At 37.4% G+C, this 144,179-nt stretch overlaps 1 protein-coding gene across 1 annotated transcript; it reads left to right on the top strand.

Annotated features, from left to right (window-relative positions):
- The first annotated feature begins 43,250 nt into the window (after positions 1 to 43,250).
- On the top strand, positions 43,251 to 44,522 carry LOC131597363 (uncharacterized). The gene is made up of 3 exons (XM_058870068.1): positions 43,251 to 43,701; positions 43,789 to 44,097; positions 44,200 to 44,522. Exons 1-3 carry the CDS (start codon positions 43,251 to 43,253, stop codon positions 44,520 to 44,522), a joined length of 1,083 nt encoding a protein of 360 aa, XP_058726051.1.
- The last annotated feature ends 99,657 nt before the right edge of the window (positions 44,523 to 144,179 follow it).

Here is a 144,179-nt window from a genome sequence, read left to right as displayed (position 1 = left end):
ATTTTTACGTCCCACAACTCCATTTTGTTGTGGAGTTCGTGGTGCGGAGAAATTATGATTAATGCCATGATTGCCACAAAACTCTACAAAGAGATGGTTTTCAAACTCACCCCCATGATCACTTCGGATGGATACTATGTTATTGTTCAATTTATTTTGGAACAACTTGGCAAATTTCTCAAACACGAAGAAGGTGTCACTTTTGCTTGCTAAGAAAATCGTCCAACAATACCTAGAGAAATCATCAACTATGACAAACCCATAATAGTTTCCACCTAGACTTTTTATTCTAGATGGTCCAAAGAGGTCCATATGGAGAAGTTCAAGAGGTCTTGTAGTTGAAACAATGTTTTTAGATTTAAAAGAGATCCTCGTTTGCTTCTCCATTTGGCACGCATCACATAAGTGATCTTTGGAAAACTTTATTTTAGGTAGGCCGGATACTAAGTCTTTTGAGACGATTTTATTTAGCAAATCAAAGTTGACATGAGCTAAACGTCTATGCCAAAGCCATGAGTCTTCACTCATAGTTGCTAGACATTTTGCTTCAATCAAGGATACATCATTTAGATCAAGCATGTATACATTATTTACCCTCAGGCCTTTGAACACATCATCTTTCTTGTCATCATTTCTAATTATGCAACTTTCTTTAGAAGATGATACCGAGTATCCTTTGTCGCATAATTTACTGATGCTAATAAGATTGTGTTTAAGGCCCTCAACTAGAAGGACGTCAGAGATATTGGTAGAAGAGGGATTACCTACACTACCTTTACCGAGTATTCCTCCCTTGTTGTTATCACCATAGGTCACAAATCCTTTCTTCTTAGCCACAAAGTCATAGAATAAAGATAAGTCACCCGTCATATGTCTTGAGCATCCGCTATCTAGAAGCCCTCTTCTCTCGGATGGCTCAAGACATTCCACCTACAAATTTAAACAAGGAAAATAGGTACCCAATTTTCATTGGGTACTTGTGTATGAGTGAAACAAAGGTTGCTCTTGGGAGTCCATTTGAAAATTACTTTGGGAACCAAGAATCTCCTAAAGCGACATTTTTTAATGGTATGCCCCCTTTTGCAACAATATAGACATCTTGAGTTTGAGTTTCATCACATTTACTAGATTGATCTTTTATCACATAAGTGTATCGTTGATACGGACTTATCATACTATTTTTGAAATGTGATCGATCAATAGCATATGTGATTTTTGGTTGTGAAGCCTTGTCTAATTTAGCTTTGATGGTTTTAACTTCTTTTTGCCAAATGTGACAAGTTTCACATCCTCCCCATTTAAACCAAGGACTCTTGTCAACAACGCTTGTGTCTTTGATACTTTTGATCATAGATTCCTTGAGAGTTTCTAATTCCTTTTCGGAATCGGAAACTTTCTTCTCAAGGTATTTGAAAATTCTTTTATTTGAAGCTAAGCATTGAAATGCTTCCTTAGCTTCATGATGCAAGGTATCAAAGGCATGCTTTAATTCAAAATAAGACATAGCGTCAACATTATTATATTTATCATGACTTATAATCTTTTTCTTCTTTTGATGTGCCATGAGACATAGGTTGACGGTTTCCTCTTCATCGCTTGAGCTTTCTTTTCTAGATGAGTCACTATCACTTTCCTAAGCGATATAGGCTCTTCTTCCTTTTGGTTGCTTCTTTCGAGGTTTACTCTTTATCTTATCTTTCTTTAGCGAAGGGCAATACGGTTTGTAGTGACCCGGTTTTCCACAGTTGTAACAAGATCCTCTAGGTTTAGTCTTCTTATACTCATCTTGCTTGTTAGGCTTTGATTGACGTCTATAATCAACTAGATTGTTGTCCGAGTGCTTAATTACATTCTTTCGAAGATATTTATTGTATCTTCTCACGAACAATCCCATATCTTCAACCGGACTTTCATCTTCGTCACTAGATTCACTATCACATGTATCTTTGGTGGATGACTTAGAACTTGAAGCCTTTAGAGCAATAGACTTCTTTTCGGTGTCCTTTGACTCTTCTTTCTTTTCTTTCTTTTCGTGCTTGTTTAGGTTCACAAGATCTTGCTCATGTTCTTCAAGCTTTCCGAATAGAGCCGTGAGATCCAATGTAGAGAGATCGTTGGCTTCTTTGATTGCCGTGACCTTAGGTTGCCATTCCCTACTAAGACATCTCAAAACTTTGTTAGTAGCTACGACATTGGGAGTAATATGTCCCAAAGTGTGTAATCGATTGATAATGTGAGAAAATCTCTTTTGCATATCCGCAATGGTTTCACCTTGCTTCATATGAAAGAGATCAAACTCTTACGTTAAGGTATTGATTCTAGCTAGCTTAACATCATTAGTTCCTTCATGGGCGACTTGTAATGCATCCCACATTGCCTTAGCCGTTTGGCAATGCGACACACGAAAGTACTCATCGACCCCTAAGGAAGCTATAATCATGTTTCTAGCTTTCCAATCATACCCGTAATTCTTTTCATCTTTTTCATCCCCTTGTGCTTGAGGTTTAGGTCTTGTGATGCCTGCATCGTTGGTTATGGTGATAGCCATAGGACCATTGACGATGACATCCCATATTTTTCTATCAACGGAGTTGATATGAATGCACATACAGTCTTTCTAATAACTATAGTTTTCTCCAGTGAAAACAGGCGCTTTATTATACGCCCCTTTTTGAGCGCTCTCCATTTTCTAAAAAGTTATATCAAGCACTAGAATGAACCGGATCTCGTGATACCACTTGTTAGACGATAAGAATGGTCTAAAGGGGGGTGAATAGACCACCTTTTTCCGTCTTAAGAAAATTTTAGCTTTTGAAACGTGACTTCCCTGAATCACTTAATCGTCTAAGAGCGATTATGTTATTAGGGACCTGATATGTGCACTAAACCGAATGGATGAAAATGTCAAGTAATGAATTACGTTTTAACGAATATATCAATTGTATCAATTGCACACTATATGGTATATTACTCACAATGGACGTTTTCACTAAAATTTGAACAAAAATTTGATTGAGTAATTTTATCGAACACTTGGTGATTGATATTTACCTAACCTTAGTTTTTGTTCAAATATGGAAATAAACGAAAACAAATGGAAACAAGATAAAGTAAAAACGATAAGGAACACGATATTTGTTTAGGCAGTTCCTCTATCGTCCTCGCAGGAGTACGTCTGCCCCTAATTTCAAATGAAATTAGGAAAGTTTTATTAGATTGCAAAATGTTTAACAAGGATAGAAAGTATCAATCACCAACTACACACATGCAGTAAAATTGAATACAATTCGATCCTCCCCTTGATTCAAGTTGAATCAAGTCAATGTCTATGATCTTCAGCGATCAAGACCCCGATCGTTCCTTTCTCAATCCTCCGGTTGTAGCAAGTTTGTTGAGCGGATAATCAATCCCTCAATCCCTTATGCACGACTGAATTGATTACCAAAGCGAATCGATCGTCAAAAACCTTCGAACAAAATCTTTGATGAAGAAGGAAAAACCCTAAGGTTTTATACAAGAAACACCCTCAACAATCTTCACTCGAATAAGATGAATGTCTACCGTCGAATCTCGAACAAGACAAATATCTACCGTCGAACCTTATCAACACACGTTCCTTACTTCGATCGAGAAAGATGATTATGTGTGATTCTCGATCAATAAGCGAAAGGTTGAAGATGAAAAGAAGCTGAGTCAATCTTTCACATTTCTTGTTTAAAATGCTTGAGAATGATCACTTGAGTATTTATGCCACATACAATGCATAGGCCAACTTGAAAACAGCAGAAAACCAGAGTTATTAGCGACAGGTCGACCCGCTCTTTGCATAGGTCGACCTATTGAGTGTATTGCACTTGAAAATGAGTAATGTGTGACACTTGCGACGACCTGAAGGGTCGGCGTGCGCATTCCCGTGAGTTCCCCAAAATGATATGCGTCGACCTATTCCATCAATGAGTCGACGCATTTTGCTCTTTCATCTAAATTTCAAAAAGTGGATGCGTCGACCTGAAGAGTCAGCGTGCGCATACCTGAGATAGCATCAAAGTTCCATGCGTCGACCTATTTATGTGATGCGTCGACGCATTCAGCCCTTACATAGAATTTTTGACAAGCACCTTGCAGTAGGTCGACCTATTGTATCTATGAGTTGACCTATTAGTGTCTTGTAGCCAAAAATACTTGTCTTGGTTGAATTTGTCGATTTCTATGTTTCCACTTAAGTTGTAGTTGATTCACAATGTTTTGACATCATGAAAACTACACCTTGCCCTCACACTATGGGAGTGGAGGAGTTTCTTGATTGGCAGATCGACGTCGACAGGTTCTTCGACGTTATGGGTGTCCCTAAGAACAAGTAAGTCAAGATGGTTGCGATCAGGCTTAAAAGTACTGCAGTTGTCTGGTGGGATAAATTTGTTGTTCAAAGGCAGAGACAAAGAAAGGGGCCCGACATAACTTGGAGAAGAATGAAACAATTGATGCTGGGGAGGTTTTTACCAGAGGATTATGAGCAGATTCTTTATAAGATGTACATCGAGTGTGTTCAGGGCAAGAGAACCGTGACTGAATACACAGCTGAGTTCCTACGGTTTTCTGAGCGCAATGAATTGGGAGAATCAGAAATCCAGAAAGTGGCTCGATACATCAGTGGCCTAAAGGGATCCTTGCAAGAGAATATGGGTTTAAAAACTGTATGTACCGTAGCTGAAGCATCTAGTTTGACTTTGAAGGCAGAATTGATGGAGAAATCCCCTCGAAATTTCTCGTCTATTGAAAGGTATTCACCCCAAAGTAATTGTGAATCAGCAGGTGACAAGAAAAAGAATGCAACACCCCGGGATTCCAATCTTGAGAATAAGGGGGCTAGCAGCTCTAGCAGTGTGCAGCATGGTAAAGCACCAATTCAGAGGACAAATAATCCATATGCTAGACCTGCTATAGACACATGTTATCGTTGTAACGGAAGAGGCTACAAGTCAAATGTTTGTCCAACAAGAAGAGTCGCTGCTGTTGTGGAAGAAAGGGAGGACGATGAGGAAAGAGGAAAGAGAAGATTCTATAGTTAAGAACGATGAGTATACCGATGTTGAGTTTACGGTGGAAGAATCTGATGAGAGGGTAAATTTTGTGTTGCAGCGAATGTTACTAGCATCCAAAGACGAAGGGAAGTGCAAGAATTTATTCAAGACACATTGTTCTATCAAGAACAAAGTGTGTTCTATCAAGACACATTGTGTTACCAGCATGGAGAATCTGGTGTCGAAAAAATTGGTAGATTATTTCAAGTTGTCCACAAAACCACATGAGAACCCATACAACCTCGGTTGGGTAAGTAAGGGATCCCATGTTCGTGTAACACTAACCTGCAGAGTTCCTATCTCCATCGAAAAATATTATAGAGAACAGGTACTTTGTGATGTTCTTGGTATGGATGTTTGTCATATTTTACTTGGTAGGCCTTCGCAGTTTGATAATGATATCACTTATCGGGGACGGGGATAATGTGATGATGTTTACATGGGGCACACATAAAATTGCTATGACTCCTGTTTTGCACTTTGATAAGAATCCAGGAGGAAAGAATCCTAGATTCTTGATGATGACGTAGAGTGAAAAGGAGCTTGAGGAGGCTGTAAAAGAAACTGGATGTTTTTGTCCAGTGGTGATTAAAGGGTTGATGAATGCTGTAAAGGAGGAAACAATTCCAAAAGAACTGCTAGGTATCCTAAAGGATTTCAAGGAGTTGACCGCAGATGAGCTGGCAAACGATTTGCCTCCTATGCGAGATAAACCCATGGAAGTTAAAGTTTTCATTATGGGAGAAGATGTGATGGCATTTCGGCGTAAGGAGAGATTTTTAGTTGGTACTTACAATTATAGCAAGCTGCCAGATGAAGTTCTTTGTCAAGAAGAGAACTCGGGGTCGAGTTCTTCAGAAGTGAAAAAGACTAATGTAGGAGGATTGTGCGTATCAAAAAAGAAATTGCATGTCAGAAAGCATTTTAATATTTAAGCAGTTTTAGTTTTAATATTTAAGCAATTTCTATTTTATTTGTTTTATTTAATTTTATTTTGGATTAAAGGCCCATAAGGCCCATAAGGCCCAATAGGGTTTATTTGTTTTCTGTATTTAAAGACCTTTGGCATGGCCATAAGGATTATCTCTTTTGTTATATTAAAATCCAAAGTTTTCATTATTCCTGGTGGACTCTAGAGTTTATTTATAGGGTTTGCGCTTGCAACCCTGTTTCATTCAAGGTTTAGCGCTTGCTATTCCTTTGGGAGGCTTCCGACTGCGTCAGAAGGTCTTTAGAATAGGAAAGACCTTACAAACTCCGGGTAGGTAACTCTTAAGTGCTTGCTCACGACAAATCAAACGCTTTTCACACCATGTTTTCTAACACTGTCTTTTTAGACATTCTACAAATCAAATTGTTTTTCTAAGCACACACGACACCTTTCAAACATTTCAAACAAAAAAAGTGAGCTAAGCAAACTAAGAGCCCATGGATAACCATGGATACAAAGGGTGCTTACACCTTTCCCACCATATTACAGAAATCATAAAATGGCTCGGCGCTGGGATTATCTATCCTATTTCTGATAGCGTCTGGGTTAGTCCTGTCCAGTGTGTGCCGAAGAAAGGAGGCATGACTATAGTTAGTAATGAGAAGAATGAGCTTATCCCTACAAGAATATAAAGTGGTTGGAGGATTTTCATCGACTATAGAAAGCTAGACAAGGCATGACTATAAAATGTAACACCCCAATTCTACCTCGCAAATATAAGCAAAAATCAGAGTGCATTAAAAAAAATATTCATCAAATGATGGGATGTCACATTTTGACTTAACCAAAAAAACATACTTATATTGCATTTAACAAAGATACATAGTTGTCATACCCCAATTTTTGACCTAAGATACCACCTCATATCATTGCATATGCATCATTTGCATCTCTAACAAACTGCATAGCTTGTGTTTGCTACTTGTGCTCAGCAGGGTTTAATCAAGAAATCACTCATCAGTTCAAGTAACAATCAATCAGGGTTTTATTCTCCCTTCATCTCAAAGGAACTATCTTTATCAACAATCAACATTTGGTCCTCAAAAATCCATTTCAACAAGCTCAAAGGCTCTGAATCAATCAGATTAGGGTTTTGACTGAAGATAGCATACTCCTGACTTTTGCTCAGGATTTTATCTAATGACTTGGGACATGACCTCAAGACCCCAAGTGCATCATTTTGACCTAATCCATTGGCTCAGTACATCTCCTACACAAGGATTGATCAACAGTGAAATTACAAATAATCAGATTAGGGTTTTGAACTCTCAGGGACTAAAATCAGGGATCACATTTGAGAAACCCTAAAAAGCCCCAGGGGATCACTCAAAGGTTTCAATCATCTTCAAATAATCCCTATGACAACATCCAATGGAAATTACATCTCAATTCAAGATCCACAGTCATCAATCTCATCAAGTCGACAATTAGGGTTTTTGACCTAATTCACCCGAAACACTGACTTTTTAATCAGAACATGGTGCCACAACTTAAACTATGGCTCAAGGTCCTCCAATAACTCAATTTGATCCATTCATACCACTCATTTGGTGAGGATAGCCTGGTCCATTTGAAATCTCCAGAAACGCGATTCGTTTGAAAATGTCAACTGTACAAGATCACCATTGACTTTTGGGGAATTTTGGTCAACCATGACTTTTGAAGTTTTGAATCATCAATATATGATATATGAAGTCATTTGATTAAGAAAAATCAAGAAAATCAATCAAGAATCAAAAAGTCAAAAGTTTGACTTTTATACTTAGAAAAATTTCTAAGTGTTTTTCAATGGTTTTGAAGTGTGTAACATGAGCTTTCCAAAATGTCCAAGAGCATGAAAAAATATGGAGCATAGCTATGGCTTTGAATTATGCATTTAGTGATCATTTTCACTTGAAATTCCAAACCATTTTCACTAAGTTTCAATACTATATGACCTATAATGCAAGTAATGATGCATCAATGCAATAATTGAGAGATATTTTCTGATTTGAAGATCAGAATGGAAGAGGATAAGAAGCTTGGAAGATTAACCATGGTTAAGTCACTTTTAACCATTTGCATTTAATGTAAAGATTCCATTTTATCTCCAAATGCCAAATCACCATTCTTTGATCAACTTGCAAAGCTCTGCATTCAGAATCCTTGGCCTATAAATAGAGGTTCAAATCACTCTTCAAAACACACCAAAACCTCACAATCATAGGTTTTCTCTCTTCTTTCTTAAGTTGCGAGTTTCATGAGTTTCAAAGGGGTAGAAACTTCAACCTCCAAACCCTTGAAGTTCTGGCCAAAATAATGCTTCCCACAACTCATAAACATCATAAGGGATGTGCTTGATCCATTCACACACCCTAAAACACCTCAAATCTCAGAATCAATCTTCAACCTCCAAATATGCATAACACTAGCCTTATCATGCCAAAATCAATTCCAGGCCAATTCTGTCCAAGCTAATCATCCAAAGACATTCCATATACCATATGTGAACTATCCCAACCATCATTCATGATCTGAAACACCTCCATCATCAAATTCGATCCTCACTCCAAGCAACTGCAGATCGGGTCCCGTGGCTATGCTCAGATGAATTCAGTTCACTCCAAGCATCCAGACATGTTCCATAATCATCATTGAAGCTATCTAGATCATTGCAAAGCATCTGTAACACCTCTATTGAAGAATTCAATCTCCAGTTTTGCCGTTTTTGAAGGTAAGCCTCGTGAACTTCAAACTCATACATACATGCATCATAAATGAAAAATTGAGTTGCCATCTTGTTTCTGCACTATCACTGATCAATAGCCCTCAATCAATTTCACAATTCATCAATCATACACGATTTCATGTTCAAATTCAGAATTAGGGTTCTTCGTGTTCATCACAAAATTGATCACCTTAGAGCAAGAATAAATGAATTATGAGGGCACCATCATGTTCCTCGTAAAAAACCGAGTGAGATAGACCCTTTACTTGATCAAAACAACACAGTTTTAGAGATTTTCAAATTTCAGTTGAAGGTTTGATCTTGGCGCCATTTTTTATTCAGAAAATTCAAATGATACATTTTAAATATAATTAAATGGAAGCGTGTATATTACAAGCTGCGCGCGCAGCTCAGTTGGCAAGTGTTTTGGTTGGTGAGAGAGAGGGCGTGGGTTCAAGCCCTAGTGGAGACAAAACCAATTTTTTATCACTTGTTTTCTTTAATTTTTTACACAACTTCATCAATTGATTTAACCAATCAAAATTCATCATTTTCACTTCATTTTTTGCACACTCTTTATTTAATATACATATTTTATGAACATCCAAAAAAATCACAAAAAAATATTTATTTAATACATTTTTAAATAGGTTTAAAATGACATGTTTTTAAGTGTTTTTAAATACTTTAAAAATTGTTTTTCATTTGACTAATCACTTGTAAATATTTTGTGATCAAACCCTAATCATTTAGGTATTAATTAAGTATAATCTTTGTGTTTATCTTAATTAAGTTGATTTCTTTCAAAATTTCAAACCATTTTAAAACAAATGATCGTCGTTTTTAAAAACAAATCATTTTCAAAACCATTTCTTTTTAGTTTTCTTTTTAAAAAACCCTTGATTAAATCTTTTTGGATTGATCAATTGATTTTCAAAAACAACATGGGCATCCCTTATGGTATAAGCCCCATTCCTTTGTATAAATTTTGGTTTTTCATTGTATATATGCCTATCTTTTATACTTCGATCGAATTGATTTAAACCCTCGAATAACAAGATCAAAATTAGGGTTTTTATTCAATCAATTTGGGCCTCTCGAATATTAGAGTGTAAGTCCATTTCCTTTCTCTTGGTACAGTTTTTCTTTAAACAGAAAACTTCTTTCAAAACAAAACTTTCAAACTGTTTTCAAACGACAAAACCTTGCGTCTGTTAACAAAACAATCAACCATGTTTTATAAAATACCATGGGCCTCCACATAGGTATAAGTCCCATTCCCGTACATGAAATTAGGTATTTCATTGTACATACACCTTTTTGTACATACCTCGATCAATTTGTTTTTTTAACTTCGAATAACTAATCAAAAATGAAGGTTTTCTTTAAATCTTCCCAAAAATAAAACATGGGCCTCCATGTAGGTATAAGTCCCAAGCCCCTTTTGTAAATATTTGTTTACATAGCTTTGAATAAACTCAAGTGGGCCTCTCCCCGAGTATAAGTCCTGAGCCCCCGTGTATACAAATGGATCATGTTTACAGGTATATTTCCTTCATAAACTCCATTATATACACACACCTTGTCATATATAACTGTTCATATAACTGTTCATATTTGTTCATATTTGTTCGTACTTGTTCATATTTGTGATTGTGTTATATATGCTTGTTCAACTTAGTACAACACTAGGTTCCCCATAGCCTCCTATTGGGCTTCGTGCAAAGAATCTCCCTAGTTTAGGTTAGGACATAGAGTATGGTTTCCCGGTGAAATCGCTCTAAGAGCTCAAACCAACTATACCACGCCTCCTCTTAGGCTTCGTACAAACGACTTGTCCCTCCCATAGCCTCCTCTTGGGCTTACAATGCAAGGACCCTCGATTGTCCCTCCCATAGCCTCCTCTTGGGCTTACAATGCAAGGACCCTCGGATAGCCTCCTCTTGGGCTTCGTACAAGGAGCCACGGGCTTCTTATAAGCATCCCCAATATCCAAATCAAATACCCTAGGAGATTAGACATTTATCATCTCTATGATAGGAGTATCTCTTCTATATCATCACAAACAATCAATCAATCAAATAACTCTTTTTGCCACAAGGTTGCTAATCAATCAAACCTTTTTGCCACCATACTGGCTGATTAATCAAAGTTTTTGTCACAAGGCTGACTTCATTGAAACTTTTGCCACAAGGCTGGCTGATTAATCAAAACTTTTTGTCACAAGGCTGATTTCATTGAAAGTTTTTGCCGCAAGGCTGGCTAAAAAACATCTTTATCATTCTAAGCACCATAAGTGGCACAGCCCAGGGCTTATAATGAAAAGATATCAAACAAAAATCAAACAGATGTATGTGATGATATAGATTAGATACATCTAACATTGAGATGACATTTGTCTCTTTTCCTTTGCTTCCACTAGCATAAGTGGGAACTACGATTGCTCTAACTTTCTCAACATCCCTTTGAGAATACGTAGGCACAAGGTCGTATCCTTGGCGAGCAAAACATCTCCCTCAAACCACTAAAACCTTAGCACCCGTAGACCCCGAGCTACAAATGCTCTGATTCCCTCTAAGGGATATGTATGCAGAGGATCTCGATGATCTTTGCGAGCATAATCAAACAAACACCTTAGTTTCCCACCTATTTCACAAGAACCTCTCAATAACATGGATTAAAAAACATAACAAAGAAACCTATAGAGTACTATAGATATGTTGGGTGCTAATACCTTCCCTTCGTATAACCAACCCTCTTACCCAAAGATCTCTCCCCCCACTTTTAAGGTTATTGCAGCTTTTTTCCTTTTCCTCCTTTGGAAACAATAAAAAGTTTGGTCGAAACAAAAGAAAACTCATTTTTTTGAGCACTCGAGCCCAAAGAAGGCATCAGGTGTCTCCTCCCGAAAAAGATACGATTTTTCCCCGCGACAGAAAAATGGCGACTTCACTGGGGACCATCTTTTTATTGTTTCCAAAGGAAGGGTTAATTCTAATTGTTATGTTTTTATTTGTGTTACATGTGTGGTTCTGGTTCTGTTACATGTGTGGTTCTGTTACAAGTGATACATTATGGACAAATCCTAACCCAAATTAAGTACACATAAGAATTAGGTGGAGGGTATAGTCATGTACAGGCGTACGTGAGAATCCTTCCGCTCAGTGGAGGTTCCTTGTTGGTAATATATGTTTAGCATGTTTCGTAGCGAAGACATTATTGCTTTCATTTAATTGTAGAAGCTGAGTTGGCCGTAGAACCCCAACCCATCCTGGCCTTATTACGTTGTGGCGCAGAAACTATTCAGGTGAAGACTTGGATTAGTTGTCATGCGGAGAGCCACACTCAGACGAGTTTTTCTTGAGAATATTTCTAGCTCACAAGTTCAGTTGTGCAAGCCGGTAATATGCGAAAGAAAAATGTAGACTCTGACGTATCTGTAGAACATGTTGTGCAGGTGATTAACCCATAGTACTATCCCATGTTTGGTTCTCTGACCTCATGCTCGTGACGCTAGACCTTTGAACCTATGTGTACCATGTTTGAATTACCATGTTTACATTACCATGTTTGCTTTACCATGTTTGAATATGTGGCATCCATGCATCCATGCATTCATACATTCATTAAAAAACCCATCTTTTTCCATAAAAACATGATTTTTCCAAAAATTTAGAGAATTTTCTTTGCAAACATTATAGGATTAAGTTATGGAAGGGGTAAAAAGGCATACCAAAAAGTACGGTTTCAAAGCGCCTGATGTGGAAAAACTGAAAGAGTTAGCATCTTTTGTACAAGATCCTCCCGATTTTAGGAAAACTTATGGAAAGCTTTTGCCTATCTTGAACACTCATGTTGATGAAGGACTTCTCAAAACTCTGGTTCAGTTCTATGATCCCGTCTACCGATGTTTCACCTTTCCAGACTACCAGTTGGTACCGACCTTGGAAGAATATGCCAATCTTTTGGGTATTCCCGTGTCTGACAAAATACCCTTCAGTGGTTTGGAAGCCATTCCTAAGTCACACGTCATTGCAGCAAGTATCCACTTGAAGAAATCTGAAGTAGAGAGTAATTGGACTACCAAAGGAAACCTCCCGGGTTTAACTTCACACTTCCTAATAAAGAAAGCCTTTGATTTCATCGAAACTGGTAGCATGATAGCTTTTGAAGCTATACTAGCCTTGCTCATCTATGGGTTGGTTCTGTTTCCCAATGTCAACGACTTTGTCGATATCAACGCCATAAAGATCTTTCTGATTGGAAATCCTGTTCCGGCTTTGCTTGGTGACATCTATTTCTCTATCAATCACAAGAATCGCCAAGGCGGTGGAATCATTGTATGTTGTGTACCATTGTTGTTCAAATGGATTGTTTCACACTTACCTGAGTCTCCTATTTTCACGGAAAACCGAGAAGGCTTACGCTGGCCTCGAAGACTTATGTCTCTTACTAATAATGATATTCATTGGTATACCTTGGCTCGCTGTGGTACAGAAACCATTGATAGTTATGGAGAGTTCGCCAACGTACCCCTCATTGGTACACAAGGAGGAATTAACTACAATCCGGTCCTAGCCCGACGACAACTCGGGTATGCAAATTCAACTAAACCCATTGGTCCTACAGTGGAAAGCTACTTCTATCGAGAAGGGGATGATCCTCAAAGGTTGAAAACAAGAATGGTGAGAGCTTGGTACAATGTCCGATGGAAAGAAAAAGGTGAGGCAAGAAATTGCATTGCCATGGACGCCTACACCTGCTGGGTAAAGAAAAGAGCAAAGGAGTTCCAAATGCCTTATGCTTATGAAAAACCCATGTTTCCTGTGGTATCTCAACTGCCCAACATTCCCACTATGGAGGAATACCAAGACACTTTGGCTAAAATGAGGTTAGAAAGAGACGCTTGGGAAGAAAAGTTTCGTAGAACTGATGTGGAAAATAGAAAGTTGAAAAAAAGAGTGAAGGATCACGAAGAAACTATCTATTATTAAGATGGATGGCTCATGAGCAAAGATGAGAAGATTCGTCGGAAAGACGCTGCAATCAGGAGGTACATCAAAGAAAGCAAGAAAAAGCTTGAAGGCTCAACAAGCAACGCTCCAACTCCTGACGATTGGAAGAATGTTGTTAACAAGCTAAGGACCGAAAAGGCCGAATTGAAAGCTCACTATGGGAAAGAAATCCTGAAGCTCAAGCCGCATAACGCATTTGGTTCTTCGTCTGATTGAGATGCTTAGGATTGTTTAGCTTTTTATTTATCATTTGCTTCTGTAAGGAGCTACGCTCCAATGTTGTAACATTTCCCATTTATTCAATAAAATCACAGTTTGTGTTCCAATGTTTGCAAGAAAATAATCTTTAAAATGTTTGGAAAAATCATAAACTTCTTTTTTGCATACATCATTCTGCATATCGAGTCTGTTGTATAGAGTCTCATCTTTTGGATTTTCCTCCAATAGATCGTCCAGTTGTCGCGTCTCAAAGTTTCTCGACCGCGCTCGCAATCAGATCCCAGATACAATACTCGTTCAAGCAGAAGAAGAGTAATGGAACACTCTGAACAAGAGAATATTGAGCTCCGTGGTACAATGACCACCCTTCAGGAAAAATTGGAAAGTCTCACTACTCTGGTTGACTCCTTAATGGCCGCACAGAATCAGCTGCCGCCACCCAACAGTCAAGCAACAGTGACATCTGAAGTCACTACTCCAGTTTCTACAGTTGCATTCAGCATTCCATCTTTCTCCATGCCAGAAGGTTGGGGCACACATTTCAGCTTTGGTGCAGGTTTCCGCCATAATTTCTCTGGGGTTCAAACGACTACAACTGAAGCGCCGGCTACACAAGGTTCAGCATTTATTCCACATTCAGGGGTAACTTTTTCCCATATCACTATGGCACTCTCTCAACCCACTATGACAGTTCTGACCCCTACGGTACACACAGTTCCTTATGGTGGCAATGAGATTTATCATGATCAAGATGATAGCACAAATCAGCGTAATCTTGTGGGAGATCTCCAAGAATAGTTCAACAAGATTCAACTGGAAGTCAAAGCTATTCGTGGGAAAGAATTGTTCGGAAAGAATGCCCAGGAGCTATGCTTAGTTCCCAGTGTACAAATACCTGCTAAATTCAAGGTCCCAGACTTTGAGAAGTACAAAGGTAGTTCTTGTCCACAAAGCCATCTCGTGATGTATGCCAGAAAGATGTCTACTTATGCAGATAATCATCAGTTGCTTATCCATTACTTTCAAGACAGTTTGACTGGTGCCGCACTGAAGTGGTACACAGGTTTGGATAGCACCAATATTCGGACTTTCAACGACCTAGGTGAGGCCTTTGTCCGACAATACAAATATAACTTGTATATGGCTCCAGACAGAGATCAGCTCCGGTCCATGGCTCAGAAAGATCATGAAGCTTTCAAAGAATATGCCCAACGATGGAGAGAAACTGCTGCTCAGATTAATCCACCGTTAAAAGAGAAAGAGATGACAAAGATCTTCTTGAATACTCTTGGCCCGTTTTATTATGAACGCATGATTGCTAGTGCTCCAAGTGATTTCACCGAAATGGTAAACATGGGGATGCGTCTAGAAGAAGGAGTCTGAACCGGACGTCTAACTAAAGAAGGTGGATCTTCAAGCGGAACCAAAAAGTTCGGAAGTGGTTTCCCAAAGAAGAAGGAACAAAGTGTTGACATGGTTTCCCAAGGGAGGCCAAGAGGAAATGTCAATCGTCAACAACAAAGTGCTGCTATCGCACCAGCCGTTAATACTGCACCGAATCCGGGATTTACTCCGCAGTTTTAACAACAACAGCCTCGACAACAGGCTCAACAGTTTCACAACAATCAGAATCGTGTGCAAAGAGCTCCACAGTTCGATCCGATTCCAATGACTTACACAGAATTGTACCCTGCTTTGATTGAAAGAGGTCTTGTTCAAACTAAAGCACCACCACCAGTACCTGAGAAACTCCCATGGTGGTACAAAGCTGAGGTCTCATGCCCTTATCATCAAGGAGCGCCTGGCCATGATCTTGAGAATTGCATAGCTTTGAAATATGAAGTTCAGAGGTTGGTTAGATCTAATCTTCTCTCTTTCAAAAATTTGAATCCTAATGTGCAAGCAAATCCGCTGCCCAATCATGGAGGGCATGTTGTAAACATGGTGTATGGATGTCCTGGTCCATACCGAGTCTATAATATCAACTTCTCAAGAGCAGATTTGGTACAAATGCACGCTACTCTCTGTCAAGGGCAGAATTTTCGCCAGCATTGATCGGCCACCAATTTCACCTTGTTCCTATGTTCGAATCAATGGAAAAGCACTTCATTCGGTGGTATTTTAAGTCGGTTTAGTCTAGTTCTTAATTAGTTTTGTTTACCTTTGTATTTGAATTTGGTGTGTTACTTTTTCTAGTTTTTGTTGTTTTTCCATTACTTTTGATCTTGTGTTGGTAGTGTTTTAAGTTATGCAGATACAGGGCATGATTCGAGACAAGAAAAAGTGAATTTTGGTGAGACAGAGCTGTGACACGGCCACCCGTGTCATGGGACACGGCCGTGTCAGACTTGCTGAAGAGAAGAACTTGAAAATATGAAAACCAAGAAGGCAGAGTTGTGACACTGCCACCCGTGTCATGGGACACGGCCGTGTCAGACTTGCGCGCAGAAAAATATTCGTTTTCAAATCTTTGAATCAGTCACTTAAGGAAGGGCATTATGGACTTTTCGAAGCAAAATAATTGTTGAGAGATATTTAGTCACTGTTTGGAGAGGAGAAAATGACTTTTTGACGGTCGGAGAATGTGAAAAGAAGGATTGGAAGCACTAGGGTTTGAAGCGAAGAAATCTTCAAGAGCATCCGCGATTGAAGATCAATTCCTATTCATCTTATTGTAATGTCTTCATCCTTAAATTCTGTTATTTTGACAATTGCCATGAGTAACTAAACTATTACTTGTTAGGGGGTGTCCCTGAATTGCTATTGTAATGAACCTAATTTCCTTTATGTTATGAAATCGTTATGTGTGTGAACTTATTTGATTGTGCAAAGTGCTTATTGCTTTATCTATCGGACAAATAGATTTTTGATTTACGGTTAAGGGTTAGGTCGGACAAACCACCTTATCGGTGTTTGCACAATAATATTACGGTTGTTATTGCTTAGGAATGAGGATTCTCCGTAGTAACCGTAATAATCTTGATAAATTATATTGCGCTTGATCACTTCTTGAATTGCTAAGGAATTAGGATACAAGACAGTATCAAAAGGTTTTCCGCTAAGGCATTAGGGAAGATAACTCTTGAGATTCGGTAAAAGTTCATGTACACTGATATTTCGTAAATAAGGATTAAAGGTTGTTGCAAGGCAATTCATACACTTGACCCTAGCATAATTTCTCATATTGTTTTAAAGTCATTTTTACGGTTTCTATTAATTTGTTATCATTTATCGTTATTTCCAAACAAACAACAAAACCCCCATGTTCTTTTGTTCAATTGAATAGTTACGATAACTTATATTTCCTACGCAGTCCGTGAGTTCGATACTTGGGGATTAATCCCATTATTACTACATCGGTAAAAATAGTACACTTGCTATTTTACCGGTCAAGTTTTTGGCGCCGTTGCCGGGGACTGCCGAATTATAAGTTGAAGAATAGTTCAATTGAATTTTTGTTTCTCTGCAACTAAAATTGTTATTTTTATTTATTTGTCTGGTATTTCATTTGCTTATTACTTATAATCGTCTAATCTTTGTATGCGAGGTAAGTCCTCAGCAGAATTTATTTTTGACGCAGATCCAGAACGATCATTGCGAGCTAGGCTTCGAAAAGCGAAGCAAGAACGACTGGAAGCGTTAGAACACATTCTGACAGCTTCGGAATCTGATAACGAGGAAACTCTCTCTATTCATTCTGAGCATTCAAATTCGGAGGGTGAAACGATGGCAGCTCCCATAGAAAGGCTGTTAGGTGATTATGGTGGAGCAAATGCACCAGCTGGCCGGATGACAATTGTAAATCAACCTGTCGATGTTGCTCACTTTCAGCTACATCCAGCAACGATTCGACAGCTGGAGAAGAAACCCTTTTCGGGAAGAATCAATGAAGATGCTAACAAGCATTTACAAAGGTTTCTGACCATGACAACTTCTCTAAAGATAGAAGGACACTCTGAAGAAGCAAAGAAGTTGGTTATGTTTCCGTTCACATTAGCGGATGACGCTGAAGAGTGGTTCTACTCATTACCTGCTGGGAGTATTACCACATGGCAACAAATGGAGTCAACCTTCCTAAATGAGTATTTTCTGGCTGCTGTTTATATTCGTAAGAGATATGATATTGTTAACTTTAAACAGAAGGAAGGAGAATCACTCGGAGATGCGTATAAGAGATTCAAGAGGTTATTGGTGGCATGCCCAACTCACAACATGGATGTCACTAAACAAATGCAGAATTTTCTGAATGGTCTTAAAATGAAGACTAAACAATTGATTGACACAGCAGCTGGTGGCTCATCCAACTTTGCAACAGCCACTGGTGTTAAAAAAATCATAGAAGCTACTGCGGCCAATGAACACTTGGAGTTATATGACCGTAGTGTTAGCCAACCTGAAGGATTAGTGGATATGAAATTGTCAACGCAAGTTGTGAAAATAGAAGATCAGGTAGCTGCGGAAGTTGAGCGGAGATTGAAACAAATGGGTCTTGAAAAACAAACAGTAGCACAAATTCAACCGGCTCAAGCAAGTCAACCGGTGGGGTGTGAAATATGTGGAGGACCTCATTTTACTGTTCAGTGTGTTGCTACAGCTCAGCAAGTGGAGGAAATAAAGTTCTTGAAGCAAAACAACCCCTACTCAAATACCTACAATCCGGGGTGGAAAAATCATCCAAATTTTTCATGGAAGGATCAACCAGGGAATGCTCCTAAACAAGAGGTTATTCCATATCAAGGTCAGCATTCGCAGCAACAGTATAGACCTCCTCAACAACATTATCAACAACCTCAACAACAGGCCCCCAGAAAAGCAGATTGGGAGATTGCCATCGAAAAAATGGCAGCTCAAAGCTCTCAGTTTCAAGAAGAAACAAGGAGTAATTTTCGAAACACGGGTGCATCCATCAAAAATGTTGAGGTTCAGATGAGTCAGATAGCACAACAACTCGCCAATGCTCAACCACAAGGTGCCTTACTTAGTGGAGCTGTTACAAACCCAAGGGAGCATCAGAATGTGAATGTCATCTCAACAAGAAGTCTGAGGAGATCAAAACCAGAGGAAAAAAATGAAACCGAGTATGATGATATCATCGAAGTAGATCTAGAAATGAGAGAAAATCCGAAAGAGCCTGAAGTAGTGATATCACCAGTTAAGCCGCTGGAAGAGAAAAATAAGAAAGAAACTAAACCGGTGTCAAATTACCATTCCCCTCTAGAGTGGCCAAGAAGGATTCGAAAGAGAAGGATTTTGAGAAGTTTGCTGCAATGTTCAAGAAGTTAGAGATTAACTTACCTTTCTTTGAAGCACTTGAGAATATGCCTTTGTACAAGAAATTTATGAAAGAGGTAATTTCTAAGAAGAAACAAGTGGGAGATGAGCTGAAAGTCAGAATCGAAAAGTGTGGTAGAATCTCACCAGAGAAGAGAATACCAATCAAGCAAAAAGATCCTGGATCAGTTGCAATACCGTGCACGATAAATAACAGAACTTTCATGAAGGTTCTAATTGATTCAGGTGCTAGTGTGAGCTTAATGCCGTTATCTATCTTCAAAAAGCTTGGTATTGAAAAGGTGAGTGAAAGAGGAACAGAGTTGAAATTTGCAGATCACACCATGAAGAGGTCATATGGGGTGGCAGAAGATGTATTGGTAGAAATTGACAAATTTGTTTTTCCAGTTGATTTTGATATAATGGATATCCCTGAAGATGAAGAGACCCCTATTATTCTGGGTCGACCTTTCTTGCGCACTAGTCGGTGCAATTTCGATATTGAAAAAGGTACTCTGACTTTGAAATCTTTTGAGGAAGAAATAACTCTGAAAGTGTTAAACACCAAGAAGCAAGGTGAAAGTGGAGATAATCAATCTTCAGTTGGAATGATCCACATAGTAGGCGAAAGCAAAAGATCGGAACCAACCCCAAAAAAGGTCTCAAGCATAATCTCTCAGGTGGCAGCATCTCATATAAAAACTCCAAAGTCCAATGAAGGGATCAAGGAAAGAAAGAAAAAGGAACATCGAGGTGAGGAGATGGAAGTTGAAAGTGACTTGAGGCACAAAGTGGTCCATCCACTATTTCTAGATGAGTTATGGGTTGCGGAAAGGACAAGCAACATGGTGTGGAAGAGGAAGTATCCCCCATAATAGAAGGGAATGGACCGTCGAGCCATGCGACGTTAAACGAAGCGCTTCGTGGGAGGCAACCCACATGATTTATTTTTAATAGTTTTATGTGTTTTTGCATTTTATTCTGTAGGTACAAACAGTGTGTGTCTTGCGAGGAGAAAGGCGAGAAGGGACAAATAAGTCTGGACATAAAAAAATAATAAGTTTGGAGGAAGTCAGGGGTCTGACACGGGCACCCGTGTCCTGTGACACGGCCGTGTCACAACTCCTGAAGAAGAGGATGTGAAAATTCTATTTGTGGAAAAGTCAGAGGTCTGACACGGGCACCCGTGTCCTGTGACACGGCCGTGTCACAGACCCTGGAGGATTTTTTTTTTGAAACTCAATTTTGGAAGGGAGGCAGAGTCCTGACACGGCCGTGTCAGGCAGGTGCGCTAATTTTTTTATTTTTTTTCCTTCTTCATCTTCTCCATCTACAACCCTCCACCTCCGCCTCAGTGTGCACTGTAAGTCTCCCTTATGCTTGCTTACACATTGCGGACAATGTTGAGTTCAAGTGTGGGGGAGGTTCTTTCGTTTTAAGTTATTTTCTGTTATTTCCTTTAATTTCAGTTTCCGTATTTTCAATTAAGCATGTGTGTTTTGAGTTTTCAGTACACCAGGATGAATGTGATTTCAGAGAAAAGTATCATGGGAAAGAAGGTGAAAAAGGGGAAAGACGCATCTTAAATTGGCTTCAGGGGCACCTGTGAAAGATGGCACAACTGAAGAAAATTGCTAGACGCAACTTGATGGTGCCAAATGAATGAGTTTAGAGCAACCTGAACCGGACATGAAATTGTACAAAATGGAGACCATTGTTGAACCTGTAAGCAATACCTAACATGTGAGGATATATAAAGCCAAACACTTCAATTCATCATGAGAGAGCATCGGGTATGGCATCATCACTCTAATTTTGCATTTGTTCTTCATATAGTACACACATCGATCACACACACTGAGGCATTTATTTTTTTTCTCTTTAACCCTGAGCCTTTCGCACCCAACCTTGTTGTTTATCATCCTTTGTAACCATCTTAAACCATCATCCATGTTTTCTTTTTCGTATTCACAATCCCTTTTGTTTCCTTTATTTTTGGTGTTAACTATAAGTCCGAGTCCGATAGAAAAAGTTAAGTTTGGGGTAACCAAGTCCGGTGACAAAAGAATGAGGCAAGTGTGAAAAAAGAAAAAAAAAATAACACATGAAAAGAGATGTGTTGTGAAAAAAAAAGAAGAAAACAATGATTTCGATACACACTTGCCATCATGTAAAGAAGTTAAGAGTCCGGAAAGCGAAAAAAGCGCTAAACACCCCAAACATGATGTAATGTGCAAAAAGATATCGGACTAATTAGTTAATACTGAACCATAAACCATAGTACCTACTTTCTTTGTTTATCCTACCTACCCCAAGCCCCGTTACAACCCATAAGTCCTCTAAAAGTGTGTGTTGTTGATATTGTGGAAGTATGTTAGAATGTTTACAAAACAAAGAGTAGATATGTATGCCTTGATGAGCGAGTGAAACACTTAACCCCGAGAGAAGTTGTGAGAGTGTGATTGAGCTTGCAGGTAAAAGAATGAGTCAAAATTGAAGTACAACGGAAAAGTTCGGGGAGGGGGATCGAACACTTTGACACGAAGTAATTATCAAGTGTGGAAGCATCAGTTGTGTTGTGGAGAATAAGAAAAATTCATAGGTGTCCTCTTGTTTTCTCGTCCATCACTTGAGGACAAGTAATGAGCTAAGTTTGGGGTTGTGATCGGCCACCAATTTCACCTTGTTCCTACGTTCGAATCAATGGAAAAGCACTTCATTCGGTGGTATTTTAAGTCGTTTTAGTCTAGTTCTTAATTAGTTTTGTTTACCTTTGTATTTGAATTTGGTGTGTTACTTTTTCTAGTTTTTGTTGTTTTTCCATTGCTTTTGATCTTGTGTTGGTAGTGTTTTAAGTTATGCAGATACAGGGCATGATTCGAGACAAGAAAAAGTGAATTTTGGTGAGACAGAGCTGTGACACGGCCACCCGTGTCATGGGACACGGCCGTGTCAGACTTGCTGAAGAGAAGAACTTGAAAATATGAAAACCAAGAAGACAAAGTTGTGACACTGCCACCCGTGTCATGGGACACGACCGTGTCAGACTTGCGCGCAGAAAAATATTCGTTTTCAAATCTTTGAATCAGTCACTTAAGGAAGGGCATTATGGACTTTTCGAAGCAAAATAATTGTTGAGAGATATTTAGTCACTGTTTGGAGAGGAGAAAATGACTTTTTGACGGTCGGAGAATGTGAAAAGAAGGATTGGAAGCACTAGGGTTTGAAGCGAAGAAATCTTCAAGAGCATCCGCGATTGAAGATCAATTCCTATTCATCTTATTGTAATGTCTTCATCCTTAAATTCTGTTATTTTGACAATTGCCATGAGTAACTAAACTATTACTTGTTAGGGGGTGTCCCTGAATTGCTATTGTAATGAACCTAATTTCCTTTATGTTATGAAATCGTTATGTGTGTGAACTTATTTGATTGTGCAAAGTGCTTATTGCTTTATCTATCGGACAAATAGATTTTTGATTTACGGTTAAGGGTTAGGTCGGACAAACCACCTTATCGGTGTTTGCACAATAATATTACGGTTGTTATTGCTTAGGAATGAGGATTCTCCGTAGTAACCGTAATAATCTTGATAAATTATATTGCGCTTGATCACTTCTTGAATTGCTAAGGAATTAGGATACAAGATAGTATCAAAAGGTTTTCCGCTAAGGCATTAGGGAAGATAACTCTTGAGATTCGGTAAAAGTTCGTGTACACTGATATTTCGTAAATAAGGATTAAAGGTTGTTGCAAGGCAATTCATACACTTGACCCTAGCATAATTTCTCATATTGTTTTAAAGTCATTTTTACGGTTTCTATTAATTTGTTATCATTTATCGTTATTTCCAAACAAACAACAAAACCCCCATGTTCTTTTGTTCAATTGAATAGTTACGATAACTTATATTTCCTACGCAGTCCGTGAGTTCGATACTTGGGGATTAATCCCATTATTACTACATCGGTAAAAATAGTACACTTGCTATTTTACCGGTCAAGCATCACTACGGTTCCTGTAGCATATGTTGTATAGATCCTCACGGATGTTCGATTGTGAGAAGAGATCTTCAAGTTTTTCTAGATAATGGTACTGTTCAGATCTATAGAAATAGGAATGAAGATGAAGTTAACATGATAGGATGTTATCGCATGAGCTTTTAGTCTCAGATATCAACTCGGAAATGCCTAAAGTTAACGTCATCGTTCCTCATTTCAACATGCCTGGGCGCATAGAAGTTACTTACAACAAACCAAGGGTTCCTGTTGCTCCTTTGATCATTTGTCTACCTGGACATGTTCCCTATGACTCTGACAAGGCAGTTCCATACAACTAGAATGCAACAATGATAAAGAATGGACAAGAAGTTCCTTTACCTACTCTTTCATCTGTCGTAAACATCGCTGATGTGAGTCGCGTAACAAGAAGTGGACGTGTGTATACTCCACTACCTCCAAAGCAGCCTGTTGCTCCTGCAACCAGGCAAAGTCCAGTTGATACACCAGTGGGGAATGCTGTGGAAACTCCTGTCAGTAATACAAACACTGATGTTGGCCAATCCAGTGGAACCAATGTCAATCCTGACTTTGATGAAATTTTGAAGCTTATTAAAAGAAGTGAATACAAGATTGTGGATCAGCTTATGCAGACTCCTTCAAATATCTCAATACTTTCATTGCTTTTAAACTCAGAAGCCCACAGGGAAACCCTGATGAGAGTCTTGGATCAAGCTTTTGTAGATCATGATGTGACTGTTGATCATTTTGATGGGATAATAGCTAACATAACAGCTTGCAACAATTTAAGCTTCTGTGATGAAGAACTCCCCGAGGAGGGCAGAAATCACAATCTTGCTTTTCACATTTCTATGAACTGTCAGTCAGACTCTTTGTCCAATGTGTTGGTAGACACCGGATCTTCCTTGAATGTGATGCCAAAGACGACTCTTGCTCGCTTGTCTTACCAAGGAATGCCTATGAAGTTCAGTGGTGTAGTAGTCAAAGCATTTGATGGATCGCGAAAATCTGTTATCGGCGAAGTCAACCTTCCCATGACAATTGGTCCGCATACATTTCAAATCACTTTCCAGGTCATGGACATTCAAGCTGCTTATAGCTGTCTGTTAGGACGACCATGGATCCATGAAGTAGGGGCAGTAACTTCTACGCTCCATCAAAAGTTAAAATTTGTAACAAATGGAAAATTGGTAACGATAAGTGGAGAAGAAGCCTTAATGGTGAGTCATTTATCCAATTTCTCTTTCATTGGTGCTGATGATGTGGAAGGAACTCAGTTCCAAGGTCTCTCTTTAGAAGACGAATCTTCCAAGAAGAAAGCATCAATCTCTTCTTACAAAGAGGCAGTAAAACTAGTGAAAGATGGAACTACCACTGGCTGGGGGCAAGTTGTGATCCCTACCAAGAATGAAACCAGAGTAGGACTTGGATGTTCACCAATGTTCTCAAACTGCACTAAGAAGGATGAAACCCTTCGTCCGATTAAAGAAACATTCATTAGTGGAGGGTTCCTTAACCCGATTCCTCAAGAGGTTAATGTCCTTATCGAAGAATGTATCGAAGAAGGTCTACCCGATCCTGAAGAAGAATGGAAATGTTATCTCAATGACTCGGGATATATATCTCAGGAAGAACCACATGCACCATTCCATCCTCCTTCAGAGAAATCTAAAGGCAAAGAAACTGAGCCTGTTCCTGCAGAAATCTGGGACACCTTGGGACAACCAAGTGGAAAATATGATTATATGGTGAAATATACTGCACCTGAAAGTTCAAAGATTGCGATTGAAGATATCCAACCAACTGGATGGGGAGATTCCTTTGAATATAATAGTCAACCAGAAGAAGCTTATCAGCCCTGTCATTTTTCTCAGCAGCCTGAAATTACTGAAGATTTCGGCTTCAATGCATCTACCAAGATTTATAATCCTGAAGATGGTTATTATCACATAAATGCCATTTTTGAAGATGAAGGGGAAGATGGCCCCGCAGTTGACTCGGAAAGCATCTCTGAAAATGAGTCTCTTCATCCTGAAGATTGGGAATTACATCCTGAAAATTCTGAAGATTGTGACCCATCTTATGCTCTTCAAGAAGTAGAAGAAGACCGTTTCAACTCTACAAAGAACAAGGTTGACAAACCAGGACCTTCAAATCCTGCTCGACCAGCGGTCAATGTCAATACTGAAGATAATTCTGAGAAGAATTTTCCTGAATACATAATACATAGAGGTGTTCGTTGCTACTGGAAAGCTGTCGACGTTCCGAATGTTGTTCGCCGCTCAAAGTAATCACCTCGCTGTTATTTTGACCTCCTGCCTTGCCCAAAGCAGAGAGATGTTTTATAGGGCTTTGCTTTTAAATGTTCCGCCCAAATAACTTTGTGTATAGGGCTTTGTTTTAAAAGTTTCCCTCTTTGTCCTACCCAAGACAAATGAGTTTGTGTTTAGGGCTTTGTTTCAAAAATGAATCATAAATAAAGTGTCATTTTGAATTCCCTACATTATATGTTTTATTTTTGCTTTTTTTCTAGAAATGGTAATCCTAAAAAAACCAAAAAAAAACTTTTTCAATGATCTGCATACACTCTTGCATCCATAAATTTTCTGAAATAAATATAAATCATATGTGCAGATTTACTATTGATAAACCCATTGAATGCAATAACCCTATGCCCTCTCCCAACTTTGAGTTTCCTGTGTTCGAAGCCGAAGAAGAGGAAGAAGAGGAGATCCCGGACGAGATCTCTCGATTACTTAAGCACGAGGAAAGAGCCATTCTGCCTCACAAAGAGCCTCTAGAAAAGATCAACTTGGGTTCTGAAGAAAACAAAAAAGAAGTGACCATTGGATCGCTGCTTGATACTGATATCAAGAGTAAGTTGACAAACCTTCTCAAATAATATGTTGACGTGTTTGCCTGGTCCTACCAAGACATGCCTGGGTTGGATACCAATATTGTTCAGCATTACTTGCCATTGAAGCCAGAATGTCCGCCAGTTAAGCAGAAATTGCGAAGGACTCACCCTGATATGGCTAACAAGATCAGAGTGGAAGTTCAAAAACAACTCGACGCAGGTTTTCTCGTCACCTCTGAGTATCCTCAATGGTTGGCCATCATAGTGCCAGTTCCGAAGAAAGATGGCAAAGTCAGAATGTGTGTTGACTACCGTGACTTGAACAAGGCCAGTCCAAAAGATGACTTTCCATTACCACATATCGACATGCTGGTTAATAACACCGCTAAGTTCAACGTCTTTTCCTTCATGGACGGATTCTCCGGTTATAATCAGATCAAGATGGATCCTGAAGACATGGAGAAGACATCTTTCATCACCCCATGGGGTACATTTTGCTATAAAGTGATGCCGTTTGGATTAAAGAATGCAGGCGCAACTTACCAAAGGGCGATGACTACTCTCTTTCATGACATGATGCATAAAGAAATTGAAGTTTATGTGGACGACATGATAGCCAAGTCCAGCACAGAAGAAGAACATATTGAATACGTTTTGAAGTTGTTTCAACGACTAAGGAAATATCAGCTTCGCTTGAATCCTAACAAATGTACTTTTGGGGTTAGATCTGGAAAACTCTTGGGTTTCATTGTCAGCCAAAGAGGTATTGAAGTATATCCCGACAAAGTCAGAGCTATTCAAGAGATGCATGCACCAAAAACTGAAAAGCAAGTAAGAGGATTTCTCGGACGATTGAACTATATCTCCAGATTTATCTCTCAAATGACTGCTACTTGTGGGCCAATTTTCAAGCTTCTCCGCAAAGATCAAGGGGTTGTATGGACTGAAGATTGCCAGAAAGCGTTCAACAGTATCAAGGAATACCTGTTAGAACCACCAATATTGATTCCTCCAGTTGAAGGAAGACCACTAATCATGTACCTTACTGTGTTGGAAGAATCCATGGGTTGTATGCTTGGACAGCAAGATGAAACCGGTAAGAAGGAGCATGCCATCTATTACTTGAGTACGAAATTCACAGACTGTGAGTCTCGTTACTCCATGCTCGAAAAAACATGTTGTGCTTTGGCTTCAAAACGTCTCCGCCAATACATGATCAACAATACTACTTGTTTAATCTCCAAAATGGATCCGATCAAGTACGTCTTTGAAAAGCCTGCCTTAACAAGAAGGATTGCCCGATGGAAAATGCTATTATTTGAATATGACATTGAATACCGTGCTCAAAAAGCGGTCAAAGGAAGCATTCTCGCCGATCACTTGGCGCATCAACCAATTAATGAATATCAATCTCTCAAGTTTGACTTTCCTGATGAAGATGTCATGTACTTGAAACGAAAGATTGTGAGGAACCGTTACCTGAAGAAGGTCCTGATCCTGGATCAAGATGGGGCCTAATTTTCGATGGAGCAGTAAACGCTTTTGGCAATGGAATTGGGGCAGTCATCATCACTCCCAAGGGTACTCATATCCCGTTCTCCGCCAGACTACTATTTGATTGCACCAACAACATCGCAGAATATGAAGCTTGTATCATGGGTCTCGAAGAAGCCATTGACTTAAGGATCAAGATCCTCGACATATATGGAGATTCATCCCTCGTGATCAACCAAATCAAAGACAAATGGGAAACTTACCATCCTGGCTTGATTCCTTACAGAGATTATGCAAGACGTCTGTTGACTTTCTTCAACAAGGTTGAATTGCATCATATACCTCGAGATCAGAATCGAAGGGCAGACGCCTTGGCTACTCTATCATTCATGTTCAAAGTCAATCATTGGAACGATATGCCTAAAGTCAGAATTATGCGTCTTGAAAGGCCCGCCTATGTGTTTGCAACTGAAGCAGTCATCGATGATAAACCGTGGTTTCACGATATCAAACGCTTCCTTCAAACTCAAGAGTACCCGCTTGGGGCATCAAACAAAGATAAGAAAACTCTAAGGAGGCTTTCTGGCAGTTTCTTCCTGAACGGAGATGTGTTATACAAAAGAAACTTCGACATGGTTTTGCTCAAATGCGTGGATAGACACGAAGCAGACATGTTAATGCATGAAGTGCATGAAGGATCCTTTGGAACCTATTCAAATAGGCAAGCAATGTCCAAGAAAATCTTAAGAGCAGGATACTATTGGTTGACAATGGAATCAGACTGTTACAAACACGTGAAAAGATGTCACAAGTGCCAGATCTACGCAGACAAGATCCATGTGCCACCGACTCTACTCAACGTTCTATCATCTCCGTGGCCTTTCTCCATGTGGGATATCGACATGATCGGAATGATCGAACCAAAAGCTTCAAACGGTCATCGTTTCATCTTGGTGGCAATTGATTACTTCACCAAATGGGTCGAAGCAGCATCTTATGCCAATGTTACAAGAAAAGTGGTTGTGAGGTTTATCAAGAATAACATCATTTGCCGATATGGTGTTCCCAGCAAAATCATTACTGACAATGGTTCAAACTTGAACAACAAAATGATGAAAGAATTGTGTGAGGAATTCAAGATTGAGCATCATAACTCTTCTCCTTACAGACCAAAAATGAACGGCGCCGTTGAAGCTGCTAACAAGAATGTGGACCTCCGTTTTTCGGGCCATACCTCTGAGCGGGAGAGATACGTGAACTGACTCTTTTTTATCGCTTATGCTTTCGCATTTTTGAAAATTCACAGAGTCGCCACCGACCTTTTATTTTATCCAATTAAGGAAAGGTTTATAAAAGAAACAGAAAAAAGACCTTTAAGAAATTCTGGGTAAGGGGGTAGGTTACACAAAGGGAAGGTGTTAGCACCCTTTGTATCCATGGTTATCCATGGACTCTTAAGTTTGCTTAGCTCACTTGTTTTTCGATCACTTTTCAATTGCTTTAGAATGCTCATATGTGGTTTCAAATACCTTTGTAAATTGAATTTGTAATGATCCTTGTGCGGATGTATACAAAATGTTTGTTTATCTTTCGAAAGATGTTTTGAAAAGAACGTTAACTTTGTAATGATCCGTGTTTGGATGTATACAAAATATTGTCTTTTTGGAAAGTTTTGTTTTGAAAAACAACAGTGTATGAGAATTTTGTTTGTTTTGATTTGAGCAAGCAAACTAGGAGGTCTACCCTGAGTTGTAAGGTCTTTATCCTATTTCCTTTAAAAATCTATCCTTTCACCGGATACAAATAAAAGGTTCGATTTTGTACTCGAAACAGTAGAATTTTGACTTTGATTTTGAAAAGAATGAGAAGGGATTACCTTAAAAGGTGCAAGTGTGATTGTGATTGGATTCAGATATTTTATCTTTGAAGTTAGTGATCTAACGGTTCAATTTTATCTTTGACATACACGCAGTTTATATTTGCTGGAAATTAAAATGCGGAAATGTAAAGTGCGGAAAGTAAATCTACGCTATTACATCGATTGTGCAGGAAATGTAAACTAAGCCTATTTACATGATTTTGACATCCTATACATTTATCTAGTAATTTAAATTGCAAGAAAAATAAAAGACATATTTTTGGATTTTTTATGATTGATTTCAATTATAATTAATGCATGATTAATTAAATTAAAATGAAGAAAAAAGATGAAAATAGATTTAAACCTAGAAATTAAGTTTAAAATATGTACAAAATATTTGTCAATTAATTTTAAAACAAAACTAATTTTTTGGAATTTTTGAAATTGATTTGAAATTGATTAAGCTAATTAATACATAATTATACAAATAATTATACAAATAATTATACAAATAATTAAAACTTAAAGAGAAAATTATTCAAAATATGTACAAAATTAGTCTATAATATATAAACAATATTTTATATAAAGAACAATTTTTTTTATGATTTTTTGATTGGTTAAAATAATTAAAAAGCAAATATATAAATATATACTAATTAATTATGCAAAATATTGAAATTATGAAGAAAAATAAAATATTTTTATTTCAGAAAATAAAATATTATTTTAGAAACTTAAAAATATTTTTTGTGTATTTTTTGAATTTTTGAAACTATTTTTAATTAATTTTGCAAAGAAATTAAAATAAAAATAGAAATATATAATTAATGATCCAGTGTGGTATTTAAATAAAGTCCATGGTATAGGGCTTCATTCTGATGCGTTGGATGAATTAATAAATGAGATCTGATGGCTCAGATTGTGAGGGTCCACCACTTGTGACACGCCTGCAAACACTGAAACCAAAGGTTAATTTAAAAAAAACGCGCGCGTGCTGTCCAATGAGGTGAGGACACCTCATCGTCTTCAACCTCTCGCCAGGACCTTTAATAGCGCTTTTATGAAAAAAGCGCTGTAATTGATGAGCTTCAGACCTGCAAAATAGCGAATAGGGGTAAACCTGAAAAGAAATTTGGCGCGATATGTCCATTCGATTCGTCTTGTTCCACTGAATTCAACCATGCTCTTAATTTGTTCTGATTTTGGCTCTAACTAAAAACCCTAAATTTTAGCTGGAAAACCCTAAAATGGTAGATTCGTATACAAGCATCCAATGCTCAATTAAACTTCCAGAAACGATCTACACACCACACTAAGTTCAAATATATATCTACATCTTGCTAGATATGCGTGTGTTATGAGATATAAGTTGGTTTTAGTTTGAACAAACCGTGAGGTATAATGGATGATTCTGAGTGCTTCAAGGCTTGAAACTGATTGGGATATGTTCAATGATGATTGAGGATTGTATTTAAGTGTTTAGTTTGAACTGAAACGAGCTAGAAATTAAAATTCGAATTTCAAATTTCTTTGGAAAATTCAAGTTGTTACAAATATGTTACAAGCATTCTACTGGCTATGAACTCGTGTCTCCTTGATTGCTGAAGTATGATAGCTCTTTTATAGGCCAAGAGCTGCTTGGAAGTGAAGCTAAGAAGCATTCATTAGCTTTGTGGAATCTTGACTTTTTCAACATGAGTAGCTTTGCATTTAAGCCACCATGGCTTGATTTTCCACCCTCCTTCTGTTTGTACTTGGCTTGGGGCAGAGTTGAATGATTCTCTTGATGAGTCATGCTTGGTTTGTAAGCTATTCTTTATCCATCCATTTTTCTTTTTTTAATTTAATCTTATATGTGATAAAATTAAACCAAAAATGAATAAAAAATGGAGTGGGCCTTGTCTTGGTCGTGGGAGGCCCATAATATTATGGTAATGATGTTTGAACCATGAAAACTTGGCCCCATTTGGAAAAAATGCATTTTTGAGCAATGTTGTTTTTATGCATTTTCCAAAATTTAGCCAACTTCAACAAGGTGTAAATCCCTCAATTTTTGTCAAATGAAGGAGTTCTTGCACTTTTTGGAAACCTCAAAGAGTCCTCTAACCAATTTCTTTGGTCTCATGTCAAAATGATTTTTGATGCTCCTTGTGTGTCCTTTTGAAAAAAGTGTCTTTTTGTTGACTTTGAAAATGACCTGTAATGTCTTTGGTCATATTTTTCAAATGGTGAATGCAATGACCATGGGATCAATTGCATTTGAAAGATAATTGAATTTCCTTCAAAATGAGCTTTGGTTTGAATTTTTTGGATGAAGGATGAGAGAGTTATGATCAGTCAAAGTTGAGTTGACTTTTCAGGCAAAAACCCTAATTTTGAATCTTAGGGTTTTGTTGATTTTTGATCTTTCCTTGATGAATTATGATCATCCAATGATCAAATGATGAATCCTTTGACAAAATATGGACTTTGACAAAAAATTTCATTTTTGACTGTCTGTTGACTTTTTGGTCAAATGGGTCGTCTGTTGACTGTTTGAGCTGCTGACGGTGCGTTTGAGTGAATTGAAGTTTGAAAATTTGTATGATGGTACTTTGAGATATATGGATGTGCATGAAATCCATTTGAGGTCTCAAAAACTTGTTTCTCCTGTAAAAACAAGAAAACCCTAGTCAGGGACTGTTTGTGTAGGAGATAGTTAAGCGTACCTGATTTTTGTGCAGTGTTGAGTCTCTGCTAATCGCGTGATATTCAGAAGACTTCTAAAACAAAAATCTTGGAATTTTGAATTGTAAAAGATTGATTTGATTGATGGTACAAAACACTGAGAATTGTACTGCCAGCAGTTTGGGTGTCGACTGACTGTTACCAGTACAGTCTGAGTTTCCTGATTCTGCGCCTGCAAAAAGATTTAACTCTGTACCAATTGTGTCAGTACTATTTATCTGTAAATAAATAAATAGCATGTGTGAAGTAATAAACAGTATTTGGCGTTTGCGTAAGAATAAATTCAACTGCAAGCCAAATTACTGTATAAGAAAAATTCTAAAAACTAAGTATTTCATATGTCAGGATATTTGTTGAAATAAAAATCCATGATTATATGGGACTCTTAATTTTCAGATTGGAGTTTTCTTGAAAAAAGATGCGGGCAAATTTTGGGGTATAACAAAGAACATTAAGAAAATCGTCCAGAAAATGGTCGTCACTTACAAAGACTGGCATGAAATGCTGCCATTTGCTATGCATGGGTACCGTACTTCAGTGCGTACTTCAACAGGGGCAACTCCCTTTTATCTAGTATACGGCATGGAAGCTGTACTCCCCGTAGAAGTTGAAATACCATCAATGAGAGTCCTCATGGAGACTAAGTTATCAGAGGCTGAATGGTTTCAAAGCAGATACGATCAGTTGAACTTAATCGAAGAAAAACGTATGACTGCTCTATGCCATGGACAGTTATACCAAGCAAGGATGAAACAAGCCTTCAACAAAAAGGTTCGACCTCGTGAATTTCAAGAAGGCGACCTCGTGCTTAAAAATATCTTGTCTTTTCAATCAGATTCTAGGGGCAAATGGTCTCCTAATTATGAAGGCACGTATGTTGTCAAAAGAATATTTTTTGGCGGCGCCATGACTCTTGCAACCATGGATAGTGATGAACTCCCACATCCTGTGAATGCTGATGCAGTCAAGAAATACTTTGTCTAAAAAAAAATAATAAAAAAATAAAAAAAAAAAAGAACAGCTCGGTAAGTCGAAAACCCGCAAAGGGCGACTTAGGCAAAAATGAGCGTCTCGGTGGACTGAAAACCTAAAAAGGCGGTCCAGGCAAAAATTACAGACAATAAACAGAAAAAATTCATCCTGGTAGATTGAAAACCTGAAAGGGCAATCTAGGCAAAAATTAAGAATAATGACAAAGTAACTGCATCAGTCCATACTTCGTCACCTGAGGAGTCTTTTTCATCAAAGGATCTTCAATCAAATCATCGCCAATCTGAAGCAACAATCACAATTGGAACTCAAAGTTGTTAGGGAGAATAGTGGTTATTGCTTTCAATGTAGCCTTTTCCGCATAATTACCATTTCCAACTTTTGTAAATACTCCATGGAATCACGCCTTTAGCTGATTTCCATCCTATTAAATAAATTTGAGCCTTGTGCCCATTTGTTTGCAAACTCTAATTTCTTTTAGCTTGCAAAATGACGCTTTAATTGTGTTATTCACTTTTGAAAGAAAAAAGAAAAAAATTAGTTTTAAATGAATTTACTTTTCTTTTTCAAAATAAAAGCGAAACTTTCCTTTGAGTTGTGAACAACAAAAGGAACATCAACAGCTATCTCAATAGGATGAATCAAAGATTATGATAGGAAAAGCTCTTCTATCCCCAGTGAAGAAGGTCTTTTATCCCCAGTGATGAAGATTTTCCATCTCCAGTAAAGAAGTTCTTCCATCTCAATAAGAAAAGATGCTTATCATCCCCAGAGAAGTTGAAAGCACGCAACACCATTCATCACCCGTGTTATCTACACCGTGCTGAAGAACATTTGCCAAGTATCTGGTTGTATTGCGACGTCGGTCCTTCTCCAGTACATACTTCATTGTCTGTCAGTATCGTTAGCATGCATGCAACATTCATGACATTCATCATTCATACATATTTGCATCATTTATGCATTCTTGCATTTTTCAATGTTTGCTTCAAAATCACTTGTTCAGGATATATCTATCCAAAAAAAGAAGAAAAGAAAAAAGAAGAAAAGAAACAAGTATGGGCGTGTCATCTCTCCAATAGATTGTCACCCATAAGCAAAAAGAACATCTTCTTTCTCTAGTTCCCCACTGAGATCATTCCTCGTGGAAGAAGGTTGCTTTAGTTTCTCCTCTCAAAACAAAGGAGAAAATCCCAGTTGAGTTAATTCCTCATGGGTACAAAGTCTTGTTTTACTGTCTCTTTCCAATTCATTCTTGGATAGAACCCTGTCTTTACCAGAGATTCAAATTCCGATTCCACCAAACAAAGTCGTGAAAAACGAACAATAAGCAATAGCCTCATCATCCGAGCAGCTTATGTCTCTTTCAAAAGATTTTTCCTCTCAAGGAAATCAATCATGAAGACCATTTGACAATCAGGGCCTTATTACTGTTCACAAGGCTGAATAACCGGTAATTTCCCTAACAAAGTCTCCAGGATCATTTTATCACTCGGCTGATAATTGATCATGTCTTCAGAACCACTATCACGAGGCTGGTAGTCGGTAACCTTTTTGTTCTGGTTATATTATTTAACATGTCTATCACCATGCTGATAGTCGGTAATATTAACCGAACCTTTGGAACTCTTTTTACCATGTCAAGTCTATCACCATGCTGATAGTCGGTAACACGGTTTCATACCTTTCACCTTCGCATTATTAACAAGTCTATCCCTATGCAGATAGTCGGTAATGTCGATAGGTAAGCTTTTCTTACAAAGCTATCATTCCCCGGTAAAGCATACACTTGCTTTCCCGAAAAAAAAAAAAACGGATTCTCTTCCTAAAACAGATTGAGACATCCTTCCCGATCTCTTGTCCCCAGTGGAGTCAGTTTTGATATCCCTCGGTAAAGATATCCTTGCATCATTCGCAATTTTGGTATCTTAGGTCCAAAATCCGCGTCTTCTGATATTTAAGTCTCTTCCACCCTATCAAAACGAAGATTTTCAATCTTCGTATCTCAGGTTGAAGAAACTTAAATAGGTCGAAGATTTTCATACCCCAATTTTTGACCTAAGATACCACCTCATATCATTGCATATGCATCATTTGCATCTCTAACAAACTGCATAGCTTGTGTTTGCTACTTGTGCTCAGCAGGGTTTAATCAAGAAATCACTCATCAGTTCAAGTAACAATCAATCAGGGTTTTGTTCTCCCTTCATCTCAAAGGAACTATCTTTATCAACAATCAACATTTGGTCCTCAAAAATCCATTTCAACAAGCTCAAAGGCTCTGAATCAATCAGATTAGGGTTTTGACTGAAGATAGCATACTCCTGACTTTTGCTCAGGATTTTATCTAATGACTTGGGACATGACCTCAAGACCCCAAGTGCATCATTTTGACCTAATCCATTGGCTCAGTACATCTCCTACACAAGGATTGATCAACAGTGAAATTACAAATCATCAGATTAGGGTTTTGAACTCTCAGGGACTAAAATCAGGGATCACATTTGGGAAACCCTAAAAAGCCCCAGGGGATCACTCAAAGGTTTCAATCATCTTCAAATAATACCTATGAAAACATCCAATGGAAATTACATCTCAATTCAAGATCCACCGTCATCAATCTCATCAGGTCGACAATTAGGGTTTTTGACCTAATTCACCTGAACCACTGACTTTTTAATCAGAACATGGTGCCACAACTTAAACTATGGCTCAAGGTCCTCCAATAACTCAATGTGATCCATTCATACCACTCATTTGGTGAGGATAGCCTGGTCCATTTGAAATCTCCAGAAACGCGATTCGTCTAAAAAAGTCAACTGTACAAGATCACCATTGACTTTTGGGGAATTTTGGTCAACCATGACTTTTGAAGTTTTTAATTATCAATATATGATATATGAAGTCAATTGATCAAGAAAAATCAAGAAAATCAATCAAGAATCAAAAAGTCAAAAGTTTGACTTTTATACTTAGAAAAATTTCTAAGTGTTTTTCAATGGTTTTTTCCAAACTTTGGAAGGGAATAACTCAAAATTTCACCTACAAGCTGAAAAAAACTTCCAACATGAAAGTTGTTGATTTTGATCCAATAAACAACTTTGTCACATAAAATGATTTTCCAAAAGATTAACCATTTAAGAGATATGGAGCTTAAAAGTTGGTATCTTTTGAAAATTTCACTTAAAACCTCATTTTCTTCAAAGTTCATGGATCTTTTTCACCCATTTCCTTAAAGGTCTTGAAGAAACTTTCAACTAGGGTTTTGAAGTTTGTAACATGAGCTTTCCAAAATGTCCAAGAGCATGAAAAAATATGGAGCATAGCTATGGCTTTGAATTATGCATTTAGTGATCATTTTCACTTGAAATTCCAAACCATTTTCACTAAGTTTCAATACTATATGACCTATAATGCAAGTAATGATGCATCAATGCAATAATTGAGAGATATTTTCTGATTTGAAGATCAGAATGGAAGAGGATAAGAAGCTTGGAAGATTAACCATGGTTAAGTCACTTTTAACCATTTGCATTTAATGTAAAGATTCCATTTTATCTCCAAATGCCAAATCACCATTCTTTGATCAACTTGCAAAGCTCTGCATTCAGAATCCTTGGCCTATAAATAGAGGTTCAAATCACTCTTCAAATCACACCAAAACCTCACAATCATAGGTTTTCTCTCTTCTTTCTTAAGTTGCAAGTTTCATGAGTTTCAAAGGGGTATAAACTTCAACCTCCAAACCCTTGAAGTTCTGGCCAAAATAATGCTTCCCACAACTCATAAACATCATATGGGATGTGCTTGATCCATTCACACACCCCAAAACACCTCAAATCTCAGAATCACTCTTCAACCTCCAAATATGCATAACACTAGCCTTATCATGCCAAAATCAATTCCAGGCCAATTCTGTCCAAGCTAATCATCCAAACACATTCCATATACCATATGTGAACTATCCCTACCATCATTCATGATCTGAAACACCTCCATCATCAAATTCGATCCTCACTCCAAGCAACTGCAGATCGGGTCCCATGGCTATGCTCAGATGAATTCAGTTCACTCCAAGCATCCAGACATGTTCCATAATCATCATTGAAGCTATCCAGATCATTGAAAAGCATCTGTAACACCTCTATTGAAGAATTCAATCTCCAGTTTTGCTGTTTTTGAAGGTAAGCCTCATGAACTTCAAACTCATACATACATGCATCATAAATGAAAAATTGAGTTGCCATCTTGTTTCTGCACTATCACTGATCAATAGCCCTCAATCAATTTCACAATTCATCAATCATACACGATTTTATTTTCAAATTCAGAACTAGGGTTCTTCGTGTTCATCACAAAATTGATCACCTTAGAGCAAGAATAAATGAATTATGAGGGCACCATCATGTTCCTCGTAAAAAACCGAGTGAGATAGACCCTTTACTTGATCAAAACAACACAGTTTTAGAGATTTTCAAATTTCAGTTGAAGGTGTGTTCTTGGCGCCATTTTTGATTCAGACAATTCAAATGATACATTTTAAATATAATTAAATGGAAGCGTGTATATTACAAGCTGCGCGCGCAGCTCAGTTGCCAAGTGTTTTGGTTGGTGAGAGAGAGGGCGTGGGTTCAAGCCCTAGTGGAGACAAAACCAATTTTTTATCACTTGTTTTCTTTAATTTTTTACACAACTTCATCAATTGATTTAACCAATCAAAATTCATCATTTTCACTTCATTTTTTGCACACTCTTTATTTAATATACATATTTTATGAACATCCAAAAAAATCACAAAAAAATATTTATTTAATACATTTTTAAATAGGTTTAAAATGACATGTTTTTAAGTGTTTTTAAATACTTTAAAAATTGTTTTTCATTTGACTAATCACTTGTAAATATTTTGTGATCAAACCCTAATCATTTAGGTATTAATTAAGTATAATCTTTGTGTTTATCTTAATTAAGTTGATTTCTTTCAAAATTTCAAACCATTTTAAAACAAACGATCGTCGTTTTTAAAAACAAATCATTTTCAAAACCATTTCTTTTTAGTTTTCTTTTAAAAAAATCTTGATTAAATCTTTTTGGATTGATCAATTGATTTTCAAAAACAACATGGGCATCCCTTATGGTATAAGCCCCATTCCTTTGTATAAATTTAGGTTTTTCATTGTATATATACCTATCTTTTATACTTCGATCGAATTGATTTAAACCCTCGAATAACAAGATCACAATTAGGGTTTTTCTTCAATCAATTTGGGCCTCTCGAATATTAGAGAGTGTAAGTCCCTTTCCTTTCTCTTTGTACAGTTTTTCTTTAAACAGAAAACTTCTTTCAAAACAAAACTTTCAAACTGTTTTCAAACGACAAAACCTTGCGTCTGTTAACAAAACAATCAACCATGTTTTATAAAATACCATGGGCCTCCACATAGGTATAAGTCCCATTCCCGTACATGAAATTAGGTATTTCATTATACATACACCTTTTTGTACATACCTCGATCAATTTGTTTTTTTAACTTCGAATAACTAATCAAAAATGAAGGTTTTCAATAAATCTTCCCAAAAATAAAACATGGGCCTCCATGTAGGTATAAGTCCCAAGCCCCTTTTGTAAATATTTGTTTACATAGCTTTGAATAAACTCAAGTGGGCCTTTCCCCGAGTATAAGTCCTGAGCCCCCGTGTATACAAATGGATCATGCTTACAGGTATATTTCCTTCATAAACTCCATTATATACACACACCTTGTCATATATAACTGTTCATATTTGTTCATGTACTTGTTCATATTTGTTCGTACTTGTTCATATTTGTGATTGTGTTATATATGCTTGTTCAACTTAGTACAACACTAGGTTCCCCATAGCCTCCTATTGGGCTTCGTGCAAAGAATCTCCCTAGTTTAGGTTAAGACATAGAGTATGGTTTCCCGGTGAAATCGCTCTAAGAGCTCAAACCAACTATACCACGCCTCCTCTTGGGCTTCGTACAAACGACTTGTCCCTCCCATAGCCTCCTCTTGGGCTTACAATGCAAGGACCCTCGATTGTCCCTCCCATAGCCTCCTCTTGGGCTTACAATCCAAGGACCCTCGGATAGCCTCCTCTTGGGCTTCGTACAAGGACCCACGGGCTTCTTATAAGCATCCCCAATATCCAAATCAAATACCCTAGGAGATTAGACATTTATCATCTCTATGATAGGAGTATCTCTTCTATATCATCACAAACAATCAATCAATCAAGTAACTCTTTTTGCCACAAGGCTGGCTAATCAATCAAACCTTTTTGCCACCATACTGGCTGATTAATCAAAGTTTTTGTCACAAGGCTGACTTCATTGAAACTTTTGCCACAAGGCTGGCTGATTAATCAAAACTTTTTGTCACAAGGCTGACTTCATTGAAAGTTTTTGCCACAAGGCTGGCTAAAAAACATCTTTATCATTCTAAGCACCATAAGTCATTCGTAACACCTTTTTGCCACTAGAATTTTTTCCAAGTTTTTATGACCTATAACTTAAAAAGTCCAAATCTCTCAAATGATTGATCTCTTAAAAAAAGTTACATTGTAAGAAGTTTTTTTATTTTGTAAGATCTACAACTTTCATGTTGGGAGATTTTTGAGTGTGTAAGCAAAATTTTGAGATCCATGAACTAGGTCAAAATGCACTTAGTTTGACTTTTTGTTGACTTTTTGATCCTTGATGAATTTTCTTGATTTTCTTTGGTCAAATGACTTCAATAATAATATGTGGATGATATTGACCCTTAAAAGTCATGGTTTGACTAAAAATACCAAAAGTCAAAGGTGATCTTGTACAATTGACTTTTTCCACATGAAGTGAAATTTTGGACTTTGGTAATGAACCAAGTCCTTCTCCTCAAATGAGTGATATGAATGGATCATATTGAGGCAATAGAAGTTCTTGAGTCATGTTTTAAATGGTGGATCCATGTCCTGATTAAAAGTCAACTGTGTAGTTAAATTAGGTCAAAAACCCTAATTATCGACCAGATGAAATTGATGACTGTAGATCTTGAATTGAAGTGTAATGCCCTATGGATATTCTCATATGGATCATTTGAAGATGATTGAAGCCTTTGAGTGATGCCCAAGGGGCTTTTTAGAGTTTCCCAAATGTGGTCCCTGATTTTAGTCCTTGATGGGTTCAAAACCCTAGCTGAGCAAACCTGAGCCTTGATGACGTTTTTCTAATCAACATAGGTGAATAAATGAATCATTTGAATCCTATGGTTGTATTGGAGGTTATTCTCATATTGATTGATCCTTTGCCTGAACTGTCCTTGAGCATCCTCGATTGGGTATCAGACAAACAAGTGACTGCTCTGAGTACCTGTCTTGAGTTTGATGAGGTATTTGGAGGTGTGACATCTTAGGGGGGGGGGGTAAAAATTAGGGTATGACAGCAGCAAAGAAGAAAAAGCAAAGCATGTCATGGTACCTGGACTTTGGGTGCTTGCGGCACATGACGGGAAGAAGGTCTATATTCCAAGACCTAGTGCTTAAGTCCGCTGGAGAAGTAAAGTTTGAAGGAGATCAGAAGGGCGAGATAATTGGCTCTGGAACCATAAGTACTGGTAACTCTCCTACCATATCTAATGTACTTCTTGTAGAAGGATTAGCGTATAACTTATTGTCCATAAGTCAATTAAGTGACAATGGTTATGACATAATCTTCAATCAAAAGTCCTGCAAGGCTGTAAGTCAGAAGGATGGCTCAATCCTATTTACAGGAAAGAGAAAGAACAACATTTACAAGATTGATCTTCAAGATCTTAAGAATCATAAGGTAACTTGTCTTATGTCTGTTAGCGAAGAGCAATGGGTCTGGCACAAAAGATTAGGCCATGCTAGTTTGAGAAAGATTTCTCAGATTAACAAACTAAATCTGGACAGAGTTCTCCCAAATCTGAAATATAAATCAGATGCTCTTTGCGAAGCATGTCAGAAGGGAAAGTTATCCAAACCTGCATTCAAGTCTAAGAATGTTGTTTCTTCCTCTAGGCCGCTAGAACTTCTGCACATTGATCTGTTTGGCCCATTCAAAACAGCTTCTGTCAGATGGAAGAAATATGGATTAGTTATCGTAGATGATTATAGCCGCTGGACATGGGTAAAGTTCTTGAAACACAAGGATGAGTCTCATTCAGTGTTCTTTGACTTCTGCACTCAGTTCAATCTGAGAAAGAGTGTAAAATCATAAAGGTCAGAAGTGATCATGGTGGCGAATTTGAGAACAGATTCTTTGAGGAGTTCTTCAAAGAAAATGGTATTGCCCATGATTTCTCTTTCCCTAGAACTCCACAGCAAAATGGAGTTGTAGAGCGAAAGAATAGGAATCTACAAGAAATGGCCAGAACCATGATCAACGAAACCAATATGGCTAAGCATTTCTGGGCAGAAGCAATAAATACTGCATGTTATATTCAGAATAGAATCTCTATAAGACCTATTCTTAATAAGACTCCTTAAGAATTGTGGAAGAACAGAAAGCCCAACATTTCATATTTTCATCCTTTTGGATGTACTTGTTATATTCTGAACACTAAGGATCATCTGAGTAAGTTTGATTCTAAGGCACAAAAGTGTTTCCTTCTTGGAAATTCTGAACGCTCAAAAGGCTACAGAGTATACAATACTGAAACATTGATTGTTGATGAATCAATTAACATCAGATTTGATGATAAGCTTGGTCTTGAAAAGCCAAAGTAGTTTGAGAATTTTGCAGATATTGAAGCCTGTGACTCAGAAGCTGGAGAACCCAAAAGCAAAGGATCAGAAGATCAAGTTGCTGCTTCTTTAGAGAATCTCAGAATTTCTGAAGAACCAACTGTCAGAAGATCTTCGAGACTCACCTCTGCTCAATCAGAAGATGTCATTCTTGGAAAGAAAGAAGATCCTATCAGAACAATATATTTTCTAAAGGATGTCAGTAAGAACTTATGTTCAGAAAGAGAAGATGAGAAGTTCTAACTCTGTCAGAATCAAAAGTCAAAGTAAAACAGTTGTCACCAACTGCTCCAAAAGTTGAACACGTGTTCACTCTATTTGGACAGGCATGCGCACAGTTGAGGAGACGCCGCCCTAGGTAACTGTGCAAATCATTTCAAAATTCACGTTATCCCACCTAACGTCATTCATCATTAAATGCATTTGATTCTTTTGATTCTGTAACTGTTCATTCTAATAAATTCATTGCATTCTTTTTCAAATCCGCGTCGATATAAACATCTCTCATCATAACTTTTTCTCTTTTACGCATTCTTTCTCTCTCCTATTTATGCACTTCTGCATCCTTTTTGCCCTATTTTCTTACCCTAAAAGAAAGAAACCCAAAAATCTCAGTAGTGTAAAACTGGCTGCTTCTTCATTGCACATTGCTGATTCTTCATCTCCTTCTCAACAATACCAACAAGAAGAACAACTATTCTTTCCACCAGTCACGTGTTCGATTCCGATGGAAGATTTAGAAGTTATCTGTGAGTTGATGGTTGATTTTGATAACCTTGAAGAACATGAATTTCATGTCAAAGATGATATGGTCTTTCAAGGATGGTCATCGTTGTTTCATGAATTATGTGGACCAGTCTATCTTGACTTGGTAAAAGAGTTATGGGCTTATGCTTTCGTAATCCCTAAAGCTGTTGTATCTTTTGTTCATGGATGATTCTTCGCCATTACTGAAGATACTCTGAGAATACTATTTAATTTGAAAGAGCCTGTTGGCGCCTATGAACTTTTTCGTAGAGAAAACTGAGCAGATGTTCTTGCTGAACTATACCCAGATGTGACGAAGACCAAGGATGTTAGGGATTTGAAGGACATCTACAAAGTGTGGACAAAGATTCTTCTAGGGTGTTTCTATCACAGGAAAGCAACCCATTCTCCAAAATTCATAAACAAAGACCAACAATACATCATGTATTGTATTGGTACTCAAAAGAAGGTTGATGTTTCGTACATCATTTTCAATCACATGTGGAATGCTGTAAGAGATTCTAGAGATCAAAACAGAACTAAGAAAGGCAATGTTATTCCTTTTGGAAGAATCATCACCAACATTCTGGTTCAAACCAAGATGGTTGTTAAACTAGAATCTGATGGTATCATCAAGGATCTTGTCACTGTCACTGGAAGCATCTTGAATGCTAACACCTTGAGAAAGATGAATCTTATTCAAGCTGTTGAACATGTTCCTCAAACTATTCCTGGAATTAGAATCAGAAGAGGTCCTGTTCTAGCAGAGTTTGAAACGTTTTTTAGTAAAAAACTATCAGAAGTTGAGGTTAATTATCGTAAGACTCTCAAGAAGGGTAATGCTAATGATGCTCCTGCTGGAGTAAGTCGTCAAAAGCATTCTACTTCGATGGCTGAAGTCTCAGAAGATGTTCCAGAAGTTGTTCATCAGAAGGAAAGAAGAACAAAGCGTAAGCATGATCTTCCTTCTGTCAATGAAGAAAAAGATAATCAAGAAGAAGCTGCTGCAGAAGTTGATGAAAATGTTATTGTTGAAGCTGAGAATATACAACAAGAAGATGCTGAGAAAAAGAAGAAGAAGAAGAAGTCAAAGAAAGAAGTTGTTGAGAAAATTGCTGAGAAGGATGTAGAGAAGAAAAAGAAAAAGAAAAAGAAAAATGTTGTAGTTGAAAAGGGGTCAGAAGAAGAAGTGATTCAAGAGGAAGTGAATACGGAAGAAGAAGAAGAGAAGGAAGCTTCCAGAAAGAGAGAACTTGCTCTAGAAAAGTTAAAAGCTGTTTCTGAGAAGAAGAAGCGAAAGGCTATGGAAGATGTTTCTGAGAGGCCTCAGAAGAAAAGCTCTTCAGGTATTCATGTTTCTGAACCTAACTCTGTTTCTGTTTTAAATTCAGAATCTGTACCAACAAAAGTTCCTCAACCTTCTCAACCAGAAAATTAACCACAAACAGCCCCCGTTGAACCACCTCAAATTACCAAAGTTCTCACCCCTCCTTCTTCACCCGTAACCAACACTGCTTCTGACCATCCCATTAATACACTCGTTCTTGATATTCAACCCCTTCAAACTCTCTATACTCCTCACTCAAATGTTCCCATTTCTCAACCTCCACCTCATGCAAACTATTCCCCTATTGCTAACCCAGTTACAAAAAATTCTCCTGAATCAGAATCTAAAAGTACTGGTTCTTTGGCTCAATTATTTCGTGACTGCAACTTCACTCCCAAACCCCGTCCTGAACCTGAGCTTGTGGTGTTAGACGCTGAGTCATAAGAAGTAGAATCTCATCTCTCTCTTGATTGAGAACCTCAACCCTACTTCTTTCTGAACCCAGATTCTGCCGTCACCAGACTCAAATCCCGCCGAGAATTTTCTGTTGGTGTACATTTTGAATTATTAAATCTGAAAATGGAGACAGGTTTAGAGACATTGAAGGCAGCACATCATGCCAGGATGGATGATGTTGAATTGAGAAATCTCTGGAGGATTTTCAGAAGAAAGATGAACTCTGAGTTTTTGAAGCTTCAGAAGGCGTGTGTAGCAGAAGCTCCAGGTCATCTTGGATTTCTAAGATCATATGAAGAATTCTGGGTCAGTCATCTCACGGGCAGGTATTGTCTTGAAGAAAAAGCTTTTCTTGATGAGCTTGCAGAAGATGTGTCTGACCAAGCGCCTTGTCTTGCCATGGTCGTGTGGAAGCCCCCATAAGTTGAATATCCATCAAAAGTTGCTGCTCCTACTCCTCCAAGGAATCTGGCTGCTATTCTTCAGGCTCTTGAGAATGGAGATTCTGATCTTCCTGCTTCAGATTATGCTGAAGATGCTTCTATGTCAGAAGCTGATGCTGAGAAGCAAAGTGCTGAGAATCATCCTGTTGGGAAACTTCCTGTTGAGGAAAATCAAGGTGATATTCTCATGATAGATGCTACTGTTGATCATGCTACTCCTCTGAACGATAGCTGTGAAGCTTCTTCTGCTGGACCTTCTATTCTGGTGAACGCTGTGAAGGCTCTTCAACAGAACCAAGCTGATATTGCTTCTCGTTTGGATAAGCATGAGGAAACGCATGAGGAATTCAAAACCTTCATGAAGAAGCAGACTGAAAGAACTTCTGAGATTCAAGACCTTCTGGCCAAGATAGTTTCTAAGCTAGGCTAGTAGTAGTCCTTTGGTCTTAGTTGTCTCTTGTTTCTTGCATCTGTTTCCTGCATCTCCTTCTGTATCTTCTGATATTTTGTTGAATCAATGAAATATTATCTTCTTCTCTCATTTTCTTTGTTTTTCATCTGAATCTTTTGATTGCTTTTTGATGTTATGACAAAAAGGGGGAGAAAACGTGATAATTGATTTGATTTATTATATCAGTTGCTGGGAGTAAGTCTCAACATTCCTAACAATATTTGCAAGTACTATGTCTTTGAGATTTTTGCAGGATTGAAGATATTCTGAAAAAGCTCAACATGAGAAGCAAATACATGGGGAAGAGTAATTATGTAAAGAAACATGTTCTTGGATTTGAAGCAAGCTTAGTGTTATGAAGCTTCAAGATCAGAAGCAAGAAGGAAGAATGTTCTGATATTCTTGTGGCAGAATATGCTCTAACACATTCTTATCCCTTATATGTTATGATACATATTTCTTTTAAGAACTTACCAGAGTTGTTGCTCTGATACATGTTCCTTCTTAAAAGAATGTTCTGATTCATTCATGCTCTGACTTTTGTCGTATAGGTTGTTCTGAAACATTTCAGGATGTAAAGATGCTCTGATGATGCTATGGTACATTCAAGAATGTTCTGATACAATCAAGCATGCAATAACTCAAGAATAAATTCAAAGCTCTGAAGCTGTCCTATGGAAGCAAGAAGCAGAAGCTCTGAATGTTCTGAAGTTCTAAGCAAATGTGAACGTCTCGACTGAAATGGAAAATACTCAGGGAAGTCTTTTATTTATAAATTCTTCCAGTATTTATTTCAGGGGGAGATTGTTAATCTCAGAGGGAGATTGTTGATCTCAGGGGAGACATATTCACACACTATGTTTATATGCTTATGCTATAATTGTGTAATTGTCTTTGGTCATCTGATATTCTGATTGCAAATTCATATCAGTTATATATGTTTTTGTCATCATCAAAAAGGGGGAGATTGTTAGAACAAGATTTGTTCTGATCAATATTCTTAGTTTTGATGATAACAATGTATATGAATTTTGTATAAGACAATATGGTAATCTAATCCTATGCATTTTCCATTTCAGGAAATATATGAAGAGTATGCACAATTCAACGCAAGAAGCACTGACTCAGAAGGTTCAGTATGCAACATCAGAACATGCTCTCGCAAGACATCAGAAGATGGTCAAGCAGAATCAAAACATGGTATATTGAAGCATCATAAGAACTTGAGATCAGAAGCAGAAGCACTGAAGTTCTTATGGTATCACGCTAGAAGCACTTCAAAGTCAGAAAACAAGAAGTTGCTCTGCACCAAGCTGTTTGACTATAATTAATTCAAACATTGTATCTACAAATATTAGAAAATAAGAGGGACCAAAAATAGAAAGATTTACACAAAATTGAATCAAATCTTTTCTCTCACCAATTACTTGAGGTCCAAGTCCAATTGTTGACCTAATTCACTCTATTATAAGTATGTTACACGTTCAACAATAAGGGAGGACGAATTGGCAGCTCCACCCACCATGACCATTCTCTCAAAAATAAAAAAAAAAGCTAGGGCAAGATCTTCTTTCTCAATATAATCCCTTTCAATCCATACTTATCATCCTAATCCTTGCCCTAGGCAACAAAGAGTAAGTGCTGGTCAAAATATATGTTCTGAAACGTTCAGAATGAATATACCATGGCCATCATTTATGTTCATATAGCAAACGTTCACATCTTGCATACTAATGTATTTCCATACGATTTGATGTTCCTAATTCGTTTATGAGATTGTTTTGAACAGGTCTGGAGGTTTCTTTGGTGGTTTGAACGTACAATTTCGCTAACACCATTGCTAGGGCATGAATGAGAAGTGCTTTTCGTTTTCATAGATTTGGTGGGTTTTGGACCAAGATAATTGCACCACTGTGTTCGCAAGGTTGCATTTAGTGGGACTCGGGCGCCATTGGTTTTGTTTAACATGTATTTGAAGGTTTTCAAAGTTGCAGGTATGTTGAAGAAATACCTGCGGAAAAATCTGCAGGTAAAATCGCAGCTATATCCATGGGAAAATCTGCAGGTATCATGGAAGAAGACGATGAACAGTGATCTGGGGCTACTCTAGGTGCACGCGTGTAAATGGGCATTGGCTGGTCAACGAGACCAGTCTCTCTCTCTTCTCATGGTTGGCTGTTCAAACGCCTCGTGGGCCCAGCGCTTAACTTTGTTTGAATTTCCCATTAAATGTTTAATTTCATATTTATTTTTTTTTGTTTGATTATTGTTAGCGAACAAGTTAGTGGTATGGTGGAGGAACAATGCATTAAAGGCTTTAAGCGCAAGGGCAAGGGTTTGATCCATTCCTCAAGCGTTAATTTTATGGTATTTTCTTGGTTTAACCTTGTCTACGGATCTGGTACGCCCAACACATGCGCTCTCTCCATTCATCCTCATACCTCTGCCATTAGATCTTCACAACGTTGCTATCTAACAGCCCAGAAGCGAATCTCCATGGTGCTCCCTCAAAAGCCTCCCTCACTGAATTCAGCGCCCTAGCCATTAGCATGTTTTTTCTTCTTATTTTCTTTCTTTCTTTTTTTATCATTATTATTTAATTTGTTTAATCATTAGTCACCCAACTACCATTAATTATTAACCACTTGAGCAATAAGAATTAGGATTAAGCAATTAGAATTAGGATTAAGCAATTAGAATTAGGAATAGTTTAGAATAGTTTTTTTATTTAATTAAATAGATAATTAATATTTAATTTAAGGTTAAATGATTTTAATTAATTAGATAATTTTGGTTTATAATTTATTTAATTAGTAACTAACCTCAACTTCAAAAACCATATAAAACCACAAAACCTCAAAGACCCATTAGGTAGGTATTATCCATTAACATTCGCTTAGGTTTTTAACCCTGTAGGCTTATTTTACCCATTAGGGTTTTTTACCCACTAGGTTTTCTCCCTTAAGTGAATGTTGTCATTAGGGTTTTAGCCATAAGGTTTGTAACCATTAGTTTTTTTTTAAATTAATTTAACTTAGGTTTCTCATTAACCTTGATTTTTTCTCCAACCCTTAATTTTCCCAATGCGCCAATTTCTCTCCTCATCTCATATTCTGTGATTGTCGCATGTTTTTCTTATTATTTATTTATTTTATTTAACTATTTATTTTAAATTCTAGAAATTATGTATAGGTTGCAAAAGGTTTTTTTTTGTAATTGCTTAGGTTTATTTCTCGCACCTTTACTTTCCGCATTCCCCGTTTTTTTGGTTATGTAACCCCTAATTCCGAAGCCTTATAATAGCGTAGATATAACTGCTTAGATGTATGGCTAATAGGATTGCATGGAAAGATTAAAATTGAATCGTTAGATCACTAACTCAAAGATAAATATTTGAATCAAAACACTATTCACACAATCACCTTTAGGGTAACTCCTTTTATGCTGCTTTCGAATAATAGTCCAATCCCTCGAGCGTAGGGATAACTTATCCCGTTACCTTCGATTCAAAAATCATCATAAAGATCATAATCCCTTCGATGTTGCCTACGATATAAATGATCTTGTCCCTCGATTAAATGATGATAGTCCCTTTCGATTTCTAAGGTATCCTTACTTGTTACCTTCATGACTATTCTCATCAATTCATAAGACTTCCTACCCTCCTTATGGTTTGGATAGCCTTATGGCAAAACGATGACCCTTCGATGACCCACACATCCAATGCATAGGACTACCTACCCTCAAATGGTATGGATAATACTATCACCTAAGTAAAGATTTAAAGAACACGTTAGACCTTATAATTTTAGGGCATGTTACTCTTAATTTCTTGCTCAAATCAAAGTTTCAAATTACTTTTTCACACCCCTTTTTCAAAGAAAATTCAGAGGAAACACTTTACTTACAAAGTTAAAGTCCTTTTTCAAAATACTTTTCTGAACACACACTACACTTTTCTTCAAACAATTCAAACAAAATCAAAGTGAGCTAAGCAATTAAAAGCCCATGGATAACCATGGATACAAAGGGTGCTTACACCTTCCCTTTGTTTAACCTACCCCCCGAACTCAATCTCTTTGAATAAAGGTCTTTCCCGTTCTTTTTTCCTTTCCTAATTGGATAAAATAAAAGTTGGTGACGACTCTTGCTATCCTCACATTTAAAAAAGTCAGTTCTCCGACCGTATTACATACCGCATAGAGTCTTCTGTATGCATTGAATCATAACTGTAACTCACAAATCAAAACCTCCATGTTCCACTTGTTCATCATTGCAGGTCGAGGTCCATAGAGAAATCCAGGTGCTTCTAAACCAAAGTAAACATTGTAGCAGCTTCCTAGGATTCAATAAAGCTAACTGGATCATTGAATCACTCCTAAAAACATTCTAAATCCATTTTTGATTTCCATTTGCAGATCTATGTAGCTTGACAATGAACTCTATAATTGGTTAAAATTATAGTAACTCACACTGGATGTTATGACATCCACAATTACACAACACAAAACGTTAAAACAAAAACACATAAAAACAATAAAGAACACACATAATTGTTTACCCAGTTCGGTTCAAACAACCTACTCTGGGGGCTACCAAGCCAGGGAGGGAATCCAATATAAGCAGAATTAATTCGGAGTTAAACTCCTCCGTTTACAACTCCTCACTTAAAACTACCCAATGTAATTCCAATCTATTCCAACACCTGAGTATCTCCACTCACCCCCCCTCAATCACAACAGTGATTACAAATAAATATTAAACAAATTCAAAGAGAAGACACACTTCAAAAACACACCTTGATCTGCTTAAAAGCTTCAATCGAGAGACACACACTCGTGCTTACAAGCTTAGAGTTACAATTAACAAAAACAACCTATTCCAACACAATCATCAAAAGACAATTGCTTGGAGTACAAGAGACAGCTACAAAATTATGGTTCTTCACAATTAACAATTTACTCTCTCTGTGTTCCAAATTAGGGTTGCAGACTTTTATATGCAGCTCTTGGGCCTTGGGCCTTTTTTAGAAACACATTAGGGTTAACCAAGTTAACCTAATTTACACCCCATCTGGTTGTTACAGTATGTGTTGTCAGCGAAATCTTCTGGAAGAAATATTCAGCACACAATAAAAGGTTTCCTAAATTGTAGATTGAGAGAAATTAGGAAACACAATTAATAAGATATAGCAGCTCCTGCTGTCACAGATGGATGTCATGACATCGGTCATGACATTCACTAAAAGAACCTGTATTAGCTTAACACATATGCAGCCTGCATAACACACTATTAAACATGTCATGACATCATTCAAGACATTAAACACTCAGATATGTTTTACCACAAATGCAGCCAACATGAAAAACATCTACAATTGGAGTATACGTTTTTGCATTTTTTCGATACCATATTGTTTATTTTAATGTGCTGAATTTAAAGCCCTAGGGTGTTAGAGATTGATTGTTCATGTTAACCATTTTATTTAAATTTGAAATTGTAGGGTTCTTCATGTTTTCTGAAAAATTAGAGAGCTATAGTTAATATAAATGAACAAATGATACATGGTTGAGTTCCTAATTAAATTTGATCATGTTTTCCTTTTACATTATTGAAAAGGGTTGAGTTTTGGTGTTGATGAATTTCCAAAAAATCATAGTGTCGTGAGGTTGAAGATGAAGTTTCATTTTGAATTTATGGGGTTTTTTCCTTTTGAATTATGGGCTATTGTTTTCTAGACATAGTCTCCACACAGTATCTTTTGCACATCTGCTTTGGCAAAGAAGAGCTGAGTCTTCTATCTGTTCATATTTCTCTTATGGAGAGTGATTTACTCCTTTCACACAACTTATATCACATCCAAACTGCACTTGTTTCACAAGATGTAAGATCATTCCTTCCGACATCTTTTCAACCCCCTTTCTACCAAGATAGACCTGAAAAAGTTCAGGATCTCCAGGACTTTCTTCGAGGTAGAGAACATTGTTTGATTCACTTTCTCTATGTTCATAACTGACTTGAGGTTCAATCAACATTATATCCCATTCCACCAGACCTTGTTTCTCACCAAAATTAAGTCCTTCTTTAGAAGGATTCTCCACTGCAACAAGACTTCCCTTATCCTTGCATGCAATGTCTTGATTGATTATGATATGCATCTCATCATGTTCTTGAGTCAGATTCCAAGCCTCAAACCTCTCGTGCTGACTAAATTCAGCTTCCAGATCATTAACCTTGAGTTCACCAGTCACAACTTTATCCACATAATTTGTAACATAGCTTGTGCTTGACAAAGTTTATTTGATATGGTGATAGCTTCTTGACTAGGATCTTCTATCCTTTGTTCTAGAGAGTTATCATCTTTTATTTCTGAAATTGATTCTTCGACAGCTAAATGAGTTTCTTCAACTACAACATTTGCTCTTGAGTTTTTGAAGTCAGGTTCAGATGTTGAAGACTCTTCACCATTATTCATAGCAACTGGGGCTGCAGTTGTCTTAAGGGTGTTCTCTTCTCTGAAAACGTCACTAAAGACCATATTTGTAGAGTTTATTAACCCTTTAGACCTGGTTGAACCATAGATCTCTTATTTTTGAATCCCACGATATATAGCTTGAAGATCCTCAATATTCTTCCTTGCATAGCTCCTAATGTCGACCTTGGGAAGGTTGTCAGACACTGTATCAGTATCATCCTTTCCACTGGACCCTTCAGCCTTCATACAAATGGATTCTCTCCCATAGTTGGCATGGCTCGTGTTGCAAAAAATAGTTTTCACATGTGTTCCACGAGAAGTGGCTTTCTTTTCCTTTATGTCACAATTATCATGTTTCCTTCGACGGGGCAACACACGTTTGGGATATCCAATCAATTTATAACACGAGGTTCTTGAGTGACCAAAACTTTTGGAATGATTACATTGCACAGGCTTATGAGATGGATTGTAGAACCTTTTCTATGATGTCTTCCGATGTTGAGGCATATGTCTTAACATTTTCGGATTCGGCCTTGGTCGAAACCTCTTAGTTTCTAATTGTTTTCCCATTATAGTTTGACTTCTAGATTCAAGCATCTCATTGCAACTAGTACTTGATCTCTAAATTAATAGAAACATGTCATGAAACTTCGAGCTTAGACTCTCAGTTTCTTCATCACAGTCATCAGAAAAAGATAGGTGTTTCATTTTTTCAGCCCTCTTGGTCTCTTCGTCAGACATGTATCTGCCAGTCAAGGCTTTCAAATGCTTGGCAGTCTCCTCTTCAAAGTCACTCTCAGAGTTCTCATCAGACCAAGTTGTAGATAACCCTTCTACTATTTGTTCAGAAATTTAGGGCATCGTACACCCTTCCCTTGGTTATACACTTCTTCATCTCTCCTTCTTCCAGAGTCAAACGATATGTTTTGGACATTTGATCTTTGGTTCCTTACTAACTATTTCATTACTCTGTTGAATTGTTTTCCAAGCAGAGCTACAGCATTGGACATTTCTTCATTTGTATTCATATCACTTTCCAGATTCTCATCTTCAGAGTTGGCTACAAAAGCTATGCTTTTGTTCTTCTTTTCAGATCTTTCATTGATGCTCAATTCAAATGTCTCAAAAGATCCAACTAGCTCATCTAATTTTAATTGGTTGATGTCTTGAGCTTCTTCTATGGCTGTGACTTTCATGTTAAATGTCTTTGGGAGAGACCTGAGCATCTTTCTCACAAGTTTGTGTTCTAACATCTTTTCTTTCAAGGCGTTGGATGCATTAGCTATCTCAAGAACATTCATGTGAAAGTCATGAATACTCTCATCCTCCTCCATCCTCAGGTTCTCAAATTGTGTGATGTGCACTTGAAGTGTTGACATCTTCATTTTGGATGTTCCTTCATGGACAGTTTTGAGAATTTCCCATGCATCCTTAGCTACTTCACATGTGTTCACTAATCTGAAGATGTTCCCGTCAAAACCGTTGAATATAGCATTAGGATTTCCAAGAGCAAGCTTTTCCTCTTCATCATCCCAATCTCCTTCAGGCTTCGGAGTAGAGGTAGGCTGGTTATTCGCGTCCTAAACAACAGGATGTTTCCTTCCTTTCACAACAACTTTCCATGCCTTGCTGTCTAGAGATTTTAAGAATGCCTCCATATGAGGTTTCCAGTAGTCATAGTTGTTCCTAGTCAGAACTGGTGGTATGTTCACAAAACCTCCTTCCTTGTCCATAGCACTAGAAAGTATCTTTCCTAGATCTCACCCAGATGCAGAGCAGGATGCCTACTCCGATACCAATTGAAATTCTGGTATCAAATATAAGATGTCGAATGAGATGTCATGACACAATATATGAGCACTTTAACAATTATGAATAAGTATATGACTGTAGATAAAAGAATGGAGAAAGTAAAGAACACAGCGATATGTTGATCCAGTTCGGAAACAACCTTCCTACTCTAAGGGCTAACAAGCCAAGGATGAAACCAATATTCGATAGTATCAATTCGAAGTCAAACTCCCCATTTACACTCCTCACTTAATCACTACCCTTCCTATGACTTCTACCTAAGACTCCTCTAGGTATGAGGCCCTCCTCAAATCCCTTTAATCACAGAACCCCTGTGACAAACTTCATGATAAGCTAAACACAGAAGACACTCTTCCAAGACACACAATTATCAATACTTCACAGCTTATGAGAATTGACACATACTCTTCTTGCTTAAAAGCTTCGGAGATCAAACCTTCAACACCTACAGGTTTGTGAATGAACAACGGAACTTACAACCAAATAAGGATTCCTAGAACCCTAAAAATGCAAATACCAGCTCCAAATAAAACTAGGTTACAACCCTTCTATTTATAGGATAAATCTCGACTGGACAGGGCTTCAAAAACGCAGCAAAGAGGTTGCCCAAAATCTTCTACTTGTTCTCCAAGAAACTAGGTTTTCAATCCAAATGTTCCTTAATTATCTCCAATTATAGAACATATGGAAATCTCTTGATTTGAATTAATCTTTGATAACACATCAGCTAATGAATTATTCAAGAATATTTTGTAGCTGAACATAAGATACTGTAGCGATTAAAAACACGATCCACTTGAAATATCAGCTCATGCAGTCAAGACGTCAAACTAAACATGTTGAGACATCTTGTTCCACATGTCGAAATTAGTAGACTGCATTCTCTTCAATAGGATCCTGTTGGGTTTGTTTTAACAAAATGCATGCCAACCTTAGAGAAACAACAAAAAGCATTATAGTATTCATGTCATAGGAATAATAAAAACATGGCATCAATTACGACATCTATAATACAACAAAAATTCGACAATTCTTCTTACCAAACATCACAAATCAAAACATCCAACAAACATATCAATTAATTCAAGTATTTAATACATTATAACCATTATAAAAGACATAAGGATTGGATATAGCAGTCATATCAAAGAAACAACAATCATATAACATCATTTAATACATTACATCATATAACAACAATTACCAGTTATTCACATCATAGCATCATCAATCCACGAATAAATCAAATACATCACTTAAAATATACCAAACATCATCTTCCAATAATTAATCAAAGACATTACTTATTCCAAGTATTGTGCAATGCCACAAATAATGAAATGCAACTTCATAAGACTCATGCATGTGGTACCAAAACATCACTAATGACTTAGTCATCGTTGTTCTCCAAATACCCCCACCAATATGTTTGATTCCCGCTTGGAACCGGAGCACCTCACAAGTTGCACTCAATCCACACTACAGGATTGAGGCCATCTTCGAATCAAAACGTCCTAACATCACTGGATAAATATCCTACAAAATTCATCATATGCTTAATTTTATATACATAATCACAACATGATTGATTCATCATATAACATAAGTCATGTTATGACAAGACATTGTTAAATTCATTCACAATAGAAAGCATTACATATTGGTATTTCACCACATTAGCTCATCAGCTCATCATAAGGAAAACACACATCATAGTTCATCAATTAATCTCAATTAAAGTACTATTAGTCTAAATCCTATGATTCATTTTTCACACCATGGTATAGTCCATTGTCTTAGCTTTCAAATGCTTCGAACGGCGCATCAATCGGAGTCGACCGCTCGTGCCAACCCATGCGTCGACCGCTCGCTCAAGATATTAACTTCTCCCTACCGCAAGTCCGCTTGCAGAGACCCACGCGTCGACCGCTCGCTTGCATTTGCGTCGACCGCACCTCTGTTTACATCAGCCGACACTGATCGTGTGCTGAATTTTTCTTCAATTTTTAGACTAATTGCTTTGCGATTTTTTACACATTATAAGATCTAGAAACACCCTATAATCACCACATTTCAAAGTCCAAATACATCTTTATGCATTCTAACGTATGGGTATCATCTATTGCATATTAACACATCCAAATCATCAAAATTCATCATATCATCATCAGCAAAACCCAAAATTCCCAAAAACCAAATCATACAATTATCAATCACTTAAACCATTCATGATAATCTAGATAGACTACCAATACCTTAGGTTGTAGTTAGCTTTGATTCTCGTCGCGTTCTCTCTACGAATTCTTCCATGTTTTCACACCTCAACTCTCTCTCCCTTTGCCGCTTCTCTAAACTTTTATCGTATAGAATGAATACCTCTTATATCTTTTCTCTTTTTAACTCCAGGACCCCTAATATGGTATTCCCATCTTGTCCACACTTACTCTTCACAAATGACCACTCCTGCCCTTAATATCTCTAACACTAATATTATTATATTTTACTAATTAAAATAATTCCAATTATTGTTCTAATTATTCTAAAATACTCCAAAATCCCTCAATACACATAAGCATCACACAAATCACCGCAACATCAACATCACATAAGTCATCATAATCTCAAATTTCAAAGATCGTCAAAAACTATCATAAGGACTCAACATATCTTCACATTTTCAAATACTTCACCAAAATTACTAAAACATCATATCTATCAAATTCTTCACGATAACTCACATAACCATTATATTCATCAAAACATCATGAATCACCATGAGGACTCACATAAAAAACACCAAAACATCATATATATATATAACGAATACTTCACGATGACTCGTATATTCATGCCAAATTAATTAAATAAATAATTAATCTAGAATTTGGGGTGTTACAGAAAGCTCCAGACTGGACAAAATTTTTTGAGATGAGGTGTGAAGCATGTGAATTTGCAATTGGCGCTTTGCTTGGTCAGAGGCACGAAAAGGTATTTCATACTATATACTACTACTGATAAGGAGCTGCTAGTTGTGGTAGTTCCCTTTGACAAGTTCAGATATTACTTGGCAGGAACTAAAGTTATTGTGTACACTGATCATTGAGCAATTAAGTACCTTATTATTAAAAAGGATGCCAAGCCGAAGCTTATCATATGGGTATTATTGCTGCAAGAGTTTGATATGGAGATAAGAGACAAGAAAGGTGTGGAAAACTTGGTAGCTGATCATTTATCAAGGCTACAAGAAAAAGGTCATGGCAAAGATGTTGAAGAGATTCATGAGAATTTTCCAGACGAGAAGCTATTGATGATAACAGATGGCATGAATCCATGGTACGCTGACATTGTCAACTATCTTGTTAATAGAGTTGTGCCTCCTGATTTCAACTCCCAACAAAGGAAGAGATTCTTTCACATGACAGTGAGTTATTTTTGGGATGAGCCCTTCTTATACAAGTGTGATGATAAGTTGCTAAGAAGATGCGTTGATCAGCCAGAGGCAAGACAAATATTGTCCGGTTGTCATGATGCCTCATATGGAGGACACTTTGGAGGAGGCAAGAATGTCGCCAAGATTTTACAATCAAGTTATTTCTGGCCCTCTATCTTTAAATATGCCCATGATTATGTTAGAAAATGCGACAAATGTCAAAGAGTAGGAAACATTTCCATGAGACAAGAAATGCCTCTTACAAACATTTTAGAAATTAATGTTTTTGATGTATGGGGCATTGATTTCATGATAGTAGCTGTTGACTATGGGTCCAAATTGAAAATTCTAGTAACTCGCACGCGATGTCGTACTGGATGTTATGACATCCACAATTACACAAAACAAAACATTAAAATAGAAGTGCATAAAAACAGTAAAGAACACAACAAATTATTCACCCAGTTTGGTATACAATAATACCTACTCTGGGGGCTACCAAGCCAAGGAGCGAATCCAATATATGCAGAATTAATTCAGAGTTAAACTCCCCCGTTTACAGCTCCTCACTTAAGACCTACCCAACGTAATTCCAATATATCCCTAGACCTGAGTATCTCCACTCAATCCCCCTCAATCATATCATTGATTACAAACAAACATTAAACAAATTAGAGACAAGACACACTTCAAAAACACACTTTGATCTACTTAAAAGCTTCAATCAAGAGACACACACTAGTGATTAAAAGCTTAGAGTGACAAAGTACATAAACAACCTTTTCCAATACAATCATCAAAAGACAATCGCTTGGAGTACAAGAGACTCAAAACACAGCTACAGAACTACAGTTCTTCACAAATAACAAATCTTTCTCTCTGCATTCCAAATTAGGATTGTAGTCTTCTTATATGCAGCTCTTGGGCCTCAGGCTTTCCAAGAACCAAATTAGGGTTAACCACGTTAACCTAATTTACATGTCATCAGGTTGTTACAGAATGTGCTGTCAACGAAAAATTCTAGACGAAATATGCAGCACACAATAAAGAGTTTCCTAAATTGTAGATTGAGAGAAATCAGGAAACACAATAATAAAACATAACAACCTTGCTGTCAGACAAGGATGTCATGACATCAGTCATGACATTCACTAACAACACCTGTATTAACTTAACACATATGCAGCCTACATAACACCATATAAATCATGTCATGACATTAGTCAAGACATTAAACATCCAGGAATGTTTTACCATAAAATGCAGCCAATTTTAAAACACCTACAATCTCCCCCTTTGGCAAATTTTTTGCTAAAACAACCTGCCACACCATATTAGAGAACCACTTGCAACTGAAAGCACACAACCATACACAATCAGAGCTAATACAGTACATCATACCATACAAACAACATACACCACTACTACCATCAATATGCATACAACCATACAGCTACTGTTACTTCTATAGTAAGCATTTAATCATATAACATAGCTATACTACCACACCACATGAGCAGCTGTCAAGTATAACATAAATAAACTATTATACTACACACAATCATACTGATCAACACAAAACAAGCATATCATAATTGTTGATCACACACACTTGTTGTTCTGGGTTGCCATTACTACTTCTCACCCTGTTTGGCCACAAAAGTTGCCAAAGGAAACAATTGTCTTCTCCCTTTTTTTGTTTTTTGTTTTTAATATTTATGGTTCCTTAAAGATGCAGACTTCTAACCTGCTTCGCAAGTTTTCAATCTGTGTAGCATCAAGAGCCTCTTTCTTAGTGCTCTTATTAAGCATGTCGTTAAATTTAGCACCTTTTCTGGATGTACTAGTACCACCATCTCCTTTATCAACATCAATACTGCAACCTTCAGTGTCAATATCATTGATATTGTCAGGAACATTCTTGTCACTATCTTTAGGATCATCTTCAGTCTTATTGGTTAAGTCCTCAGTTTTCAAAATATGCACCATTTATAACTGTGCATCATTCATGATCTTATTAGGACTAGTTACCTCAGTATGCATATTTAGACAAGACCATGCTTTGGACAAGAGGGACTGAGATTGTCGAGACATCTCAATGAAGTGAGTTTTAAACCATATTCTGTGTGAGAAGAGAAAATTGAGATCACACTAGAGTTCTTGTAGAGGGATGGCAGCTGAAGAATCCTTTTGTGAACTGGGGAAACTTTCACATCTAGCTCATTAACAACATCTAGATCAGTGGTTGACTTCTTTATTGTAATTTGTTTGTCCTCCACACAATCTTTGATGTAGAGATGCCCAATGATGTATCAGGGAATAGTTATGACATCCCTTTTGACATTCTGATTAGATACACCTTGGTGTATCCAACTTAATTTAGACCAGTCTAAATTTTTGGTAGGAATCATACTGTTAGAACAAGATTTGTTCTAATCAATATTCTTTGTTCTAATGTGGTACTCTAATACTATGCAATTTCCATTTCAGGAATTATATAAAGAGTATGCACAAAATCAGCGCAAGAAGCACTGACTCAGAAGGTTCAGCATGCAACATCAGAACATGGTCTGGCAAGACATCAGAAGATGGTCAAGCAGAATTAGAACATGGGTCTTTGGAAGCATCAGAAGTACTTGAGATCAGAAGCAGAAGAACTAAAGTTCTCATGGTATCACGCTCAGAAGCACTTCAAGGTCAGAAGACAAGAAGATGCTCTGCACCAAGCTGTTTGACTCTGATGACATTCAAACGTTGTTTACACAAACATCATATCAGAAGCAAGTACTAGACTGGCAGGCTACGCTGACTGACAAAAGGAACGTTAGAAGCTATTAAAGGCAACGTCAGTAGACACAGCGAAAACAAGGCTCGAGGTAGTTGACAAAAGAGTGAAACATTAAATGCAATGTTGTACGGATTACGCAAAGCATTAAATGCTCCCAACGGTCATCTTCTCAAGTGCCTATAAATATGAAGTTCTGATGAGAAGCTCAATACAACTCTTGCGCAAATATACAGAAACGCTGTCGAATTCAAAAGCTCTCAAACTTCATCATCAAACTCACTACATTGTTGTTGTAATATCTTAGTGAGATTTAAGCTTAAACTTAAGAGAAAATCACAGTTGTTATAATAGCTTTATTAGAAGCATTGTAACTCTTAAAAGAATTTGTTTACATTAAGTTGTAAGAACTAGAGTGATCAGGTTGTTGATCAGTATACTCTAGAAAGTCTTAGAAGGTATCTAAGCATATTGTTCCTAGAGTGATCAAGTTGTGATCAGTATACTCTAGAAGACTTAGCAGTTAGCTAAGTGGAAAACCATTGTAATCTCGTGTGATTAGTGGATTAAATCCTCAGGTAAGGTAAATCACTCCAAGGGGGTGGACTGGAGTAGTTTAGTTAACAACGAACCAGGATAAAAATCATTGTGCAAATAGTTTTTATCTTACAAGTTTTAAAGCTACACTTATTCAAACCCCCCCTTTCTAAGTGTTTTTCTATCCTTCAATTGGCATCAGAGCGCCGGTTCTAAGGTGCAAGCACTTAACCGTGTTTAGAAAAGATCCAGAAAGAGAAAAATGCTTCAGTAAAAGATGGCTGGTGAAGATCCTAACAACCCTACATCTACATCTGGCTCTGCTGAGCAATACAATGGAAATGGTAACAATGGTTATACTAGACCACCAGTATTTGATGGTGAAAATTTTGAATCTTGGAAAGATAAACTTGAAAGTTACTTCCTTGGTCTAGATGGTGACTTATGGGATCTTCTGATGGATGGTTACAAACATCCAGTGAAAGCTACTGGCGTAAGGCTTACAAGACAAGAAATGAATGATGATCAAAAGAAGCTTTTCAAAAATCATCATAAATGTAGGACTGTTTTGCTGAATGCTATCTCTCATGCTGAGTATGAGAAGATATCTAACAGGGAAACTGCCCATGATATATATGAGTCATTGAAAATGACCCATGAGGGAAATGCTCAAGTCAAGGAGACCAAAGCTCTTGCTCTAATCCAGAAATATGAAGCCTTCAAGATGGAGGATGATGAAGATATTGAGAAGATGTTCTCGAGATTTCAAACGCTAACTGCTGGATTAAGAGTTCTGGACAAAGGCTACACCAAGGCTGATCATGTAAAGAAGATCATCAGAAGCTTACCCAGAAGATGGGGTCCAATGGTGACTGCATTCAAGATTGCAAAGAATCTGAATGAGGTTTCTTTGGAAGAGCTAATCAGTTCCTTGAGAAGCAATGAGATAGAGCTGGATGCAAATGAGCCTCAAAAGAAAGGTAAGTCTATTGCATTAAAATCTAATTTTAAAAAATGCACTAACGCTTTTCAGGCTGAAGAAGTAGATTCTGAAGAATCAGAATCAGAAGAAGAAGATGAACTGTCCATGGTCTCCAGAAGGGTAAACCAACTATGGAAGAGCAAGCAAAGGAAGTTCAAGAGCTTCAGAAGTTCAAAGAAGTTTGAACGATGAGAATCTTCTGGTGGTAGAAGATCTGACAAGAAGAAGGTCGTCTGCTATGAGTGCAATGAGCCTAGACACTTCAAGAGTGAATGTCCAAAACTTCAGAAGGAGAATCCTAAGAAGAAGTTTCATAAGAAGAAAGGTCTTATGGCAACATGGGATGATTCTGAATCAAAATCAGAATCAGACTCTAAAGGCGAGCAAGCTAACTTTGCACTGATGGCCACAGTGGATGATGGATCAAAATCTACATCAGAATCAAATTCTGAAGAGGTATTTTATGAACTATCTAGAGAAGAGTTAGTTTCCAGTTTAACTGAACTTCTAGAACTCAAGGTTCGCCTTAGTATCAAATACAAAAAGATGAAAAAGCAATTTGAATTTGAAACTAAGAAGCTGGAATTGGAAAATTCTGAACTGAAGGAAAAATTTTCAAAAATATCCAAAGATAGTGGATCTCCTTCTGAATCAGAAAAATCCATTCCTAGTCTCAATCATATTCTGAAAGAATATGACTCGAGCTTCAGAAAGTTCCTATCTAGAAGTATTGTCAGAAGTCATCTTGCTTCTATGATATATGGTGTTTCTGGAAACAAAAGGTTTGGTTTTGGCTATGAGGGTGAAACCTCACATAAATTTGAACCTGTTGATGATTTGAAAATCACATAGAAGCCATTGTATGATCAGTTAAAATATGGCCACTCACATGATATTAGGCTCACTTCACATGCACATATTTTTAACACTACACACACCAAGAAGCATGTGACACAACCTAAAAAATATCATGCTGTCAAACCTAAAGAATATTATGTTGTTCCTCCTATTAACTATTATGCTAAACCCAAGTTCAATCAAAAATTGAGGAAGACTAACAAGAAAGGACCCAAGAAATTATGGGTACCTAAGGAGAAGATAATTTCTGTTGCAGATATCCTTAGCAGCAAAGAAGACAAAGCACAAAATGTCATGGTACCTGGACTCTGGGTGCTCGCGACACATGACGGGAAGAAGGTCTATGTTCCAAGACTTGGTGCTTAAATCCGGTGGAGAAGTCAAGTTTGGAGGAGATCAAAAGGGCAAGATTATTGGCTCTGGAACCATAAGTATTGGTAACTCTCCTTCCATAACTAATGTACTTCTTGTAGAAGGATTAACGCATAACTTATTATCCATAAGTCAATTAAGTGACAATGGTTATGATATAATCTTCAATCAAAAGTCTTGCAAGGCTGTAAGTCAGAAGGATGGCTCAATCCTATTTACAGGCAAGAGAAAGAACAACATTTATAAGATTGATCTTTCTGATCTTGAGAAGCAGAAGGTGACTTGTCTTATGTCTGTTTCTGAAGAGCAATGGGTCTGGCACAGAAGATTAGGACATGCTAGTTTGAGAAAGATTTCTCATATTAACAAACTAAATCTAGTCAGAGGACTCCCAAATCTGAAATATAAATCAGATGCTCTTTGTGAAGCATGTCAGAAGGGCAAGTTCTCCAAACCTGCATTCAAATCTAAGAATGTTGTCTCTTCCTCAAGGACGTTAGAACTTCTACATATTGATCTGTTTGGACCAATAAAACATCATCTATCAGAGGGAAGAAATATGGATTAGTCTTCGTAGATGATTATAGCCGGTGGACATGGGTAAAGTTCTTAAAACACAAGGATGAGTCTCATTCAGTGTTCTTTGAATTCTGCACTCAGATTCAATCTGAGAAGGAGTGCAAAATCAGGTCAGAAGTGATCATGGTGGCGAATTTGAGAACAGATTCTTTGAGGAGTTCTTCAAAGAAAATGGTATTGCCCATGATTTCTCTTGTCCTAGAACTCCACAGCAAAATGGAGTTGTAGAGCAAAAGAATAGGACTCTACAAGAAATGGCCAGAACCATGATCAATGAGACCAATATGGCTAAGCACTTCTGGGCAGAAGCAATAAACACTGCATGTTATATTTAGAATAGAATCTCTATAATACCTATTCTAAATAAGACTCCTTATGAATTGTGGAAGAACAGAAAGCCCAACATTTCATATTTTCATCCTTTTGGATGTGTGTGTTTTATTCTGAATACTAAAGACCATCTTGGTAAGTTTGATTATAAGGCACAAAAATGTTTTCTTCTTGGATATTCTGAACGCTCTAAAGGCTACAGAGTATACAATACTGAAACATTGGTTGTAGAAGAATCAATCAATATCAGATTTGATGATAAGCTTGGTCTTGAAAGGCCAAAGCAGTTTGAGAATTTTGCAGATATAAATATTGACATATCAGAAGCTGTAGAACCAAGAAGCAAAGCTCCAGAAGCTGAAAGTCTCAGAAACAAAGAATCAGAAGATCAAGTTGCTGCTTCTTTAGAGAATCTCAGAATTTCTGAAGAGCCAACAGTCAGAAGATCTTCTAGACTCACCTCAGCTCATTCAGAAGATGTGATCCTTGGAAAGAAAGATGATCCTATAAGAACAAGAGTGTTCCTTAATAACAATGCAGAATGTCAATTAGGTCTTGTTTCTTTGATCGAGCCAACTTCTGTTGATCAAGCTCTAGAAGATCCAGACTGGATAATTGCCATGCAAGAAGAACTAAATCAGTTTACAAGGAATGATGTATGGGATTTTGTTCCTAGACAAAAAGGATTCAACATCATTGGTACTAACTGGGTGTTCAAAATCAAGCTTAGTGAGAAGGGAGAAGTGGTAAGAAACAAAGCCAGACTGGTGGCTCAGGGATATAGTCAGCAAGAAGGGATTGACTATACCGAAACCTTTGCACCAGTGGCCAGGTTAGAATCTATTCGCTTATTAATTTCTTTTTCCACTCAGCGTAACATCACTTTGTATTAGATGGATGTTAAGAGTGCCTTCTTAAATGGTTATATAGACGAGGAAGTCTATGTCCACCAACCTCCTGGTTTTGAAGACTCTAAGTCTCCAGAACATGTTTTCAAACTTAAGAAATCATTGTATGGATTGAAGCAAGCTCCCAGAGCTTGGTATGAAAGATTAAGTTCTTTCCTTTTGGACAATGGTTTCACTAGAGGACAAGTGGACACGAATCTTTTCTGTAAAACGTCTAAGAAGGACATTTTAATTTGTCAAATTTATGTTGATGATATTATTTTTGGAACATCTAATGCTTCACATGGAAAGGAGTTTGCTAAGTCTATGCAGGCTGAATTTGAAATGAGTATGATGGGTGAACTCAAGTATTTTCTTGGGATTCAAATCAATCAAACTTCTGATGGAACTTATGTTCATCAAACGAAGTATGTGAAAGAACTTCTGAAGAAGTTTAATCTTTCTGAAAGCAAAGAAGCCAAAACTCCTATGCATCCAACGTGTGTTCTAGGTAAGGACGAGGTAAGTAAGAAGGTTGATCAGAAGTTGTACAGAGGTATGATTGGATCTCTTCTATATTTAACTGCTTCTAGACCTGACATTCTATTCAGTGTTTGTTTGTGTGCTAGATTCCAATCAGATCCTAGAGAATCTCACTTAACTGCTGTTAAGAGAATTCTGAGGTATCTGAAAGGTACTACTAATGTTGGTTTAGTCTACAGAAGATCTAAAGAATACAACTTAGTAGGATTCTGTGATGCTGACTATGCTGGAGATAGAATTAAAAGGAAGAGTACTTCTGGAAGTTGTCAATTTCTTGGAAGTCATTTGATCTCCTGGTACAGCAAGAAGCAAGCTACCATAACCCTCTCAACAACAGAAGCAGAATATGTTGCTGCTGCTGGGTGTAGCACACAAATGCTCTGGATGAAGAGTCAGCTAGAAGATTATCATATATATGAGAGTAGGATTCTTATTTTCTGTGATAATACATCTGCCATTTGTTTATCTAAGAACCCTATCTTACATTCCAAAGCTAAACATATTGAGATTAAACATCATTTTATGAGGGACTATGTTCAGAAGGGTGTTCTCTCTTTGAACTTTGTGGATACAGACCATCAATGGGCTGATATCTTTACAAAACCCCTTGCTGAAGATAGGTTTAAGTTCATTCTGAAGAATATCAGTATGGACTTATGCCCAGAATGAGAAGATGAGAAGATCTTAGTATGGAAAACTTCTGAAATGTGTTAGGACTAAGTGGTTATAAAAAGTTCTGATAACGATCAATTAGAAGTTCTGATTTTGTTATTACTAACGTTTCATTATCTAAGTTGATTCATAAGTTCTTTTAAAGCAAAACAGCTGTCACCAGTCTTTCCAAAAAATGAACACGTGTTCACTATTTTTAGACAAGCATGCGTGCAGTTAAGGAGACGCCGCCCTAGGTAACTGTGCAAATCATTTCATTTTGTCACTTTATCTCTCCTAACGTCATTTCGCATTAAATGCATATTGATGTCATGTTTTTCTGTAATCATTTCCTTTAAACATTTTTTTATTATTATTTTCTTTTATTCAAACCGTTTAAATAACCCGCTTCATCTTCACTTCATCTTTTTCGCTCTCTCTCTATTCTTGTGTCTCTCTCTTTGCATTCTTCGCTCAAACCCTAGCTTTGATCTGTAACCAAGCAAATCATCATGTATTCTTCATCAAGTTCCTCTAGCCCAGCAGAAAGACTCACTTCCACTCAAATACTTCTAAGAAAGCATGGGTATGCTCCATTAAAGACATGCACTATACCCATTGAAGATTTGGAAGTTCTATGTCAGTCCGCTGTGGACTTTGAAAACCTAAGAGCAAATGGTTTCCAACCTGATGCAAGGATCTTAGTACAAGGATGGTCAAACTATCTTGATAGATTGGTTGGACCAATTTATCCTGACCTGGTGAAGGACTTCTGGGTTCATGCAACGGTTACTCCAACTGCAATAATCTCCTTCGTGTTAGGGCATGAAGTTGTAGTTACTGAAAAGATGATGAGGAAGTTATACAACCTGGATGATGAAGAAGGTTGCACTGGTCCTCTTCCTGGAAGAGTTAACTGGTTTCAGGTTGAACAACAAATCTCTTATGCTACCTGTATTGAATCTCATAAAACTGGTACTTTGAGGGCGTTTTATCAGGTGTGGGATGAAATTATTCTGGGTTCTCTCCATCACAGAAAGCAGTTATTCTCCTCCTCCGCCTACATCAGTCCTGATAACAAATACACTCTCTTCTGCATTGGAAGAAGATTGGAACTCAACATTTCCCACATTCTGTTTCAGAATCTGAAGACATCTATTGTAGAGTCTAGAGATGAAGAACGTGCGAAGTGTCCTCACATTCCAAGAAATACTATTCCTTTCGCCAGAATGGTCTCATATATTCTGATCGAAAGTAATTTGTTGGATTCTATAAGGACCACTGGAGCGTCCCAATTTCTTGGAGTTGTTCAAGGTCCTGTCTTCAATGGTGTTGATCTGTTCAGACATGATCTCATCAAGGAGGTATCTTCTGTAGGTACAAGCTTCCCAGATATTCTGTCAAGAAGAGCTCCTGTTGAAGGCTTTGCTACTATGTTTCATTTAGAACTTCACAAGGCTGTCAAGCATTACTTGGAAGCTTCTGTTAGGACTCAATCTGCCGTTGATCCAGCGTGGATTCGTGGTAGAGTGCTTCCTTCTCTTGCTGATCTTCAGAAGAAGGATCAGAAGAAGCAAGAAGCAAGGCTAAAAAGAAAGGCTCAAGAAGATGAGGCCAAGAAAGCCAAGAAGCAGAGGGTCACCTATGATCCTGATAAGGTTAACACTCCAGAATATCAGCAGCAAAGAATAAGAGAATCTCTTCGTGCTTCAATAACTGCCAGTGTTTCTAGGCATGTTTTTACTCCTCCTTCTGAACCTCAAACTTCCACCCAACCACCTCCTTCTGAACCACAAAATACCTTTACCATACCAAATCCTCCTCCACCATCTCTTTCTACACCTGTCTTGAACCCTACACCACTAAATATCCATCCCCCAACTCCTTCTGATGTGCCATCCTCATCAACCCCCATCATAAATATTCCATCCTCATCAACCCCCATCACAGATATTTCTTCCTCCTCAATCATCCCCACAGATATCCCATCTTCTTCAACCACTGCACCTCCACCTCATCTATCCCATCCCCTAACTACCAGAAAATCCAAACCTTACTACCTTCTCTACCCTGACTACAAATTCACGTTCAACCCACCTGAACCTGAACCCCTTATCTACCTGGAGTTGTTCAGAAATGAAGTGATCAGTAGGCTGGATCTTTTGAAGGATGCTTTCTTCAATGGTCTTGATGATGTCTCTACAAGAAACATCTGGAGAAGCTTTCGCCAGGATTTTCTAGTGGGAGCAATGGCTGTTCAGAAGAGACTAGTGGCTGCTGCTCCTGGCTATGCTGGTTATCTTCTTGAGGTTGATAATGGTGTCTATTATCACCCCATCAGAAACAGGAGAGCTCTTGAGGAGAAGTCGTTTGTTGATGAGCTGTTGGACAATCCTTGCAGAGAGATTGTGGTCTGGAGACCTCAGTATCCAGTTCTGATTGGAGACTTCAAATCTCTCTTTGACTTTCTGAGGGAGAATCCTTCTGAAGAAGACCCTGATTTGGTCATCCCAGAAGTTGCTGATCCTCCAGAAGTTGAAGGTCCTTCTGCTCCAAGGAATCTGGCTGCCATTCTTCAGGCTCTTGAGAATGGAGATTCTGAGGTGTCTGCTGCAGAATATGGAGATGCTTCTATGGCAGAAGCAGATGCTGAAGATCATCCTGATGGAACTATTCCTGTTGAGGAAAATCAAGGTGATGATCTGACTATAGAAGCTGCGGTTCAGAATGCTATCCCTCTGGACATAAGTTGTGAAGCTTCTTCTGATGAACCTTCTCGTCTCGCAAGGACTCTGGAAGTTATTCAAAAGAACCAGGCTGAGCTATCTTCTCGCATGGATGAGCAACGAACGATCAATGCTGAGTTCCGAACCTTCATGGAGAGGCAGACTGAGAGCAACAATGGGATTCATGACATGCTGGCCAAGATCATGTCCAAGCTAGGGTCATCTTAGTCTTTGAGTCTTAGATTGTTTTCTTTGTTTGCTGCATCTGTTTTCTATGCATCTTCCATGTACTTTTGTACTTCTGACAATTTCTCCTTGCTATCAATGAAATTATCTTTTCTTCTCTCATTTTGTTTGTCTTGTTTTTCATCTGAATCTTTTATGTTTTTGATGTTATGACAAAAAGGGGGAGAAAAATGTGATAAATGATCTGATTTATTTTATCAGTTGCTGGGAGAAGGTCTCCACATTTCTAACAGAACTAGCAAGTTCTATGTCTTTGAGTGTTTTGCAAGAATTGAAGATCCTCTTTAAAGCTCAACATGAGAAGCAAAGACATGGGGAAAAGCAATTCTATTTAGAAACAAGCTCATGAAATTTGAAGCAAGCTGAGTGCTATAAAGCTTCAAGGATCAGAAGCAAGAAGGAAGAATGTTCTGATATTCTGATAGAATATGCTCTAACTCATTCTTATTCCTTATATGTTCTGATGCATGTTTTTAGTTATAAAATATGCTCTGTAAAATTACTGTGTTTGCTCTGATACATATTATATGTTCTGATACATATTTTATGTTCTAATTCATTCATGCTGACTTTTGTCGTTTAGTTTGTTCTGAAACATTTCAGGATGTAGAGATGCTCTGATGATGCTCTGGTACATTTAACAATGTTCTGATACAATCTAGCATGCAATGATTCAAGAAGAAATTCAAGCTCTGAAGCTGTCCTATGGAAGCAAGAATCAGAAGCCATGAATGTTCTGAAGATCTAAGCATATGTGAACGTCTCAACTGAAATGGAAAATACTCAGGGAAGTCCTTTATTTATAAATTTCTTCCAGTATTTATTTCATGGGGAGATTATTTATCTCAGGGGGAGATTGTTAATCTCAGGGGGAGACATATTCACACACAAAGTCTATATGCTTATGCTATAGCTGTGTAATTGTCTTTAGCCGTCTGTTATTCTGATTGCAAATTCATATCATTTATGTATGTTTTTGTCATCATCAAAAAGGGGGAGATTGTTAGAACAAGATTTGTTCAGATCAATATTCTTAGTTTTGATGATAACAAGCATATGAATTTTGTATGAGATAATGTGGTACTCTAATACTATGCAATTTCCATTTCAGGAATTATATAAAGAGTATGCACAAAATCAGCGCAAGAAGCACTGACTCAGAAGGTTCAGCATGCAACATCAGAACATGGTCTGGCAAGACATCAGAAGATGGTAAAGCATAATCAGAACATGGGTCTATGGAAGCATCAGAAGAACTTGAGATCAGAAGCAGAAGCACTGAAGTTCTCATGGTATCACGCTCAGAAGCACTTCAAGGTCAGAAGACAAGAAGATGCTCTGCACCAAGCTGTTTGACTCTGATGACATTCAAACGTTGTTTACACAAACATCAGATCAGAAGCAAGTACTAGACTGGCAGGCTACGCTGACTGACAAAAGGAACGTTAGAAGCTATTAAAGGCAACGTCAGTAGACACAGCGAAAACAAGGCTCGAGGTAGTTGACAAAAGAGTGAAACATTAAATGCAATGCTGTACAGATTATGCAAAGCATTAAATGCTCCCAACGGTCATCTTCTCAAGTGCCTATAAATATGATGTTATGATGAGAAGCTCAATACAACTCTTGCGCAAATATACAGAAACGTTGTCGCATTCAAAAACTCTCAAACTTCATCATCAAACTCACTACATTGATGTTGTAATATCTTAGTGAGATTTAAGCTTAAACTTAAGAGAAAATCACAGTTGTGATAATAGCTTTATTATAAGCATTGTAACTCTTAAAAGAATTTGTTTACATTAAGTTGTAAGAACTAGAGTGATCAGGTTGTCTATCAGTATACTCTAGAAAGTCTTAGAAGGTATCTAAGCAGATTGTTCCTGGAGTGATCAAGTTATGATCACTATACTCTAGAAGACTTAGCAGTTAGCTAAGTGGAAAACCATTTTAATCTCGTGTGATTAGTGGATTAAATCCTCAGGTGAGGTAAATCACTCCAAGGGGGTGGACTGGAGTAGTTTAGTTAACAACGAACCAGGATAAAAATCATTGTGCAAATAGTTTTTATCTTACAAGTTTTAAAGCTACACTTATTCAAACCCCCCCTTTCTAAGTATTTTTGTATTCTTCACATACCTATCATCAGATTCATATCTTGAGTTGTGATAAGAAGGATCATGCTCTCCTTGCTTTCTTGAGTTCTCAGGTTGATTCATGAGGCCTTTTCTCTTTCCATCCAGATTCTTAAGTCTTGGTCTATTTATAGTGGCTCCTTTCTTAGATGAAATTGACGACCAATAGATAGCTTCCTTGGGACCAAGTTCAATACAGTACTTGCCTTGAACAGATAAACTTCTCTTTTCATATCTCTAGTCCAGATGTCATGAAGGGCATTCATCATTGTCTTTGTTAGGTGAAGGTTGTGAGCATTACAGGAAGTTGTAGAGGATTTCCTTGATCTTCTGATGGTTTCGAGGATTTGGTTCCAAACAGTAATCTCCATATGGCGAACATTTTGGATATTGACGGATGAGCATTCATCAATTCCAGAGACTTTGTTTGTCTTAATGATCACAATTGAGTTATCAGCATATTTTGATGTTAAGACATCTGTTTTGACATTTTCATATTCTACTGAGATAGTAGTCTCACATTCTTCTACAATATCCCACTTTATCGTCGTCTTCTTGCTTGTAGCAGGAATGCACTAGTCCTTTTTTTGATTCTCATCTTTTCTAGGTTTCCTTCTTCTAGAGCTTCCTGTTTTCTTTATACCATCCTCCTCATTTTTGTCATAACTTAAGTGTTTAGCGTCAACACGTGACTTCCGCTGAGGTGGCTTTATCTTGGCCAGATTTTCCTGTTGAGGGATATTTCTTTTTGGTAGGTGTATGAGTTTCAGGACACGAGAACCTCAAGTGACCTATCTTATCATATTGACGGCATCTCTTGGCTGAGACAGGTGTGTGTTTTTCTGGATGTTGAGGCTCTTGGTTGAACTTCTTTCTCTTCTTCTTGTTAGGAATGATCCTCATCTCTAAGTTGCTGATGTTTGTGTCTTGAGTACTTCCCATTGTTGTCTTCTTGTTTGATCTCGTGTTTCACAGTTTTCTCTCTAGATCAACAATGTTTATCATGATACTTACTCTTTCTTCTTGTAATAGGGCATAAGCATTTTTATACACTGTCAGTCTTTTGCTCAGTTCTCCATTTAGTAGACACATCTCAGAATATCCAGCAGCAAGTTCACTAACGGTGAGTTCTTCAATATCAGACTCATCATCAGACTCATCCTCTTCTTCCATATGGCTCTTTATTCTGGGAATGGGAACCTCTAGTTTGATATTTCTTTCTTGGTGATTGCCCTCAATTTTTTCTTTGGCCACGGGACAAGTTGAAGGAAACTTGGAGTTTTTAGGCTCCCATAGGTAACAATTATTCTTAGATCTGACTCCCTTCATGATTTCTTCATTTTCTCCATTAGTAACAATACACTCTTCTTTAGTGAACCTGACATAGAATCCTTCATCATACAGTTGGCTGATGCTTATAAGATTTGCAGTCAGTCCTTGTACAAGTAAGACATTATTCAGATTAAGAACACCATGACCTCCTGTCTTGCCAACACCTTTGACTTCTCTTATTTCTCCATCACCAAGAGTCACATAACTGGTTCCCTCAAGTTGGATGTCTACTATTACGTTCTTTCTTCCAGTCATATGATTTGAGCAACCACTATCAAGGTACCAATCTTCCTTGGCAAGCATTCTTAGAGAAGTGTGTGCTACTAGAGCAACATTCTTGGCCACCCACTATTGCTTTCTGTTAACGGTATCATATTTAGGTTTGGGTTGGTGAGTTTGGTTTGGATTCCAAGTAGTCTGAAACAGAATGGCTTTATGTGAACAAATCTTCCACAATGATGACACCACCATCTATGGAATTTCTTCTTTGTAAGGCACCTTCTTTTGTTTCCTTGATGTTGTGACATTAGAGCTGACACCCGGTTAGTCACACAAGCTTCAGGTTTTGATCTCCTGATCCCATAAGTGAATTCCTCTTTAGCCATAAATCCTACCCTAGACATATCTCCTGCTCTTTGTCCAGACTCCAGAATTTCCTCTAGAGTATCAGTTCCATTATTCAGCATTCTGAAGGATTTAGCCATTTGATGAAGCTTGTAGTTCAACATGCTCACTTCACTACTGAGAGAGTCTATGGTTGCAAGATGTCTATTCTTCTTAGTTTCTAGGTCCTTTATGATTATCTATGGCTTCTCCACTTGTTTGCATATTTCAGCATTCTTGATACATAGCTTCTTGTATGAGGCAGCAAGTTCATCAAAGGTTAGCTCGTCATCACAGGAATCATCATCAGATGCATAGATACTCGTTGGAACTATGACATGTTTTGTAGTTTCCTCTTCAGATTCAGAGTCTTCATCAGACCAAGTGACAGATAGTCCTTTACTTTGCTGTTTGGGGTAGATAGGACATTCAACTCTAATGTGTCCATATCCTTCACATCCATGACATTGAACCCCTTTTCCTTCATTGGGCTTCTCTTCAGCTTTGAATCTTCTGCTAGGATCATAGATCTTGCTGATGTCATTGGAAGTGTTCTCGACATTGGGTCTGGACTTCTGATCAACCCTTTTAATGAACCTGCTGAATTGTTTTCCAAGCATGACTATGGCTTCTGATAAATTTTCATCACTTCCACCATTGCTTTCTCTTGAATTATCTTTTGTGTTGGAAACAAAATCTATGCTCTTGTTCTTCTTTTCAACATACTCACAGATACTCATCTCAAAGGTTTGTAGAGAACCAGTGAGTTCGTCCAGCTTCATGTTTCTGATGTCCTGAGCATCTTCTATAGAAGTCACCTTCATAGCAAATCTCTTAGGCAATGATCTGAGGATCTTTCTAACCAGTTTTTCTTCAGACATTTTTTCTCCTAAGGCTCTTGAGTTATTTGCAATCTCAAGGACATTCATGTACAACTCATGAATGGTTTCATCTTCTTTCATCCTTAGATTTTCAAACTTGGTGGTAAGCATTTGAAGTTTAGACATCTTCACCTTGGATGTGCCTTCATGAGTTATTTTGAGAATATCCCAAACTTCTCTAGCTAGATCACAATGCTGCATAAGTCTGAATATGTTTTTGTCAATTCCATTGAACAAGGCATTTAGTGCCTTGGAATTGCCCAAAGCTAGCTCTTCTTCAGTTTTGTTCCATTGTGCTTCAGGAATTAGAACAATGGTTCCATCTTCCATTACCTTCTCAGGATGTTTCCATCCTTTTTCCACAAATCTCTAGGCCTTGCTGTCCATAAATTTTATGACAGCTACCATACGAGGTTTCCAGTATTCATAGTTAGAGCCATCCAGGATGGGTGGTCTATTCCCAAACACTAACAATTCCTTCTCCATAGTACTAGAATTTCGTTGTCCCTAGATCTCACTCAAATCTTAACTGGCAGGGTGCCTGCTCTGATGCCAATTGAAAATTCTAGTAACTCAAACGTGATGTTGTTTTGGATGTTATGACATCCATAATTACACAGAACAAAACGTTAAAATAGAAGTGCATAAAAACAGTAAAGAACACAACAAATTGTTCACCCAGTTCGGTAAATAACAATACCTATTATGGGGGCTACCAAGCTAGGGAGGGAATTCAATATAAGCATAATTAATTCAGAGTTAAACCCACCCCCCCTCCCCGTTTACAACTCCTCACTTAAGACCTACCCAATGTAATTTCAATCTATTCCTAGACCTGAGTATCTCCACTCACTCCCCCTCAATCACAGCAGTGATTACAAACAAATATTAAACAAATTAGAGACAAGATACACTTCAAAAACACACCTTGATCTGCTTAAAATTTTCAATCAAGAGACACACACTCGTGCTTAAAATCTTAGAGTGACAAAGTACAAAAACAACCGATTCCAATACAATCATCAAAAGATAATTGCTTGGAGTACGAGACTAAAAACACAGCTATAGAACTATGGTTCTTCACAATTAACAAATCTTTCTCCCTACATTCCAAATTTGGATTGCAGTCTTCTTATATACAGCTCTTGGGCCTTGGGCTTTCCAAGAAACAAATTAGGGTTAACCAAGTTAACCTAATTTATACGTCATCAGGTTGTTACAGAATGTGCTGTCAACAAAAACTTCTAGACGAAATATTTAGCACACAGTAAAAAGTTTCCTAAATTGTAGATTGAGAGAAATCAGGAAACATATTAATATAACATAACAGCTCCTGCTGTCAGACAAGGATGTCATGACATCGGTCATGACATTCACTAACAAAACCTGTATTAGCTTAACACATATGAAGCCTGTATAACACCATATAAATCATGTCATGACATCAGTCAAGACATTAAACATCTAGGAATGTTTTACCCCAAAATGCGGCCAATTTAAAAACACCTACACAAATGGATAGAGGCAGTAGCAACTCCCACTAATGATGCTAGGGTGGTGATCAAATGTTTGGTTAAAAATATTCTGAAAAGACATGGCACGCCTAGTGTAACAGCCCAGGCCCTTTGCAAGGCGCTCCCGACACTACCACCTCACGAACTTCTCTACCCCCTCAATAGTAGAGTTATTGCCTTTCGTGGGAATCGAGCCATGTACTCTTGGGTTCAAGTTCATGTTCATTCCATTCCCACTACCAATTGAGCTAGGTTGTATTGAACATGTACTTGAATCCCAGGGTGTAACACCCGTATATTTAAATTATTAGATAAATTGAATTTTGGTTAATTATTTAATTGAAATTTAGTTTATGAATATTTTTGAAAATAATGGAGTAAATGAATAAGAAGAGCATATGGGACTTTTGGGGGTGTGAGGTGTAATTAGTGGGTGTATGGAGTAAAAAACTCTACACTTAGGCCTAATTATATTATTGTTTTATTATTGAGGAAAATAGAAAATAAAAGAGCAAGAGAAGATTTGGGAGAAAAAGGTTTATCGTAGAAGTGAGAAGAGCAAAGGAAGGAGGAGAAATCCCAAAGTTCAAAGATCAATTCAAGAACATCCATCGAGGTAAGGGGGGACTCTTCCTTTTAGTATCTCTTATGTGATCTTGAGTGATAGGTAGATTGATGTATGGTTTGGTTCAATTAGATATTTGGATTGTTAGGTTAGGGTGTTATAGTTTGGATTGAATTGATGCAATTTGTATGATCTATTGGTTAATAATGAGTTTAAATGATGTTTGGGTGTGTATGATTGAATGTATGATGATTGTATACCTGTATATGCTGTTTAAACTCGATTTTGGACTGAAAATAGGTGGAATCACAGGGTCTGTCGCAGACCTGAAAATTGGTAAAATCGCAGGTCCGCTAAGCGGAGGGGGTCCGCTTAGCGAAGGAACCTACCTAGATAGATCCTATTGAAGGTCGCTAGTGGCCCGCTGAGCGGAGGTCTGAAGGAAGTTCGCTTCTGCCTCACGTCGCTAGTGGTCCGCTAAGCGAACCTTGCTGTGCGGGATTTGATGTGGTGATGAATTGGCTATGATTATTATTATGATTGTGATGAATGCATGACTATTTGAATGATGTTGAAAACATGTACATACTTATTTGGTGATATGGTGTTGAGATGAGTTATTCATCGTGATCGGTGATGTTTTTAAGTATGTTATATGTGTTCATTCATTCATTTGCATTCGGTGATGGATCCCAGTGAGGTTGGATTGATGATGGACATAATTCCCATTGTGTGGAATTTGTGTCGGTGGGCCGTATCTCAATGAGGCATAAATCGGTCAGGTGGATTAATTCCACAGTTTATTGGTACCACATGCATAGTGTCAGTTGAGTCATATGAATTTTGTCATAACTTTATTGTATGGATTTATGTGTTATGTATTGTAATCTATTATTGTACAAATTGATAAATAATAGATGTGAATATGAATATGTATAATTGGGTGAACGGTATATTATGATGCTTGTTGCTTATGAATTGCATAATATTTACTAATTGAGAATGAGACTCACCCTTACATGTTGTCATTTTCAGATTGAGGAGTGGCGGCATTAGTGCTCGGTGAGGATGACTCATAGAGTTTATCCGTTTATGTTGGGTCGTGTCGGTTATGCTCTGATCTTGTAACACTGGGGGACGATCGCTTTAGAGTTTTATGAGATTACTCTACTTTTTTTTATTTGGTATTGAATTACATTTCCATCGGTTGTATTGATGATGTTTCGTATTCCGCTGTGATAAACATGATTATGTTTTGGTGAATCATTTCCTAATGAAGCATGACTTTGACCATAGTTGGTTTATTTGTTTTTAAACTATTGTGGCACCCTTGTGTTTATGTTTTTACTCTGATTATTTATTTAAATTGCCGCGGGGTTTAGAAGGGTGTTACACAGGGAACATGGTTCGATTCCCACGAAAGGCAAAAACTCTACTAGTGAGGGGGTAGAGAAGTTCGTGAGGTAATAGTGTCGGGAGCGCCTTGCGAGGGGTCAGGGCTGTTACACCTAGAGTAATCATTAGTGATGGAGGAACCCATTTTTTCAATAAAATCTTTAAAAATTTGATGGAAAAATATGGAGTGAAACACAAGGTTGCTAAAGCCTATCACCCACAATGCAATGGGCAAGCTGAAATCTCAATAGGGAGATAAAAAGGATTTTAGAAAAAGATGTGAAACCATCTAGAAAAGATTAGGCTAGGCATTAAGATGACGCTTTGTGGGCTTATAGAACTGCTTATAAGACACCCATATGCATGTCACCCTATAGATTTGTTTATGGAAAGCCATGTCACCTTCCTATTGAGCTGGAGCATAATGTTTTTTAAGCAGCCAAAATTCTAAATTTTGATTTATCCAAGATTGGCCAAGCTAGGTTGCTGCAACTAAATGAACTTAAGGAATATAAATTATTCTCTTATGAGAGTTCAGAGTTGTATAAAGAAATGACTAAGAAGTGGCACGACAGAAAGTTCCTAAAGAGAGAGTTAAGAGAAGGACAATTGGTTCTCTTGTTTCACTCTAGATTATAGTTATTCCCAGGGAGGCTTAAATCTAGGTGGTCTTGCCCCTTCAAATTAATTAATGATTATCTTCATGGGATTGTAGATATTTTAAACGATAAAACAGGTGAGTCTTTTATGGTAAATGGTCAAAGAGTGAAAATGTATCATGGTGAGTCCGGAGACAATGAGAGGATCGCCATAAATTTCATTGAAGCTGTTTAATCTATGCTTAAGTCAGGCTACAAGACTTGAAAATAACACTATTGGGAGGTACTCCAGTTTAACCTTTTTATTTTTTTGTTTAATTTCTTTTTCAGGATAAGGATTGATTTTAAAAGAGGAGGTCAGTGTCATGTCTTGTCGTGACAGTGAAATAGGACTGCTGACACAATAATAGGGGAGTTAAAATAAAGTATGTGCCACAATAAATAGACCCCAAAATTTTCCCACCATATTTTCATGCAAGACTCATCCAAGTATCAAAAGCTCAAGACTTAACTGAGTGCGCACTCTCATAATCAAAGGCTCCTAAACTAGTGTTCATTTCTTGGTGAAAAAGGATAATTCAAGGTCTCCAATGGACTTCATATGATTTCTAAAATTCCAAACTATCTCTATGACAAAATTCAAGCCTCAGTTCCCAAGATTACTCAGTCAATTGCTCAGATAGTCAACAGTCGACTAGTTTCACCTAAAAGTCAATTGTGGTCAAAATACAGTCAAAATTTCTGATTTTTGGTCAACACCCTTATTTTGGAGTAAAATTTATCATTTGATCAAGGTTTGATCATGATTCATCAAGGAAAGTTCAGAAATTAACAAAACTCAAAGTTTCTAAATTAGGGTTTTTGACCTAAAAGTCAACTAAAATTTGACCAGCCATAACTTTCACATGGAACATCAGAAATTTCCCAACCATAGCCTATTTTGAAGGACATTGAGTTCTCTACAACTTTGTCTCTTTAAAGCCAAGGCCAAAAATGCTTCATTTTGGAGATATGAGCCAAAACATTACAGGTCTTTCTAGAAGCTTGCAAAAAGCCGTTTTTTGTCATGAGCCATATCTTCAAGATAAAATCCTCAAATGCAAAAAATGTTCCAAAGTGATTTGTATAAGATATCTTAGGCTTTCCAAAGAGTCCTAGATCACTTCCATACCATAAAAATTGAGAGAGTTATGGCTTGTTGAAGTTGACCAATTTTGAGAAAGTGCACAAAGTAAATGTTGAGCACAATTGACTTTTTTCCAAATAGGCTTATCTTTTTATGCTTGGAATGTGTTTCTAACCTGGTCCACGACCTCTAGGCCCATCCATGCTCTTTTTCAATATTTATTTTATTTATTTTGAATTTTTATCCATTTAAGTTCAAATTAAATCAAAATAAATCATTAAAAAAATCAAATAATTGAAAGGAGGCGCAATAAGCTTGATTTCTCAATCACAATTAATTAGAGATTGAGTATTTGTGAACTAAAACAAGTGATTGAAGAAGATTGGAATATGATTGAGAAAATTTAGAGGGATTTATGAATGATTGAAAATCAAATCTCAATCATTCAATTTACCTTGATTCTGATCCAAATTGTTAACCTAAATCCTTCACATATATATGTTGGACCTAATCAGAAGCTAGAGGACGAATTTGGGCAGTCTACAGAACCCTATTCCAAAGCAAAAATCGTGTACCAAGAGGAAGGAGGAGATAAAAATGCAGGTGGATTCAGGCTAGGAGAGGCATCACAATTTATTCTTTAGGTCTTCCTGGGCGTAATTGGATCGTTTTTGTTGGTCAGAACGCATTAAAATGCATCCCAACGGCCACGTTTTCGCTTCAAAAAATTTTAATCTGAATTCGTTCATACGCTTATCATAAACCGTGTTTGGATACAAGTTTACGTTTAGAATCTTGTTTGCAAGCTTCCTGTGCCGTTTGATTTGAGTTTTGCTGCAGGTTGAAGGAGTCACCACTGCTAGGGTTCCGAAGGTCCAATTTGGGGATCATAATTAGAGGTGACATTAGCCCAAATTAAGGGCACCATCGAACTTGGGAGACTATTTCCCATTGATCCATGGTTTTCTCTCGAATTTATTTGCGGTGATTTATGAGTTTGATTTGTGCAGGTCTATAGCTATGGAGGAAACTGTTGGTGAAAGCTATTGCCACGAAACATGTCTGTAGGTAAAAGTTTGGGTGTTTTGGAAAGGAAGACGAGTACGTGGCAAGATCCTGTTGGTGCAATTCAAAGAATCCCAGCCAGCACGCGCTTTCCAGTCTCGATGAAAATGTTTTCGTATATTTTAACCAGCAAGCATTTTATTGACAAACTACGTTCGCAGCACAAGTGGCCCAAGGTATTGATGGGTGTATGGAAATACCTGGGTTCGATCCCAGGGGCGGTATGCCATTTTTTCTTTTTTGTTTTGTTTTAAAGCTCTCCATTTTTTCCTTCATTTTGTTCTTGTTTTTTATTTCTCTAATATTAATTAATTAACATAGGGTAATCCATTTTAACTAGGTTGAAGTATTTAGCTTAACTAGTCTAAGCATCTTAGAAATTAGGATTAGTATTTTATTTACTTTGATTAATTAATTAAATAAAAGTAAATTAGGTTAAACAATTAGGTTTAATTTATAATTTTAATAATTAGGATTAGTTATGTTAATAATTAAGATTTAGATCAATTTTAGGTTAATTAATTTAGAATAATTAGATAATTAATTTAATTAGCAATTTTAGGATAATTAATTAGAATTAGGTTAATTAATTTTAGGTTAATTTAATCAGGATTAGGGTTAAATAATTTAATCAGTACTAGGGTTTTCTAATTAATTAGGTTCCCAACCAATAATTAATTAATTAATTAAGGGCTTTGATCAAGATAATTAGTACTAACCCTTGTCTAGGTTTTTTTTAACCTGTTTCTTTTTATTAACCATGGTTAACTTTTCCCCGTTCGGGGTTTTCCTTTTGCATGCCTTTTTATTGTTTGCCTAAATTATTCTTAATTTTGTAGCTGCTCCAAGGTTGTAACAATTTTAATTTTTGATTTGTTCATTTTATTGTAACTGCCCCAAAGCCTTGTAATAGCTTAGGTTTATTTTCCGCATTTAAAAAGTTTTCTGCCTTTCTTTCCAGGTTTTTGGCTATGTAATCCCCCCACCCGAAGCCTTGTAATAGCGTAGGAACATTTATATTTCTGCCTTTATTTTAATTGTGTGGTTAGTAATTTAGGGAGTGATAAGACTTTTAATTAATTTAGATCACTAATTTTATAAGATAAAATATCTGAATCAAGTCACATGATTGCTGCATCCACCCACCTTTAAGGTATTCCTTCTTATTGCTGCCTTTCGATTAAAAATAGTCAAGTCCCTCTGATACGAGGATGCCTTAGCAAATGTTGCCATCAATTTATTATCATCATCAAAGATCATAAGTCTCTTCGATGTTGCCTACAAATGTATATGATCTTATCCCTCGAGGTTGCCTATGATAAAATGATGATCGTCCCTTTCGAATGCTAAGGTATCCTCACTGGTTGCCTAAAATGACTATTATATCCTTCCCTGAGACTTCCTACCCTCTTTATGGTATGGATAGCCTTATAGAGAATGATAATTCTCGATGACCCTTTTTCACATCCAATGAAAGGACTACCTGCCTAACAATTGGTATGGATAGCCCCTTCAAACGAAAGATTTAAAGATTAAGAAGGACAAACTTAAGGTAGGTACTCTTAATGGCTTGCTCATAACAAACTTTCAAATTACTTTTCACACCCCTTTTCCAAACCAATTCAAAAAGGATACGCTTATTTACAAGCTAAAGTCCTTATTCAAATCTTTTCAATTCACACACGACACTCTTTCAAACAATTCAAACAAACAAAGTGAGCTAAGCAAATAAGAGCCCATGGATAACCATGGATACAAAGGGTGCTTACACCTTCCCTTTGTATAACCGTCCCCCGAACTCAAAATCTTTCAAAGGTCTTTCCTGTTCTTTTTGCATTTCCTAAATTGGATAAAATAAAAGTCGGTGGCAACTCTTGCTATCCGCGCGCGTGACAGCCTGCTAAAGAGCAGAGTGAGGTTAGAGAAAAGACAAAGCATTTATTGCTATTGCACGCTTTTATGAATAGTGGAGGCCAAGGTTAACCCTCACCATACCATAGGGCGTCTAAACCACTCTCTTTTACCACTAAGAATTAAAATTTTATCTCTATGTCATACGCTACTATAGCGGGGAAAATTTGAGATCAAAGCCTTTGGATTGACTTGACTCATTATTTATGTGAATGTCGCCACTGCGCTTTATTATTTCCAATGGAAATGGTAAAATAGAGAAATAAACCAAAAGAAGTTTTAAAAATAAAAACATCAAAAAGAGTGATTCTGGGTACGGGTTTTGGTTATACAAAGGGAAGGTGTTAGCACCCCTCATATCTGTGGTACTCCACAGGAACCTTTTTGAAAATCTGTGTAAAAAGAGAATTTTGTGCAAAAGAAAAGGGTTTGTTGGATTTTAAAATTATGCTCGGCAAAACATTATAGCTTGTGCTTACATACCTCCTTAGTGCAATGGAGAAGTCAGAGCAAATGTAGTTCAACTTTAAGCAGTAAGAGTAGTGTTAGTTCTAATCTCCGAAGGTGTTGAATGTTTTAATCTCCGAAAGCTGTTATGCAAGGAGAGTAGTGTCAGTTCTCATGAAATTTTGAGCAATGAGAATTCTGTGTCTTGGAAAAGTGTCTTCTACTTTTAATTGTTTGTGGTGTTTGTCACGGGTTGTGACTGTGGGGATTTGAGGACGGATTCATACTTAGGTGAGTATTAGGTAGAAGTTATAGGAAGGGTAGTGATTAAGTCAGAAGTTGTAAACGGGGGAGTTTAACTTCGAATTGATACAATCGTATATTAATTTCATCCCTAGCTTAGTAGCCCTCAGAGAAGGAAGGTTGTTATGAACTAGGTAAACAATTCCTTGTGTCTTTTACCTTTCTGCACTATTCATCGTTACTGCTATCATCTGTTCAAAACTATTTAATAAACAGATATTTGTGTCATGACATCTCATTCGACATTACATATCTGCTACTAGAATTTCAATTAGTATCAAAGAAGGCATCCTGCTCTGCATTTGGGTGATATCTAAGGAAGTTACTTTCTGGTACGATGGACAAGGAAGAAGGATTTTTGAACAGACCACCTTTTCTGGATAAAAGCAATTATGACTACTGGAATCCCCGTATGGTGGCCTTCGTAAATCCATAGCCAGCAGGGCTTGGAAGGAAATTTTGAAAGGTTGGAAGAATCCTGTCATTGTGGGAGCAGGCAAACAACTCACTACAGAGCTAAAGCCTGAAGAAGTCTGGGACAAAGAAGACGATGAACTATCTCTTGGAAATTCTAAAGCCCTGAATGTCATCTATAATGGAATTGACAAGATCATCTTCGGGTTGGTAAACACATGTGAAGTAGCCAAGGATGCATGGGAAATTCTTAAAACTGCTCATGAAGGCACATCCAAATTGAAAATGTCAAGAATCTAGTTTCTAATCACTCAATTTAAGAATCTGAGGATGAAGGATGGTGAAAGCAATCACGACTTTCATATGAATGTTCTTGAGATAACTAATGCATCTAGTGCGTTAGGAGAAAAGATACCAAATGAGAAACTAGTGAGATAGATGCTCAGGTACAATCCCAAGAGATTTGACATAATGTAACTGCCATGGAAGAAACTCAAGACGTTAACGATATGAGGTTGGATGATATAGTAGGATATCTTCAGACGTTTGAGTTGAGCATCAGTGGTAGAGCTAAAAAGAAGAAAAAAACATATCTTTTGTAGCCAACACTGAAGATGGAAAGGAGGAGTGTGATCTAGGTTCAGATGAAGGAATATGCAATGCTATAGTACTGCTTTGGAGATGATTTAATAGGGTGATAAAGGAGATGGGCAGGAACCTAAGATCAAATGTCTAAAACAACTCATCTGACATTCACAATTCAAATGATGCTGGAAGAAGGAAACCTGAAGAAAAGTCCTCTCAAGAAGAGGATGTACACTGTTACGAATGTGAAGGTTTTGGACACATCAGAGTTGAGTGTCCTACACACCTTAAGAGACAAAAGAAAGGCTTATCTGTAACTTGGTCTAAAGAAGACTCTGAAAGTGACCTTGAAGACGATGAACTAGTTGCATCATATAGAGAACTGTGTCCCAGAAGTGCTGAATCGTGTCAAGAAAGGGAGAAACAAAAAGGTTTGTTAGGCCAACTGAATGCAAAAAAGAAATAACATTTGAGAATTATCTCTAGACTAGAAGAAGAGACGAGCTCTCTAAAGTTTAAACTTGACAAAATTAAAAGTCTGTTAGAATGCTTAATATTGGGTCTGACTCGCTTGATGAAATTATTCAAGTGGGAAGAATGACAGGAGGCATGAATGGCCTAGGGCTCAGTTAGAAAAAGAAGCCAGCTCTAGATTCTAGTCATCTCAAGATAGGATCAAATATGTTAACTAAAATATCTCAACATCTTGACAAGAAGAGTATGGCCTTTTCCTCGATCTCATAAAACTCAAAAACCAAAGAAGAGATGAGCTCTAAAAGCTCATCCGACGATCTGGATATATTGGTAAAGCAGTTCAACAACATATCAAGGAAGCCTAGGTTGAAACATGAAGGGTATTAATATGGAAAACAAGTCATATACCTCAAGAAGCATGAGATAGCCCCGGTTGTGTCATGGTCAGTGGAAAGGCTCAAAGGAGAAAACAGAGAGAAATCATTCAAAGAAAAAATATCTTGACAGAAGCATGTAAATATGACGAGGAAACTGATGTGTCTGATATAGAGTCGTATGTTGGAGAACTTACTGTATGTGAACTTGCAGCAAGACTCTCACAGACGTCCTTAAAAAATGAAAAACTACGTAAGAGAGTAATAGAGCACAAAAATGTTGTTGCTCTACTGCAGGATGAGAAAGAGAAGCTTTTGGAAATCATTGAGGATCTTAAAGAAAACGGTGTATTGTTAAACTCAAACCAACACAACATGACTCAAATGAGAAGGAGGTCAAGTACTGGTACCACTGTGAAATATGAGAATCTTCAAAGTGAAAAAATCACTGAGAAAACCAGAAATCTTTACTCTAGAAGTCAAGTTATGATGAAAATTAAGGAAGTTTCTCAAAGGCAGAAGTAGAAGATGTCAAGACCTGTTTCCAAGCATCTGAAGATAGCACATAAAAGGTAGAATCTCCCTCACCATAAATACCTTAAATTCAATCACGGTAACAAGTTTGGTCATTCAAAGGCTTCATGCTACAATTTGATTGGATATCCCAAACATATGTTGTCTCATCAAGGGAAACACACTAATATGAATCCAAAGACAAAGAAATTTCCATCCGTGGGACATGTGTGAAAACTGTATCTCGATACGTAATCCATGCTATGTATGGAAGAAGATCCAAGTCTATGAAGGCTGAAGGTTCGAGAGGAAAGAAAGATGCAGATGTCATGAGTGATAACCTCTCTAAGGCCAAAATTGTGAGTTTTATCAGGAAGAAGTGTGAGGATTCCAAAGTCATATTTTGTAAGGTCCAAAAAGGAGGGAACTATGATCTGACCATTTTCAAAGAGATAATAGACTCTACAGATAAGAGCATCCGCGACTCTATCAGAAAAGAGAACACTATTAAGACAACTGCAGCACCGGCTGAAGTAAGTTATGTTGAAGATGTTTCAACATCTGATAACGACATTGGAGAATCTATTACAAAAGTGGAAGATGAAGAAACTCAGATAGATGTCAGAGATCTAGTTCCTAGAATGCAAAAAGATCATCCTCAAGAGTAGGGGTTCAATGTTCCTAGTCAAAGAGCTATTTCTAGATCAAGGGAAGGTTCTTCTAGTCCCGGCTATGTCTCAAATTATGTGAATAAAGTAGTGACTAATGAGTCTTGGGTTAATGGCATGGAAGCTGAACTCAATCAGTACAAGAGGAATGATACATGGAACCTAGTCCCAAGACATGATGAGGTGCACGCCTTAAGTAAGCAAGACATTACTTACAAAGTTGAAGCGAGTCTTGATTTCCAGAGTGGCTGTCTAGATAAATACCAAAGTAAAGAGGTCTATATCATTAATCAATCAGTGCTCACATTTAAGTTAAGAATGAGTGTGTGTGACATGGACCAAGACCCGAGGGCATGGTATATGATGTTGACTAAACCCCAAGTCAGTCAATGATATGGAGAAAATTAAACTGGCAAAGCTCTCTTTGTCAAGGAAGGCTCGAGAAACTATGGTTAGGTATGTATGAATAGTACTGGTATCGAAGGGATGTTAAATGCAATGATCCAACATCTTGTCAAACATATGCTATTCGGGTCGGATATGAGTCTTGTGGAAAAATGTCTCAGTCTCTAGAAGCGCGAGTTAAACATATGGAAGACTCAATTCTCCTTTGTCAAAGCAAGTGCGCAAAGAACATTGTGTGAAGACTTAGTTTGGAGAATATCAGTCATGGATGAATTCCAATCCTCATTCACGAGAAATGTTCTGAAGATGAAGAAGGAGTAATACTAAAAGGGAGCTTGCTATTAGTCCTCCAAAAGACCTTAATAATACTCATCTCAAAAGAAAACTTGGGGTATGTATTCATGAAGAATTATAAAAATTACTTTAAGATCTACATCTGCAAGTGGATGAGCTAAAGATGTTGAATTTGGTACAACTTATGCTGGCACCATTTGAGAAGAAGGAGGTTCTGTTATGGTTGCTAAGGCATGACTGCTAGTCATGTGATTTTGTTTGGATCTGCATTATGATTCTTTTTATTTTAGTCTATAATTTTGTAAGGGTTAAATGCCCAAGATAAATTTAATTTTTCTTGCTTCAAGAAAGAAAAAAAATTTAAAATTTTTAAAATGTTTTTAAAAAAATTGCTTAAGCAACAGGTGCTTAAGTTTTGTTCTACAACCTTTTTCATTTTGTGGCTAAAAAGGGGGATTAGTAATTGAGTATACAGGAGGTGCTTCTGTTTGAGGGAAAGTATGTTAACTACTTGCTAATGCATTAGTGTATACTTTGTTAGTATAAGCTAGCATGTGTTGAGGGGGGCCTGTTACCCTGTTATGTTACCCTGCTATGTTCTTTCCGCTGATGTTCTTCTTATGCAAGGATTATTTGGTTGTTTTTGCCAAAATGTGTCAAAGGGAGAGATTGTTGTTTCTCTAAGATTGACATGCATTTTGGTAAAACCAACCTAGCAGAAACATGATGAATAAAATTCCATATCATACATATTTCAACATGTCGAACAAGATGTCACAACATGACAGGTATGACATCGTGTTTGCTGGAGCTGATCTATCAAGAATATCAACTGTTTTATTAGCTACAAAATATTGTAGAATATTCGATTAGCTTATGTGTATCCAATATCGATTCAATCAAAGATATTTGTTTGTTTTAACACTTTCTATAATTGGAGACAATTTAGGAAATGTTGGATAGGAAACCTATTTTCTTGGAGATCAAGTAACAGACATTGTGTAGCCTCCTTTCTGCAGTTTTAGACCCAGTTTAGTCAATACTAATTCTATAAAATGACTGACTTAAACCTAGTTTTAAATGGAACTGATATTTGTATTTTTAGGGTTCTAGGAATCCTTATTTTGGTTGTGTTGTAAGTTCCATGTTTTGTTCATTCAAAAACCTGTAGGTGTTGAATGTTTTAATCTCATAAGCTTTTAAGCATTGAGAATTACGTGTCTTGGAAGAGTGTCCTCTACTTTTAATTGTTTGTGGTGTTTGTCACGGGTTGTGACTGTGGGGATTTGAGGAGGGGCTCATACCTAGGTGAGTCTTAGGTTGAAGTCATAAGAAGGGTAGTGATTAAGTGAGAAGTTGTAAACGAGGAAGTTTAACTTCAAATTGATACTATCGTATATTGATTTCATCCTCGACTTGGTAGCCGCCATAGAGGAAAGGTTCATCCAAACTGGGTAAACAATTCCTTGTGTCTTTTACCTTTCTGCACTATTTTTCGTTACTGCTACCATCTTGTTCCATGGTATTTAATCAACAGATATTTGTGTCGTGACATCTCATTCGACATCACATATCTGATACCAGAATTTCAAAGAGCATAAAGTAAAGTTAGTTGTTCATTGTCAATGATTAGTAATTAGTGATCAATGGTGAGTAATTAATGAACTTGGGTTCAAAGTTAATGAAAAATCATCAGAAGATTGATAGAATCAAAACCTCTATAGAATAAGTTTTCAAAAATCTTGAACAAATTGTCATACAATCCCGGCCATTTGATCTCATTTCTTTAAGGGATAAAATGTCACGCTATGTAAAGAAATCGCCAAGTAACTTATATAGAAGTCACCCTACAACGAGGTCGGTCAATAAAAATTTATGTGTTTAAGAACAACTTAGAGAGATGATATAGAAGATCATCCTCCTAAAACTTGCAACACATGTAAAATAACAATAAAAAACAAGAACAAGATTTAGATAAAGAGGGAGGGGATAGATTGAGATTTAAAACCAAAGTGCCCAAATGAATTTCTTTTGATTTTTATGGGGCATCATCTTGATGATTCATCAGAGGATTGATAGTATCAAAACCTCAACACAGTGAAGTCAAACAAGAGTTACGCCTACTAATCAAGAAGAAAGAGAGATGGAGGGAGAGAAACATCATAACAAAAGCAAACAAAAAATTAAATTATCATTAATATCATTCATCTAATATTATGGATTTGGTTCTTTCAAACCTATCAAACATCTTATATCCAAGGATATTAATGAAGTTACGTCATTACATCATAAAATAACCATAAAGTCAGAACCAATTATAAATGAAATAAAACATTAATTAAAACAAATAAAATGTATTTTAGGATGGTCTTATATAAGAAATTATGGATGAAATACTTAAGTGGTATCCAAACACCAAATAAATATCTTATAACACCATAATAAAATCAGAAAAAACTATATATGAATTTTAAAAAATGTTTTCATAATATTCAGAAAGTTAAAACTATTTAAAATGACCAAAAAAGATTATTTAAGTAAAACTTATTGATGAAGTACTCAAATGGTATGCAAACATGAAATAAAATTCTCAAAAATTAGCCATAGGTCAAACATAAGTCAACAAGCATTGGCAAAATTTTTCCATAATGTTTTAAAATCAAAAAACAATTTTTAACCAATTAAAACAAAGTTAACAAAGCAAAAAATCAAGAAAAATATAAAATCCAAAAAAAAAATTCCACAAAAATATTCATTAAATCAGAAATAATCAAAGAATTTTTAAGAATTTTTTGGGAATTTTAAATGTGATTTGGTATTTTAAATGAGTTAAAGAAAATAAAAGGGAGTTAAAAAAAAAGAGAAAAGAAAATGTCAGATCAAATGCAGTGAGACACACCACAAGAAGATGCACTCATCAATACACACCATCTGATCTCTTCATTAATACGCTGACAAGATCTCACCATAGGGTGCACCATGGTCCTCAGTCAAAACGCGTGCAAAAGCATTAGAAAAGTCAAACCAATAAAAACATTTCAAGTGGCGTGCTATCATTGGCTGGATGAGGACACCTCATCATCTTCAACCTCAAGCTCCTTCGTTTCAAAGTATTTTTTGAGAAAAAACTTGGATCAATCAAATTGTAAAATTATACGCTCATGGTGGTATCATTGTGATCGTCTCATTCAGACGATCTCAACCATATCATCGCGAAAAATTTATTCAAAACATAGAATAGTTGATTTGGAAAAAACCAGAAGAGTTTAAATTTGAATAACTCAAGAACAGATGCATCAAACTAAACCAAACCTTTAAATAAATTGTGCAATGAGTATTAGTGAGTCAATAGCTTCATGTTAGCCATAACTTTGAGTTGATTGGATGAAGATTTCTACCTAAATGAAGTTCAACCAAAAGCTTATGAAGCATGAGCTAAGGAGCTTCAATGGAGGCAGAATTTTTCTTGCAAATGATCTGGTTAACTTTATTTGATGTTGGTGAAGCTAATTGAATGGAGAATTTAGTGAATTACGGTGAGGAATGAAGAAAACAAAAATTCAAATTCAGAGTTCGTGTGGGATCTGAACAGGATTTTTTTGGATTTCAAAAGCTTGGTGAATGAATTAGGAATGATACTCTATTTATAGCTTACCTCATGGTATGTTCATATGTGTGAAATGATGAAAATTTCCTTGAATTCGTGTGAAGCTCGTAGGCATGACAAGTGTGACTTGTAATTCCATCAAAACGCATCCGAAACTTGAGTTTCAAACCACTAATCACCTTCTAGAAGGTTGCTAACTTGATTAGGGACGAAATCCATCCTTAATTTGGGTTGTAATTTGATTTAAGTTGATTTCAAAACTTGATTATGGAGAAAATTTCAGTTGCAAGCTACAAAGTTCAAATTTGGAGCGTGCAAGATAGTAAGCTTTATGATGCGACCTTGGGCTCTTTGGAAAGACGATCTTGCAAACTCTACAATGTTCTTGGAAAGGTTTCATTTGGATAGTTGGATCAAAATTTATGGTCTCACAAAGATGGTGATACAAACTAATCAAACACTTAGAACATTTTCTATGTTTTGGCACATTTGAGTGTATAACTTTGAACCAAGGCCTCTCTCAATTTGCTCGTGCATGTATTGAATTTCTTTGAGATATATTACCTTCTAATTATGGTAAACACACTGCAAAAAGAATCATCCTCGGAGGTTCTAGGAATCAAAAGATATGAGCTTGATAACTTGGACAAAAACATGGCATTCCCTCAAGGTCATTTCATCAAACACCTTGATGCATATGCCAAAAGTCCATCTTAGATCTTGATCTTGGTATTGAAAATTTAGCTTAAGTTCAAAAGTTATGGAAGAGAAACTGATTTTTGAATCATTTAGCCTTGGGACAGTCTTGCACACAAGTTATGCCATGAAACCCTAGGCACAATAATATGACCTACAATGTTTCTTCTTGAAACATGGTCTTCCATTTATATTTTTCTCTTGAAATTCAGAGATGAATCAAATAAGACTAACTAAATATTATTATGCAAAAATAATTGGCTTGAGATTATAAAAATTGAGCAAGTTTTGATCCTTTGGAGTTGGTACATAATTCCTGAACTTTTAAAGGAGACTTGTAATATCTTCTAACTTTTAATGTCTTTCTTCACAAATATTTTTCTTGACTTCTTAAAAGAAGTTGTTGAGGATATCAAGGAGAGTATTTTTAAAAAATAAGCACTTAAAAATGTTGAAAATTAAGAAAGTTATTCCCTTCTAACAATAGAACCACAAACTTGTCCAACTATGTTTATCTTCTTGAATTAACTTGGAATCCTTTCAACGTTTCTTGCATGATAACATATGAGGAAGTACATAAGACCTTGAGATGATATTCTCTTGAAGTACACTTTATTTTGAGGTCCATAATTTGATGGACCTTATTAAAGAATGCATGAAAATAAACACATGAACCTATTAAGTTCCTTGATGAATTTCTCTATACAATTTTGAAAGGCGATTGCGCAAATGAAGTTGGGGGAGATGTCTTGATGATAATAAATCGCTATTGAATTAAATTCATCTAGCTTCCATGAATTATCAGTCAATTGAAGATTACTTTCAAGACCCTAACTTAGGAGAGGTGTAAATGCACTTACTTCAACACCTATCAGAATATTGAAAAACAAAGACATATTTTTATATTTTGGTTACTGTGGTATACATACAAGATAAAATATAGGTGCTTGGTGGTCCCTCCCAAAGATAAGGTGATCACAATTCCAAGGAGCAAACCTTAAGATCATGATATTGATCAATGATCAGAATGCAATTGAATGGATAATCTTATGGTCAAAAATTTGGCTACGGCAGTTACTAATCTTTCTCTCTACTTTCAGCTCTTCAACTTCAACTCTACGAATTCTGTCACCACTCCCCCACTACTTATTCATTCACTACAAACCGCATCACATCCTCTTCTATAAAACTTAACTTCCACAAAGACCACTCCATTCACAAATTCTTTAAGCTGTTTTCCTCAACCCTACGTTAACTTCCATCACTTCTTTAAAACCCTATCACCAAAATGAAGTCTAGTTACTCTTAAGTGAGGATCAAGACCTGTTCAAGAAAGAATGCAACTCGATACATTGAATTTTATGACGGAGAAGGAAGTGACTCTGAGATTTTTAGTAGTGATGAAGCCAATCAGAGGTTTACAACTTATATGAATAGTAGGGGATTTTTTTTTGAAAGGTGTTTTTCTTTGGACTTAGATCATTAAACCATAGGGCTTCCGGTGAACATCGGTTCATTGATTTCTCAGAAGAGATGGGGTAGATTCTATCAATAGCCTGATCTTTACAACACTCAGTTGGTAAAGGAATTTTATTCTAACCTAACCGCACGCAGCAAGAAAGCAGAAGTCATGGTGAAATGGTTTGTGTCTCTTACTCTGAAGGGATGATTAATGTGATGCATGGATTGAAGAAGGTTTATGACCAATATGAGGAGATATTGCTAAAAGATGATGACTTAGAGTAAGAGGTTTAAATGCAATCATTCTGAAATGAGGGCACTACTTGGGTAGACAATGGTGGAGAAACGTTTGTTAGGAGGATGGATTTGATAGCAGACGCCAAGGCTTGGTATCAATTCATCAAAAGTTCACGCAAGCCAACTACACAGAATGAAATTGTGAACAAGCAGAGGTTAGCCCTCTTGCATTGCATTATGGCTAGCTATGATGTTAATGTAGGCAAAATCATTGTGTAAGAGATTCAACATTGTGCTAAAAGGAAAGATGGAATGTTGTATTTCCAATGTTTGATCCCTGCTCTGTGTTTAAAACAGGGATTCAGAGGAAAGGAAACTAATGAAGTAAGTTACCCTAAGGTTGCATTTGATAGAAATAGTTTGAAAATGTTCCTGAAACCAAAAGCAAGGAAGAGGTCAGTGGCAGGTCAGCCTTCGACTGAAGCAAGTGTGGAAACTGACAGTGTAGTAGTATCAATGTTGAAAAGGATGTACAATGACCAAAAGGAGTTATTAAAATTTCAAAAAGCAAAACATGAATGGGAAATTTGAGTGCATGTAATTATGGATGGTGGTGAATAAGCTCCTCCATTCCCATATCACATACTGAGGATCGACAAGGAGGAGGAGATGGAAGCAAACAAAACTGAAGAAAGTAAGAAGACAAGGTGTAAGAAAGTAACGAAGTCAGTTGCTGTCAAGGAACCAAGAAAGTCCACTAAAGGCAAGCCTATGGTGGACTCTCCTGAGAGCTAGAAGAAAAAGTTCAAGAAAGAGGTGTCAGCAAAGAAATGGGTAGAGAAGAAGAAAAAAGTTGTTAAAGAAATACCTGTTGTGAGTGAATCCGATGATGAGAGATAATTAAATAAAATGATTAAGCAGGAAATTTGTGACAAAAAAGATTTGATAGCCGATGTGTCTGAAAAGGAAAAACCAAAGAAAGTTGTTGAAAAAGTTATGGAGGAAGTGGAAGGAGAAGTGTTAAAATATAAGGAAGAAGAAATGGAAGAAAATGAAGAGGAAAAGAAAAATGACGAAAGTGATGTTGAAAGGGTCATGACTGAAGAAGACTCTATTAAGGCAAGAAAGAAAAAAGGAGAAAAAGATAAGAAGGAAGAGGTTTACTTGGATTCTTATTACTCTTCGGAGGAAGGAGAGGATACTCGAGCTGAGTAGGAGACTAGAATTGAGGAGGAGTCTGAAGAAGAAGGTGCTAAGGAGAATGAGCATAAGGAAGAGGAAGAAGACAAAGAAGGAGAAACCTTCGAAGGTTTGCAAGAATTGGAACCAACTGAGGGGACTCCCTTGAAGACAACTACTAATGTAACTCTTGTAGTCATTCCTGAGAAGGAGAAAAATCCAAGCCCAACAAAGGAAATTGTGCAAGATCCCTCCCTAGTCAAGTCCCCACCAATGGATAAATCTCTCCAAAAGAAGCCAAAAGCAAAGCTCAATATTGCGCCTGCCCAGAAGGAGGCCAGAAAGAAGAAAAAGCAAGATGCATTGAGGAAAAGTCCCTTCCAAAGCAACAGGCTTCGTGCCTAGCGGGTAAGTGAGGTAACCAAGGCACACCACATCCCTTTTATTGAACGTAAGGACACTGTCCTTACTTTAAGTTTGGGTGTGGTGGCTACAGTCGTGCCGTGACTCTACTATACTCTAATCCTAAAAATCATCATCCTATCTTGATGTTTTCCTGTATCTTTTATGTGTTTTCCTCATTTCTTTTATATTTTTGTTTAGATAGTTGGTTGCTCCAGCCCTTTTGAATTCAATGAATAAAGTTATGTTAACAGCATGCCCCTATAGTTTAATTTTTTTCCAAATTTTTGTTGATAAGAAAAAAACAAAATATAAAAGAAGCCAAAACAAAAAATTTGAGTGATAACCCCCCTGTAAGCAAACTATGTACAAATTAAGAACAATTGTTTCAGGACTTAAACAATTTAAGGAACATGGACTTGAGAAGGACTTTGGAACTAAAATTAGGTAATAGGAAAAATTTGTCATGACTTAAATAGTCTTTTAGATAGCCAGTTTGTGTGATATAATTGATTTGATTTTGATATTAGAAAATAGGTTAGACTTAATGCTTAATGGGGTAATTAATACAGTGACTAAAAAGAAGAACTGTAACACTTTGGGAACCTTGTAGGACTGACAAATAAGACACACTAATGTGTGTAGTAGGAAGCGGCAAAAATGCACTCCTAAATAAAGCTCTTGTGCCCGAAACAAGAAGAGCATTGATTTAATAAAAATTCTTGTGCCCAAAACTAGAGGAATAGTAGTTGTTTCAGCATAATTAGCAGGTTGGACTCATCACAAGTGATATCTCGTCTACTGAAAAGGACGAGACAACTACAATTTGAGTTTTTAAAATTAAAAAAAAAAACATTCAAGTGTATATCCTTGCTGTAGGTTTAGAAGATCATAATTTCACAACCCTATTCAATGTTGCAAGTCTAAGCTTTGGACTAGAGGAAAAAGCAAACAAAAATGGAAAATAGGCTAGCTAACGGTTCGGTAAAAATAGCAATTGTACTATTTTGCCTCTTGTAATAATAGGGAAATTTCCCAAATATCGATCTCATGGACTGTGTAGAAATAATGAGTTCAATTCATGGTTCAATTAAGCAAAAACTTCAATTGGGTTTTGTTTGGTGATTATCACTTAGCGAAAAGTAGAATAAGTAGTAAATGATATTGACTCTTTAACAAATATTTGTAACATGCTAGGGATAGTAGATGATTTACTCTATAACAACTCTGGAATTTCTATTGGAACAACTTATTTTCAATAATCAATTACCGGTTCTTAAGGTTATTTAATCCTAATTCCGTAGTGAAAAAACCTTTGATTCTTCATCCTAAACCCTAAGTCCTTAGAAATTTACGATGAAATCAAGCAATTAAGTTATCAAGAATATCCGGTTTCTATAAGGTATTCCTAGTCCTAGGTAATATCTATTATATCATATTCTCATGAAAGCATTATCAATGGTGGTCTAACCTAAATGATAATCATACATCAATTCTAATTTGTCTGAAAGGAAAAGCATTAAAAACATCGGGAGAATAAATTAACAACGAAAAAACCTGATTGTTATTGCAATTACAAACTCATAGTCATTACAAAGTGAAATCAGGGTAACACCCTAGCATTGGGGGGTTTAGCTACTCATAGTATTCAAAGAAAACAAAATATGGAATAAAGACATTATAAGAAATTGGAGGAGATTGAATCTTCATTTGCTTCCGTTCATGAAGATCTTCTTCTCTCACAAACCCTTGCTTTCTCCAATCTTCTATTATATTCTCTTCTCTTGTATGTCAAAAGTGTCCCTCCCCTTTCACAAACTAAGTTAAATAGCGTCATCTTCCCTTCCACTCGTAGCAAAAGGTCAAAAGTTCCCTTAAAAATCAAAATAGATGAAAAATCCCGAAAGTGAAGTTTGTTGCTCGCGTCGGCAAACACGGGTCGTGTTAATCAATACGGGCACCCGTGTTAGCTTCCCGACTTTATAATAGCACGTTTTGGTATCAGGGCCATCAACACGGGCCGTGTTGATCAAGACGGGTACCCGTGTTAATCCTCTGACTTAGCTCCTCACGACCTTTTCTTGAGCTTTCCAACACTTGCATCAGACTTTTCAACACGGGCCGTGTTGATGCACACGGGTGCCCGTGTTGACCACCTGATTATTCAAAAACTTTAATCTCTCAGCTTTCCAGAGTCCCTAAAGTCCTACCATTAGTTTCTCGGATCACACGTATCAATCTACAACACTAACACTACCAAACAAAGGCATAAAGAGGATCTTTTAAGCAATAAAAACAACCGAATATGTTATTGAAATGATGAATTTGTGCCGGATGAAAGATAGAAACTTAATAGAAATGGTGACCGATCACAACCCCAAACTTATCTCATTGCTTGTCCTCAAGTAATGTATTGAGACTAAACAGAGGTCACCCACAAATTTCTCCTTTCCACAACACAGTCTGAGTCTTTTGAAACTTGCCTTTTTCCTTCCCGATCAAGCTTCTAGCTCACCGAATCGAACTATCTACCACACTTTCACATCAGAGGACTTCTTTACCTGCAAACTTTTTCACACTCTCACCAGATCTCTCGGGGATAAAGTGTTTGCACTCACAGTACCAAAATATGCAATATCAACTCTTAATTTTGAATGTATTCTATCTTCACTACACAAACAGATTCTACACACTTTATGAGGTCTTTTGGGTTATAACGGGGCTTAGGTACGGTAGGATAGACAAATAAATGGATAACAAAGGGGTTTGGATTTGGCATTCTTGTTGTTTTTCTCATTTTTGTGCCTAACTCATAACCTGGGGGTTTATTCAACTTTGACGCTTCTTCACTGAATTTTTCTATGAGCATGTTAGAGTCTTTAGTCACGACAAATGCTTTTCTCTTATTCTTTTTTGTTAGGACTTTGCATGCCTCTCATTTTCTTACTTTCTTATCTTTTTTATTTCTTTTTATGCAATTGCCCTTTCTCTACAGATTTCAACCCCGAACTTAGCTTTTTGCACACTTTATAATTTACAACAATCATGCCGAGCAAGGGTAGGAAGTGTGTGATTATGGGTTAACCAGGGGTATTTCAAACAAAAAGGCTAAGGCTCAAGGGGGGTTCACAAAGGATAAACATAAAGTAAAGGATGGATAGAAAGGATAAGGGTTAAACAAACAATGTGCCTTAGTGTGTGTCTTCATGTTGTGTTGTGTCAAAAAAGAATACGCAAAATCAGAGAGATAAAGTCATACCTGACTGAAATCTCATGATGATATTTTGGTGTTTGGCCTTTGTACTCTAACCATGTTGGTTAAGCTTACAAGCTCTGAAGCCTCCTCGTGTCATGTGGTTTCTTTTCCGACTCGGGTATACCATACAACCATTTTGGTCTGGTGTTACCAAATCGTATCCAACCTTTACTTATGGTTAAATATACAAAATCCCCCTGTAATATAGGCGAAATTCGCTTTTCCCCCCAGTAAAAAAAATTCAAACACCCCCTTGAAATATAAAAATACTATGTCTTTTGCCTCCTAAGAGTAAAGTTTACCCCCCTATAATATTTTTTTGTTTGACCCCCCTCCCCTATTTTGGTGTTTAAATTACACACTTAGGTGGGGGGGGGGGGGGGGGTAATTCAAACAAAAAAAATATTACAGGGGGAAATTAAAAAAAATATTACGAGGGGGTAAAGCGAATTTCGCCTATATTACAGGGGTGAAAAATGGTATTAACCCCTTTACTTATATCTTTTCATGGCTGTATCAACTTCCGGGGTGCCTCGGGAGATCAAGTATGGGGAGCATCTTTCATCCACTTGCTATCAATCCTGGATTCATCCAACAACTATCTCTCACTCTATAACAAAATGGTAAACCAGAAAACGAATAATAATGCTAAAACAAAACAAAAACAAAAACAAGAACAATGCATAAAATGAAAGAAAAGCAATGAAAGAAACTCCCCCCCACACCTGAACTAAACATTGACCTTAATGTTTTAGCCCAATTGCAGAATGGTCGACCAAGAATGATAGGTGTCTCTTCATCTTCCAGAATATCCATTACCTCAAAATCCACTGGAAAAATGAATCTCTCAATTTCCACCAACACGTCTTCAGCTACCCCATATGATTTCTTGATAGTGTGATCAGCAAATTTCAGCATTGTTCCTTTTTCATTCACTGTTCCAATATCCCGCTTCTTGGAGATAGATAACGGCATCAAACTCACACTAGCACCTGAATCGATTAAAACCTTTGGGAAATTTATGTATTTGATGGTGCATGGTATCACCACCGGTCCAATATCTTTCTTCTTAATTGGGATTCTCCTTTCTGGTGAGATTTTACCACACTTTTCAACTACACCCTTAGGCTCATCTTCCGGTGATTTCTTTTTGGCAATCACCTCTTTCATAAATTTCTTGTACAACAACATTTGCTCAAGTGCTTCAAAGAAAGGTACGTTGACCTCCAACTTCTTGAACAAAGTTGCAAATTTCTCAAAATCTTTCTCTCTTGAATCCTTTGCCACTCTAGTAGGGAATGGCAGCTTGATAAGCGGTTTAGCCTCTTTTTTATTTTTCTCTTCATGTGGCTTTACCGATGGCACAACGTCTTCGATATCAAAGGAACTATCTTTATCAACAATCAACATTTGGTCCTCAAAAATCCATTTCAACAAGCTCAAAGGCTCTGAATCAATCAGATTAGGGTTTTGACTGAAGATAGCATACTCCTGACTTTTGCTCAGGATTTTACCTAATGACTTGGGACATGACCTCAAGACCCCAAGTGCATCATTTTGACCTAATCCATTGGCTCAGGACATCTCCTACACAAGGATTGATCAACAGTGAAATTACAAATCATCAGATTAGGGTTTTGAACTCTCAGGGACTAAAATCAGGGATCACATTTGGGAAACCCTAAAAAGCCTCAGGGGATCACTCAAAGGTTTCAATCATCTTCAAATAATCCCTATGACAACATCCAATGGAAATTACATCTCAATTCAAGATCCACAGTCATCAATCTCATCAGGTCGACAATTAGGGTTTTTGACCTAATTCATTTGAACAACTGACTTTTTAATCAGAACATGATGCCACAACTTAAACTATGGCTCAAGGTCCTCCAATAACTCAATGTGACCCATTCATACCACTCATTTGGTGAGGATAGCCTGGTTCATTTGAAATCTCCAGAAACGCGATTCGTCTGAAAAAGTCAACTGCACAAGATCACCATTGACTTTTGGGGAATTTTGGTCAACCATGACTTTTGAAGTTTTGAATCATCAATATATGATATATGAAGTCATTTGATCAAGAAAAATCAAGAAAATCAATCAAGAATCAAAAAATCAATCAAGAATCAAGAATCAAAAAGTCAAAAGTTTTCAATTGTTTTTTCCAAAACTTTGGAAGGGAATAACTGAAAATTTCACCTACAAGCTGAAAAAAACTTCCAACATGAAAGTTGTAGATTTTGATCCAATAAAAAACTTTGTCACATAAAATGATTTTCCAAAAGATTAACCATTTAAGAGATATGGAGCTTCAAAGTTGGTATCTTTTGAAAATTTCACTTAAAACCTCATTTTCTTCAAAGTTCATGGATCTTTTTCACCCATTTCCTTAATGGTCTTGAAGAAACTTTCAACTAGGGTTTTGAAGTGTGTAACATGAGCTTTCCAAAATGTCCAAGAGCATGAAAAAATATGGAGCATAGCTATGGCTTTGAATTATGCATTTAGTGATCATTTTCACTTGAAATTCCAAACCATTTTCACTAAGTTTCAATACTATATGACCTATAATGCAAGTAATGATGCATCAATGAAATAATTGAGAGATATTTTCTGATTTGAAGATCAGAATGGAAGAGGATAAGAAGCTTGGAAGATTAACCATGGTTAAGTCACTTTTAACCATTTGCATTTAATGTAAAGATTCCATTTTATCTCCAAATGCCAAATCACCATTCTTTGATCAACTTGCAAAGCTCTGCATTCAGAATCCTTGGCCTATAAATAGAGGGTCAAATCACTCTTCAAATCACACCAAAACCTCACAATCATAGGTTTTCTCTCTTCTTTCTTAAGTTGCAAGTCTCATGAGTTTCAAAGGGGTAGAAACTTCAACCTCCAAACCCTTGAAGTTCTGGCCAAAATAATGCTTCCCACAACTCATAAACATCATATGGGATATGCTTGATCCATTCACACACCCCAAAACATCTCAAATCTCAGAATCACTCTTCAACCTCCAAATATGCATCACACTAGCCTTATCATGTCAAAATCAATTCCAGGCCAATTCTGTCCAAGCTAATCATCCAAACACATTCCATATACCATATGTGAACTATCCCAACCATCATTCATGATCTGAAACACCTCCATCATCAAATTCGATCCTCACTCCAAGCAACTGCAGATCAGGTCCCATGGCTATGCTCAGATGAATTCAGTTCACTCCAAGCATCCAGACATGTTCCATAATCATCATTGAAGCCATCGAGATCATTGCAAAGCATCTGTAACACCTCTATTGAAGAATTCAATCTCCAGTTTTGCCGTTTTTGAAGGTAAGCCTCATGAACTTCAAACTCATACATATATGCATCATAAATGAAAAATTGAGTTGCCATCTTGTGTCTGCACTATCACTGATCAATAACCCTCAATCAATTTCACAATTCATCAATCATACACGATTTCATGTTCAAATTCAGAATTAGGGTTCTTCGTGTTCATCACAAAATTGATCACCTTAGAGCAAGAATAAATGAATTATGAGGGCACCATCATGTTCCTCGTAAAAAACCGAGTGAGATAGACCCTTTACTTGATCAAAACAACACAGTTTTAGAGATTTTCAAATTTCAGTTGAAGGTGTGTTCTTGGCGCCATTTTTGATTCAGAAAATTCAAATGATACATTTTAAATATAATTAATTGGAAGCGTGTATATTACAAGCTGCGCGCGAAGCTCAGTTGGCAAGTGTTTTGGTTGGTGAGAGAGAGGGCGTGGGTTCAAGCCCTAGTGGAGACAAAACCAATTTTTTATCACTTGTTTTCTTTAATTTTTTACATAACTTCATCAATTGATTTAACCAATCAAAATTCATCATTTTCACTTCATTTTTTGCACACTCTTTATATAATATACATATTTTATGAACATCCAAAAAAATCACAAAAAAATATTTATTTAATACATTTTTAAATAGGTTTAAAATGACATGTTTTTAAGTGTTTTTAAATACTTTAAAAATTGTTTTTCATTTGACTAATCACTTGTAAATATTTTGTGATCAAACCCTAATCATTTAGGTATTAATTAAGTATAATCTTTGTGTTTATCTTAATTAAGTTGATTTCTTTCAAAATTTCAAACCATTTTAAAACAAACGATCGTCGTTTTTAAAAACAAATCATTTTCAAAACCATTTCTTTTTAGTTTTTTTTTAAAAAAACTCTTGATTAAATCTTTTTGGATTGATCAATTGATTTTCAAAAACAACATGGGCATCCCTTATGGTATAAGCCCCATTCCTTTGTATAAATTAAGGTTTTTCATTGTATATATACCTATCTTTTATACTTCGATCGAATTGATTTAAACCCTCGAATAACAAGATCAAAATTAGGGTTTTTCTTCAATCAATTTAGGCCTCTCGAATATTAGAGAGTGTAAGTCCCTTTCCTTTTTCTTTGTACAATTTTTCTTTAAAAAGAAAACGTTTTTCAAAACAAAACTTTCGAACTGTTTTCAAAACAATGAAACCTCGCGTTTTTAACAAAACAATCAACCATGTTTTATAAAATAAAACATGGGCCTCCACATAGGTATAAGTCCCATTCTCGTACATGAAATTAGGTATTTCATTGTACACCTTTTTGTACATACCTCGATCAATTTGATTTTTAATTTTGAATAACTAATCAAAAATGAAGGTTTTCTTTAAATCTTCCCAAAAATACCATGGGCCTCCACATAGGTATAAGTCCCAAGCCTTTTGTAAATATTTGTTTACATAGCTTTTGAATAAACTCAATGGGCCTCTCCCCGAGTATAAGTCCCGAGCCCCGTGTATACAAATGGATCATGCTTACAGGTATATTTCCTTCATAAACTCCATTATATACACACATCTTGTCACATATAACTGTTCATATTTGTTCATGTACTTGATCATATTTGTTCGTACTTGTTCATATCTGTGATTGATTTATATATACTTGTTCAACTTAGTACAACACTAGGTTCCCCATAGCCTCCTATTGGGCTTCGTGCAAAGAATCTCCCTAGTTTAGGTTAGGACATAGAGTATGGTTTCCCAGTGAAATCGCTCTAAGAGCTCAAACCAACTATACCACGCCTCCTCTTGCGCTTCATACAAACAACTTGTCCCTCCCATAGCCTCCTCTTGGGCTTACAATGCAAGGACCCTCGATTGTCCCTCCCATAGCCTCCTCTTGGGCTTACAATGCAAGGACCCTCGGATAGCCTCCTATTGGGCTTCGTACAAGGACCCACGGGCTTCTTATAAGCATCCCCAATATCCAAATCAAATACCCTAGGAGATTAGACATTTATCATCTCTATGATAGGAGTATCTCTTCTATAGCATCACAAACAATCAATCAATCAAATAACTCTTTTTTCCACAAGGCTGGCTAATCAATCAAACCTTTTTGCCACCGTACTGGCTAATTAATCAAAGTTTTTGTCACAAGGCTGACTTCATTGAAACTTTTGCCACAAGGCTGGCTAATTAATCAAAACTTTTTGTCACAAGGCTGACTTCATTGAAAGTTTTTGCTACAAGGCTGGCTAAAAAACATCTTTATCATTCTAAGCGCCATAAGTGGCACAGCCCAGGGCTTATAATGAAAAGATTTCAAACAAAAATCAAACTGATGTATGTGATGATATAGATTAGATACATCGAACATTGAGATGACATTTGTCTCTTTTCCTTTGCTTCCACTAGCATAAGTGGGAACTACGATTGCTCTGACTTTCTCAACATCCCTTTGAGAATACGTAGGCACAAGGTCATATCCTTGGCGAGCAAAACTTCTCCCTCAAACCATTCAAACCTTAGCACCCGTAGACCCCGAGCTACAGATGCTCTGATTCCCTCTAAGGGATATGTAAGCAGAGGATCGCGATGATCTTTGCGAGCATAATCAAACAAACACCTTAGTTTCCCACCTATCTCATAACAGAACCCCAATAGCATAGAATGAAATGAACATAACAAAGAAACCTATAGAGTACTATAGATACGTTGGGTGCTAATACCTTCCCTTCGTATAACCAACCCTCTTACCCAAAGATCTCTCCCCCCACTTTTAAGGTTATTGCAGCTTTTTTCCTTTTCCTACTTTGAAAACAATAAAAAGTTTGGTCGAAACAAAAGAAAAATCATTTTTTTAAGCACTCGAGCCCAAAGAAGGCATCAGGTGTCTCATCCCGAAAAAGATACGATTTTTCCCCGTGACAGAAAAATGGCGACTTCACTGGGGACAATCTTTTTATTGTTTCCAAAGGAAGGGTTAATTCTAATTGTTATGTTTTTATTTGTGTTACATGTGTGGTTCTGGTTCTGTTACATGTGTGGTTCTGTTACAAGTGATACATTATGGACAAATCCTAACCCGAATTAAGTACACATAAGAATTAGGTGGAGGGTATATTCATGTACAGGCGTACGTGAGAATCCTTCCGCTCAGTGGAGGTTCCTTGTTGGTAATATATGTTTAGCATGTTTCGTAGCGAAGACATTATTGCTTTCATTGAACTGTAGAAGCTGAGTTGGCCGTAGAACCCCAACCCATCCTGGCCTTATTAGGTTGGGGCGCAGAAACTATTCAGGTGAAGACTTGGATTAGTTGTCATGCGGAGAGCCACAATCAGACGAGTTTTTCTTGAGAATATTGCTAGCTCACAAGTTCAGTTGTGCAAGCCGGTAATATCCGAAAGAAAAATGTAGACTCTGACGTATCAGTAGAACATGTTGTGCAGGTGATTAACCCCTAGTACTATCCCATGTTTGGTTCTCTGACCTCATGCTCGTGACGCTAGACCTTTGAACCTATGTGTACCATGTTTGAATTACCATGTTTACATTACCATGTTTGCTTTACCATGTTTGAATATGTGGCATCCATGCATCCATGCATTCATACATTCATTAAAAAACCCATCTTTTTCCATAAAAACATGATTTTTCCAAAAATTTTGAGAATTTTCTTTGCAAACATTATAGGATTAAGTTATGGAAGGGGTAAAAAGGCATACCAAAAAGTACGGTTTCAAAGCGCCTGATGTGGAAAAACTGAGAGAGTTAGCATCTTTTGTACAACATCCTCCCGATTTTAGGAAAAGTTATGGAAAGCTTTTGCCTATCTTGAACACTCATGTTGATGAAGGACTTCTCAAAACTCTGGTTCAGTTCTATGATCCCGTTTAGCGATGTTTCACCTTTCCAGACTACCAGTTGGTACCGACCTTGGAAGAATATGCCAATCTTTTGGGTATTCCTGTGTCTGACAAAATACCCTTTAATGGTTTGGAAGCCATTCCTAAGTCACACGTCATTGCAGCAAGTATCCACTTGAAGAAATCTGAAGTAGAGAGTAATTGGACTACCAAAGGAAACCTCCCGGGTTTAACTTCACACTTCCTAATAAAGAAAGCCTTTGATTTCATCGAAACTGGTAGCATGATAGCTTTTGAAGCTATACTAGCCTTGCTCATCTATGGGTTGGTTCTGTTTCCCAACGTCAACGACTTTGTCGATATCAACGCCATAAAGATCTTTCTGATTGGAAATCCTGTTCCGACTTTGCTTGGTGACATTTATTTCTCTGTCCATCATAGGAATCGCCAAGGCGGTGGAATCATTGTATGTTGTGTACCATTGTTGTTCAAATGGATTGTTTCACACTTACCTGAGTCTCCTATTTTCACGGAAAACAGAGAAGGCTTACGTTGGCCTCGAAGACTTATGTCTCTTACTAATAATGATATTCATTGGTATACCTTGGCTCGTTGTGGTACAGAAACCATTGATAGTTGTGGAGAGTTCGCCAACGTACCCCTCATTGGTACACAAGGAGGAATTAACTACAATCCGGTCTTAGCCCGACGACAACTCGGGTATGCAAATTCAACTAAACCCATTGGTCCCACAGTGGAAGGCTACTTCTATCAAGAAAGGGATGATCCTCAGAGGTTGAAAACAAGAATGGTGAGAGCTTGGTACAACGTCCGATGGAAAGAAAAAGGTGAGGCAAGAAATTGCATTGCCATGGACGCCTACACCTGCTGGGTAAAGAAAAGAGCAAAGGAGTTCCAAATGCCTTATGCTTATGAAAAACCCATATTTCCTGTGGTATCTCAACTCCCCAACATTCCCACTATGGAGGAATACCAAGACACTTTGGCTAAGATGAGGTTAGAAAAAGATGCTTGGGAAGAAAAGTTTCGTAGAACTGATGTGGAAAATAGAAAGTTGAAGAAAAGAGTGAAAGATCACGAAGAAACTCTCTATTATCAAGATGGATGGCTCATGAGAAAAGATGAGAAGATTCGTCGGAAAGACGTTGCAATCAGGAGGTAGATCAAAGAAAGCAAGAAAAAGCTTGAAGGCTCAACAAGCAACGCTCCAACTCCTGACGATTGGAAGAATGTTGTTAACAAGCTAAGGACCGAAAAGGCCGAATTGAAAGCTTACTATGGGAAAGAAATCATGAAGCTCAAGCTGCACAACGCATTTGGTTCTTCGTCTGATGAAAATGCTTAGGATTTGATTAGCCTTTTATTTGTCATTTGCTTTTGTAAGGAGCTACGCTCCAATGTTGTAACATTTTCCCATTATTTCAATAAAATCACAGTTTGTGTTCCAATGTTTGCAAGAAAATAATCTTTAAAATGTTTGGAAAAATCATAAATTTCTTTTTACATACATCATTCTGCATATCGAGTCCGTTGTATAGAGTCTCATCTTTTGGATCTTTCTCCAATAGATCATCAAGCTGTCGCGTCTCAAAGTTTCTCGACCGCGCTCGCAATCAGATCACAGATACAATACTCGTTCAAGCAAAAGAAGAGTGATGGAAAACTTAGACCAAGAGAATATTGAGCTCCGTGGTACAGTGACCACCCTTCAAGAAAAATTGGAAAGTCTCACTACTCTGGTTGACTCCTTAATGGCCGCACAGAATCAGCCGCCGCCACCCAACAGTCAAGCAACGGTAACATCTGAGGTCACTACTCTAGTTTCTACAGTTGCATTCAGCATTCCATCTTTCTCCATGCCAGAAGGTTGGGGCACGCCTTTCAGCTTTGGTGCAGGTTTCCGCCATAATTTCTCTGGGGTTCAAACAACTACAACTGAAGCGCCTTCTACACAAGGATCAGCATTTATTCCACATTCAGGGGTAACTTTTTCCCAAATCACTATGGCACTTTCTCAACCCACTATGACAGTTGCGACTCCTATGGTTCACACTGTTCCTTATGAAGGCAATGAGATTTATCATGATCAAGGTGATATCACAAATCAGCGAAACCTTGTGGAAGATCTCCAAGAGCGGTTTAACAAGATACAACTGGAAGTCAAAGCTATTCGTGGCAAAGATTTGTTCGGAAAGAATGCCAAGGAGCTATGCTTAGTTCCCAGTGTACAAATACCTGCTAAATTCAAGGTCCCAGACTTTGAGAAGTACAAAGGCAGTTCTTGTCCACAAAGCCATCTTGTGATGTATGCTAGGAAGATGTCTACTTATGCAGATAATCATCAATTGCTCATCCATTACTTTCAAGACAGTTTGACTGGTGCCGCACTGAAGTGGTACACAGGTTTGGATAGCACTAACATTCGAACTTTCAACGACCTAGGTGAGGCCTTTGTCCGACAATACAAATACAACTCGGATATGGCTCCAGACAGAGATCAGCTCCAGTCCATGGCTCAGAAAGACCATGAAGCTTTCAAAGAATATGCCCAACGATGGAGAGAAACTGCTGCTCAGATTAATCCACCGTTAAAAGAGAAAGAGATGACAAAGATCTTCTTGAATACTCTTGGCCCGTTTTATTATGAACGCATGATTGCTAGTGCTCCAAGTGATTTCACCGAAATGGTAAACATGGGGATGCGTCTAGAAGAAGGAGTCCGAACCGGACGTCTAACTAAAGAAGGTGGATCTTCAAGCGGAACCAAAAAGTTCGGAAGTGGTTTCCCAAAGAAGAAGGAACAAAGTGTTGACATGGTATCCCAAGGGAGGCCAAGAGGAAATGTCAATCGTCAACAACAACAACAGCCTCGACAACAGGCTCAACAGTTTAACAACAATCAGAATCGTGTGCAAAGAGCTCCACAATTCGATCCGATTCCGATGACCTATACAGAATTGTACCCTGCCTTGATTGAAAGAGGTCTTGTTCAAACTAAAGCGCCACCACCAGTACCTGAGAAACTCCCATGGTGGTACAAAGCTGAGGTCTCATGCCCTTATCATCAAGGAGCACCTGGCCATGATCTTGAGCATTGCATAGCTTTGAAATATGAAGTTCAGAGGTTGGTTAGATCTAATCTTCTCTCTTTCAGAAATCTGAATCCAAATGTGCAAGCAAGTCCGCTGCCCAATCATGGAGGGCATGTTGTAAACATGGTGTATAGATGTCCTGGTCCATACCGAGTCTATAATATCAACTTCTCAAGAGCAGATTTGGTACAAATGCACGCTACTCTCTGTCAAGGGCAGAATTTTCGCCAGCATCACTACGGTTCCTATAGCATATGTTGTGTAGATCCTCATGGATGTTCGATTGTGAGAAGAGATCTTCAAGTTTTGCTAGATAATGGTACTATTCAGATCTACAGAAATAGGAATGAAGATGAAGTTAACATGATAGGATGTTATCTGCATGAGCTTTTAGTCTCAGATATCAACTCGGAAATGCCTAAAGTTAACGTCATCGTTCCTCATTTCAACATGCCTGAGCGCATAGAAGTTACCTACAACAAGCCAAAGGTTCCTATTGCTCCTTTGATCATTTGTCTACCTGGACCTGTTCCTTATGACTCTGACAAGGCAGTTCCATACAACTATAATGCAACAATGATAAAGAATGGACAAGAAGTTCCTTTACCAACTCTCTCATCAGTCGTAAATATTGCTGACGTGAGTCGCGTAACAAGAAGTGGAAGTGTGTATACTCCACTACCTCCAAAGCAGCCTGTTGCTCCTGAAACCGGACAAAATCCTGTCAATACACCAGTGGGGAATCCTGAGGAAACTCCTGTTGTGGACCTCCGTTTTCGGCCATACCTCTCGCGGAGAGATACGTGAACTGACTCTTTTTATTGTTTCTGCTTTCGCATTTTTTTTGAAAATTCAGAGAGTCGCCACCGACCTTTTATTTTATCCAATTAAGGAAAGGTTTATAAAAGAAACAGAAAAAAGACCTTTAAGAAATTCTGGGTAAGGGGGTAGGTTATACAAAGGGAAGGTGTTAGCACCCTTTGTATCCATGGTTATCCATGGGCTCTTTAGTTTGCTTAGCTCACATGTTTTTGATCACTTTTCAATTGCTTTAAAATGCTCATATGTGGTTTCAAATACCTTTGTAAATTGAATTTGTAATGATCCTTGTGCGGATGTATACAAAGTGTTTTTATCTTTCGAAAGATGTTTTTTTTGAAAAAAAGAACGTTAACTTCGTAATGATCCTTGTTTGGATATATACAAAGTATTGTCTTTTTGGAAAGTTTTATTTTGAAAAACAACAGTGTATGAGAATTTTGTTTGTTTTGATTTGAGCAAGCAAATTAGGAGGTCTACCCTGAGTTGTAAGGTCTTTATCCTATTTCCTTTAAAAATCTATCCTTTCACCGGATACAAACAAAAGGTTCGATTTTGTACTCGAAACAGTAGAATTTTGACTTTGATTTTGAAAAGGATGAGAAGGGATTACCTTAGGAGGTGCAAGTGTGATTGTGTTTGAATTCAGATATTTTATCTTTTGGAGTTAGTGATCTAACGATTCAATTTTATCTTTGACATACACGCAGTTTATATGTGCTGGAATTTAAAATACGGAAATGTAAAATGTGGAAAGTAAATCTACGCTATTACATCGATTGTGCAGGAAATGTAAACTACGCCTATTTACATGAATTTGACAACCTATACATTTATCTAGGAATTTAAATTGCAAGAAAATAAAGACATGTTTTTGGATTTTTTATGATTTATTTTAATTATGATTAATGCATGACTAATTATACTAAAATGAAGAAAAAAGAGGAAAATAAATTTAAACTTAAAAATTAAGTTCAAAATATGTACAAAATGCTTTTCAATTGATTTTAAAACAAAACTAATTTTTTTGGAATTTTTGAAGTTGATTTGAAATAGATTAAGTAATTAATACATAATTATATAAATAATTACACAAATAATTAAAACTTGAAGAGAAAATTATTCAAAATATGTAGAAAATTAGTTTATAATATATAAACAATATTTAATATAAAGAACAATTTTTTTATGATTTTTTGATTGGTTGAAGTGATTAAAAAGCAAATATATAAATATATACTAATTAATTATGCAAAATATTTAAATTATGAAGAAAAATAAAATATTTTTATATTAGAAAATAATATATTATTTTAGAAACTTAAAAATATTTTTTGTGTATTTTTTGGATTTTTTAAACAATTTTTAATTAATTTAACAAAGAAATTAAAATAAAAATAGAAAATAAAAGGATAGTAATCAGATGTGGAAATTTATGAGGGAACATGGTGTAGCTGCGTGTTCTGGAATGTTGGATGAGCTGGCAAGTGGATCAGAAGGTGATTAAAGTGAGGGACCATAGCACGTGGAACACCTGCAAAACACTGAATCCAAGATCAGTATAAAAAACACGCGCGCGCCCTCCAGCCAATCAGAGGACGCCACGCATCATCTTCTTCCTCAGGATGGAACTTTTACACCCTTCAATTGCAGGTGGTGTAAAAACTCCAACCTTTTACACTTGTTGAAAATAACGAATGCAAGCAAACATTAATATAAATTTGGCACGATGCCATGGTTTAGTTCGTCTTGTTCACGTGAGTTTAGTGGTACTACTTAGAGTTCATAATTTTGCATGGATCGTAAAACCCCAAATTTAAAGGTAAGAACCCTAAAATGGTGATTCTTCGTATAGGCGTCCAAACTTCAATTAAGTTTCCAGAAACGATTAGGACCTCAAGCTAAACACAAATATATGTCTACATCTTGCTAAATATGCATGTGTTATGAGATACAAGTTGATTTTAGTTTGAACAAATTGTGGCTTGTGTAGCTCTATTTGTGAGGTTTCAAGGCTTGAAACTGATCTGGAGAGGTTCAGTGAAGTTCAAGGAACGTGTTTGAGTGTTTAATTTGTATTGAAACTAGTTTAAACTTAAAATTCGAATTTTAAATTTCTTTGAATATTTCAAGATGTTACAAGTGTGTTACAAGCAAGGATTTGGCTCTGATTTCGTGCTCTCTTGTTTGTGAAGTGTTATAGCCTTTATATAGGCTATGTTGTGCTTAGAATTGAAGCCAAGAAGCCTTTAGTTGCCTTTGTTGAATTCTTGATTTTTTTATATTAAAACCTTTGAATTGTTGACCAAGTCTTGCTTTTCTTCAATGCTCTTGCCTTGTACCTCAATCTTCTGCAGAAAATTGAAGATTCTTGGATGAGTCATGCTTAAGATTTAAGCTATCCATTATCCTTCCATTTTCTTTTTACATTTAATCTTAAAATATGATAAAATTAAGCCAAAAATGGATAAAAATGGTGTGGGCTTTGTCTTGGTCGTGGGAGGCCCATAATATCATGGCAAACATGTTTGAACCATGAAAACTTGGCCCCATTTGGAAAAAATACATTTTTGAGCAATGTTGGTTTTATGCATTTTCCCAACATTTAGCCAACTTCAACAAGGTGTAAATCCCTCAATTTTTGTCATATGAAGGAGATCTTGCTTTTTTTGGAAACCTCAAAGAGTCCTCTAACCAATGTATTTGGTCTCATGTCAAAATGATTTTTGATGCTCCTTGTGTGTCCTTTTGAAAAAAGTGTCTTTTTGTTGACTTTGAAAATGACCTGTAATGTCTTTGTTCATATTTTTCAAATGGTGAATGTGATGACCATGGGATCAATTGCATTTGAAAGATAATTGAATTTCCTTAAAAATGAGCTTTGGTTTGAATTTTTTGGATGAAGGATGAGAGAGTTGTGGCCAGTCAAATTTCAGTTGACTTTTTAGGAGAAAACCCTAATTTTGAATCTTAGGGTTTTGTTGATTTTTTATCTTTCCTTGATGAATTATGATCATCCAATGATCAAATGATGAATCCTTTGACAAAATATGGATGTTGACAAAAAATTTCATTTTTGACTGTCTGTTGACTTTTTTGGTCAAACGGGTCGTCTGTTGACTGTTTGAGCTGCTGACGGTGCGTCTGAGTGAATTGAAGTCTGAAAATTTATGTGATGGTACTTTGAGATATATGGATGTCCATGAAATCCATTTGAGGTCTCAAAAACTTGTTTCTCCTGTAAAAACAAGAAAACCCTAGTCAGGGACTGTTTGTGTAGGAGACAGTTAAGCGTACCTGATTTTTGTGAAGTGTTGAGTCTCTGCTAATCATGTGATATTCAGAAGACTTCTAGGACAAAAATCTTGGAATTTTGAATTGTAAAAGATTGATTTGATTGATGGTACAAAACACTGAGAATTGTATTGCCAGCAGTTTGACTGTCAACTGACTGTTCAGGTATTAATGTAGCAGTTAGAGTGAAAAAATCAACAGTCAAAGTTAATTTTCTTTTTGTTGTTTTTTTTTGTTTTATGTGAAAAATTAAAGTTTATTTACATGACTTGTTAAAAACACAGACATAATAAATAACTAATATTTACTGTACGCGGGCAAAATTACCGATAATAACCCTGAAAATCATTTAATGCACAGAAAAATGAATATTTGACTGGCAGAAAACACACAAAATATTATCTGAATAATTAAGCAACATTATGACAAATAGTACAACATTTAATACTGACAGTACAAATATTACATACTATATTGAACAGTACGACGAATAAACGGTACATTTAAGAAATAAGAAATACGGCAAATTTTAAGAATGACGATTAATAACCCATGCTACAAATAACATGTAGATGATTGGGAGTGCAAGCATCCCAAGTCCACAGTGTTCCGGGCTATGTAGACAGAAAAAAGACATGATCACCGTAGCAATGGTGATGACCATAAGAAAACACGTTTCCCACCACTTTGCCATTTTGTCGGGGAAGAAGAGAGGATGGATATGAAGTAGAAATTTTGAGAGATGAGTTAGAATTTGATGTGAGATTTTTATGGAAAATGAGAGGTATTTATAGAATGGAAAGAAGGATAGAGACGTTGGGGAATGAAGTGATTCCGTACAAAAGGAAAATTTGAGTGGAAGTAAGATTTGAAAGAAAGTGTATGATAGTGTTGGGAAAAAAGAGATGTATAGAATAAAGTTAGGATTTGATTTTTTAAAAAAGAGATTTGAAAAGATTTTGAAAATAATGAAATATAGTACAAAAATTAATGGGAAACAAAAGATAATAATAATCTACTTGTTACCAGTACAGTCTGAGTTTCCTGATTCTGCGCCTGCAAAAGATTTAACTCTGTACCAATTGTGTCAGTACTATTTATCTGCAAATAAATAAATAGCATGTGTGAAGTAATAAACAGTATTTGGCGTTTGCGTAAGATTAAATTCAACTGTAAGCCAAAATACTATATAAGAAAAATTCTAAAAACTAAGTATTTCACATGTCAGGATATTTATTGAAATAAAAATCCATGATTATATGAGACTCTTAATTTTTAGATTGGAGTTTTCTCGAAAAAAGATGCGGGCAAATTTTGGGGTATAACAGTTGCCCCTATTCAATCTTCTTAAACCTGAAGAGATTGTCTGAAATCTAAAGGTAGAAGATGATTGAATATTTAGATGCCCTGAAAATTTGCACTTACCTTGATCAGAAGAGATGTTGGAAGTTGCATTTGAATGTCGTCTGCGAAATGTTGTTGGCAGATTGAAACATTACCTGAGATGGGCTTTCATATGCCACCCGGAAATTGTATTTGATGGTTCGTTCATCAGAATGAATCCATTGATTATATCTTGATGAAGGATTTGAAAGTCTTTGTGTTGACTGTTTCGGAACCGTCCAAGGTTACCGCTTTAAGTCTAGGAGGATAATCGTTACGGAACTTGTCCAAAGTTTTTCCGCTTTAGATTTTGAAAGTTGATCATTGTGGAACCGTCTGAGGTATCAGCTTTAGATCTTCGATGGTAGATTTTTCTGGAACCGTCTGAGGTATCAGCTTTAGATCTTCGATGTTAGATCGTTCTGGAACCGTCTGAGGTATCAGCTTTAGATCTTCGATGTTAGATCGTTCTGGAACCGTATGAGGTATCGACTTTAGATCTTCGATGTTAGATCGTTCTGGAACCGTCTGAGGTATCAGCTTTAGATCTTCGATGTTAGATCGTTCTGGAACCGTCTAAGGTATCGACTTTAGATCTGTGCTGCATGTTTTTGAGTTGATAAGTGATCAGAATGAATCTTCGGCTTGATTATATCTGAGAGAACCGTTCATGGAATTCAGGTGAACACTGCATGTGATTGAGAACATCTTTGTTGAAGATATCCGTCTGCCTGAAAAAATCAAGTTAGTGATATACAATGTTTATGATGCATGTAATGTGAGCTAAAGGAGAAATATGCATGTTATGTTGTGTATGAATATGTGTATGAATATGCGCATGATGCATGATGTATGATGTATGATATATGAAGTATGATATATGATGTATGATGTATGATGTATGAAGTATGATATATGATGTATGATGTATGATGTATGATGTCAAGCTTCTATTTGGGAAAATAAATTTCCGCCAGTCATCTGGATATGACTATATTGTGATTGTTGATGATCTTTTGTCTTGTTTGAGTACCCTCGGCTGGGGAACTTCTTTGAGAACCATGGTACTCTGTTGAAGGATCTTTGACAACCGCTTGGGAATGAAAGGTAGTTGGAAGTTCTGATTTTGATGCCCTTTTAAGTGGGAATGAGGAAGATGCATAATCCTCCGATGCACTATCTGACCAAGTCCGGGTGTGGAGATCACACCTTCTGAGGATAGTAATCTAGAACAACCCTGCTGGGGGATAAGACTTCTTTTGGAGAGAAAATCTTATTGAGGAATTTGCTGAGAAATGTGTTTCTCTTGGGGATTTTTCTTCTGATGGGATGATGTCCAGATAATTGGGACATTACCTGAATGTTATTCCTGTTTTTCATGGTAAACATCAATCATATTCAAATGCACATGTTCATTCAGAATTATCATTGGGACGTTTACGTATTCAAAACAGAAAAAGTGAAAATAGTGATTTTGAGCCTAAACCGCATTGATTTTTTGAAAAAGAGCCATGATAGGCTGATTAGCACAGGGAGACAACAATCCTAGAAGTAGGAAATTGTCATAAAGCTTTGGAAAATATTTATAAAGATAAATAGCTATGTGAAAACAATCCAGTCAAGTTTCAATTCTGCTATTGCCAATCTGTCTTCGAGCATCTCATCCCTCACTTGTTGGAAGAAAGTGATTGGACTGATCGGTGTCTTTGATGTGTTGAATCTTGACGGTGAGTAGGCAGATGAACGGAACACAGTTGTACGCTTTATTCCCTAACTTTTGCCTAGGCTGCCTTTTCAGGTTTTCAGCCACCGGGATAGTATTTGTTTAGTCTCTAATTTTTGCCTGGATCGCCCTTTCGGGTTTTCAATCCACCGAGACGCTCATTTTTTTGCCTAAGTTGCCCTTTCAGGTTTTCAACTTAGCGAGCTGTTTTTTAAGCGAAGTATTTTTTGACTATGTCAGCATTCACAGGGTGTGGGAAATCCTCGCCATCCATGGTGGTAAGCAACATGGCGCCGCCGGAGAATATTTTCTTGATTATGAATGGTCCCTCGTAGGTGGGAGTCCATTTGCCTCTGGGATCACCTTGTGGTAAGATGATGCGTTTGACAACCAAGCCACCAGTTTGGTATGCTTGGCTTTTGACTTTTTTGTTGAAGGCTTTGATCATACGCTTTTGGTATAGCTGACCATGACAAATAGCTGCGAGCCTCTTCTCATCAATCAAGTTTATCTGGTCCAACCGTGTTTGAATCCAATCGTCTTCGTCTAGATTGGCTTCTTTCATAATCCTTAGGGAAGGAATCTGAATTTCAATTGGAAGAATTGCCTCCATACCATAGACTAAGGAGAATGGAGTTGCCCCTGTTGAAGTACGCGCAGATGTGCGATATCCATGAAGAGCAAAAGGTAACATCTCATGCCAGTCTTTGTAGGTTACTGTCATTTTTTGTATGATTTTCTTGATGTTCTTGTTGGCAGGTTCCACCGCGCCGTTCATCTTTGGTCGATATGGAGAGGAATTATGATGCTTGATCTTGAACTGTGTGCAAAGTTCAGTAATCATCCTGTTGTTTAGATTTGTGCCATTGTCCGTGATAATCCGTTCAGGGATGCCATACCGACAAATGAGATTGTATTTGATGAACCGGGCCACCACATTCTATGTGACAGAAGCAAATGAAGCTGCTTCTACCCATTTTGTGAAGTAGTCAATAGCGACCAGGATAAAGCGATGTCCGTTGGAGGCAGTAGGTTTGATTTCTCCAATCATATCAATACCCCACATTGCAAAAGGCCAAGAAGCCGTCAGGACGCTTAATGGAACTGGAGGTACATGTACTTTGTCAGCATATATCTGGCATTTGTGACAGGTTCGGGAGTGATGATGGCAGTCTGTTTCCATGGTAGACCAGTAATAACCTGCTCTTAGGATCTTTTTAACCATTGTATGTCCACTTGAATGAGTACCGAAGGCACCATCGTGTATGTCTCCCATGATTTGTTCTGCTTCCTTCTTGTTTACACAACGAAGTAAAGTCGAGTCATGGTTGCGTTTGTATAGGGTTCCATTACTTAGAAAGAATTTGGCTGCAAATCTCCTTAGAAATTTTCTGTCGTTAATGGATGCCCCTTCAGGGTACTCCTGAGCTTCGAGATATCTTTTTACTTCATGGAACCATGGTTTTTCTTCTGTTCCTTCGGTATCGATCTCATTGCAATAGGATGGTTCATCTTGTCTGTAAATGGTGATCATCGGCGCCTCGTTGTCCCACCTGATTTTGAACATGGATGACATGGTAGCTAAAGCATCAGCTAGTTGATTTTCCTCGCGTGGGATGTGTTAAAAAGTGATCTCTTCGAAATAAGGAATCAGACTCAGCACATATTCTTTGTAAGGAATTAGATACGGGTGCTTTGTGTCCCATTCCCCTTTGACTTGGTAGATTACCAAGGCAGAGTCTCCGTAGACTTCCAGGAACTTGATTCTTAGATCAATTGCAGCTTTAAGACCCAGAATACATGCTTCGTATTCGGCTATATTGTTAGTGCAGTTGAAGCATAATCTGGCAGTGAATGGTGTATAACCTCCTGCAGGGGAAATGGTCACAGCTCCGATGCCATTGCCAAGTGCATTAGAAGCTCCGTCAAAAACCATAGTCCACCGGGATCCTGGCTCGGGTCCTTCTTCTGGTCCTGGTTGTTTGTAGTCATTGACTAGCATAATGTCCTCGTCTGGGAAGTCAAAGTTCAATGCTTGATAATCATCCACTGCTTGATGAGCCAGATGATCAGCTACCACACTTCCTTTGATCGTTTTTTGTGAAGTGTATTGAATGTCATATTCTGTTAAGATCATTTGCCATCTTGCTATTCTTCCAGAGAGAGCAGGTTTTTCGAACACGTATTTAATAGGATCCATCTTGGAGATTAGGAAAGTGGTGTGATTTAGCATGTACTGTCTTAGTCGGCGAGCCGCCCAAGCTAAGGCACATCAAGTTTTTTCGAGTAGTGAGTATCTTGTTTCACAATCGGTAAACTTTTTGCTAAGATAGTAGATTGCGTTCTCCTTTCGGTCGGATTCGTCATGTTGTCCTAGTACACACCCCATTTAGTCTTCTAACACAGTTAGGTACATTATCAGAGGTCTTCCTTCCACAGGTGGCAACAAGATTGGGGTTTTTTTGGAGATATTCTTTGATTTTGTCAAAGGCTAACTGGCATTTGTCATTCCACCTTTCCACTTGATCTTTCTTCAACAGTTTGAAGATCGGTACACAAGTAGTAGTCATGTGGGCAATAAATCGGGCGATGTAATTCAGACGTCCCAAGAATCCTCTGACTTGTTTCTCGGTACGAGGGATAGGCATTTCTTGAATGGCTTTGACCTTAGTAGGATCAACCTCAATACCTTTGCTGCTGACGATGAAACCTAAGAGTTTGCCGAATCTCACTCCAAGGGTACACTTATTTGGGTTCAGTCGCAACTTGTATTTCTTGAGTCTGTCAAACAACTTGTGTAAATGACCCAGATGTTCTTCTTCGGTGTTGGACTTTGCAATCATATCATCGACATACACCTCTATCTCCTGATGAATCATGTCATGGAACAGAGCTACCATTGCACGTTGATAGGTTGCTCCTGCGTTCTTTAAACCAAAGGGCATTACTTTGTAACAAAAGGTTCCCCAGGGTGTTGTGAAGGTTGTTTTTTCCATGTCTTCGGGTGCCATCTTGATTTGATTGTACCCTGAGTATCCGTCCATAAAGGAGAATACCTTGCATTGTGCGGTATTGTCAACCAGTACATCGATGTGTGGTAAAGGGAAATCATCTTTGGGGCTTGCCCGGTTCAGATCTCTGTAGTCCACGCACATTCTGACTTTCCCGTCTTTTTTAGGCACAGGCACTATGTTAGCTATCCATGGAGGATAACTCACAACTTGTTCTAGAAGCCTTGCAAGTTCTCTTGGTACTTCACAATCTTCCTCACTTTCGTCCTCAGTTTGGTAGATCGGATTTTCAAAGTCATGACGGGCAATAGCAGAATCGTTATTGACTGGATCCAAAGTGTATGTGAATCTGCATTTTATTTATGTGAGTGTGTGTGAAAAAAACATAGCTATTTGAAAGCAAAGAAAGAAAGAAAAAGGATCACAAAATTTAAATATGCAAGCGTCCCATGATTTTATTGAATGCACATGATCATGATACGATAAGCCCTTATAAAAGGACCAGTGCGCTTCGGGCAAGGCACACGACTTTCAGGCTCATGGTTTGATAGTTTAGGAACCATTTTTATCTTTGCACAATATACACAAAAAAAACAGGAAATGGCATTTACTCCTGGTCAAAGGAGATCACATCCTCAGCTTTCCAGTTGTTCAATCCATTGTGGTGAGCAGGGATTATCCAGCTGTTCCATTTGCAGTTGTCTTCTTCATCTTCCACCGCATTGATTTCATTAGTGGGAAAATGAGCCGGTGATCTTTCGGGATAAGCGATATACTCTGCTGGATACGAGAGCCCAGGCTGAGATATCTCTGTTGGCTGAGCAAGATGCTCGATAAGGCCGTCCCATGCAGTCGGGATGATGTTTTGAATAGAGACTTGTGCATCCTGGTGAGGAGTATATTGTGACAGAAAGCAACCCTCGTTATTTGGTATTTCCCTGGCTTCTTCAAGAGTGAAATTGTCATCGTAATGTTCATCCCATCCAGTTGGGACAATGTCCTTCATAGCAATTTGTGAGCTCGGAGGAGCGGAATATTTCACCATATAGTCATATTTGCCACTGGGTTCTCGTAGCGTATCCCATACTTCTTTGGGTGGATTTTGATATTGCTCAGCGATGGGACTTGTGAAACTTTTGTCATTTTCAAATTGATCACCCCATCCAGTCGGGGTAATGTCTTCCATAGCAATATAAGAATTCTGAGGTGCGGTATACTGATAATTATACCCGCCACTTGGTTCTCCCACAGCATCCCACATTCCCATGGAAATGGGTGGAATTTCATCTGGATATGGCTGAATGATATGGTTCAAGAACACTCCTTCATCTTCGATAGCGTTTACTTCTTGGCTGACGAAGTGTGACATTAATCCTCCAGAACGAGGACTTTGATCATTCTTTTGATTTCCACTATCATAGCCCAGGCCTAGCTTGTCGGACTTGTAGGGTATATCGGGAAGCTGTCCCCATGTTGTGCAATCACCTTGTTCAATCATAGCTTTGGCATCTTTGAGAGAAGCCATAGTTGTAGTTGGAGTAGCAGGAATATGCTTGGTGGTAGAGACATCTAGAGAGGCCACCTCAAAAGATTGGCAGGGAGTTTCGATGAATTCGTCTTCCAACTCAACATATTTGGAATTTCTTAGGTGACTAACCACATATTCCTCTTCGCCATAGACTGTGACAATCTTTCCTTTTACTGGATATTTTAACTTCTGATGCAGGGTAGAAGTTACAGCGTTTGCCCCATGTATCCAAGGGCGTCCAAGTAAACAGGAATAGGCTGGGTGAATTTCCATTACGTAAAAGATAGAATCAAAGATCTAAGAACCCACTCTGATTGGGAGATTCACTTTTCCGTATACCATTCTTGTTGACCCGTCAAAGGCTCTTACCACAACATCGCTTGGTTGCAACACAATTCCTTCGAAGTCAAGCTTTTCTAGTACTGTTTTCGGTAACACATTCAAAGAAGAACCGTTATCTACTAGCACATGAGATAGAGTGGTGCCATTACATTCAATGGAGATATGTAGGGCTTTGTTGTGATTTTTTCCAGCAGGGGTTAGATCCACATCAGAGAAACCGAGGCCATTGTTCACGGTTAAATTGGCAACACAATTCTCAAATTGGTCGACTGAGATCTCTTGAGGCACATGCGCAGCTTTCAGGAACTTCATCAGAGCTTTGGCATGAGCTTCTGAATATTTTAGCAGAGATAGCATTGAGATTTTTGAAGCGGTGTGCCCTAGTTGCTCAACAATATTGTAATCACTCTTGCAGATGATTTTCAATATTTCCTCCATTTCTTGCTTTGAGGGATCCTCAGTAGTGATCTCCACCTGGGTTTGAACTTGTTCAACTTATGGCTCTTTGCCTCGAGCGCTGTCATCTTGATTAGGAACTGGGACTCGGACTGGACCAGCAACAACATTTGGAGAAATTTCTGGTGAAAAGATTCTTCCACTTCTCGTGATCTTGCTGGTACCCACAATATTATCCACAGTTGGAGTAGTTAACTTTGCGGCCTCTTCAGTCGAGGTACCCTGCTTAACTCCATGAACATAAACATTAGTGTCGTAACCCCATGGGACAGCTTTGTCTGAGAGGTATGGAAATGGAGTTGGGCTAGCAATGACTACTGATGCCACTTTGAGTGTAGTAGAAATTTTGAACAGAGCCTTGGCAGAGATTTTGAATGGTAAGCTGGAGATCACTGAGACATCCTCTATTCTTATCCCGTTTGCAAAGACTTCGCATAACACGTCCATAGAAGGGTGCCTCTCAAACTTAATGATACGGCGATCCATCCACTTTTGAATTCCCATTCTCAGATTTTCACAACCATTGGGCAGGTATGAGCAATAAAAGCAATCGGGGTCACATCCTGGAAACTAACCAGCTTGGATTAGCTTTCCTTTGACTTCGCAGAGTGGAGTTGATAATTCGTTCACATCATAGATGTAAACAGTGTCCAGGATAACGTTAACAGTTTTGTCATGCTTTGGCATAGGTGCAGTGATGACATTTGGAGTTTCTGGAGGATCGAACTCAATTTCCCCAGCATCTATCATATCTTGTATTTTATTTTTCAGGGCCCAGCAGTGATCTGCGTCATGTCCTGTACAGTTTGAGTGATAGGCACATGTTGCATCAGGGCGATAGCTCGGAGAGGAAGTGTTGACATTCTTTGGAGGATCTTTTAATGTGATCAGATCTGCTTTTAGCAAATGCTGCAATGCCTGAGAGATTGGCATGTTGATTCTGGTGAAATTTCTTCTTGGTGCATCTGGTCGACGCGTATATTTTGGCTGTTGATCTTTTTGAGGCGCAGATGCGGAGATCAGAACTGCCCCTACAGATTGATGCTGCTCATTTTTGCGACCTTTCTGAATTTGCATTGTATTGACCTCATTTCTCCCGCTGATGGGCCTTTTTGTAGCACCAGAGGAGGAGCCTATTTGAATTTTTCCATTTTGAATGCCACTTTCGACACGTTCTCCAGTCAATATCAGGTCAGTGAAACCTGATGATGAGCTTCCCAGTAAATGACTATAGAAAGGGCCAGTTAAAGTGCCCATGAACATGTCGACTAGCTCGCGATCAGATAAGGGTGGTTGAACCCTTCCAGCCATATCCCTCCACTTTTGTGCATATCCTTTGAAACTTTCTTTTGGTGCCATGGACATGCCCCTTAGTTGAGTACGGGTTGGTGCAAGATCAGCATTGTATTGGTACTGTTTGTAAAAAGCAGCAGTTAATTCTTCCTAGGTATGGACTTTGGTACTTTCCAGCTGGTAGTACCACTCGAGTTGTGTACCCGACAGACTTTCTTGGAAGAAGTGAATCCACAATTTGTTATCTGTTGTATGAGGTTGTATCTTCCTCACACAGGATCTCAGATGTAGTTTTGGGCAAGAAATTCCATCATATTTTGCAAAGACAGGAACTTTGAATTTTGGAGGGATAACAACATCCGAGATGAGTCCCAGATCATTGAAATATAAGCGAGGTATTTTTTGTATCTCCATAGCTTTCATACGTTCTTCCAGCTGTTGGTACTTGTCATCATCCGGTTCGTCCCCAGAATGATCATCTTCTTCATTGGAAGAGAGAGAGGGTTTAGCAGAACCCTGGTTGCTGTGATTGTCTCCTTGTTCATCATCACCGACTGTTTCAGGGATCGGTGGCTTTTTGAACTTTTTGACTGGGATTTTGATCTTCCTTTTCAGGTGACTCAAGCCTACAGATCCTTTGGGCTTCTTTTTCTTCTTGATCATCAGGGCTTTCAGTTCTTGTTGCCCCTTTGCCAGTTCTAGAATTGCCACTTGAACTTGGGCATTCTGTGCTTCGAGATTCTTGATGCTCATTTCAGATTCCATCTCTTCTTACTGAAATAAACAGCGAGAAGATGAGAAATCCGTCATGTGAACCTGTTATGCAATGCGTATGAATGGATGAAATGTATATGCAATGTATGTGAATGCAATGCAATGTTTGTGAATGCAATGCAATGTATGTGAATGCAATGTGGGTGCAATGTTTTCAAGGATCTTAGAGTTTAGATTTGTTAAAAAGAAGAAACAAACATTAGTTAAACAATTTATTTCTTTTTTTTTTGCTTTTTTTTTTCTTTGCCTCATTCGGGCTTACAAAACAGAAATAAAGGAAATGAATGATCCCTCAGGTCTCCCATGGACGCTTTCTCTTTGCCCCCAGGAATGTGTTGATCTGCTGTTCTTCTTGAAGCTGTCCGGTGAGCTCCAATATCCTTCTCTCATAGTCTTGACAGTGTGCTTTGAAGGTATCTCTTTCCTCTTTTAGTTGAACCCAAGATTTCTGTAACTCTTCTAAGTCAGTTGGCATATCCGGGTGTAGAATAACTTGAGGTTCGTCTCCTTCGACTTCTGGCTCAATAGTCACATGTAGGATAGCGGGATATGGCATGATGAGTTTCTGAGCATGAGTACGGACCCATCTGAGGTAAGGTTCCATAGGGATAGAATTCCATTGCCCCAAAGTTTTGCTTTCTATTCTATAGACACTGCCCCATGCATGTATGAACCTTCGTCGGTGTCTATGAGAATCATTCTCGTAATCAAACACAATGCCACGGATAATCATGTCATGAGGACCGTTGCTCCTTGCATATCCAAATTGGTGTAGAGATAAAGAGGGATTGTAAGTGATGCCCCCTTTGGTGCCAAGGAGTGGCACATTAGGGTACTCTCCACAATGATCAATGATAGTAATGTCTCTTTGAATGAAGTTGTTCCACCGGATATCTGAATGAGACAAAGACATAATCCTGCGAGACCATTGCATTCTTTGTTCATTTCTCAACACTGATCGGGGAAGATGAAATGTAAACCACCTAGCCAGTAGTGGTATACAGCACATAAGAGTTCCTCGTTTCTTCATGGTACGAGTGTGTAGAGAATGTAGAATGTCTCCTAGCAATGTTGGTACCCGGGTTACGGGTTAGGAAAAGGTTGATGATGTGTACACTTATGAACTGGTCAGGATTAGGGAATAAAACCAACCCATAGATCTAAAGGGCCACAACCTCCTCAAAAGCTGGATAACTTTTGTTTTCTAGTAGTAATCGAGCCTTTTCCAATAAGAACTTAGCAAGCAAACCCTTAACTCCACTCTTTGTTTCCCAATTGGACTCGATTTCTGATTTTCGCAAATGTAAAGCAGCAGCAATGACTTCAGGTTTTGGAATCCTTTCCAAACCAGTGAAAGGTAATTGATCTCGAACAGGTAATCCAATTAGTTCAGAGAATTCTTCCAAAGTGGGTACCAACTGGTAATCTGGAAAGGTAAAGCAATAATGTTTAGGGTCAAAGAACTGGAACAGGACCCGTATCATGTCTTCTTCAAATTTTGAGGTAACCAAATGGAGTAGGTGACCATGCCTTTTGGTGAATTGAACATTCCTGGGGAATTCTGATACTAAGTCTTTTAGTTCAGATGGTACCGTTGAGAGGTTGATTCGGATGTAATCTCTGGTGGCGGGAGCCATTACCTGTAAATAAACAAAGGTAAACTCTTTGATCCTTGAAGTGCTTAGTGAAAAAATGATATGCTTATGATGTCAAACATGTGGCACACACAAACAAATCAAACAAAAGCCTTAGGTTTAAAGGCTTGTATGGAGCTAATAGATGATACCCTCCCCACTGAAGTTGAGTTGGTTAAAACCTGTCCTAGAATAGTATTCGGGTTCTATGATCCTTGGAGGTAACATCTCAATACGGCGCTCGAGCGGCCGATCAAAATATTCCTTGAGGATAACTAACTTCGATCAATTTCAAAGCTAGCCACTTAATAGGCCACAAGTCAAGTTCAACTAAAAGGTTCTAAGACAAATTAGTGTTTAATGACATTTCGGAAGCCTAATATACTCCTTGATTGTTTTCAAGGGACATCAGTATAAACCAAAGTATCGCACTAACGATGACTACCAGATCAACCGTATCGGTACATGCCGTACAGTTTCCTTGGTCTATTGTCATATACTTAAGGTATCTCGAGATTCGGGTTAGAATCTTTCACACAAGCAAAATACCCAAACAAACCTTTGAAAAATAGAGCAATCAAGTCAAACAATTGAAAACATCGAAGGGATCTATTCTCTTAAGGTAACCCCTTTTGAAAACATTTTGTTTTTTTGTTTTTGTAAGTAATTCCCCAGCAGAGTCGCCAGTTCTGTGGACCTCCGTTTTCGGCCATACCTCTCGCGGAGAGATACGTGAACTGACTCTTTTTATTGTTTCTGCTTTCGCATTTTTTTTGAAAATTTAGAGAGTCGCCACCGACCTTTTATTTTATCCAATTAAGGAAAGGTTTATAAAAGAAACAGAAAAAAGACCTTTAAGAAATTCTGGGTAAGGGGGTAGGTTATACAAAGGGAAGGTGTTAGCACCCTTTGTATCCATGGTTATCCATGGGCTCTTTAGTTTGCTTAGCTCACTTGTTATCGATCACTTTTCAATTGCTTTAAAATGCTCATATGTGGTTTCAAATACCTTTGTAAATTGAATTTGTAATGATCCTTGTGTGGATGTATACAAAGTGTTTTTATCTTTCGAAAGATGTTTTTTTTGAAAAAAGAACGTTAACTTCGTAATGATCCTTGTTTGGATATATACAAAGTATTGTCTTTTTGGAAAGTTTTATTTTGAAAAACAACAGTGTATGAGAATTTTGTTTGTTTTGATTTGAGCAAGCAAATTAGGAGGTCTACCCTGAGTTGTAAGGTCTTTATCCTATTTCCTTTAAAAATCTATCCTTTCACCGGATACAAACAAAAGGTTCGATTTTGTACTCGAAACAGTAGAATTTTGACTTTGATTTTGAAAAGGATGAGAAGGGATTACCTTAGGAGGTGCAAGTGTGATTGTGTTTGAATTCAGATATTTTATCTTTTGGAGTTAGTGATCTAACGATTCAATTTTATCTTTGACATACACGCAGTTTATATGTGCTGGAATTTAAAATGCGGAAATGTAAAATGCGGAAAGTAAATCTACACTATTACATCTATTGTGCAGGAAATGTAAACTACGCCTATTTACATGAATTTGACAACCTATAAATTTATCTAGGAATTTAAATTGCAAGAAAATAAAGACATGTTTTTGGATTTTTTATGATTTATTTTAATTATGATTAATGCATGATTAATTAAACTAAAATGAAGAAAAAAGAGGAAAATAAATTTAAACTTAAAAATTAAGTTCAAAATATGTACAAAATGCTTTTCAATTGATTTTAAAACAAAACTAATTTTTTTGGAATTTTTGAAGTTGATTTGAAATAGATTAAGTTAATTAATACATAATTATATAAATAATTACACAAATAATTAAAACTTGAAGAGAAAATTATTCAAAATATGTACAAAATTAGTTTATAATATATAAACAATATTTAATATAAAGAACAATTTTTTTATGATTTTTTGATTGGTTGAAGTGATTAAAAAGCAAATATATAAATATATATTAATTAATTATGCAAAATATTTAAGAAACTTAAAAATAAAATATTTTTATATCAGAAAATAATATATTATTTTAGAAACTTAAAAATATTTTTTGTGTATTTTTTGGATTTTTTAAACTATTTTTAATTAATTTAACAAAGAAATTAAAATAAAAATAGAAAATAAAAGGATAGTAATCAGATGTGGAAATTTATGAGGGAACATGGTGTAGCTGCGTGTTCTGGAACGTTGGATGAGCTGGCAAGTGGATCAGAAGGTGATTAAAGTGAGGGACCATAGCACGTGGAACACCTGCAAAACACTGAATCCAAGATCAGTTTAAAAAACACGCGCGCGCCCTCCAGCCAATCAGAGGACGCCACGCATCATCTTCTTCCTCAGGATGGATCTTTTACACCCTTCAATTGCAGGTGGTGTAAAAACTCCAACCTTTTACACCTGTTGAAAATAACGAATGCAAGCAAACATTAATATAAATTTGGCGCGATGTCATGGTTCAGTTCATCTTGTTCACGTGAGTTTAGTGGTACTACTTAGAGTTCATAATTTTGCATGGATCGTAAAACCCCAAATTTAAAGGTAAGAACCCTAAAATGGTGATTCTTCGTATAGGCGTCCAAACTTCAATTAAGTTTCCAGAAACGATTAGGACCTCAAGCTAAACACAAATATATGTCTACATCTTGCTAAATATGCATGTGTTATGAGATACAAGTTGATTTTAGTTTGAACAAACCGTGGCTTGTGTAGTTCGATTTGTGAGGTTTCAAGGCTTGAAACTGATCTGGAGAGGTTCAGTGAAGTTCAAGGAACGTGTTTGAGTGTTTAATTTGTATTGAAACTAGTTTAAACTTAAAATTTGAATTTTAAATTTCTTTGAATATTTCAAGATGTTACAAGTGTGTTACAAGCAAGGATTTGGCTCTGGTTTCGTGCTCTCTTGTTTGTGAAGTGTTATAGCCTTTATATAGGCTATGTTGTGCTTAGAATTGAAGCCAAGAAGCCTTTAGTTGCCTTTGTTGAATTCTTGATTTTTTTTATATTAAAACCTTTGAATTGTTGACCAAGTCTTGCTTCTCTTCAATGCTCTTGCCTTGTACCTCAATCTTCTGCAGAAAATTGAAGATTCTTGGATGAGTCATGCTTAAGATTTAAGCTATCCATTATCCTTCCATTTTCTTTTTTCATTTAATCTTAAAATAAGATAGAATTAAGCCAAAAATGGATAAAAATGGTGTGGGCTTTGTCTTGGTCGTGGGAGGCCCATAATATCATGGCAAACATGTTTGAACCATGAAAACTTGGCCCCATTTGGAAAAAATACATTTTTGAGCAATGTTGGTTTTATGCATTTTCCCAAAATTTAGCCAACTTCAACAAGGTGTAAATCCCTCAATTTTTGTCATATGAAGGAGATATTGCACTTTTTGGAAACCTCAAAGAGTCATCTAACCAATTGCTTTGGTCTCATGTCAAAATGATTTTTGATGCTCCTTGTGTGTCCTTTTGAAAAAAGTGTCTTTTTGTTGACTTTGAAAATGACCTGTAATGTCTTTGTTCATATTTTTCAAATGGTGAATGTGATGACCATGGGATCCATTGCATTTGAAAGATAATTGAATTTCCTTCAAAATGATATTTGGTTTGAATTTTTTGGATGAAGGATGAAAGAGTTATGGCCAGTCAAAGTTCAGTTGACTTTTTAGGAGAAAACCCTAATTTTGAATCTTAGGGTTTTGTTGATTTTTTATCTTTCCTTGATGAATTATGATCATCCAATGATCAAATGATGAATCCTTTGACAACATATGGATGTTGACAAAAAATTTCATTTTTGACTGTCTGTTGACTTTTTTGGTCAAACGAGACGTCTGTTGACTGTTTGAGCTGCTGACGGTGCGTCTGAGTGAATTGAAGTCTGAAAATTTATGTGATGGTACTTTGAGATATATGGATGTCCATGAAATCCATTTGAGGTCTCAAAAACTTGTTTCTCCTGTAAAAACAAGAAAACCCTAGTCAGGGACTGTTTGTGTAGGAGACAGTTAAGCGTACCTGATTTTTGTGCAGTGTTGAGTCTCTGCTAATCATGTGATATTCAGAAGACTTCTAGGACAAAAATCTTGGAATTTTGAATTGTAAAATATTGATTTGATTGATGACACAAAACACTGAGAATTGTACTGCCAGCAGTTTGATTGTCAACTGACTGTTCAGGTATTAATGTAGCAGTTAGAGTGAAAAAATCAACAGTCAAAGTTAATTTTCTTTTTGTTGTTTTCTTTGTCTTATGTGAAAAATTAAAGTTTATTTACATGACTTGTTAAAAACACAGACATAATAAATAACTAATATTTACTGTACGCGAGCAAAATTACCGATAATAACCCTGAAAATCATTTAATGCACAGAAAAATGAATATTTGACTGGCAAAAAACACACAAAATATTATCTGAATAATTAAGCAACATTATGAAAAATAGTATAACATTTAATACTGACAGTACAAATATTACATACTATATTGAACAGTACGACGAATAAACGGTACATTTAAGAAATAAGAAATACGGCAAATTTTAAGAATGACGATTAATACCCCATGCTACAAATAACATGTAGATGATTGGGAGTGCAAGCATCCCAGGTCCACAGTGTTCCGGGCTATGTAGACAGAAAAAAGACATGATCACCGTAGCAATGGTGATGACCATAAGAAAACACGTTTTCCACCACTTTGCCATTTTGTCGGGGAAGAAGAGAGGATGGATATGAAGAAGAAATTTTGAGAGATGAGTTAGAATTTGATGTGAGATTTTTATGGAAAAATGAGAGGTATTTATAGAATGGAAAGAAGGATAGAGACGTTGGGGAATGAAGTGATTCCGTACAAAAAGGAAAATTTGAGTGGAAGTAAGATTTGAAAGAAAGTGTATGATAGTGTTGGGAAAAAAGAGATGTATAGAATAAAGTTAGGATTTGATTTTTTGAAAAAGAGATTTGAAAAGATTTTAAAAATAATGGAATATAGTACAAAAATTAATGGGAAACAAAAGATAATAATAATCTACTTGTTACCAGTACAGTCTGAGTTTCCTGATTCTGCGCCTGCAAAAGATTTAACTCTGTACCAATTGTGTCAGTACTATTTATCTGTAAATAAATAAATAGCATGTGTGAAGTAATAAACAGTATTTGGCGTTTGCGTAAGAATAAATTCAACTGTAAGCCAAAATACTATATAAGAAAAATTCTAAAAACTAAGTATTTCACATGTCAGGATATTTATTGAAATAAAAATCCATGATTATATGAGACTCTTAATTTTTAGATTGGAGTTTTCTCGAAAAAAGATGCGGGCAAATTTTGGGGTATAACACCTGTCAATAATACAAACACTGATGTTGGCCAATCCAGTGGTACTAATGTCAATCCTGACTTTGATGAAATTTTGAAGCTTATCAAAAGAAGTGAATACAAGATTGTGGATCAGCTTATGCAGACTCCTTCAAAGATCTCAATACTTTCATTGCTTTTAAACTCAGAAGCCCACAGGGAAGCCCTGATGAGAGTCTTGGATCAAGCTTTTGTAGATCATGATGTGACTGTTGATCATTTTGATGGGATAATAGCTAACATTACAGCTTGCAACAATTTAAGCTTCTGTGATGAAGAACTCCCCGAGGGGGGCAGAAATCACAATCTTGCTTTACACATTTCTATGAACTGTCAGTCAGACTCTTTGTCCAATGTGTTGGTAGACACCGGATCTTCCTTGAATGTGATGCCAAAGACGACTCTTGCTCGCTTGTCTTACCAAGGAATGCCTATGAAGTTCAGTGGTGTAGTAGTCAAAGCATTTGATGGATCGCGAAAATCTGTTATTGGCGAAGTCAACCTTCCCATGACAATTGGTCCACATACATTTCAAATCACCTTCCAGGTCATGGACATTCAAGCTGCTTATAGCTGTCTGTTAGGACGACCATGGATCCATGAAGCAGGGGCAGTAACGTCTACGCTCCATCAAAAGTTAAAATTTGTAACAAATGGAAAATTGGTAACGATAAGTGGAGAACAAGCCTTGATGGTGAGCCACTTATCCAATTTCTCTTTCATTGGTGCTGATGATGTGGAAGGAACTCAGTTCCAAGGTCTCTCTTTAGAAGACGAATCTTCCAAAAAGAAAGCATCAATCTCTTCTTACAAAGAGGTAGTGAAAGTAGTAAAAGATGGAACTACCACTGGCTGGGGGCAAGTTGTGATCCCTACCAAGAATGAAACTAGAGCAGGTCTCGGATGTTCACCAACATTCTCAAACTGCACCAAGAAGGATGAAACCCTTCGTCCGATCAAAGAAACATTCATTAGTGGAGGATTCCTTAACCCAATTCCTCAAGAGGTTAATGTCCTTATCGAAGAATGCATCGAAGAAGGTCTACCTGATAATGAAGAGGAATGGAAATGTTATCTCAATGACTCGGGATACATATCTCAGGAAGAACCACATGCACCGTTCCATTCTCCTTCAGAGAAATCTAAAGGCAAAGAAATTGAGTCTGTTCCTGCAGAAATCTGGGACACCTTGGGACAACCAAGTGGAAAATATGATTATATGGTGAAATATACTGCACCTGAAAGTTCAAAGATTGCGATTAAAGACATCCAACCAACTGGATGGGGAGATTCCTTTGAATATAATAGTCAACCAGAAGAGGCTTATCAGCCCTCTCAATTTTCTCAGCAGCCTGAAATTACTGAAGGTTTCGGCTTCAATGCATCTGCCAAGGTTTATAATCCTGAAGATGGTTATTATCACATAAATGCCATTTTTGAAGATGAAGGGGAAGATGGCCCCGCAGTTGACTCAGAAAGTGTCTCTCACAACGAGTCTCTTCATCCTGAAGATTGGGAATTACATCCTGAAAATTCTGAAGATTGTGACCCATCTTATGCTCTTCAAGAAGTAGAAGAAGACCGTTTCAACTCTACAAAGAACAAGGGTGACAAACCAGGACCTTCAAATCCTGCTCGACCAGCGGTCAATGTCAATACTGAAGATAATTCTGAGAAGAATTTTCCTGAATACATAATACACAGAGGAGTTCGTTGCTACTAGAAAGCTGTCGACGTTCCGAATGTTGTTCGGCGCTCAAAGTAATCACCTCGCTGTTATTTTGACCTCCTGCCTTGCCCAAAGCAGAGAGATGTTTTATAGGGCTTTGCTTTTAAATGTTTTGCCCGAATAAGTTTGTGTATAGGGCTTTGTTTTAAAAGTTTCCCTCTTTGTCCTGCCCAAGACAAATGAGTTTGTGTTTAGGGCTTTGTTTCAAAAATGAATCATAAATAAAGTGTCATTTTGAATTCCCTACATTATATGTTTTATTTTTGCTTTTTTTCTGGAAATGGTAATCCTAAAAAACCAAAAAAAAAAACCAAAAAAAATTTTTTCAATGATCTGCATACACTCTTACATTCATAAATTTTCTGAAATAAATATAAATCATATGTGCAGATTTACTATTGATAAACCCATTGAATGCAATAACCCTATGCCCTCTCCCAACTTTGAGTTTCATGTGTTCGAAGCCGAAGAAGAGGAAGAAGAGGAGATCCCGGACGAGATCTCTCGATTACTTAAGCACGAGGAAAGAGCCATTCTGCCTCACAAAGAGCCTCTAGAAAAGATCAACTTGGGTTCTGAAGAAGACAAAAAAAAAGTGACCATTGGATCGCTGCTTGATACTGATATCAAGAGTAAGTTGACAAACCTTCTCAAAGAATATGTTGACGTGTTTGCCTGGTCCTACCAAGACATGCCTGGGTTGGATACCAATATTGTTCAGCATTACTTGCCATTGAAGCCAAAAGAAACTCGACGCAGGTTTTCTAGTCACCTCTGAGTATCCTCAATGGTTGGCCAACATAGTTCCAGTTCCGAAGAAAGATGGCAAAGTCAGAATGTGTGTTGACTACCGTGACTTGAACAAGGCCAGTCCAAAAGATGACTTTCCATTACCTCATATCGACATACTGGTCGATAACACCGCTAAGTTCAACGTCTTTTCCTTCATGGACGGGTTCTCCGGTTATAATCAGATCAAGATAGCTCCTGAAGACATGGAGAAGACATCTTTCATCACCCCATGGGGTACATTTGGCTACAAAGTGATGTCGTTTGGATTAAAGAATGCAGGCGCAACTTACCAAAGGGCAATGACTACTCTCTTTCATGACATGATGCATAAAGAAATTGAAGTTTATGTGGACGACATGATAGCCAAGTCCAGCACAGAAGAAGAACATATTGAATACCTTTTAAAGTTGTTTCAACGACTAAGGAAAGATCAGCTTCGCTTGAATCCTAACAAATGTACTTTTGGGGTTAGATCCGGAAAACTCTTGGGTTTCATTGTCAGCCAAAGAGGTATTGAAGTAGATCCCGACAAAGTCAGAGCTATTCAAGAGATGCCTGCACCAAAAACTGAAAAGCAAGTAAGAGGATTTCTCGGACGATTGAACTATATCTCCAGATTTATCTCTCAAATGACTGCTACTTGTGGGCCAATTTTCAAGCTTCTCCGCAAAGATCAAGGGGTTGTATGGACTGAAGATTGCCAGAAAGCGTTCGACAGTATCAAAGAGTACTTGTTAGAACCACCAATATTGATTCCTCCGGTTGAAGGAAGACCACTAATCATGTACCTTACTGTGTTGGAAGAATCCATGGGTTGTATGCTTGGACAGCAAGATGAAACCGGTAAGAAGGAGCATGCCATCTATTACTTGAGTAAGAAATTCACAGACTGTGAGTCTCGTTACTCCATGCTCGAAAAAACATGTTGTGCTTTGGCTTGGGCTTCAAAACGTCTCCGCCAATACATGATCAACAATACTACTTGGTTAATCTCCAAAATGGATCCGATCAAGTACGTCTTTGAAAAGCCTGCCTTAACAGGAAGGATTGCCCGGTGGCAAATGCTGTTATCTGAATATGACATTGAATACCGTGCTCAAAAAGCGGTCAAAGGAAGCATTCTCACCGATCACTTGGCGCATCAACCAATTAATGAATATCAATCTCTCAAGTTTGACTTTCCTGATGAAGATGTCATGTACTTGAAAATGAAAGATTGTGACGAACCGTTACCTGAAGAAGGACCTGATCCTGGATCAAGATGGGTCCTAATTTTTGATGGAGCAGTAAACGCTTTTGGCAATGGAATTGGGGCAGTCATCATCACTCCCAAGGGTACTCATATCCCGTTCTCCGCCAGATTACTATTTGATTGCACCAACAACATCGCAGAATATGAAGCTTGTATCATGGGTCTCGAAGAAGCCATTGACTTAAGGATCAAGATCCTCGACATATATGGAGATTCAGCCCTTGTGATCAACCAAATCAAAGACAAATGGGAAACTTACCACCCTGGCTTGATTCCTTACAGAGATTATGCAAGACGTCTGTTGACTTTCTTCAACAAGGTTGAATTGCATCATATACCACAAGATCAGAATCGAATGGCAGACGCCTTGGCTACTCTATCTTCCATGTTCAAAGTCAATCATTGGAACGATATGCCTAAAGTCAGAATTATGCGCCTTGAAAGGCCCGCCTATGTGTTTGCAACTGAAGCAGTCATCGATGATAAACCGTGGTTTCACGACATCAAGCGTTTCCTTCAAACTCAAGAGTACCCGCTTGGGGCATCAAACAAAGATAAGAAAACTCTAAGGAGGCTTTCTGGCTGTTTCTTCCTGAATGGAGATGTGTTATACAAAAGAAACTTCGACATGGTTTTGCTCAGATGCGTGGATAGACACGAAGCATACATGTTAATGCATGAAGTGCATGAAGGATCCTTTGGAATCCATTCAAATGGGCATGCAATGTCCAAGAAAATCTTAAGAGCAGGATACTATTGGTTGACAATGGAATCAGACTGTTACAAACACGTGAAAAGATGTCACAAGTGTGTGGTGTCGTTTTTTTTTACCTCCCCGTTTCACTTGGGAGGACGGCACGCTAGACCCTTCACGCGAAATTTGGAAGGAGAATGCGCCCGTGGTGGGATGAATTTTGTTTCAGTTCTTCCTACGATATCACACGAACTTTCTTATTTGTCCTACGAGTAGGAGAGGGAAAAAAAGATCTCAACTAAACCCTAAGAGTTTGCTAAGTGTGGGGATTTCACCTAGACTAGAAATTTTGGAGTCCGGGGGGTCGGTTATACATAGGGAAGTGTTTAAACACCCTACATATCTGTAGTACTCTACAGGAACCTTCTCTGTGTCATTGTGATTGTGTTTATTGCTAATGATTGGGAAAGTTTCTCCTTTGTATTAGGAGAAAGAATTGAATTGATTAAAGAAAGACAGACAGATAGACAAACTGACTATTTTTGGTATTTTATTAGCTCGCTGAGGTTCCTTGTGAACCTCATGCCTACATATCCCTAATGGAAGTCAGAGCTTAATGTAGTTCGGGGAACTAATTAATTATTAATTATTTTTGGTGCCTTGCTTGAAGCTCAAGGTTGAAGTTTTGAATTAAATCTCTGTTTACAGTAAAGAGACATGAAATCATCTTTACAGAGAGGTATTTGTACTACTCTACCACAAACATTTAAAAGAGTGACAAAATAACTGAATTCATTTCATTCAAGAGGGGGACCTTACTTGTGTATGTGCAAGTATACCAGTCAAATGCCTCTTAAATGAAAGAAAGATGCTCATCCAAATTAGGGAAAGTTACCACATGTCTGGGTTTTACTGCCAGCTCATGCCTTTCAAAATCCTAAATGGGAGACTTGATTAAAAATTGAAATGAAATGTAATGTTTGTTTGAATGTGGTAGAGTAGTAAAAATATCTCTCTATAGAGATAAGATATGTCTATCTACTGTATGAAAGATTTGACTTTAGCTGGCTTGCATGAGGCCCAAGCTTGAGGCTTTTTGATTGATTTTATTAATATTATTTGACTCTGTGAGATGACTCTACTGGGGATTAATTACAGGGTATTTTTGTGTTCTGTACAAAGCCCAGAATTGAGACTGACTCTATTTGGAGAGTGTTTATTTGATGGATTTTTGTTTGGTGTTCTGTACAAAGCCTAGAATTGAGGCTGACTCTAGCTAGGGAAAACATTATTTTCTGCCTTGTACAAAGCCCAAGGTTGTGGCTGACTCTTAAATAAAATGAGTATGGATGACTCTATGGGGAAAAGATCCTAGGTGTTAGGAATCTTTGACACACAACATGGTTTATCTGCCTTGTACAAAGCCCAAGGTTGTGGCTACTGAACAATGAAGGACTCACTAGGGGAGACTCTATTATCTGCCTTGTACAATGCCCAAGGTTGAGGCTGACTCTTGACAGGGGAGTTTTATTGTTTTGGTGCCTTGTATGAAACCCAAGGTTGAGGCTAACTGTTTTTGTTGATTTTGACTTTACTGGAGGGTTTATTTATTAAAAGACTGTTTTTCTTTGGAAGCTAACCCTTTCCAGGGATTATGACTTAGCTGGAGAAATTGTCTGTTAAAAGACTGATTTTTGTCATGTTTTTGGAGGCTGACCCTTTCCAGGGGTTTTGACTCTTGGGGAAATTATCTCCTAAGAGAATGAATCTTTGGTTTTTTGAAGGACTGATTTTGGAAGCTAACCCTTTCCAGGGATTTTGATTAAAATGAAAGAATGTGTTGGAGGCTAACCCTTTCCAGGGGTTTTGGTTAAAATGATAAAATGATTTGGAGGCTAACCATTTCCAGGGATTTTTATTAAAATGAAGGAATGTTTGGAGGCTAACCCTTTCCAGGGGTTTTTATTGAAATGAAGGAATGTGTGGAGGCTAACCCTTTCCAGGGGTTTTTATTAAAATGATTGAATGATTTGGAGGCTAACCCTTTCCAGGGATTTTTGTTAAAATGATAAAATGTGTTGGAGGCTAACCCTTTCCAGGGATTTTTGTTAAAATGATAGAATGTGTGGAGGCTAACCCTTTCCAGGGGTTTTGATTAAAATGAATGGCAGAAAGGTTATCTAGAGGAGACTTCTTGTTTAAAGCCCAAGATGAAGGCTGACACTTGCTGAGGATGATCAAACATGGATCCTAGACTCTGCTAAGGAAGATTGATGAAGATAAGGGTGACAGAGACTGTCCATGTCTCTCATTCCAAAAGGTGTACTCAATGTAAAATTGAGACAATCTTAGCTTGTTTAAATTCTGGTTTTAAATTAGAAGAAACTCACCAGGGTATGTTAAAAGGTGACTAAAGACCTGTTCCTATGTTTGTAAGAAACCTGATGGGTCCTTGTATACAAGCTCAAGAGGAAGCTGGAAATGCTTTTAAGAAGCCTGTGGGTCCTTGTACAAAGCCCAAGAGGAGGCTAATCGAGGGTCCTTGTTATAGCACAAGAGAAAGCTATGTAGTTTTGAACTTATTTTGGCTCTAAGCAAATGGGTAAGAGGTTTCACCGGGAATAATTCCTCTTTGGGTGGATGTGTCCTATTTTTTTGGATTCTAAGGTTTTTGCCAAGATGTTTCACCGGGAATAATTCATCTTGGGGGTTTGAACTACAGATCTCTACTTAGGAAAGAGCCTTCACCGGGAAGACATTCTCAATCCTAGGCCATATTCCTATAATATATATATAGTTTAACTGTCCTAGGGTTTATACTCAAACGTAGTTCTAAACTAATATATGTACAGTTTATATTTGACAGTAATTTAAATAAAGACTGTAAATTGAAAGCTTGTAAAGCCTAACCTGGATGGAGTGGAGGCCTTTGAAGAAGTATGTACAGAGCCTCAACAGTAATTGGTGGATAACAGTTGAATATATATGATAAACAGTTAATGGTTTTTGAAAACAGAAGAAGTGAAGATGGACAAAGGTCACATAGGTATCTGAAGAGTTTCACCGGGAATAATGCCCTTCAAATACCAGAAGAATGTTTTGAAAACAGAAAGAAGATTTTGAAAATACAGTTTTGAAAACAAGCTAAGAAGAGAAGGTGTTTGGGACTTACACTCTATTAGAGGCCCATATGAAAAATGATTTATTGTTTATGAGAAACAGTTGAAAATGATTGAAATGATATAAGGTTTTGTTGTTTGAAAACCTTAATCGTCTGTTTAATCAGAGATTGAAAACAGTTTTGAATATTGACAAAAGTCAACTTAATTAAGGCAAAGATGAAATCTATACCCAATTAAGACCTAAATAATTAGGGTTTTATCATAAAATTATTCACAAAGTAGTTAGTTTAAAACAAAAAGAAAATATATATTTTAAAGTGTTTAAGAAAACATTTAAAACATACTATTTTAAACCTAATTAAAATACATGAAATAAATAATATTTTTATGATTTTTTTGATTATTCATAAAATAGGTATATTAAATAACAAGTGTGTGAAAAATGGAGTGAAAATGATTTAATTTGATAGGTGAATTAATGGTGTGAAGTTGTAAAGAAAATGAAGAGGAAAAGTGATAAAAAATAACATTTTGGCCTCACCATGGTTTGAACCCACGCCCTTGAAGTCAACAACTCAAAACAACACCACTGGGCCAACGTGCGCTTGGTGTTTATGATACACATCCAACTCATTATATTTTCAGACGAGTGTTAAATCATGAAAAAAATAAGAGAAACAAAAAGTCTGGGGCGAGGGGGATTCGAACCCCAGACTTTGGGCATGAGGAGACTAAGAGCGCATGTGTGGCCACTGGGGCAAGTTGTTCAGTCGTTTATGAAACACCTATCATTAAATATAAAATAAACTCTACCCTAAGGTTTGAAATTTGCGCGCCACCACCATTGTCATCTTCTTCCTCAAGCTCCAACAATTTGAATTTCTGAACTCCCTCAATTCTCAACCATTTGCAACGATATAAAAACCAAACTTGCTCTAAATTCCCTCACGATTCTAGATATGTAACTATTATGAATTTATATTAACTATATCTACTGAATTATCTAAAATACGTGAAGAACCCTAAAATTTGAAATTCAAATTAAATGACTATACTGAAGCATAAATGACTGATGATAGAGGGTTTTTAATCCTCTTATGATGCTGAATAGAATAGAATCGAGCTTTATCACAAAGAGTGCTTAAATTAAAGGGGTGGAGTTCAGAAACTTACCTCTGAAATTAAAGGTCGTGAGGATGATGGAGAGCACCTGGGCTTGCGTGGATGATCCTAAAAGCTTCCTTGGAACTCAGTGATGCTAACTGGATGCTTATTGTGGCCTGAATCCTTCTGAATTGTTCTATGGACCTCCCTCGATTTAAGCTTCAAGTGAACATGGAGAGTGATGATTCTTGAGTTACAGATGAGCTGCAGCCATCTGAACAGCTTCACTACCTCCTATGGAACGTGCCTGGATGCTTGGCTTTGTTGGAAACCTTCTGAATTGCTCTATGGACCTCCAACTGCAACAGCTCCAAAGTGAGAGCAACAATGGCGTTCCTCCACTTACAGAAGTGATCCAGGTGCTTGGATCACCTCAAATGATCTCCCTTGAGATGTTAGAATGCTTACTTTCCAAAGATAAGCTCTGGTTTGAAGAAAACGATTCTTCTTGCCAAAGAACTTTGAAAAACAATAAGCATGAGAAGAGAAAGAGAAAGCAAGGAATATGGTTGCTTTGGTGTGTTTTCTGAATGAGAAAGAGGCCTCTATTTATAGGCAATTGGCTTAAAGCAATTGAACATAGCAAGCTTGCTTAGTGTAGTGAGTTTGGTTTCTTAGCCAAGAAGAAAATTTGAAAAGATCCTAAATGCAATGATGCATTTTCGGGCTAGCTTCCCCAACCATTGATCTTGTATGATCTAAGGGAACATTTCTGATTCAGAGGAGAGTTCTAATTGGCTTAGAACAAGATTCCTTGATGATTCATCATTTGCCATAAATTCAAAAATGCAATCATTACATAATCACATGCCTTTGTTTTTGGGAATCTTCTCTAATCCTTATGCAATGATGAATTTGGATGCATGGCATGTTTTCAGATGCATTAGTGGTCGTGTAGCATCACTTAGTGAAGCAAAATGCACAAAATTGCAAAGTTTCAAATTGTACATGACCTATAATTTCACTTCATGAGGCCAACTTTGAACAAGCATAACTCTTAGCTCAAAATGAATTTGGAGAAGGTTGAACACAATTTGGAAAGCCCTAAACATCTACTTCAAATCATTAGTTTGGAGTTTCTTCAGAATCCTTTGGCAAGTTTGTGAAAAATGAGGCCAAAGTTGGAAGAAAACTAGGTTAAAACACTTAGAAAATTTTCTAAGTGTTTATGACCTAAAACTCCAAAATTTCCAAAACTCTTAAATGAATGATCTTTTGAAAAAAGTTCCATTGTGAGATGTTGTTTTATTTTGCAAGATCTACAACTTTCATGTTGGAAGTTTTTTGAGTTGTGTAGGTGAAATTTTGAGTACCCACAATGCCCTCAAAAACCCTAATTCCCGACTTTTTGCTCCTTGGTGAATCTCTTTGAATTTCTTTGGTCAAATGACTTTAATATCCATATATTGATGATATTGATCCTTGAAAGTCATGGTTTGACCAAAAACCTTAAAAGTCAAAGGTGAATCCATACAGTTGACTTTTTCCTCATAAAGTGAAAATTTGGACTTTTGTGTAGAATCAAGATCTTCTCCTCAAATGAGTGATGTAAATGGATTATATGGAGGTAGTAGAGGTTCTTGAATCATGTCTTGATTTTTGAATCCATGCCCTGATTAAAAGTCAACTATCCTGGTGAATCAGGTCAAAAACCCTAATCGTCGACCATATGAAAATAATGACTGTAGACCTTGCATTGAGGTGTGATGTCCAGTGGATCTTGTCATATGAGCTATTTGAAGATGATTGATATCTTTGAATGATCCCCTAGGGCTTTTTAGGGTTTCCCAAAGGTGATCCCTGATTTTAGTCCTTGATAGGCTAAAAAAAAAACCTAGTCTGGTGACCTGAGTAAACCTGTACTCAGATGACTGGGTGTCTAATCAATCATAGGTGAAATAATGAAGCTCTTGAGTCTTATGATTATATTAGAGACTAATCTTTCTATTGATTGATCTTTTGCCTGAGTTTTCTTGTCTTTGAACATCCTCGATTAAATGCCAGATGAAGGGATGACTGCTCTGGGCACTTGCTTTGACCTGATGAAAATCCTAAAGATATGTCATCTCAGGGGGGGTCAAAAATTAGGGTATGACAGATGCCCCTATTTAAGTTTCTTTTATCTGGAGGGAGAGAGATTGATATCTCGATCTCTCCTGCGTAAAAGAGACTTAAATATCAAAGAATGCCCGTATTTTGGGGGCTCCTGAGATGTTGTAATTGATAAAAACTTTGCATGACTTGATCCCGTTGTCGCACTTGGCGGGGCATGAGGAGACAAACTCCTGTAGAAATATTTGATGTGGATTCTGGCGAATGGATGGCAGTGTAGGATGTGCAATCCATCTTCTTTAACTAAGTGTTGATACTTAGAAAAAGGTAAATAACCTCCCCTTGTTTCGGATATCCATATCTCGAAACTGGTCTCAGTTGTGTTTGGACAATATCTCAGATTAAGAGAAAATTTCCAAAGGTTTGTTTCCTCATCAAACTTCTCATCAGCACTTGGAGATGAGATACCATTTGATGGTAATAAAGAAACTTCAAAAGTTTGTTTCCTCATCAAACTTCTTACCAGCACTTGGAGGTAAGATACCATTTGACGGTAAATAAAGAAACTTCAAAGGTCTGTTTCCTCATCAAACCTCTTACCAGCACTTGGAGGTAAGATACCATTTGACGGTAAATAAAAAAAATTCAAAAGGTTTGTTTCCTCATCAAACTTCTTACCAGCACTTGGAGGTAAGATACCATTTGACGGTAAATAAAGAAACTCAAAGGTTTGTTTCCTCATCAAACTTCTTACCAGCACTTGGAGGTAAGATACCATTTGATGGTAAATAAAGAAACTTCACCATCTTCCCTTTTGACTTGACGTCTTTGAAAGATTGTCATATGGACCCGCGCTCTTTTGAGGGGCTAATGACTTTGTTTGAAGGCGGACGAACTGTTTTCGGGGTGAAAACCAACATTTATCGACCTCTTGAATGTTTAACAGACAAACTGTCTTTCCTTGGGAAAAGACTACCATTTGTTGACTCCGCTGGGGATCCTTTGTCGATCTGCTGGGAGATTCTGAGATATTTTCTTTGACGGAAAGTGGCATCCTTTGACCTTGCTGGGGAAATACAAAATTGTTTTCCAGGAGGAAAAACTAACACTTGTAATTATGTCGGGGAATCCACACTTCTTAGAGAAGAGAACCGCTCATCGGCCCTGTGGGGAATTCCAAAACGCGAAACAGACTATCTTATCCGAAGAAAACTGTCGAGTGTCGCTCTGCGGGAGAATCTTGGCTGAGGATTTCCAAAAGTGAACAAACTATCTCTTTGAGGGAGACTACCATTTGTTGACTTGCTTGGGGAATTTGGGGTATGAACCTTCTTCATGAAGAAGAAAACCCTTTCACAACTTTGTAGGGGAATCTCGAGTATATGTCCAAGTAATTTGGGTATTAACACTATCAAAACCTGGCTAGACTATGCTCATTACGCAAATATGGTGTGAGACAAAATGCATGAATATTACGATGATTATGCAATGCAAAGTGAATGTGAATAGAATTGTCGCAGATGTAAAATCCTATGATACGACTTGAATTCTTGTGGATCAGAAGATGTCTTCTTCTTGTAGTTCGAACTCTGTTGGGAATACCTGGTTATCAGTTGTCCGCTGTCCGAAGTGAGTAATATGAATTGAAGTGAAGATCCGTCATCGGGAGATGTTCGCAAAGCGACCTCATGGGGAAATCTTGGTTCCCGGAGTCTCAACCGTTCTCGGAGCAACTGTTTGCATTCTTCCTATTGTTTGTAAACCTCAGAAAGGAATTTCACCTTTATTTTTGCAAGTAAATTTATTTTATTTTATGAAAACATTTGTTTTAAGAAAATGACTGTTTAAACTTAAAATGCATTTCAAGAAACTGAATAAGACTAGATTTGCAAAGAAAAAGCACAAGGCTCAAATTATTATATATGGAATGGTAATCAGCCAAATGCTTGATTCCATGGAGTATTTACAAAGTTGGAAATTGGTAATTTTTCGGGAAAAGGGCTACGATGAAACGTGACAACCGTTATCTTTCCCTTCCACTCCGATTTGCGCTGTATTAGTGCTTCGTAGAAGATGACCTACTGCTGATGAATACTCCGCTATGGATTTTTGAATGATCAAGTTTGTCCTGAACACAGTTACTTGCCATATATCCCTAACTTTTGCGTAAACTACCCCTTTCGGGTTTTAAGTCTACCGGGATTGATTATTTATTTTTTATGTCTCTAACTTTTGCCTGAATTGCCCTTTCGGGTTTTCGATTCACCGAGACGCTCTTTTTTGCCTAAGCCGCTCTTTGTGAGTTTTCAACTTAGCGAGCTGTTCTTTTAATTATTTAGGCGAAGTATTTCTTGACTGCGTCGACGTTCACAGGACGGGTGAAATCTTCTCCATCCATAGTCGTGAGTATTAAGGCTCCTCCTGAGAAAGCTCTCTTGACCACGTAGGGGCGTCATAATTGGGAGTCCATTTCCCTCTCGAATCTGTGAGAAAAGATTGAATCTTTTTGAGTACAAGGTCGCCTTCTTTGATTGTGCGAGGTCGAACCTTTTTGTCGAAAGCTTTCTTCATTCTGTGTTGATATAGCTGACCGTGGCATAAAGCTGTCATGCGCTTTTCTTCGATCAAGTTCAATTCATCGAATCTGCTCGGACACCACTCGGCTTCTGTTAATTTTGCCTCCATCAAAACTCTCATTGATGGGATTTCAACCTCTATAGGTAGGACTGCCTCCATGCCATATACAAGGGAGAAAGGAGTTGCTCCAGTCGAAGTACGTACTGATGTACGGTAACCATGAAGAGCATACGGGAGCATTTCATTCCAATCTTTGTAAGTGATGACCATCTTCTGAATGATTTTCTTGATGTTTTTGTTAGCTGCTTCTACAGCTCCATTCATCTTTGGTCGGTAAGGAAATGAGTTGTGATGCTCAATCTTGAATTCTTCACAAAGCTCCTTCATCATTTTGTTATTCAAATTTGACCCATTGTCAGTGATTATCCTGCTAGGAATACCGTAGCGACAGATGATGTGATTCTTGATAAACCTGATGACAACTTGTCTTGTAACGTTTGCATATGAAGCTGCTTCAACCCATTTGGTGAAATAGTCTATAGCTACCAAGATGAAGCGATGTCCGTTGGACGCTTTTGGCACGATCATTCCAATCATGTCGATTCCCCACATGGAGAAAGGCCAAGGGGAAGAGAGTATGTTGAGAAGAGATGGTGGCACATGAATTCTATCGGCGTAGATCTGACATTTGTGACACCTCTTTGTGTACTGGTAGCAATCTGACTCCATCGTCAGCCAATAATATCCTGCTCTCAGTATTTTCCTTGTCATGGTATGTCCATTGGTGTGAGTACCAAAGGAACCTTCATGTATTTCTCTCATGAGTATTTGTGCTTCTTTTCTGTCAACGCATCTGAGCAGGACCATGTCGAAGTTTCTCTTGTACAGACATCTTCATTCAGGAAGAAACTACAAGCTAACCTTCTCAAAGTCTTTCTATCTTTCTTTGACGCCCCAAGAGGGTACTCTTGCTTTTGAAGAAAGTTCTTGATGTCGTGATACCACGGTTTGTCGTCGATGATTGCTTCTACTGTGAAAACATGAGCGGGCCTATCCAGGCGCATAACATCGATCCGAGGAATGTCATTCCAATGATTTATCCTAATCATGGAAGAGAGTGTGGCTAATGCATCAGCCTAGTTGTTTTCTTCACGAGGAATGTGATGAAAATCTACCCTGTCGAAGAATGGTAATAATCTCCTCGCGTAGTCTTTGTAAGGAATTAGCCCTGGTTGGCGTGTTTCCCATTCTCCTTTGATTTGATTGATGACCAAAGCAGAATCTCCGTATTCATCCAAGTGTTTGATTCTTAGATCCACGGCTTCTTCGAGACCCATGATGCAAGTTTCATATTCGGCCTCATTGTTTGTGCATTTGAAAGTTAATCTGGCGGTAAATGGAATATGGGTACCCTGAGGTGTAACAATGATTGCCCCAATTCCTCGTCTATAAGCATTGACAGCTCCGTCAAAGATTAAGCCCCACTGGGATCCTATCTCAGGTCCTTCATCTGGTAGTGGCTCGTCGTAATCTTTCATCTTGAGGTACATGACTTCCTCGTCTGGAAAGTCGAAACTGGTTGATTCATGACCATTGAGTGGGTGGTGAGCCAGGTGCTCAGCTAGAATGCTTCCTTTCACGGCTTTCTGTGCGTGATACTCAATGTCATATTCTGATAACAACATCTGCCAACGGGCAATTCTCCCAGTTAAAGCAGGCTTCTCAAAGATGTACTTGATTGGATCCATAT

The sequence above is a fragment of the Vicia villosa genome, linkage group LG4 (assembly GCF_029867415.1).
Source record: "Vicia villosa cultivar HV-30 ecotype Madison, WI linkage group LG4, Vvil1.0, whole genome shotgun sequence".
Classification (NCBI taxonomy): Eukaryota; Viridiplantae; Streptophyta; class Magnoliopsida; order Fabales; family Fabaceae; genus Vicia; species Vicia villosa.
Note: the sequence above shows the minus strand (reverse complement) of the source record. Positions and strands in the feature narration are given on the sequence as shown.

Excerpts from the sequence above, each read along its gene's own strand:
- LOC131597363 (XM_058870068.1), top strand. The coding sequence starts at position 43,251 with ATGTGGAATGCTGTAAGAGATTCTAGAGATCAAAACAGAACTAAGAAA. Across the intron at positions 43,702-43,788 it reads GAAGGAAAGAAGAACAAAGC|CTGAGAATATACAACAAGAA; the intron begins GTAAGCATGATC and ends TTATTGTTGAAG. Across the intron at positions 44,098-44,199 it reads TCAGAAGAAAAGCTCTTCAG|CCCCCGTTGAACCACCTCAA; the intron begins GTATTCATGTTT and ends AACCACAAACAG.